The 140,830-nt window shown below is 32.5% G+C and overlaps 3 protein-coding genes across 12 annotated transcripts; 2 read left to right on the top strand and 1 right to left on the bottom strand.

Annotated features, from left to right (window-relative positions):
* Nucleotides 1–1,415: 1,415 nt before the first annotated feature.
* On the top strand, nucleotides 1,416–13,388 carry LOC124539578 (beta-galactoside alpha-2,6-sialyltransferase 2). Its single transcript, XM_047116882.1, has 5 exons — nucleotides 1,416–2,327; nucleotides 9,556–9,653; nucleotides 11,319–11,464; nucleotides 11,667–11,797; nucleotides 11,974–13,388. The coding sequence occupies exons 1-5, from the start codon at nucleotides 1,553–1,555 to the stop codon at nucleotides 12,213–12,215; spliced, it is 1,392 nt and encodes a 463-aa protein (XP_046972838.1). The 5' UTR covers nucleotides 1,416–1,552; the 3' UTR covers nucleotides 12,216–13,388.
* A 24,803-nt stretch (nucleotides 13,389–38,191) lies between these two features.
* Nucleotides 38,192–68,484, top strand: LOC124536044 (matrix metalloproteinase-14). Of its 10 annotated transcripts, none has more exons than XR_006966858.1 (14): nucleotides 38,192–38,468; nucleotides 43,271–43,594; nucleotides 56,306–56,435; nucleotides 58,725–58,829; nucleotides 59,478–59,646; nucleotides 60,831–60,906; nucleotides 61,722–61,799; nucleotides 62,125–62,256; nucleotides 62,505–62,676; nucleotides 63,353–63,556; nucleotides 63,960–64,216; nucleotides 64,520–64,673; nucleotides 67,688–67,793; nucleotides 68,012–68,484. XR_006966858.1 is itself a non-coding variant. In XM_047112464.1 (13 exons), the coding sequence occupies exons 2-13, from the start codon at nucleotides 43,433–43,435 to the stop codon at nucleotides 68,119–68,121; spliced, it is 1,749 nt and encodes a 582-aa protein (XP_046968420.1). In that variant the 5' UTR covers nucleotides 38,192–38,468; nucleotides 43,271–43,432; the 3' UTR covers nucleotides 68,122–68,484. The 10 variants fall into 10 exon arrangements, 5 of the variants coding, with proteins under 5 accessions (XP_046968420.1, XP_046968431.1, XP_046968410.1 ...); XR_006966860.1 differs by having other exon boundaries at nucleotides 56,282–56,435; nucleotides 64,520–64,604; XR_006966859.1 differs by lacking the exon at nucleotides 67,688–67,793 and adding an exon at nucleotides 66,365–66,561 and having other exon boundaries at nucleotides 56,282–56,435; nucleotides 64,520–64,604.
* A 2,185-nt stretch (nucleotides 68,485–70,669) lies between these two features.
* LOC124536080 lies at nucleotides 70,670–140,515 on the bottom strand. Its single transcript, XM_047112518.1, has 3 exons — nucleotides 139,941–140,515; nucleotides 75,901–76,252; nucleotides 70,670–75,315 (listed from the first exon to the last, which is right to left on the bottom strand). The coding sequence occupies exons 1-3, from the start codon at nucleotides 140,397–140,399 to the stop codon at nucleotides 74,987–74,989; spliced, it is 1,140 nt and encodes a 379-aa protein (XP_046968474.1). The 5' UTR covers nucleotides 140,400–140,515; the 3' UTR covers nucleotides 70,670–74,986.
* Nucleotides 140,516–140,830: the final 315 nt, after the last annotated feature.

Here is a 140,830-nt window from a genome sequence, read left to right as displayed (position 1 = left end):
GGATATAAAACTGGATCAAATAGTTTTCAAATGCTTTTTTTTCGGACAAGGGATTTTCTTTATATTAAATATTAATCTTCTAGCAATAAACATTTTCATAACGCACATCTAACTAATCTTACAGTCTGAAGCATTTTTTATATCTTGTACAAAGTACGATTAAGTTTAGTTAATTTTAATAAATTTGACTAACTTCTAGTTAATATTTTTATTCTAGTCAGGATGTAAATTTTTAATATGACATTTTTGAGTACTTTATATTGGTGTTTTATTACCTTTTATAATGTACCCTTACTTCCTACCTACCTTACGGATAGTACGACACAACTTAGATGAGCATCAGCGATTCAATTAAACCGATTACTGCCTATTTATACAACCAATAGAAATAGCTCCCTTTCTCGCCATTCGAAGCCATTCGTTCGTCGCTATAGATTCTCGCGTTAGTTCAACCGGAGAAAATAAATCGGCTTTATTTACATTCCATTGCATTTTCCGATGCTACATCTAAGTTGTGGCGTACTATACTTAATTCGGATGTGATCGGTTTTACGAATTTTGCCGATGCTACATAGCATCATAGCATTCAATGATAGATATTCAATGTTTGTTTCAATTTTTGACGGTTTAATCCTTTTTTTGGAAATCATTAAGACTAAACAGATTCATTATTATTTTTTAAATAATAATATTTATATAAATACTTACAAGAAAAATAATTAAATAATAAAGATATTAAATCTTTTGAATGTCCCTTTTGCGTGGCTAAGGCCTTTTTGGATCTTATTCCACCACGCTGTTCCAATGCAGGTGGATGGAACACGTGTGGCGGAATATAATTGAAACAAGGCAAATACAGGCTTAACCAAAAAGTTTTTCTTTCACCATTGAGCATGAGGTGAATTATTAATTGAACCCGCAATCTTTAGTTAATATGCACGTGTTTTGACTTGTAGGCCATCTCGGCTCAATTTTAATTTTCTTTAATTTTATATTACTACTACTATATGCTACTATATACTTAGCCATCATGTTTACATAAGTTTATCGATAGGCACTCAATAATTGCAATTACAGGCATTAAAAATACAATCAACAATTATAGGCAATAAATACTAATTTTACATTTTCTGCGATTTTAACGGTTTAATAACTCATACTGGAGTGTAATTTACAGTAAGTCAAAACGAATACTTGCATTTCATGTACAGTATATAATAATGAAATATTCATTATTATCTAAATTTTAAGCATAATTATTTTTTTCATTTAATTATTAAAAATATACAGTATATTTACAACCTGTGGAGACTTGGGACGTCCAAACCTTGTACTGCAGTCATTTAAATTTATACAGCGCATGCGTGAATTTCAGTCAGAATCTCAGCTGATCTTACTCCACCCATTGACTTTTACGCTGGCTTGCTAACTGAATGTTTTCGTATTTTTATACAAACATTTAGATAGTAATTCGTCTTGTATGTGTAGTTAGTATCGAGACCTGGAGTGTGTAATTGATCGGTTTTAAAGGAAACTTACGTTCGATATAAAAATGAAAGCAGCAGCGATGTCAGTCTGGATTTTTATAAATCTTCTTTGTTTTGGAATGTGTGGTTATTTATACTTGATTTGGTCTCAATATTGGATGAGTTTAGAAAAGCAAAGATTATTTAGTAAATCGCATGTAGCCCCTCAGAAGAATGGCATATCAGGAATAAGTTATCAAGAGAATTTTTCAGAAAACATGATATCAAACGCAGTGTTAAATGTATCGTTGCTAAAAGTTGATTCTGTACGTAAAAGATCCGTAGTTGCTTTTAAAACTGGTCAAATGTTACAATGGTCTAACAAATCGTATGGGACGCAGGTTCGTCCGTCCAATAACATCGTGGTGAGGAGTCGCGGCAGTCCGAGGTTCCCAAACATACACAAAGCTATATTGGAGTTCGATAGCGACAAATACGTCTGTAATGACCTTACTACATTAGAATGCGAGTCGAAAACGGCTGAATTCAAGGAGTTACTATTGAAAGAGTTCCATCGAGTGTTGATGAGTGACAGCAAAGTGTTTACATCAGGTCTGGAGTCGCAGAACCCGTACGATGTCAAATACGACAGAGGGTATGTTAAGCAGCTTTCTAGAGGGGAAATATTGTGCGCGCTTGGGAAAGTCGCTATGCGAACAGTCGAATCAGAAGATGAACCCTTCGCGAGCTTGGGTTATAAAATTCCGAAAGATCCGTTACAGAAGCATCGTACGTTTAATACTTGTGCAATTGTGACCAGCGCTGGAGCTCTTCTTGGATCACGTTTGGGAGAGTTTATTGGTGAGTATAAAGCTCTTTTTAATCTTAACTATATTTTTGATACAAATCAAACTCAAATATTAATTAAGATAATGTTTAATAGTTTTGTTTTTGTCGATAAGTTGATGTAAGCCCCGTTAGAGAAAAGCAAAATACAATTAAATAACTTTGAACATCATTTTCGAAAGATGAATCAGATATCAAGAGTGTTCCATATTGACTTATTATTTCCTTTACAGTTATCGACACCAAAGTCCAATTGGTAACAAGCTTTACTAATTCATTTTTCTCGTTAAGCAGAGAGCAATAACATAAAACGAGGACGAATAGATTATTTTAAGTTGATGTTTTAGTCATGGCTTTAAAGTACTACAGCTCTCTTTAAAATAATATCAAGGTCGAATTTCAGTGAAATGTTTCAACATGTAACGTTTGACGATGTAACATTTTTGACGTTTCATTTTGCTATGCGTACGGGATTGTTTTTGTCTTTTTTCTAAATAGTCTTTAATTCTTCGTCTCCTCGTATGATATACACCTTTGATAATCTACAGGATGTGATCGGTAGTACGATGTTAGGTGATCGACCGGTATTGTGCAGCTATCGCATCGGATCTTTGCTTTGTGAACGCATTGTCATGCGCAGGCGGCTCTGTTCGACGAACGACCCAAATCGTATGCGAATTACATGAATTATTATTGTTCACGGGACTTCACTTATTACTCACGGTCGCAAATCACAGTAGACAACTAGGTACCTTTATTATTTACCGACTATTCATTACAATAGGAAATTGTGGTTATTAAACATATGAATCAACTATTAAGGAAGCTTCATAAGGTCTAAATGTGAATAAAATATTAAAAAATATATAAATGAGGAAATCGTATGTTTAATACGTACAATACTAGAAGTCATCACGTTTGTTGATTTGCTAATTAAACAAAATATTTATCAATGTTCCGACATAAGCAGTATGTATTTAAGGAGGAAATTAATGATCAGTTATGTAAGTTTTGGATTTGATTAATTTGGTTGTTACCACAGAGGGTACTATTGGTAACTTGTATGATTTAAAAAAATAGAAAAAATATATGGTGGTAAAAATTTTTGGAAAAACATTAACGATATTGGCACTACTAAAACAACAATCAAACGTCAATTTCGCAAAACAATAAAAGCTAAGCTAGTTTTTATGTGGAGTTTCTGCAACCTATATTTTTAACTGGAGATTGTTTGAGAGCTTGCAACTTCTATACTACTTGGCGCCTTCATTTCACTTGAGCCACTGTTTGTACTAATTATAAATTTGTCTTTTATGCATCTACTGTTTCACAAATATAAATGTTTCTATAAATACTTGTGTTCGTGTGTAATTTAGCGATCATTCATGTCCGGCTACCATTATGCATGGTCGTCAGATAGTGATCATACCATGTAAGTATTTTATTATGCGTCGATCACTTGATTTATTCATGATCATCGCAATCTAAGCTCGCAGAAACAACGTCTCGATATGCTGATATGGTTGTCTAAGCGATGTTATGGCGCCGACAGCCGGCGCCTCTGCATTGTATCTGTAAAACCCACGCGTCCCCACTGGAAAATACAAAGTAACACTAAGAAAAAGCTTCTATCATGATATGGAGATAAATAGGTAATAGGGAAATCGGAAATCAAATTTGTCTGATACATTACATCTTGGTCTGTTTATTTTAATTAATTTGTTATATTTTCTTTCCATTTAGTTGATAATATTTTACTTCAAACGTTAAATTAACGTAAGTTTATAGGTTTATAAGTTTTAAAATTATTCAAAATTAAACGAATACTTTAATCTTTAATTGGGTTTAATGTTGATTATTATGAATGTATATGTATAACATAGAATTGCAAAATACATATGTATTAGAAAATAGCTTTTGTAGTATCATTGTTTTGAACGCAACTTTACGTTCATTGCTTCTCCCATTTTTATTGGAATAAAAATCTAAATATAGGTATTTTATTCAAGTGAGCAATAAAATATTTTGAAATCGTTATTTTACAAAATCATTATCGTTATCATTACATAGTACAAAACAAAGTCGTTTACCGCTCTCTGTCAATATGTATGCTTGTATCTTTAAAATTACGCAAAGGATTAAGATGCGGTTTTTTTAAATAGATAGAGTGTTCGAGAGGAAGGTTTTTGTATATAATTCATGAATAGTTAACAAACACTGATCATTTTAGAAGTTTCTAATGTAATGTCGTAAATAAAAAAAAACCCATACGAAGCCTGGGCGGGTACCACCGTTAGTAATTATATTTTATGCTTCTGTTCATCAATTAACAGTTAGTTTTAATTTAGCTTTCCGATATAAATAAATAAAAAAAATACAACTTTGTCCGTCCGACTTTCCTAAGAGGCTAAACATTATTTACACATTTAGTTGTTTTATACATTTTCTTTAACTTAAAAATTTCATATACCTAAGTACAAAATATATTAAATATTTTGTACTTAGGTACATGAAATTTTTATCTGTAAAATTAATGATCCTTTCGACTGAAACGTGAATTAAGCAAAAAAAAGTAACATTTTCCTTGTACTTTTTTGAAAAAGTAAAACAGTTAAGTACTTAATTTTCCTTATAAAAAGATTTCGATCTATAATTTTGCGTAGTAATATCATTAGATTTTTAAAGTACGACGAAACACAAATCGTAAAGACGACAAAAGATGATTCATAAAAAAAGTCCTTAGGTATATTATTTTAGTTGGATTGTGTTAGTCATTTGCACATGTCTTTGTCCTTAGTCGAAAGCTGCGATAAACGTACTTTGGAATAAACATTTGTGTTTATACAATTATAGCCTCTATTTCCAGACAATAAGGCTTTATGGAAAGTTGTTTTTTTACATATTACACTGTACACCTTAGATTTTGAAAAAGACAATGGAGGCGACCAAAACATGTGTAATTCCTCTTACTCCTGTAGAAAAAACCCACGGTTTGCGTAAGTATACAGTCAAATGTATGATTTGTTTTTTTTTTTATCTACTTTTAAAGACTTTTAGTCAGGGTAGTGACGCGGACGTTTCAAATTGCCGGTCCATTAAATAATGTATATTTGTTCTGGATGCTGATATACCTACTTTCAAACAAATTTTTATTTTACTCTTTTTAGATCTATCTGTATATTTTTACAAAAAACTTTTCATATTTTTTATGTAAAATAAAAAAAAACGATTTATAAATTAAACTAATTATATGAGCATTAATATTGTATGAATTATTTTGAGCAGGTGTCGAACCTCGTTATTTGTATAACTACGTAACGTTTGTATTTTAAATATTTGCATATTTAAAATACAAAAGTATATTATATGTATAGATCAGTGTTGGGCAAATTTTAATTGCAAGAACAATTAAAGATTAACAACTAATTAATTGTTAATTGTTACTAATACAGTTAACAATTAATCAATTGTAATTGTGGAAAATCACAACTAACAATTAATTAATTGTTAACTGTATTAGTAACAATTAACAATTAATTAATTTTTAATTGTTTTGTTAATTTTAATTAAAAAATAACAATTAAAAATACTGCTATAATATAAAGCTGGTATATATAAATATACAATATACCCGTGTGGTTCCGGGTAGTAGAATAGTGCCCCCATCTTTTCATGTAGTTAAATAAATATGTTAGCAACAAATAAAAGACTTGAACGAAGACGACGACTTGAAATGTTTTTGTTTTACACCTACGCTGCGGAAATATTGATCAGTGCAACTTTATATTATATAATATAAAAATGAACACTTTTTTTTCTGTGGAAAGAGAGATTTAGAAAAAATAAGCTATACTTAAGAGCCTTTGACCACATTTTTATTCGTCTGAAGTCTAATACTTATAGCTTAATTTTCCTAAATCTTTACTAATTTCATTTTGATATATAAAGTTAATTGTTAGTTTTAATTGTTTTATAAAACAATTAAAAAAGTTAATTGCAATTATTTTAATTGTTGCAATTGACATACGTTAATCAAATTAATTTAATTGCAAGGTGCAATTAAAAGTGTAATTGCGATTAATTTAATTGTAATTAATTTAATTGCAATTACTTTTTTAGTCAATTAATAAAATAATTGACAATTGCTTGATTAATGCCCAACACTGGTATAGATTTATATTAAACTAGCTGTATCGCAATTTCGTCCGTGATTGACCGTCATTTGATTTTAACAAATTAAGTTATTTTTGTACCAAGCTAAGCTACTCCTTATTATATCAGCTATGTACCAGAGTTCCGTCAAAATTGATTCCAGAGATTAGCCGAAACAAACAGACAGACACAAATTAAAAAAAGTTGTATATGTGCCGTGTGCATATTACAAACAGACACTCCAGTTTTATTATATGTATAGACAGGTTTTTGCGTTTGAGGGGTACGTTGTCAGGTGTTAGGCATAAAGAAGTATCCTATGGCCTCGGAGGTCAAGCTTGCTTCATACCAAATTTCATCAGATACGGTTTAGTGGTTCGACCGTGAAAGAACTTCAGACACACAGACAGACAGAGTTAGTTTCGCATTTACAATATTAGTTATATTTATAAAATCGTTTTTTTTTTATGGAATAGGTTGGCGGACGAGCATATGAGCCACCTAATGGTAAGTGATCATCATCACCCATAGACAATGACGCTGTAAAAAATATTAACTATTCCTTACATCGTCAATGCGCCACCAACCTTGGGAACTAAGATGTTATGTCCCTTGTGCCTGTAGTTACACGGGCTCACTCACCCTTCAAACAGGAACACAACAATACTGAGTACTGTTATTTGGCGGTAGAATAACTGATGAGTGGGTGGTACCTACCCAGACGGGCTTGCACAAAGCCCTACCACCAAGTAAAGCGACAGGTAAATAGAATCATATTTAAACTAGCTACGTTGTTGTAGTAGAAAATGACAAAAGACCCTTACTTACTACCGGTCATAAATTATGTACATTGTAACCTCAACTGCAAGTCATCGCCCACACGTTCATAATCAGTGCATAATTTATAGTTCGTTTGCTATCGTGCATATATTATCTATATAGCCTTAGCCATGAAAAAATACTAAAGGATGTTGTGAAAAAAATCAAGGAAATTTATTTAAAAATAATGACAGATGCGACGAATGTAACTTACAATTGTAAAAAACAGAAAATCTTTTAATTTGCACTCGGATATTAAACAATTATGATTGAGAATAAAATAAAATATTTTCTTCTTAATTTATACTATAAAGAACAATTTGCAATCAATAAACTCTGAAACTGCACTTTATATATATTATTATTATTTTCTTCATTAAGTAATGCCTTTATCCAGCAGTAAAAAAGTTTTGTTTCAGTATGTATAGAATATCACACGTGTGAAGCTGTGACCAGCCAGTATTGTATAAACTTATATTTTGTTCACTTCTGGTATACACAATGAGGTCTGTGTGAATAATTATTTAAAAAAGTGACAGTTGCGGGTAGGGTCAAATAAAATTAAAGGTATTTATCTAAATAAATTCTTAATAACGCCCACGACCGAAAGTACGAAGTCTTATTGCTTTTGTCGGGGAAATAAAAATAAATAAATAATTATATTAATTTAATTATACAAAAAAAAAATAAGTTTGTAGAATTTCAATTTAAATTGATTCGAGATTCAAAGCTTAAAATTAATTTAAATTTATTTATTTTCCGCTTGAGATTTGTTTGAAAATGCAATTAAAATTCCTGAGTCATTTTTACTAGAGCTAATACGTTATTGGCATTTAAAGAATGGGAAAATCTCGGCTGCTGTTGGAAATTTATAACCAGATAATAAAAGATATATTTTTTGTTATTTAATTAGTATTCGTTAATAACAGCTTTATAGGGCATATTTTACAGAAACAATGGGCAGAACATTTACATGTCAACGCTCAGTTTTATCTATTATTAAATATTTTTTTGCTCACGCGAACGCTTTGTAAACGAAGTAAAGCTTGTATAAAAATAATTATAATAAAATCTTAAAATAATATAATTTTCTGACATATTTGGTGGGCTGAGTGCATAAAGTTTTTAAAAAAAATTGGTATGTTTTTTTTTACAAAGTGTCAAATACATAAAAAGTTAAGGTTAAATATATAATGCTGTGATGAAAACTTCATGGTATTTAATTATCATATTATTAAATATTACATCATGTAAAATGGATATGTTTGAGGTTTCAAAATTGCTATAAATAATTCCACATAAAAAATGACTCTTTGCTTACGGTAATTTAGTTATGTAAGTGGTGCATACTACAATTAAGAATTACAAAAACGTTAATAATATAGTTAAAATTAAAAAATATATATTTTATAAATTATATATATTTTTAATTTTAAAAATGAAAATTTTCATAAATCGTGACATCACAAATAAACACATTAGTTTGAGTTTATGTTAAAAAGTAAGTGAACTCAATAATAGATAATTACTTACTGTTTTTTTTTTTAAATAGATTGTAATTATCAGACGTTTATCGCAAATAGGTTTGTTTACTTCTATTGTTCGGTTTCTTAATATATAATAAGTAATAAACATAATATTATGTGTATTTTTGTTTGTCAAAGGTGTTTCGGTATTTTCAGTGTTTCCTAACCGGTTTAATGGAGCGTAAAATTAAATAAGTTATCGTCTTTCAAGGCCTCTATCGCTTTGTATGATAGACTTAGGATTGCAGTGCTAGTAATCGGACGGTATTGTATCAGAATACACAAAGACACCGAAAAAAAAAATGTATTACAATTATTTTATTCAATAGTTACGGAATAGTTTTAGAGTATTGCTCGTAAATATTTTGATTACTTACTATAGAATCTAATAACTTACGTAAAGAACAAATAATATTCTATACAATTTCATTTCTAATTATATAGTCGCGTATTTTAATAATATTTCAGTCTGAAGTTATTGTTCTTAAGTTATCTAAGGTTTCAAGTGTGCCGCTGGATGGTAAGTGAGAACTTTTCATACACAATCTCAATATAACAGATATGGACTGTCATAACAATCAATGTGTCCCAATACAAAATCAGGGAATTAAGATTTTGTATTGGTTGTAATCACACTGGCTCACTAATTCTTCAAACAGGGCCATGACTGAGTTTGCTATTTGTTGGTAAAATATGTAATGCTTGAGTACTCTATCAATGAGTAAATTTATCAATTTTTATTTCAGATTCTCACGATATGGTTTTGAGATTCAATAACGCGCCGACAGAAAATTACACTGAAGATGTTGGATCGAAAACAACATTCCGTATACTTAATTCACAGGTAATTAAAATTACTTAAATTATAATATGTTTCAGCTTTATAATAAATATTGACAAGATTATTACATTTATTTATTATTTATACAAGATTAACCTATTGAGGCGTGGCACTCCATCGGAATGTCACAGGGGCTACAGTTATCACTTGATGATGGATGGATAGATGAGAAACAGTATAATATTTCTTTTAAGTTCAAAAGGTAACAGTTCGCGCTTAAGTCAATTAACAAAACAAAAGGTGAAATCTTTAAAATGGACTGCATGGACATGAATGAACCACCAGTGTTCTTTACAAAGAGCTCTTTAACCAACGTAATACCTTAAATTAGTCTATTAAGTTATTTATAAGCATTTTTCACGCGAGCAAAACCGCCAGCAACATCTAGTATTGTATAGAAATGATATGTGTACGTTTATGATTTGGTGGTAAAAAATAATTTATTTTAATACTCTTAAATCTCTCTTAAATGAAGACAATCTACTTCATTTTCAAGTCTGTATAACCAAAGAATTACTAATAGAACTTTTATTACCAACGCGAAGTCACGATAAATCGTTAGTTATTTTTTTATAATTCGATGCAGATACATTGCAATATTTAAATTATAATTAATATATATTAAGAAAAAAACATCGTCAATCATAAATAATTGTTTTAATTGTTTTTACTTTTCATAATTAACTTTAGCTTTCCATTATTTCCGCAGTTTTTATTATATAAGAATAAAAGGCAACTATAAAAATAATCCAGTTTATTGCTCGTCTGAGTATTTATTTGTATTATATTTTAAAGTAGCGGTTGGTTTCATGCGGCCTTACTGGCGTGAATATGTTGAAGCCTGTTCTACTAACAATGATGTACAGTCTTCCCAGAAGATCGAGGAAAATAAATATGATTCGCATACAGATCGATTCCTTAGTTTTAAGATTACTGGCAAACTACAAATAAAAAAAAAAAAAACTACTCATGAAATCGTTTCTTTCAATACTCTTCAAGTATGAAAATATGAATATTTTTTTTTCTATAAGTGCGTTTTTTTATCAATGATTATATTTTACATCGAGATGGCCCAGTGGTTAGAACGCGTGCATCTTAACCGATGGTTGCGGGTTCAAACCCAGGCAAGCACCGCTGTTTCATGTGCTTAATTTGTCTTTATAATTCATCTCGTACTCAGCGGTGAAGGAAAACATCGTGAGGAAACCTGCATGTGACAAATTTCATAGAAATTCTGCTACATGTGCATTCCACCAACCCGCATTGGAACAGCGTGGTGGAATATGTTCCGAACCTTCTCCTCAAATGGAGAGGAGGCCTTTGGCCCAGTAGTGGGAATCTACAGGCTGTTGTTGTTTGTTGTTGTTGTATATTTTACAATAGTACGTTAGGCCAGACGTACATATTGGCAGTATAAGTAACATTAATCATCCTAATCACCAATAACGCGTCAACTATAAGTTATATGCTATTTCTCTAGTGCTTGCAATTATACAGGATTACTCGCCATTTGTACTGAAATACAGAAACACAAATTGTTACTAGATTTTTTTTTTTATTATTTCGAGTAAATGGAAAATTAAAAAAAATATATTGTAATTGCTGAATAAAATGTAATAATTTACCTCGCATGGGGTGCAAATTATTAACTTATATTATCATTTTCAGGTTGCTACTAAGCCAGAGTATAAGTTTTTGAGTGATCCGATGTACAAAAATATTTCTATAATTATATGGGATCCCGCGAATTATTCATCGCCCCTAGATGAGTGGTATCGTCACCCAGATTTTCCAGTTTTTCATGTGTATAAAAAGTAATTTCTCGTTATAAGCAATTACTATTACTGATTTACATATAAAAACTTAGTCTTAAAAATATTTTTGTTTGTTTGTAACCAACATATATTATTTATTTAATCAATAAATATTAAATTCAAGTTCATATTAAATATAACACAAAAAAGGTTTTAATCTGTTATCGTATAAAAAATACAATTTGCACAAATTGTATTTCAGTTTGCTGGAAACGCAACCGGGAGCTGATGTGCATCTTTTGTATCCTCAAGTTTTGTGGGATCTGTGGACTGTACTCCAAGACTCATCGCCTTACCGTTTGAGAAGAAATCCTCCTTCATCTGGATTTATAGGTGTGGTTATGTTCCGTTTTATTAAATACTTTAATTATATATTTTATGTCAAAGCAATATTCAATCTATTCGAGTTTTTTTTTGGATTATAGCGTAATAGTAGGTTACTTTGGTTAAATTAAATTTAAACTCAATTAATTTAAGCAATAATTGAGGTGTTACTCATTAATGTTCAGGATTGTGGTTCGCCATTCACCGTTGTAACCGCGTTCGTATGTTCGAGTACGTACCGTCGGTGCATGCGACGCGTCGCTGTCACTACCACGCGAGTGGCGACGACACCGGCTGCACGCTCGGCGCCTGGCACCCACTCGCACAGGAGAAGGCTCTAGCGCACCGTATGAGTGACAACGCCGATCTCGACGTCTTCCAACGAGGCTTCATTGACGTACCCGGAATTAAAGCTGTCCATTGTTAAATATATAGATTTTTCTAACATATCGACTGGTGTCGCGAATGCAATGTCTCATAAACCAATTATCAAATTGCTGAGACTGATAATATCTACATTATTATCTAAGGAAAAGGTATATTTGCATTTTTTTCAACTGTGATTAACGATCGGTAGCTAAATTGTTATTGTGGATATCACTGGCCTTTTATTGTTGGTTTGTGAGGTGCGTTCTGACATCGGTGAACCACAAGATGTACCCTTCATCGTTAAGTGCCAAATTAAGTACCTAATCTGTGTTCTTAATTTTTTGCCAATTGAGTGATTGGTTTTGTAAAAATTTTTTTTTTCGTTATTTATTAAGTATAATTAGATCCTTGGAGTTACAGTGCTTAAGGTAAAACACTCGTTCATGGGAGTTCTTAAAGGTTAAAATAATTGCCAATTTTCTTATTCTTCTTAGACATAGGACAAATAAAAATTTAAACGATTCACTATCGGCTGATTTTTGTGTATGGTTTTTGGTTATATAATACATGAATCAATAAAATTACTTACATTTAGAGGTAAAAAAAGACTTCTAATATTTTGTAAATCAAAATACGAGCTAACTATGATAAGATTTAATTTGTCGAGGTCATTATCTCATTAGTCATCAATTGCACGTATATCGTAGTTCTATTTTAAGATTTAGATTTCTTATTTGGCGTAGAATATGTTTATGTACACTGCCGTAATTATAAGTAATGTAAATGAATATACATTCTGTGACAATAACGACCAGTAGAATAATTGGGAATGGAATGCTTAAACACGAATGAAAAGTGACGATCGGACAGGTTTTTTTTACAGTATGAGATGATCTAAGTAAGTTTTATTATCATACGTAAGAAAGTCCAGTTTAATACTCTTACCGTTATATAAAATAATCTTAGGTAGGTATAAAATGCTGTTACTTACTGTACAACGTACTTAACGCTATCACATCCTTATAAAGATTAATCAAGTTGACGTTTCATTTCAAATTGTTTTTTTTTTTTTAATAATTTGACTGCAGCATAACTTTTATAGTCTGTTAAAACATTTGACACGAAAATCTTGCTTTTTACTTATAAAAAAAAATGTAGTCTATGTAATATCAGCTTTATTAATGCAATATTAAATTAAATACGGTAAACTAAAAAATCTGTCTTCCTAGTTATTATTAAAGGTGCTTAAAGATAATAAAATACACATTTCATTTCGCTATAATAAAACCTTCTAAGTGAAACGAACTTTGTTTTATTTATAAATCAATTATCAAATAACGTTTTCCGCATTAGTTAGAACTTTACAATTATAATAATAGTTGTTTAAATGATAGCAACAGGAACGAACATTTTGTTTTTTTTTTTATGAGATTCATGTAAGGTTATATCAGCCATGAGATGCCCTTGTCTTATCTTATATTTTTAGCGATTTGCCGTCGCGTAGTGGTCAGTAGGTGCTGGCGGAATACTGATGGGTGCTAGGTGTTACTGATTAGTAATTCAGTGCGGGCTTACGGAATTAGCGACATCCGACTTGTGCGTAGTGTGTTGTAAAGACGCGTTATCGTCGTTTTTTTATGGCGAGCCTTTTAAATATTTATTTTTTTTGTTTATAACAGGAAGGTAAGTCTAATAGGTCTCTGGACAATTCCATTTGTAGATTTGCATTGAAATATATGTCGCCTACTATGGTGTTTAAAGTGTTATGCCTGCCTTACTCATCCTTCAAATGAAAAATGGTCAATGTATTATCAAGGAAAAGCAATTGATACCACATTTATTGAATAGGTACACTTTCTATAAGATTCTACTCACGCTTCGGTTCCTATTTTACCAAATAGGTACATATATTATAATTGTTTAATTACTTAATATATATTTAAAAGTTTTACTAATGGTTAGACATATGACCACACATACTGAGTTCAGACTCTAGGTCGATTAAAGAGTGATTGGAAGTTAGTCTGAAAACTCCTGTGCCTCGAAAAGCACGTTGGTCCCGCACTTGGGCTCGTTCCAGTCGTGATATAGGAATAGATCGCGCGTTTGTGCGCTCAAAAGTGTACTATAATATGCCCTGTGTCATCAGCTAGTATTCCTTAAGATTGGCCGCCATTACCGAAGTCAGTCAGATCGAAATCATCATTATAAAATTAGTTAAGTTGGTTATTGTGACAAAATTGAGGAAAATTGAGGTGTTTTATTTGGTAATTTGAAAACTTCTTATTATTATTATAACGCTACATAATATAATACATCGAAACGCGCCTTAAGTGACAACGAGCCCGCACGGGACGACAACAATGCTTCCTCATGTCTGAAGTCGTATTTCTTTATATTTTTATATTGAGACGTATTTTGTGTATTATTTATATGCAGTACACAGTTCATTATGTACTTTAACTGCTAATTACTTAAAATTATAGCGACATCGGAACCATTGTATTTTCCTCATGGTCTTTGTGTTATCGGAGATGAATATGGGGTCAATGGCTCACGGTTTCGTAGAAGAGGCTTCGCGACGTACTCACTTATATCGGTTGCAATATGACATTGGGAATCATTTGAAGGTTTTTAATTAGCATGGCGGGCTATAGTACAAGGAAGTGTTGGAATAGTGCCTAGGCACCCTCTAGCTGGCTTTCGTCCAATGACGAGATAGATAATCAAAAGATAATAGACAATTATATTTTATGCGTGGAAACTATAAATTACAGGGCTTTTATTTATATCTTGTTTGGTTTGTTTCTTATTTATGCAAATATATGCAAGTTTTTTAATAAAATAGTTACCCAGTATATAAGATACGACTTTATAATTAACCAGGTTACTAGGCTGACTTTTATGATGCTATTTTTTTTAAAATTCTTATGAACCAATTTGATATCTAAAAGTTTGTGGTTACCGCAAACTATATTGGTATTGTAACAAATGTAAGTCACTCCTTTCACTCGTCATAGTATCTAATAAGGGACTATCTCTAATGCTTGTAGTTAATCTACCTCACTCAAACTTTAAATGAGAACAAAACAACTGTCACAATGATGATCAGCGAAAGAATTTTTGATGGATGAGTGCCATTTACTAAAAGGGATTTTCATATTATCATAACACTATGTACAAGAAGCAATTGCTTAGTCTGGATTTCAATTGAGAGTTTTATAACCTCAAATTATTTTTTCTAAAAAGACAAGGAGATTATCATTATTTTAACTGCCTTAAAAAAGGAAAAGAGTATGTCCACGTATATTTTAATTTATTCACCGATTTTGATTTTCAATTTTGTGTTGGTTTCAATAAAGATCGAACATGTTTTCGTTATTTTAAATGTCACAATTATTTGACATTTAATTTTTTTTTTACATATGATGCGTATACTCAGGCAAATGATTAAAATAATATTCATAGTGTGACTACAATAAAAGATCCGTATATGAATTGATATTTCGATAAGTGATATAATATATTACTTAGTATTATTCGAAAAACTCTCGTGGCTTTACAAAACGGTAATTATATAAAAAAAGATGCGAATGTTAATAAACAATTGTCTTACACGTGTTTTTAATAAGTGTGCAGAGAGCTACGGAAATGATATTAATTATATGAATGTAGGTACAATCGAAGGCTGTGATGCTTAGGATGCCAATAGTTATTCTTGCATAGTCTTTACGAGAAGACATTCGCAGGCAGACCTGGTAAGCCTCATGCGCATAAAAACAATGAAATGCCACAATGAATACAAATTATCATGATTTATTTATTCCAGACTTGTTTTCATTTTTTTTGTATGAATATGGATTTCACTAATTTACTAGATGTGTAAACACATTAGTGGTTTTCTTTTTGGGATTTATTATATTCTCGTATTTTAATTATAATGGTAATTTAATGTACATTGTTGAAATCATTGTAAGTTTATCTCATTAAAGACTCCTATACAATTCTAATAATTGTTTTATATATATTTTTTTTTATTTACCGAAAATATATAACCATATAAGAAAATATATAGATCCAAACATCAAAATAATCTTTGTTCAAGCAGGCTTTTACAAGCAATTTTGAATCGTCATTTTACAATTAAGTGAAGCTACCACCGGTTCGGAAAGTCGATTCTACTGAGAAGAACCGGCAAGAAACTCAGTAGTTACTCTTTTTCAACATTTAAAAAACATAAACTTAATTTAGTTAAATACAATTATTTAAATTAATATATCCTGCTTGTAAGTCAACAGGTATTAACTCCACGCTTTTTTATCATGTATAAAAATATTAATAATGTACTAATAAATAATGAAATAAGTCTATATGAACATTTGCTTTTGTGCAAACCAAATGTGCATGTTAATATTGTTTATACCTATAAAGATATATGTATCTCCTTGAACGTTACCTCTACTAAATATTAATTTTAAGTGTTTAGTGATAAATTGATGGTGTAACTTTTACAATAAATAATTAAATAAGTGAATGAAGAAGGGTTGGTACGACAATCATGTATTAATTGCCTATTTGCTGATTGATACTTAGCATTGTTATATTCCAGCTATAATGATGAGTGAACCAGTGTACCAACAGTCACAAAGGAAACATCTTAGCTTCATAGGCCGGGGACACATTGGCGATACAAGGAATGATTTATATCGTCTATGGATCGTAGTGATGACTTACCTATTACATGAGGAGGGAGCTGAGTTATAGAGGAATTTACCTCACCGATCTGTGTCGAGGATGTTTTTATTTATTATTATTTTATTCTTTTTCATCGTAGTGAAAGTAAGTTTGACGGTCATTAACATTCAACTGCATCGTGGGTGGACGACGATATAACGGCGCGCGTTCATACTCTTATTAATTCCGACACAAATCGTTAAAACTCTGAGTCATTCTTTAACTAGTCATTTTTCACGACACAATTACTTAAAAACTGATACAACGTCTTCAATTGATACCAATTGATTGCTATTTTTGATATTGTGTCACTGTCTATGTTAATAAACAGAAAACTACGTTGTTTTAAGTTTAAATATTTATAAAATAATAAGAATATGGATAATATATATTTACTTGGTAGTAGGGCTTTGTACTAGCCCGTCTGGGTAGGTACCACTCATCAGATTTTCTTCCGCCAAATAACAGTACTCAGTATTTTTGTGTTCCGGTTTAAAGGGTGAGTGAGCCTGTGTAACTATAGGCACAAGCGACATAACATCTTAGTTCCAAGATTGGTGGCACATTGACGATGTAAAGAATAGTTAATGTTTCTTACAGCGTCTTTGTCAATGGGTGATGGTGACCACTTAACATCAGACGTCCCATATGTTCGTCCGCCAACCTATACCATAAAAATATGTATATATCATTTAAGCAATCACAGTATATACAAAGTTTTTTTATGACTTTTATAACACCCAAGGGCTCATAGTTGCCCGTGCCTTTTTTATCTTTTACTATAATGAAATTTGGAATTTTACAGTTTAATTTTACTGAACATCAGCTGATCTTCGCTGGACATAGTGCTAGTTGTCTCCTTAGAAGACGTGGCAGCTCTGACTTTAAATAATTTTCTTTTTGTTTTTTTTTTCCTTCAAAGATTAATTATTATAAAATTTAATTAATAGGTTTAATATTAATAAAGTAATCGCTAGTCGATTTCTCATAGTTAAACATATTTAAGAGCAAAGTGATCTTCCTCTGTCTTTAAAAAGATATTTTCTTATTCTGCTTCAGTCCCTTATATATTTTTTTAACTATTGTAGAAAGGCAAACAAAGGTAACTTCCGACTTTAAGTAAAAGTATGAACACCATAGAACACCATCGCTGATAACAATGGGATCTAACGTTATGACTTCAGATATGATTCATATCATTATTATCATCATAATTTCATACCGATAAAATATGAAAAAAAATGTCTCTCATCTATAATGATAGAGGTATTTCTTGTCTTTGATACCAAATGTTTTCTAATACTCTAAAAAGTTTAATGATAAAAATAAGTCAACACATAAATGATACTTGAAGTAACGATCCTTTGAGTGAGTGCTACGTCTTATTCTCAGTATCAACTATCATGTGGGTCAAATGTATTTATTTTAATAATACTGATTCATAAAACCAATCTTCGAGGTTTCCCTACTGACGCAGTTCGTTACTCACGTCATAGAAAGCACAAAAAATCATTGCAATTGAACGCTGATTGGGATAAAAGGAAAACCCAATTATAATTTAATAAATTTAAAATAATTAATTGGTTTTATGTGTCATTTTTCATGTCATGTCGTCATAGCCTTTGACCTGCACTTTCACTTACCATTAGGTGGAACGGAATCAAATGCCTACACGAATTGTATAAAAAAATTGTCTAACGCTTACCTACACCAAAAAGTCCTGTAAATATTAAAGAAAGTCACAAGAGTTACATTTTCCACTGTTGGGCAAGAGGCATCTTCCGCGTCACGGTAGCATGCGTAAGCGATCCCGTGGCGCCCGCCGAAAGACGGAGAGGGTACCGCTGGTTTTTTAGTGGGTAAACCCGGTGGACCTGGTTGCACTCGGCGTCCAGGAAACCGGGGAGTAACACCCCCCCCCACTTTCCATCACGTGGGGGAAGCGGGTAAAGCGTTTTTCCAGCGAAAAAAAAGAGCCTTCTTCCTGTCACACTGGTCTTATACATAACCATTCATCCGAGACAAACGTTAGCTGACAGTCATGAGATGTATTATACAAATGAACAACATTATAATGGTGTTTTGTTGGACTTGAAACCTCAATTTTCTGTTACGATTAACGTTTTACAACAGCTCGACCAAATCTGTTATAACAGTGTTATGTATTAAAAATGATTTTATTAACCAGAGTTGATATTAAAAAAGTAGCTGTATTTAACAAAAAAAGGTTTTATTCAGTTGGTAGATTTTACTATAACTTACTATATTCTGCGTTCGGTAGCTTTTGTATATTAAGTCATTGGTGGGAGGCACCCGAGGTAAAGGCGGAGTGCAGCTTGACTCTATTTTTCTTATTTATATACTTATAATTCTAAAATAAAAGTAGCCTAAGTTACTCCTTATACATCAGCTTATATTCAGCGATTTTTGTAATATTATAACAGACACTCCAATTGTATATGTATGGATATTTTTTACTATTTCATTTTGTCATTGAAGCTGAATCATGCTAAATTAAAAAAAAAGTGCTTTATGGTTTGCAGTATACAAAAACAAAAAAGTCCAGTTACATACATCACTGTAATTGCAACTTTGTTGCTTATCCATATACTCTGTGGTTTTGTTACAAACCTACAGTTATACGTAAATAATTAAGTATAATGATGTAGGAACAATTGATTTTTTATTTTTATGTTTAATTCAAATTGTTATCCAATTATGGCAAAAAACAATTTTCGTGGACTTTGATATTGCATACATATTAATGAAACACGAATATGATAACAATATTAATTAATTAATTGACGAACGTACATTTGAATTTGTTAATTATTATTACATAGTTTGTATGTTTATTGTCCTCTTCGTCATCAGCCAATCTTTATCCACTGTTGGACGATCCCGAGATGCGCCAAGTTTTTCATCTTCACATATACTAGCTGCGCCTGCGATCTCGTACGCGATTGAATTTAACAAAAAAAATATATTGTAGCCTAAGTTACTCCTTATCATATCAGTTATCTGCCAGTGAAAGTCCCGTCAAAATCGGTCTAGCCGTTTCAGAGATTTGCCAGAACAAACAGACAGACAAAAATTGTAAATAATGTCATTTTGGTATAGGTACCGTGTATGCACACATATGCATTGAGTAAAAAAGCCTATTTTAATGTTATAAACAGACACTCCAATTTCATTATATGTATAGATTATAATATTCTTCATTCAAGTAATCTCGGTAGATACTATCTAAAAGATCGGCAAGTAACATTCTAGGCACTCTTTTTAACCACACATCCAGTCTATTCTCCATATTTTCTTCAGGCCTCTTAACTGCTGGGTTAAAATAGCATTCCTCCTCCGCTGCAACACCTCGCATTCTTTATGGTGCTTCCAAACGCACCGAGTGTGTGATACACTTAACATGGTAAGTGCACATGCAAAGAAGCCCCCAGATCCTTGACGAGATCGCTAGTCAATCGCATTTATTAATAACAAGTAATGGCCCGTGGCGTCGCTCGCATTTAGACTGTTGGTTGTCATGACAGGCATAAAAAGTAGACGATTTCCTTTCTTGGAGATTAAGTTTGCTTCAAACCAAATTTCATCAAATTCTTTTACATTTATACTATTAACATTGATAGAATATTACTTAAAACTCATTTACTTATGACTTGTGTATCTCATCGATGATGTTTAAAACGGAAGGTGCTTTTAAACAAGAAAATATTTCAAAGTTTAGGTGCGAGTCGCTTCTAATAATATTTGTTCAATGAATCAAGATACTAAACAAATGATTGTGTTGATTTTAATCGAATGTAATTTGATGATGATTATACTTATATGCCCTTATTATATTTTGTATAAATATGAATGGATTTTTGTGAGAACATTAAAATTTATTGAGGCTATATCAATACTGGGATTAGTCATAGTCGTTTAAACAATTATTTTATAACTCGAAATGTAGATTCACGTTAAAGCTCGAAATCGTTTCTACAAAACGTTGTTGTGTTTGTTCAATCTCGGCCAGTACAGACGTAATGACCTTAAATTGAACTGAACAACTTACTGTGAAACCACTTCATTATGACTCATTTCTGTTTAAGAAAAAATAAGCTATCATCGTATGAATGAAAATTATTGTACATTAAAAAAATATAAAAACATTATTGTGATGACCCACTGGTGCATCTATGATTACGGGTTCAAGACCAGGCAAGTACCACTGAATTTTCATGTACTATTTTGTATTTACCATTCATCTCTTGCTGGTGGTAAAGGAAAAAATTGTGAGAAACCTCCATGTATCTTATTTAAAAGAAATTCTGTAACATTTGCATCCCTCAACCCGCATTGGAGTGGAGTGGTGGTATTCCACTCCAAACCTTCTCCTCAAAGGGAGGAGAAGGTTTGGAGTTAGTTCAGCTGTGGTAAATTTACAGACTGTTACTGTTTTGTATGATTTTTATTGTAACGGTTAAAGTTTGTCCGATTCTTGTGTTTTGAGCCGAGATGGTCCAGTGGTTAGAACGCGTGCATCTTAACCGATGACAGCGGTTTCAAACCCAGGCAAGCACCACTGAAATTTCTTGGTTTATCATTCATCTCGTGCTTGGCGATGAAGAAAAAAATTCCTAAGAAAATCTGTACGTTTCTAATTTTGACGAAATTCTGCATAATATGCTCCAAGCCTCAAAAAGACCAGAGGCCTTAGCTTTGGGAAATTTATAGTCTGTTACTGTATTATTTTTCTCATTTTTGTTGTAATCGTTTTGAAATAGATTTTTGTATATGGAATGCACAATGCAAAATATCTGTACAGGAAAAGAAGAACTTTAATAGAATTTATATTATTTGGTTTTTCGTAATCTCAATGTGGTTAAATGATTCATGTTTTTGTAAAGGCGGTGAATGACATTTTTACGCATTAAGCTCCAAGTACAATAACTTACACGTGGTTTTGGCATTCTTTATGGAACTGATAATATCTCTCAAACATTGGTGGAAACAGTTACATTCAACAACAATTTTTAAACTGTTTGTGATATTATTTTCATCATAACTTTTATTATTATTATTTAAATTATAAAGTACTATAAGTCGCGTTTTGTCTAACCCTTTTGGATAGAGCATGCTGCGTCTTAATGGACGAGGGTCTGAAACTCTACCACGCTGCTCCAATTGTCGAATATACAAGTAGCAGAATTATTACGACAAGTATTCTTATACCGTTGAGTGTGAAATAAATTATAAGGCAGACCTCGTATTCGAGTAAAACTTATCTGTTTGACCTATATTGTTATGTTACAGCCTTAAAGGTGAGGATACTAGTGTAACTGCAGGCACAAGGGACATCTTGGCTACCAAGATTGCTAGCACATTGACAATTGTAAGGAATTATAAATTATTCTTGCCATTTACCCATTTGCCAGTCCGCCCAACTATGGTATAAAAAGTCTCGCCATTAGAATCTCACCAATAATCAATTCACCCATTGAACTTTATTCTCTATGTGTTCTGGTGGAGATATTATATATCGTCGTGCCTGTAATTACGTTGGTTTACAAACATCTTAAATCCAGGTCGAGTTTCTAAGGTGGCTTACTTTCGGGCAGATCAATGTCGATCAAATTTGAGCAAAAAAAAATCATTTTGAAATTTATAGTATCGATAGTAAAAAAATGCACGCTCTCATGGTCATGATACTTGCGCTAAATTTTTCTAACGGCGCCATATGATTCACCGAACGTCAAAAAGTGCCTATTATTCACTCTTTATGTAACACTACTGTTACAAAATTTACAGTTAAAGTTTTGAGCGTAATAAGCATAGCTCCTTTGTTTCAGTCATCAAAACACTGAAAATAACGACACAAATACTATTGTGATTGTTTTGAGGTCATATTTTTGTGTTTAAACGTGTTTTAACTGTATGTTAATTGTGTTTATTTCCTCCTGTATTTTTTTTAATGACACTTAGACAATTTTTTTTAATTTTTTGAGTTGTTACTCTCCTGTTTGGGCAGGTAAAAAATATTTAACTTACATTTTTGTTGTACATAAGTAGGTTGTATACTGTTTCAAATAAGATACTAAAAGATAACTAAACCGTAACTAGTAAGAATACCAAGAAAAACAATCCGTGTTAATAAAAAATGTTATTTTTATTCCGGGAACATTTTAAATGCATTTATTTACATTAGCAATGTTTTTAAGTTTTATCAATTAGTAACTTGTAACTATATTTGAAAATACGAAAATAATTAGACTGTGATATTAAAATAAATAAATTTGAGACTTTACAAAAAAACAAACCCAAAATATATTTTAAGGAAGCGGAAGGCGGAGAACCAGGATTTTTGAGATGCTTCTAATTCTCTCCGGAAGTGAATAGCGATTGATGTTGGATTGATATAATTTATGTTAATTATTCAACTAATTAATATTATTATTTCAACGAATACTAACTGTATACCTGTATATAATATTCATAATCAGTTATCGACTAATATTTAATAAAATTTTAGTATGATAAGATTTAAACTTATTAATTGATAAGGCTAAAAGTTAACAGAATTATTAAAGAAACGAACATGCATTCTAGTATCTTGCATTGGTTTTAACCAAATACTAACTGTATACCTGTATATAATATTCATAATCAGTTATCGACTAATATTTAATAAAATTTTAGTATGATAAAATTTAAACTTATTAATTGATAAGGCTAAAAGTTAACAGAATTATTAAAGAAACGAACATGCATTCTAGTATCTTGCATTGGTTAAACAGAAAAGGAAAGCTAAAACTCCTAACTTTTTATTCCCAAAAACTGATGACTATCGCGAAAGAAGTAGTAGATAACAACTAATTCTTTAATAAATAAGAAGGTGTTAATAATTGATATAAATTTTATTGCTGTCCATCTTTACCTTGGTATCAAAATTTCGTAGTGGTTCGTGGTATGTTATGATAATAAATAATCGTTGATTGAGGTAATATCATAAACATACATTTTCAAATTATGTTTAAATTTGAGAAAACCAATTAAAATACCAGAGCTGAGATGGTCCTGTGGTAAGAATGTATTTATCGATGATTGCGGGTTCAAATCCAGGCAAGTTACAATTCATTTCGTGTTCGCTGTATCATATTTTAATGAAATTCGGTCACACGTGTATATTTGTTTACATTCGTATGACAGTTGTAGACACGTGCTCTCTGTTTGAAATTATTAAAATAAAATAATATATTCAAGTAGACTTTTAAGCACTTTTGAATCGTCATTTAAGAACTAAATTAAGTGAAGCTACCACCGGTGTGGAAAGTACATTCTGCTGAGAAGAAAGAACCGGCAAGAAACTGAGTAGTTAAATGTATTAATTGTCGTCTATAGGATCATTATTATGTCTGTCTTAGCTAGTATCTATGGTTTGAAAATACGTCAGGAGGGTATACAGTCCTAGAGTAATAAATACGTATATAGTTACAGGACTATAAAACTAATTACGATAATAATATACTAGCCACTAGCCACCAGTACTTACCAGCTTATCAATAAGAGTTCACTTCCTATTTTCCTATCACGTGATCGTTGAGTGTTGAACAGACTTACAGTGATATACTATTTCGAATAATTTAATAATATTTTTGAATTCGATTTCGCATAATTTTTTTTTATTTCAGTCGTTTTCTGTGGTGAGTTTCGAATTTGTTCTTATAGAATAACTCTATAGATTTTATATATAGATTGAAATAGTTCACGTGTATAATATAACCTTTATGTGTATATTCGTGTGACAATAATTACGCAAACTTGAATTCTAGATAATAATTTGCTTTTACACGAGGTTTATTTAATAATATAAATGATTAATATAGGAAAAATTGCTCCTTATATTTTTTAAATTAGCAATTACATAAGTTATAATTGTCGATAATGATCAAGAAATGCAATTTAATCGTTGAAAATAAGAAAAGAAGCTTTTAATGAATTAAATTGCACAGAAATGGTTGTTTTTTTTTCTGACATGTGTAAAATAATCGGTAGATGTACGTAACGTAATATACCTATAGGTTATTATTATTATGGTAAGAATAGAATAGAGAGAATAGGGGTAAGGGTAGTAACATGTAGGTTATTGAGGTGTACAACTAATAGTTTTTGAAAATTAGTTGTCTTAGCATATTCCTTCCCAGGGGCCAACACTTATTACAATATTTTTATCAATAGAACGAGCTATCAATTACGATTAATTGAATGCGTATTTTGTGAAGGATAAAGACTGTATTGTTACATTTTAATACTTTGCTTCATCTGGAGTCAATCCAGATTCTAGATAATAATTTGCTTTTCTGGAGCTCGCTGGAAAAACACGTGACGCATGTGGAGAGACAGGAAGTAGGGTTATGTTGGACTGGCCGGTGGTCAGCGCGCCTAACTCGCTATGGTACAATATTATTTTGTACAAGTGTAGATAATAATAACTTGATACTATACTAACATTAAATGCTTAAATATGTACACATATGAACTAAAATTAGTTACTGTATAAATCTTGACCGCGTGGAATGGTGGCAAGAATGCTAGCAGCATTTCCCCTTTGTACTATACTTGATTACGTAGATAAGTAATTAATTAAAGATTTCGTTCTAACCGATTTCGGCTACAACGGTGGTCGAAAGATATCCCAAAAAAATAAAAAAATTAAAAACTAATAATTTGTTTAGCGGCTCCACCTAGGGTTTGAACATATATATCTATGAGTTTATAGGCCATCAAGCATAAATTATTAAAAAAAAAATAACACAAATATTTGTTACCGTTTGCATACACAACATTTCAGCCTCAATGATTAAGCCACGTCAATTTATGATAAAGTGGGATTTTCCTCATCTAGTTACTCTCTAATTATGTTTATTATAAATTACTATGTATATAAACTATTGATCAGAAACATACGCACAGCCTTATTCTATGAAATCAATTTGCGCAACGTCAACCAAGTGTGACATGTAATAATAATATGTTTGACAGATAATACGTCAGTCTGTGCTCGTGATTGAATGAGTCACCGTCAGTGAAGGATGACTCGGAAGGATCGAATATTTGGCCATAAAGACATCCCGTGTTTGCTCATGATCGCTATTATATTATATTGATATATTTTTATTCGCGCAATGCGTTGTACATAGTATCTTTTTTATTGCGAAATAGTCAGTACTAATCAGGTTTATAGTATGTGGTATTAATAATAGGTACAAAGACCTATAAGAATTCATTAAATATTAATATTTCAAAATAAAATATGTATTTTAACCTTAATAGGAGGATGTTGATTACAGTATAAAATTTTTTATAGGAACTTACAATATCTATAAAAGTCATTTGTCATAATATCACATAATTAAAAAAACTTAAGTAAAATTAAATGATTAAATCTATTTCTGGATGTTCTATTTTTGAATTGTATTAATGAGAATTTCTTCTTATGAGTGACAGTATGAAAATAGTATGAACAGCATAATTTTTCGTAGTAAATGAATTCAAAATATCAATATTTCTTTATATTATCTTTATGTATTTGAGTTCAAATCAATCAGTAGTATTGTTTTATTTATTAATTAATCTTATAGCTACTTCATCTCTTACCCGAATTGTAATTATATTGGGACTAGTTAATGACCGGGACTGCACTCGCGTGGTTTGGCTGTCGTAGATTTTAGTTATCAAAAGTAGCTCTTGCCTTTTCTTGGGGTTCAAGCTTGCTTATTACCAAATTTAATCATAATCGGTTCAGTGATTTATTTCGTATTTGTAATATTAGTACAGATAGATTATTTTTGCGCAATGTCAGTTTTAAAAGCGATATAATTTTTCAACATTTCTACTATTGTAACGATTTGAAGCTACACAATCGTTTCACGTATTCAACGCACATTCGATTTTAAATTCGAATCATTCACCGATGAATGTATTTACTACAATCGGTCGGTTTATGACCGAATCAGGAATTCTCAATACTATAACCCTAACTTACACATCGGTTCAATCACATCTGAGCTTAAGAACGCCGATTAAAAATTAATACGTTTTTAAACCGTCATTACATTATTTCCAAAGGAGTCTCTAACCTTCGTTTATTATGTATCGTTCGTGTATTAAGTAAAACATTGATCTATTACAGTTTTAACTTAGATAAGAGTAAGGAAGTTGATAAAGGAGGCGTAGGAATCTGCGCATGAGTTGAAAAACCTCAGAGCGTGAAGGAATTCGGTAGCTTTTTTTTTTGTTTCGAGTTGACCGTCGACCGACAGCGAAATCGTGCTTGTTATCGTTTTGGACACTCTGACGTATTCTTGTAAACATTTTTTTTTCTGTTTTGTTTTTTTTTTCTCTCGAGAAACGTAAAAGAAATACATTTCATTCGAATGTTTTGTAATATTGTGAAAAAGCTAGTTCTAGTAATAATGTATTCGCAATTTAAATTCAAAAGTATCGTTTTATGATCATAAAATCTTAGTGCCACATGATTCTATTGCTAAAATTTTCAGTGTATGATAATTCTGAAAAATTTTAAGTTACTAGCGAACCGCCTCGGCTTCGCACGGGTGCAATGCTGATACTAAATATATTACAGAATTTTCTTCTTACGTATTATATACAAAAAACTTCCTCTCGAATCAGTCTATCTATTAAAATTAGCCGCATCAAAATCTGTTGTGTGATTTGAAAGATCTAAGGATACATAAGGATAGAAAGCGCTTAGAGACTTTACTTTTTATACTATGTAAAGATTGTCTTTTCTCTTTTGCAATCACTAATTAGTCAAGATTGCTAGACGTAATGGTGTTATCGATGACGATTAAACGTTTTATTCAAAACAATATTTGATCTCAGACATGAGGTGTGAATTATGAAACGAGTATTCCAAGACTCGATCATATAGATCGGTGTCTGTAACGGTGGTATCAGGTGTGGGCGTTTGAACAAACAAAACATCATTAGTTGTAACCTACATTGAAATACCATGTTAAATTGTGCTCAATAAATCCACTTAAAGAAACTAAAAGTATTTTTATTGAACAAACGTTTTCAACTTTATTTTGACATAGAGATACTAAGTTTATTTGAACTTTGGAAAGCCGTTTTGCGTTACCCAGTAAAACGCGACATTTGAAACCAGCTTATTATCATCATAGAACCTATAATTTATACGCCTAGCGGCCTATGACCTTATTAAACAACCTCTGCATATTTTTTAAGTTCACTTCAGTGCTTGATCCTAATGCAGTAACAAAACAGACAAACAGAGTTACTCATACTTTATAGTTCTTTATCTCGAGTAGGCCTAGATATGTTTATGAAACAAAGTCTAAAAAATAAGTTTTTAAAAAAGGAATACATATTTTTTTTAACTGTAAACATTGAAGGTGACAGACAAGTTTTTGTTTTTTAATAAACCGTTAGGCACGTACCGTACTGTTGAATCATAAATGTAAAAATGTTATAAGGTATAAATTTTATCGCACGTCACTTCTACTTAAAACAATGTTATCTTCGATTAAGTACTTTCTATTATCATTTATTAACTTTTGATTGATTATAGAAATAAAGTATTTAATTGGAAAATATTATTCGATTTCGACACTTATTTATTGATAAGTAAATAAGTAAGCGGAGCTTTAAATGGCCGACTTGATGGTTACTAGTTGCTTTAAGATTTATTTACCATCCCCCGCGTCGTCACAGCAGTGTAACCTTGGGAACAATGGTATGATCCTTGTGTCTCATCCACCCTTCAACAGAGAAACACAAAATATTGCAGTTTGTGGTGTGAGTGGGTGGGCTACTCTAGTATATGTTTTATTAACTTGTGACGTACATTAAATAATTCTTAAACAAATAAATAAATACTGAAATATTAAAATAATCACAATATCTATACTAAGATTATAAAGATGTGATGGAAACTCTTTTGTTAGTAAATGGGGAGCAATTCCGGGAGTGATGATTCGATTCGGATTTTTTTCGTCTACCTCAATCATATTTATATACTATTAATTTCTTTATTAATAAATTGCTCCCGTGCGAAGCCGGGCATTTTTGATATAAGTTTTATGTATTTAATACAGAAAAATTATATCATTTTTACTGCAAGAGCAGTTTTGGAGCTTTTACCATTTTATCCGACAGTTAGAGGTTTTCTCAAGATGTTTTTCTTCAAACCCCGAGCTAACTATGAACTATTAACTCAAGCCGAGATAGCTCAGTGGGTTCTGACCACATGGACATGGGTTCTGAACACTACTCATTACTAAATGCTTGTTAATATATTAGATAGAATAATCTCGAGCGATCTCAAAATACGGGCCTAATTAGCTTAGAGTTTAGTGTTATTAAAAATAAATATTGAAGATAATTTATTTAATTATTACGTTAGGAATACAACCGGTATTACTTTATCATTAGGTAGATAAAGTGATTATAATGAAAGATTCATTATAAGGCAAAGAATTGTAAATAACATATTAATTATTGTCTTGGGTTTCTATAACTTTGATTTAATTTTATAAACATACTAAGTAATATACAATGCTTGAAAGACCTGTTTAATTTTTTTGTATATCACGTCATTCGCTAGATATTATTAAAACATTCAAAATAATATAATATACACCAATAGGAGGGCTATAGATAGTGGTAATTATAAAAAACAATAATTATAATCAACAAATATTTCACATAGGTGTTTTTTGGTTATATTTTATTTAAATTAAATGTTTGGAAGCTTTCTTACAGATGACTTTCTTACTTAGGACTAAAAATCTATCAATCAAAAAGCTATAAGCTATCATAATATCGAAATCATAATTTTTATTACTAATAGGACAAATAAAATACATTTTTAAAGTGTATTTTTGATTTTTTACAGCTCCGCTCGTTGTACATACAACTCGTGTAAATTTTGGTCGATTTTTATTTTACACGTACCAAAAGGAATTTATTTCAGGTAAATAATATTCTTCATAAATTGTTTTAATTAAATGTTATCTCGTGTTTGATTTAAATTGTTATTGAAGAAAATTTATTTAACGTTAATTAAATTTAATACGTTTTTACATCTTAGTTTTAATTAGCCATGTTTATTGTCACTAATTAAGTGACAATAAATATGGCAACATTGTAAAGGTTTTGAAATTTATTTCTTTTATTTGGCATATGTAGGCAGACGGTGACTTGATGGTAAGTGGTTACCACTGCCTGTAGACAGTAAAAAAGCGCCACTAACCTTCAAATCGGAACACAACAATACTGAGAACATTTATTTGGCGGTAGAATATTTGATGACGGTACCTGCCAGGCGGGCTTGCACCAAGCTTACCAAGATATAAATGCAGATAACACAACAACTCATATAATTAATGAGTTAATATAATAGACGAATAAGTCTAATAAATTTAACGATTGAACAAAATTTAGCGACATGTGACTCGTTACTATTGCAATTAGCACTTTGTAACAACACGACATTAAACGTACGTCTTATATTACGACTATGACACATTAATGCGAGTCATTTATTATTAATACTTCTTATGGTAAATATTATTTACTTCAAACGAAGGTTTATTTGTTTAGGAGTTTTGTAACAGAAATTAAACGTCTTTAGAACACTAGTTGCAAAAATAATTATGGATCACAGGTACAGTCGAATTCATATTATTTGGCTGCGAAAGATATCATATTTATTTAATATAATATGAGCATTTTGTTTAAAAACTTTACGTTTTCGCTAAGGGAAAAAATTATTAATGTAGCGCCTTCCGATAATGTTTCCTGTAGAAATGTTTCGATTTGAAATATTTTCCATTTTAGGTTTATTATATTTGAGCCAAATAAGCAGAAGTTGTACCTTGACTGTAAGAATAAGAATATGTGTGTATCATTCGATGTTCACAAATAATAAAATAATAAATAAAATAAAAAAATAAAAATAAAAAAGCCTTTTATTCCATGCATAAATTTACATATTACGTTATACAGTTTTTTTTTAAGTTATATAAATTAAGGTTTTGAATATTTAAGTAGAAACAAATGTTGATTTTTTTTGAATATATGAATTCATAGGTAAAGTGTTTCTTCTTGGAAAACTTGTGTTTGCATGGACCCCTCTCAGGTGAAGGCCTCCTCCAAGGCGTTCCATTTATCTCTATCCTTTGCTGTTATTAACCAGCTTGTTTCTGCGATCTTTTTATGTCGTCCTCCCATCTTGTGTAAGGTCTTCCCACTCTCCGTTTGCCTGTTGGGCCCTTCCATGTAGTGACATTTATTGTCCATCTCTCATCAACATAGCGAGCTACATGGCCAGCCCATCTCAGTTTTTGTGATTGGGCATACGACAGCGCATTTATCGCTTTTGTGTGATGTCGAATCTTGTGTGTCTTTTTTATTTGATGGTCACAAATATCTGCAAATAATAAGAGAAATGGAAGTACAAAATTCAATATGTACGAGTACTTATGATATTTATACTTACATATAACTTTGAATTATTGTAATCTTTGCTTAATATAACTGTATAATGAGTGTTTTATTTATTAACCTCAGTTACATACAAAGGCCACGCTATTCAAGGATAGATTATAATGTTTGAAGAATAGTCCTTGAGATCAAAATCAAAGATGATCGCGTATTTATGTTAATTTTTACAAAATTCAAGTACAAATGTGCACTCACTTCGAAGGTAACTTTTTTTATTCTTATCTATACATATAATAAAATTGGAGTGTCTGTTTGTTATATTAAAATAGTTTTTTTTTACTCAATGCATACATATGTATATACATACACGGTACATATACCAAAATAACATTTTTTACATAATGTTGTCTTAAATTTATATTGATATTAATTTATATGTAAAGTGCTCGAAACGTCGGGATGTCAAAAATAATTAATATACGCAATTCAAATCCGTTATAACTAGTTTTATTTTAACATTTTTTACAATATTTGCCGGTCAGTCTGTCTGTTTGTTCCGGCTAATCTCTGGAACGGCTGGACCGATTTTGACGGGACTTTCACTGGCAGATAAATATTTATTTTTGTTAATATTATTTTTCAATATTTCAATATTTTTTTTTGTTACATCAGGCGTACAAGTTCGCGGGCACAGGTAGTCCAGATATAATAGGAATAATGTAGATGACAAGAATGTTTTAAATTTCCTTTTACAATATTTTATTTATCTTCCCTGTTAGAACGTTGGAGTGAAATCTTGCAACTGAATTTTAAACCAGTCTGTTAAACACTGAACTCTGGAACGCAGTGCACATTTTTGACGCCAGTGGCTACACATTCTAAAATAATGAATATTTTTTAAGAATGTGTTAAACAAAACTATGCTTTTCTCACGTAACTTTTTAATTAGTATCGTTCAAATTTAAACTAATATTTTATCATATGGTTTTGTCGTGAAATAAAATGAAATAATTAATGTAAACTGTATAAATCTAATTTTAAATATTTCATTGGCAAACCTTTGACTATATTTTCTATTTATAATTTAGAATCTATTGTGACCACAATAATTATTTAACTATTTAGGAATATTTATTGTATATTTAATTAATAAATGACTTCATAGACCTTAGGAAAATTTTATTTCATGGTATAGAATAACAATAATCAATCGAATACATTGACGTATTAAACATAAATGATTTTATAAATAGGTTATATGTTATGTACACTGATCATAATAAAAGTTTTCGATTCAAGTCCATTTTACTCAGTAAGAATTTTCCACGAAATTTTGATAACCCTTGTTTTGTATCCATAAAATAAACCGAATATAACTTATAATAAGGATAATAAAATGCACTTGTTTCTGGTTAAGGTCGGGTTCAAATTCGAAAAGGCACTAACTATCAATTGATATACTAATTTAGCGTGTAATTAAGCTCTTTATCGTTTTTTTCTTCGAAATTTATGAAAATGTTGCCAGTTTTTTTTTTACTTTTAATTTATAATTTAAAGTGCGTTCGAAATTCGAATTAATCGAGCCAATATCGAACTGCTTCGTGCAAATTTATCGTCTGTGAATCGGTAAAATAGCAATGTAAAATCGAATAATTGCCTGAATATAAACTATCAAATAACTATTTCACATATATACATACGTCAATTGCTGGTCAGGTGTTTTTTTTAATGTTATACGGGGCAAACGAGCAGGAGCCTCACATGATGGAAAGCGATCACCACCGACCATGGACATCCGTAACACCGGGGTGCTTGCAGGTGCGTTGCCGGCCTTTAAGGAAGGAGTACGCTCTTTTCTTGAAGGTTCAATAATCTTAATACATTCAAAATGAATTTCTAGTTAGGTCTGTATTAATAATAAAATTGTCAATCTCTATGGGATTTTATCTAGGCGATAATCAAGCGGCTCTATTGCTATGGCTTTTAGCTCTAAAGTTGAAGTACAAACAACGTGTTTTATATAATTTAAGTATTCGTCGTCTTTGTGACTTGCGTACGGTTTATGGTTTGATGAATTCTTATTAGTTTGATTGTCATCGACAATGGTGCAATAATATTTGTTGGGCTACATTAAACGCCCTTGAACTCTGTCACCGATGACTTCATGCCTCCACCAGTGTTCAGGGAAGCCACCCTGGCTTATTCATCGTAGACAATGGCTTCGTCACGCGGAACGGCCCTTTGAAGGTCATGGCACATACCACCAGCGATATTACACTCCGATTCTTTGTTACGATAAACATTACTGATATCGTACTTGGAAACCGGTATGGTTCGTGTATTAGTTTCATAGAAAGATTTGAATTGTTAATGATTTCGAAATTATTAGGAAACGGAACGCATGACGAAGTTTTAAAGTAAATAAAAAAATTCTGTTTAATCTCATGGAGTTTCGAACAATTGGTTTGTTTTATGTATTATCAATATTGATTTGTTTTATTCCTAAAATCGATTATTTTTATGTCCTTTAATTTTGGTTACCAGCTTTTAATGGATTTATGCTTTGAAACGACCTTAGCTAATTACAACGAAATTCACTTAATTTTTAACAACTCCTAGCTGACCTCACTAAAGCATTTTCTTTGAAAGCCTATGAAGGAAACCCAGCTCCTACTTTAAAGGAAAAAATCTATTCGTTTTTTTATTATTTGTACCTTCCTCGTCCTCAAAATTTGAGATTTAATGGTATTTACAAATGCCGTCTATTGTGTAATGCCGTATCGTTATTATATAAAAGTCTTCCGGCAATTGCACGACCAATAAATAAAATTTTAACAAAAAGAAAAACCGACTTCAAACAAAACACTATTTTAAAACAAATGAATATGCACGAAAAAGTAATAAAAATAATTGCGTATTCAACATATTTTTTAGAGTCTTCCTAAGTTAAATGAAATGAAAAATATTAGACTACTTAAAAGTCGATTAACGATTATATCATGTAGTTATAGTTATTGGTATATTCGGAGCCGGTGTCAGCCACGGTGCCTTTGCCCCAACAATCAAAAGAAAGAAGCGATACGAGCCCCTTGATTGATCCAGTATATTATTGTGTAAAAGGTAATTTGTAAAAAACATATTTGTTAAAGTATTCTCGTATTGTTTTTTGATAGATATACTGTAGGGTTTAATTGGCTGACACCGACTCCAAATATAACAATAATTATAACTACATGATATAATCGTTAATCGACTTTTAAGTAGTCTAATATTTTTCATTTCATTTAACTTAGGAAGACTCTAAAAAATATGTTGAATACGCAATTATTTTTATTACTTTTTCGTGCATATTCATTTGTTTTAAAATAGTGTTTTGTTTGAAGTCGGTTTTTCTTTTTGTTAAAATTTTATTTATTTTTTGATTTTAAGTGAAGCTGATGTTGACTAACTATTTTTTTTTAATACGGATAGATTAAGCGTTCCGTTTATAATAGTCAGAAACTACTTCGAGGACAATTTCAAAGGAAACTTGCGAATAAAGCAAAAATAGACTTTCGAAAATGCGGATTTAATACGTCACGCGGCGTAAACTACAAGGATCCCTCGAAAGAGCTGTAATCGAACGCAGCAAAAAATCTTTGAAAAAGACCAACTATATTTCGTACATTATATGACATCACATCACATACACAAAATTTGATTAAAGATAGTAAGAAATTCTGCCCCATATCGCACCCTAACTGCGAGCCGTATAGGAGTTCCATCACTACATAGTATAAAACAAAGTCGCTTTCTCTGTCCCTATATCTTTAAATCTACGCAACGGATTTTGATGCGGTTTTTTTTAAAAGATAGTGTGATTCAAGGGGAAGGTTTGTGTATATAATACATGAACAATATATTAAAGAAACACTGATAATTTTAGAAGTTTGCGATGTGATGTCGTATATAAACAAATTCTGTAGTATATTTAGTATCAGTATTGCACCCGTGCGAAGCCGGGGTGGGTAGCTAGTTGATTATAATATTCGACTATGATAATTACATAAACATAACCACATTACGGAAGGTGACTCAAATATCCAAATAACCTATAAATAAAAGATTCGACCGAGTATCGCTAACGTGCTCCTCAGAATTGTTCCGTTCCCTTCCGTTCCGTTTCTTTGTCATGGATCCTGAGCTCAGAACCTTACCAAACTATCACCAAATTACCCTTGAAGTATATATTTTATAATAAAAAAAGAATTATCAAAATTGGTTAACGTGATTTTCAGTTATTCACCTATTTGTCGCGCATACACGTAATGCAAATTTAAGACTTATGTCGTTTTCACATGGATATCATCATCGGAAAAAAAAATAAAAAAAATGGGACCCCACGGGAAGCACTACCTTTCAAACAAAAAAAAAATTATCAAAATCGGTCCACCCAGTAAAAAGTTATGAGGTAACAAACATAAAAAAAAAAAAAAAAAAAAAAAAAAAAAAATACAGACGAATTGATAACCTCCTCCTTTTGGAAGTCGGTTGAAAAGAATAACGAGGTACACTTAAGTATGAAAATTATATGCAAACTATTTGAAATATTCATGGAAAACTGAATAGGAATTGTCTTAATTTCCTACCTAATATAAGTGACATTTAATAATGGGACCAGTTATAGGAAAATATTGTTATTTCTCATATTTGCGTTTCTATACACGCCATTATGATTATAGTGCATTAACCTTTGGCCTTTGTAATTTGTAAAAGATTTTAAAATGGAGAAGATTTTTGACACATATATTTTTGTTGACTTGTGCAAAAACGGAAGTCCTTTTTGCCCTTAGCCCGTATGGGTTAATACAACTTATCATATCCATATTCTATTGCGAAGCAGTAATAATTATTAATGTTGTGTTCCGGTTTGAAAGGTATGTGACTCAGTGTAACTACGGGTAATACAAAAGCTAAAACAAAAGTATTTCACGTGTAAAATTTCTGATGACATTTTATTTGACCAATCCAACAATGCTAATTGGATCGGCTGCGTTGTGGAATCTGTTCCAAATCCTCTCCTCAAAATTAACGAAGGCATTGTCTTAGCTGCGAAACATTTAAAAGATGTTTTCTTTTCATTATTTTTAAATTTAATTTGAATAGAATAAATATCAGTATTATATAAGTATTCCAAATAATCATTTGATTAAATACAAATCTGGTATAGCTCAGGGGCTATAGATTTTAGATAAAAAAAAATAACCAATTAGTATAATCAGTAATATTTTTTGTAAATGTGCTTGTATTTAGTTGACAGTACTTCGTAGTAAAATTGGTCTTAAGCTGGTCAATATCCGAAATTATGAAATTTGAGAGTAATATATTTTCTAAAAATATGAAAAGAAAAATGCAGAAAATAATTATATTTTCAGTTATCGTGCAGCATAGAGCTATATGGTTGATATGTACTGGGTACCGTACACTCATGCATATAGCATATATAATTTGTACTATGTCTCTATCAATTAAAATAAAATAAGTTTAGCATTCTTAAAATATTCTTTACACATGTTTCTTACTTTATCAAATTTTATAAATGTATTAAATAAAAACACAAATTAAATATTTTTTGAAGTTTCAGTACTTCGAAAATTTCGTTTTTGTATATTGATTTACTCCAGAAAGATTTGGCATGCTCGATCTAGCCTTGACCATTATCTAAATCCAGGCTTAATGATGGATTTTAATCCACATTTTAAGAATGTTGTTGCGTTACAGTATTTTATGTAGTTACACGACAATAATTATTTATTTATCTTCTTTACATACTTAAACAATATTATTTTATCATTTTGGTTATAATTGCAATGAACTATTTTTTGGTAAATGCAAAATACAGCGGTATTTTATAATCTGTATTATATCATTCATTCTCATCATACCTGTATAGTTTTATATAATTTAGTTGTTAATATGTATTTGTTTCTTTATTTGGTTGCACCTTATAATTATAAGTTAAATAACTAAAATAATAAATATACGATTTTAATAACAATTGATACGATAAATTGAAATCAATAAATATTAATAATCCAATTAAGACAGAGTTTGTACGCGCCTCAAGTGGCATATTTTTTTCTATATCGCATGCAGATCGCCGTTAATGGCGTGATATTTTTACACCTTACAATGTATTAGTGATTTAACTCATTGTTAATAAAATGATTTATTTATTTTTGTCACCACATACATAATTACGCACTTCGGATATAATTTGTATTAGAATCCATCTAACGTATTATTGATTTTTTTAAATATATTATAATCTTCGTTACGTCCTTACAAAAACTATGATTTATAGTACACACATTTTTTCATACTTATTCTAAGCACTTACTAAGGAGTCAGTGGAAAAACGAAAATACAATAATTATAATCTATTATGACGGTTAAAATAAATAGAACCTAATTAATACAGTTACACACTCCACAAGTAACCGAGCTAGTCTATAGTTTCTAATTATTTTTAATGAATTTATATTAACAAACTTTAATTGTTATTAAATATGTACAGAAGTATTTTTTTTAATTTCATAAACTTATTTCTCAATGTTCTCCTCACTCTGAAATATATTTTATATTGAAACAAAAAAAGTGTTTTAATATATTTATCAAGTCATTATTGTAACACGAAAATTATTAATTACACGAATTTAAAAGAATGTTTGAACATTACACTTATAGAGTCCACATTTCACTCGCGAGCTTTTCTGTAAAATAAGTTCAGTTGGGCAAAGGGGCGGGCGGAGGCCTCACCGTGAGCGATCCGTTTATAAGAGGCGACCGGTTCGCGCGCTGCACACTCGCCCCAACTCGCGAACAGCGATAGGTCGTGCCTCACAGGGGCACAACGATCGCTCGTGGAGACGCGACACTCATTTCCTTTGAAAATTCGTGTAATTGCAAAGAGAAAAGTGAACCCGCGGGTCTTTGTGACTGAAGTGCCCTGTGAATGTTGACTTCATATTTGACGAACGTGATCGCACTAGTGAAACGAGCAACCGATGTTTCATATAGTAAGGATTGCGTGAACTCAGGATCTGACTTAAAGGCAAGTAGATAACATTCCATACGTATCATATCGCCTTCAGCTGAAGTGTCCGTCCTTTAGATACGTCTGAAAAATTAACACAATGTCACTGAAAGAGGAATTTAGTTTCATTGTGACAACTACTGATACGTGAAAAAAACTGTCTTTTGTTGTAGTAATAAAAACATCATTACGACATCCATTTACTTTTTTGTCATGTCGAGCTGTTTACATTACTTTGATTATTTTTCTGTGATAACTACAGGTTAATAACTAGATATATTGAATTGGATGTTAGTACATGTTTAGATTTAATATGAAATTATTATGTTCGAATGTGTTTGTAGTTGCTAAAGTATTCTATATTCGCGATATTGTTAATGCTAGATGCGCTGGTCAGTCCCCTTGATGACATGTATCGAATAACTAATACGGACACGATATATTATAGTTGTCAAATGAATTATTAAAGAGTAAACAATAATATATACGAGTCTGACCACTGTTTGCCGTCAAAGCGAACAAATTGTAACCAGAAAACCGGTTATAATATCTTTATCTATATTTAATTTTCTCTAGTGTATAAACTAATCTACGTAATATTTGTGGGACGAGTTATCTGACATATTTACTATAATTTAAATTAATGTTTTGAATGATTTGAAAAAAATGTGTTCAAATATTCTGAAGTAAGAAAAGAATAGGTCTGTTTCTATATCATAAAGATAATTTGGCGGATAAGATTGTTACGCGTTATCTTACTGATAACAGTGGATCTCATGTACTTACTATACGTGTGGTAATATATATAATTATATATGTTTTATGATCAAAAGAAATATTTTGATTCATATAATCAAACTTAACGTGACGAGTAACTTAGTTAAACGATACTTCGATATTGATTTATTTCGAAATGTCAATTTTAAAAGTGTCAATTTCCTCAATTATATATTTTGTTCATAAATAGTTTAATTATCACCGTACGTACCTTTGCACTTCTTAAGTTCTTATTCAAGCTAAATTGACTCACTGTACAAATGTCATTGACGCAAAATATATAGTACGTATGTAAATAACAGGAAACAAGTTATGTTTTATTTTTCTAAACGAATATCATGAAGCTGCTAAATTGTATGAGTATATGATCATACTCATTTTGCGTATTAATAACAAAAAATCTGTTGATATTTCCAGGAAGCATTTTTTTTTATCAATAATTGCACCTATTACAAAAAGATAGTTCTTTTAACAGCAGGATGACTCTAATATCTTAAAAACTACAATATTTTTATTGTCTTTGTGTTTAGATTTCCGGCGATTGATTGAATTTAGTTTGAATATCGTAATTAAAAAACTTTATTATTGTTAATTTATGGGACATTATGCGTTTCATTATTTTTATTCGTAAAACTAATTGTCTGATTACAAATTAATACAAATTACAGACAAATCGTAATCGGCAAAATAATACTATTATTAGCGTTCATCATATCAAGATGTCATTGAAAGAACACATAAAAAGCGAAGAGGCTATTTTTCTTTGAATTAATTAGCCGGTTCCATGTTGGCATTGCTAGATAAATGCCATTTTGTTCGTAAGACGATTAATATGACATTAGTATTGTCGCGTATCCACGGAAGTAGGAAAGTATGTGCGAGGGTCACGAGATGTGACTCTACATGCGAACATGCAACATGTCATCCCCGAGAGAGTCAGACCTGCCTCATTGTTATGCTTGATAGGTCTCCTTTGCAAATACCGAGTAACGAATTCAAAATGAACGTTAAATAAATATACAAGCGGAAACATTATTTTATATTGTTTTTAAATCCCATCAAAGGTGCAATAATGTTTTATAATCTTCATGCAGTTATTTTATGATATTTAACTTGTTTTTTTTTTACGTTCAATAAACTTAATGTTCATTATTTGTTTAGTTTAATATTTTTAATTAATTACACATGAATTGAGATTTTATCAGATGTTAAACAGGTCAGATCTTAAACGAAAATCGTTGTTCCGAGTCTGGGCAAGCATGACTAAGTTATAACATCCTTTATTCGTAATTATAATTCATCTCTCATCACCTTACATCTCGATGGTTATTTCCATTGCGAAAAACCTACATAATATCAATGTTTTTAGTGGAATAGTTAACAAACCTTTTTAAATTACTTCCGGACAGGACATTACACTTTACAAACTAGGTACAATACAAAGAAGATTTTTCAATTATTTTCCTTAACAAGTATCGAATTTTGTCGACAAAATGTTTCCATAAGTATCCGATTTCCCGAATAGTTCGCGTGACTGACTCCAATTACAGGATGACCTTTCTGACATCAATCCATCATAATCTAGATTTCGCAGCGCTGCAGATAGAGTACGGCATGTCAACCGACAACTATACTGTCATTAAAAGTGCCAAACACTGTCCGCCTGTTGCTCTTTCCCGGTTAAACTAATTTAATGATTTTTTGTACGAAGCAAGCTTAAACTCTAAGATAGGATTGATTGATGATGACAACCAGTCCCTAGACTGCCAATGAAGTCGCGAGCCAAATATAATTTCAGAAAAAGATTGCGAGATAATCTGCATGTGATGACAATATATCACATGTGTCCGATTTGTATGGAAACAGCGAGCGGTTTAGCTTTTTTGAGAATAGTAATTATTTCTTATAAAGATGCTATAGATGACTCAGGCTTGGGTTATATTCTTTAAATGTACACGCCCACGTTAAATGCAAATGTTGTGGTTACATGTTACTTTCCTATTTAATATGTAACCAACATTATGAATCATTAACTTATAATAAAATTAATTTGAGAATATCTTTATTTAAAATCTACTTAAGGTATTTATAACTAGTATTTTATTATTTGATTACGTGTCAAATAATTTTAATATAAATAATCAAAAAACAATATCACAATAATTATATTTGTAAGTTGTTTTCTGTATAATTTAGAAATGTAAATAATAATAATTTGCCCGTTGGTCTAGTGATCCCACAAAAGATACAAATTGAAAAAAAAAAATTAAAAAGAAGTTTAACATTATATAAAGAAAAATTGATTAATATTGATTGTAAAATAATATTTCAATTACATAAGGAAATAATTTATTGAATATAATATAATTTATTATGAAAGAAATCCCACAAACCGCAATGTACAGATTTAAATCAATGAGCCTTGGATTGAATCTCAGATCGAATCTATAATAAAATAACTAAGAGAAAACATTTGAATTGAGTTATTATTTCACGCCTCTTTAAGTTCAATGCTACGTTGCCAAACATCGATCAAGTCAATACGGTCAAACAAATTACATAGAGATTATTAAATTTCGCAAAATAATTAGGTACGAGTTTATTTTGGAGTCAAAATTTACATTGCAATTTGAAATTCTACAAGAGTAAAGAAAAAAGTTTCGATAAATACAGTTAGGTAATGAATTCAATGTCGGTGAAACCATCGACACGCTCTGGTGAGCGGGAAATCGCTGGCGACACTTTACTCATTGATCTACGCTTTCGTTTTTTGACACCATGTAGGATACGACAGACGAAAGTAAACTCTCCGAATTCAATCAATATATCTATAAATCAACATCTATGCAGGCCACCAGACTGCGAGACTCGACCTATTCATATCGCGATTGTCGTTGGTATAAAAGGTCAAACTGTATGGTAATTACATAATAAGTAATGGTTTTACCATGATTAACGTTTTCAATATTATAATTCATACGAAAACGAAGGTTTTAAACGTTGAGCCAATTAATTGTCCATTACACTTTGTCTGGAGTTAAAGACACAGACAAATAATTTAACGAAATTGAGAGTTAAGATTTAAAGATTTAATTTTTTAGAGATAACGCGAACAAATAGATAAAGTAATTATGTTTTTTAAGATCAGACAAATGTGTTTGCTGGAAGCGCAAACACACTTCGAGTTATGATGATAATAATATACACTTTGTTTTTGTCATTTTTAATAAATGAATACTAGGTAATTAAGCATTCATAGTTATGTGAAGTGGTGATCGAAATGACAGTACATATATCAGGCAGGCAAAGAATGTTTATACCGTAAATTTATTAACAAAAAATTATTACTTTGTTCGATTCTAAATTTGAAATCCTGAATAATAATTTAACCAATAGAAAAACGAAACAGTCTTCAAATATTTTAACAAACATATGCGTGTTAATATATTGATGAAATTGATAATGTATTTTTAATTGTTATGAGTTGAAAATGACACTAGTAGTTATTCTATAACATTACCGAGTTATTCACTTGATTTTAAGATACTTATGACAAGTCACATATTTTCTTAACCTAGACATAGTTATCTAGTGTAAAGCAATCATAACTGCGATATATCAATACAAAACGCTTATCCCGCCTCACAAATCATATAACACAATGAGAATGTAATCAAGAAATGTGTTTATACAGCAATTGAGTAAATAAATACTTCCCAATAGTACGATTTGCGATTAGCTTGAAGTTATCTTTCGTTTTGATAACAGTGTTTGACGAGCCCGTACCTCGTGCGTATCTAGGTCAAAAGTGTTAGGAAAAATAGTGTTGCTTACATTACTAATCTATAAAATTGCTTCGAAAAAAATGTGGCTTACACGCGCTCTACGTAAATAAAATAAACTTAGTAACGAATGATTCATCGCGGATATGACGAGTCAACTACGATTATGACCCCTGAAATTATCATCTTAAGGCGTATCTTTATTATATATTGGACATCAACAATGACACACCGATACTAACTGCATCGTTTTTGTTTCAGATATCAGACATCACCGACTTAGCATATCGAACAAAAAGACCATTTTTATAGCAATAATTTTAACTTATATAGTTAAAAAAATATATTTTATATATAAGAATGACATATCGCCTATATATTATATAGAAAAAATAATATTTTTATAAATAATTTTAAGAACAAATGAGCTTATCAAGTATTAATAGAGAAAGACTATCGTCGAGAAGCATGGCGTTCCTAAGTATGAGAAGTAGTTTGAGGATATTATGGGCTGCGGCGTCAGCGCTGGTCTTCCTGACGAGGAGTAGTGCGGCACCGGCTTTCGGAGATACGAATAAGGCAATGGTGAGTCCTCCCATTCAATTACTATATAGTATCAGCCATTTCACACCTGCTTTTATTATTTCAGCGTCTTATCCATATTAAACATTATCTACGTCAGTTAATAAACAAACAATGGAATATCTCGTTGGTATAAATAAAATGATTGTTGGTATGACATTAATATCGCTATAACTAACCGTACTAAATAATTCATATAAAACAATCAATTGATTCAGAACATCGTAATAATGCTCATATGTTAAAGCCATAATCTATACGAATATTATAATTGCGAAAGTAATAGTCTGTCTGTTGCCTTCACGATCAAAACATTCAAACGAATTTGATGAAAGCTATGGAGCAAGATAGACTGCTACGGACGGACACATGTTTTAATTATAATTATTATTAAAAATATTAATAAAATATCACTAATAGTCTCGTACGACGTCGCGATCTATACATTAGTAATTAATCTTTACTACCTGATAGTATTTTAATAAAAATGAAACTAAATTAATTCCAATGAGTAATGTTTATATGAGTTCCGTTAAGTATATGTGAGTACTACATCATCCATAAATCGATTAAGCGAAATCGGAAATGATCTCGCTATTGGTCGACATATCTGAGTCACGTTTCTCAGAATCTTTCGCACTATACCTTCAAATTGTGTGAAGTGGAATCTGGCTTTATTTATAGTAGCTCCTTGATAGTAACATTCATTCATAACGAATATTACCCTAACAAGATAAAGATCACAAACTCTACCACATAATCAAAGTGTGTGTTTCGTTTTGAAATCGGCTTCGTAATACATGACTCACGTTTAAACATATGTATGTTTACATAGCTCGTATTGGTCATTATACTTTTTAAAAGTCTGCGTCATTAACAACTTAAGTATTACATTCTTTTATATTTATATAGAGATTTTTTTATAATTAATAAAATAGAATGAGTTTCGTAATTTATATTAAATAATAATAAATAAATTAAATATAATTTTATATTTCTGAACGTTTAAACAAAATATTAAAATAAACGAATAATAAATACATAGGTATGTTTATATTATTTGACAGAAATTATGACGTAATTGTATATGATATAAATATTACCTGTTTCCGAATAGCCTAGTTATCCGGAACAGATTACATAAAGTGGTTCCGCCGGTCTTGGTGAGTCAGGTAGGAATGCCTAGGGTTCAGTAGGAAATCGTGCTAAACTGTTTCTTAGAAATCGTACAATATGACTCACAGCAACCAGTCTGGGGACTTGTTCGACAAGTTCGAGGTCATAGGAAAGATATACTTGGGTTAACGTTATGTTTATAAATATGAAATCGCTTATTTGCTATACAAATATATTTGGGTAGATTTTATATAGCGAGCAGAACCCGAGTTGTGTTTTAAAAGGGCAAATGCTAAAAAACTATGCCCCAATCAACATGTGTAAATGTATTTAATAAACTCCTTATTTATTATATATAAATCCTTTTTTATTTTTATGATGAAATATATTTTTGTTTTAAAATTTGAATTTAGAATGTCATTATTCTCAAATAATATTATCTGCTTTCGTTAATGAGCTTATTGTAATGTTTGAGTTGTATTCATTAATTCTACATACATTGCGTTATTTGAAAATATAAATGTATTTTAATGTAATATTTAACAATGCCCTTTAATTTGATTGTGTAAGTTTGAACGAAATTATAAAAAATAGTTCCGTTTGTTCGATCGAGGTTAAAATGGCTATAACAATTGTTCTTTATTTGAGAAATTTTTACTCAAATCTGATAAGCTAGCGATGTCAAGGTAAGCCCGCGCTCTAATAACCCTTTTCATATTTTACAAATATTAAAATTTAATTGTTATTAAGTACAATTTCAAAACGGACGATTTTCACTTTATAATGAGCTCTCGTAAAAATAATGGCAGCACCAGACAAGATATATCGGTCTTATTCCGTATAGTCATTTTTATAAGACGAAATTAGTGACGTAAAATTATCGACAATATTTTAAAGCTTCTTAAATCAATTTACATTGTGTATTGTATATACAATATAATTTATATACAGCTTGTCAATTAAGTAGACGTGATATTGATTCGTCTATTTTATTTTGCGCGTTTAATTTGGTTATTTTTTTTTTCACAAAACCATTGAAATAAGCTTGATGAAATGGTAAAATGGGGGCTGGCATGAGAGTCGCAGGGCGTATAGCTTATACCTACATACTGTATAAGCAGTATACGTTCGTTTATATACGTGTTAATACTATTTAACAATATTTGTATGTATCTTTGAAACATTGCTAATTGAAAGTAAATCCAAGTACCTAATTATTATGATTGTCGTGATTAGTCACTAAGAAAACGACTTAAAGGATGATTTTGTTTAGTAACTGCCTTTAATTGTAACAAATTACAGGTCGTGATGTGGAAAAACCATTATATTTTATGTATGTACGTTTTTCCTGTTCGATATATAGGTTACTTTAATATATAAAAATATAACCATGAAAATGTATAATAACAAGTTTTCTTGTGAGTGATAAAATTACTTTTGCGAAACAAAACACATTCGGATTACCTGTCAATCTTAAAAGTATTGAATTGCTGAAACGGTTACTAGGATACCGCCGGTTGAAGAAGACCGTTTCATATAATCGAGTCACGAAATGTGTTGAATACAAACAATGTTATGCGCGATAGGGATTTAAGGTTCAAATATAATAGGTCGTTGCACTTTAAAGTCACGTGAGTAAGTTCCCTGTTGTTTTACCGCAAGCCGGGCGTTTCCTGTCATTTTCAATGGGAACTGTTATGAATAACTTGCCCTTTTATAGGGGGTCATTCTCCTATCAAATACCTGATTGTAGAAACAATGGACGCAAGATATTGCGAGGAACTAGTGTTGTTCTTTGTTTTTATCACACACGCACGATTAATGCGATATAAAAATTCGACGCGTGTCCCTTCCAGCGGACATCTCTCGTAAAATTTCCTACGCCGTAGCATAGAACAATGAACTCTTGAACATAGCGCAGCGTATAAATGTCTTGCACTTACAATTTTTATGGGTGGAATGCGTAAACGTTAAAGTTTCCTCAATATATTAGATTTATCATTTGTAATATCCATTGTCTTTAGTAGTTTTTAAATCCTAACGACGAGCTTTAGGATTGTACACGCGATAAGCATACCTAACTGTAGCCTAGTTGACGGTCACCTTTTTGTTATGCGCTTGTTACACGGTCGCCGTATCTCGCGATCGCTCCGCGCCGTACCCACCGCTCCGAGAGATAAACGAGCAAAAATATACTACATATTTAAAATACGTTATACCGCCAAAGAAGTTAGTTAAACCCTAGTCACGACTTTGGCTCCTGGGAAATTTATGCATGTAAAATTTCGCAGAAATGAAGATAGGAGGTGTGATTAAATATATTTTTAGTATTTGCGTGTATGTATTTTTAGAATTGCAAACGTGTTTAGACAGACGGTTACTTGTTTATGATTAACATAACGAACTGGCCGACTTCAGAGTTTATAGTGTCTAAAACTGAAAATTAGGCGTTCTCAATATCGAGGCGCCGTTATCCAGATCAGAGGACAATAGCATCGGCCGCGTACAAAAAGCGACCGGGTCACCTCGATGGTAGCAAAGTTTAAACATTGTTCTTTCATATTTTCGCGCGTGTATTTGTAAATGATGAGTTTGCTTTTAGCGAGACACGTCGCAGACGAAATGACTCAAGCATTTTTTGCGGTTTGAGGCAGTGCAGATTGATTAGCAGTGGCATATTAATATGAGGTTTGTGTTGGATTGTGGTGTCGCAGTGCGCATGCTCGTCACGCACGCAGGAAGCACTCGGCGACCTTCAACACGCGCCCCACGGCCACCGTCCTCTGATGATCACTTCTCATTGTTCGCATTGACGCTCTATCATTACTACAACTCGTCATTTTTATCGTAATTTCTGATGTAGTTTTCTCTACATGGCCGTTGACAATTGTTCAGTTATGATGTACTAGAAGTCATTACAAAAAGCAACATTAAATATTTATATCATTCGTATGAACATTGGCGGAATTAAGTTATAGATGCAACAAGTGTTATATTTGGAAATATAATACAGCGATGTATATTTAAGTGTTGATTGTTAGTAAAATGGTATAATTGTTTATTACACGTGTAATATCAGATGATTGGTCGGTCAATTATGAAAAGTCACAGTTCGCTCGTCCACGTGACAGAACATGAGTGTAACGGACAAAAGGCGACTTGAGCGGCAAAAAAATATCTATACGCTTCGGAAAATGCTATTTTACACGCAACGTATTCTATTTTAATGTTTTGTCAATCGTCTCGTAATTGTTATTAATTGCACCATTAATTATATACCTACGTTGCATGTGCATTTCATGGGCAGACAAATCATTTAATGATTTAGTCTCAGTGTGAGAACTACATTTATCAATCAAGTAAAATACCACAGTTAACTTTTAATATCAAAACTTTGTTCAAATATTTAAATATATTACTATTGAATACTTAGTTTCCGACTTTATGAGTGTTATCCTGTAAGAACTCACTTCGTATCTCACTCGTAAATAATCATTGATGAAAATCGACGCAATTGAATAGCATAAATTAAAGGCAGTGATATGATAATTATTACATAAGTCATATACATTTTGTGTTTTATTTCATGATCGTATTTTTTAGCAGGTTTCGAGTTAGTACTTATTGAATCCGTAATATAAAAATATGAATAATTCTCCGGCTGGGAAATTAAATTATTATCATATATTTAAGGATGTAATGTTTAAATCATTAAACCCTACGTATAACGTTAATATTTCAATGACTATACTAGTAAGTAAAACTACTGTAATAATCCTTCTAACACCAAGAATTATGTATTGAAAATATTTGTGTTTACAATGGATTACCTTTAAAAAAACATCCTCTTTGTTATTTAACATAAACAAGCAATAAATATTTAAAAACTCGACAGCTCCATGTTAAATAGCTTATTTCTATTGCGTACGGTATCTACTAGTAATTTTAAAACCTACGATATTCATCCTTTGTTTACTTAAATGTTACAAATACCTGTAACACCTCTCATGTCTCTATAAATAACTATCATTGTAATTATAAACAATAATAATTGGAATTTATTGATTCCATAACAATTAAATTGTATAAATTAAAAAATATGTGCGCAAACAATCTTTAAAGGTAATAAATTTGAGGACTTATGAATGAATGAAAGAACGAATGAACTATGATAAATAATTATAATATTTCCTTAAAACGTGTTTTATCTGTGGAGGTAAAGCTATTTTATTATATTTGGCATATGTATAATTATTATTAATTATGTTGGAAAAGACTAAATACTGAGATTCCCGTTGGTTCTCGGTAGAATCTATTTTTCGAATTCTTGGTAGCTTCACTGTATACTGTAACAAGATCATGCAATAGAGCTTTAATTAATTTATTTAAAAACAATATTTTGATTTTTATTAGATTCATAACATCGGCAGTAAATTAATTGTGTCGTCATAAAGTATATTTACTTCAAGCATCTTGAATAACGATACAATACAATTTATCTCAATTTAAAATCAGCGTGCATATTTCCAACACATTTCATTGTTTATTAGACAATTACAGAGCGAATTATCAATTAAATTACTTAAATGATCCAATTATACCACGAATATTATAGAGTCCACGAGTTTTGCGATGGCGTTGCGAAATCTCACTCATCTGTATTCTACGTAATATCGAAAGACACGTGCAACTAATACGCGAATGCCACTTACCCCATTAACACATACGAATAACATATTTTGAACAATAACAGCAAGTAATTTATGGAATCTCATTAACATTGATTTTAATTGTTTTTCGATGTTTTATAAAACGTGGGCGTATTAAGTAATTAAGGATTTTATCCATACGTAACATACAATGTAATTTTAGTCTGAGCGTAGTTGTTGCAATCGCAATTAAAAAAAAAAAACGTATAAATGGAGGGAAAACTGACATTCGCTTAACTATTACTTGTCAAAAGAGGAACAACTTCACTGTTTAGCTTGGTTAGGAGATATATACATATATTTTTATTATGTACTTTATTATTAATAGTTATTACAATTAATCATGAAAGGCCAGATATATAACAGCAAGTTAATAAAACATTGCCATTTTAATTAAAGAATTTCGATGTTTGAAACTTAACAAAAGTTAGAAGGAAGTATTTATTAGTTCTTGCACGTGTTGCACGTCCGCCAAAAAGCGTATCAGCATTGCCTAGAACAGATGCATACTTCCTAGAACATGAGGTGGCAGCACCTTAGTATTTTGTCATTCCTAATATAGTATCGCTGCAACAGTAGCTATCAGCTGATAACGGGGGAATTCAATTGATGACATAATTGTATTATTAAACGATAGCGGTATTATCATAAATACTATGAACAAATCAAAATTGACTACGTACTAAAAATATAAAATATTATTGTTCCATATTTAAATAATTATTTGATGTGTTCTGAGTATTCGCTTTTCGATAGTTTTTTTTTTTAATATGTTATACAAGGCAGTGGTCCCATGTTAAATAATAAAAAAAAACGATTCTGTCTCAGGCGTGTAGTTATTATAATCAAATTAATTATTTTTCATTAAAACATAAATTAGCTTAAAAGATATGAAAGTCCAATATATTATTATTATTTTTTTCGATAATTTATCCCATATTTAATATTGAAGTAAATACTATTGTGTTTATTTGTTGTATAATGAAGTGTGATTACTATAACATAAAAAGCCCGCATGGAGTAATTTGTACAATGTGTAATCGGCGTGTATCTATTGTGTTATGTTATTTTACACGTGTTTATTGTAACACACCTTGCATAATATTTTTACAAATTATGTAAATAAGAAACTGTTTTGAATTTAAGTTATATTTTGATTTAAATATTGAGTTTATTACTAAACAAGACAAAATCTTACGGACAGCAGAAACTTTTCAAACGTAAAACTTACTGACAATAAAAATATATGAATTGTTATAATTATATATGTAGTTTTTACTCGTATAAACACAGTTTATATTATTAGTATATCTTAATAAGTATATACGATTGTCAATGGTTTAAAGCGATTGATTATATGCCATAAATATAAATTGCTTTTCATAATGTAGGACATTCGAACATAATACTTAGAGTAACTGTTTCTTTATAAATTTTCTGTTATAATTTTATCTTTTTTAATTTGGCAACATAAATTTTGTCAGATACTTGTCATGGCGGGAAAATTATCGAGTATCGCGTAAAAGTTTATTATATTTTTTTAATTTATAGAAATTTTAAGAAATATCGTTTTATTTATGAGTTAAGCAAGTTCTTTCAATAAAGATTGCAGAAGTGGGCGTGAAAAAATACAATGACTATATGATAAAATATGTTTGCCATAGTATCGATAGAGGCGCGTGATTAAGGTAAGCCATGATTCAACGTCTTACGCACTGTATAAACAAAAGGGCTCAGGCGGAAGTACTTTCCGCAACTACATATATCCTTTTTGTTTCAAATACTATAATTTAAAAGAAAAAAAAAACTTCAGGTTATTTATATTTTAACGATTTTTGAATTTCGAAATTTAAAAACGAGATGTCCGTATAAATATATTAATACTCTATGGAATAATTCGACTGATATACGTCAGTTAGAATTTAATACAAGTTTTTTTATTATAGTGTTTCCGTATGGAACAAAGACCTTAGTAAACCAGTTTACTAATTTACATAAATTAAACATTTATAAGATAACCATCGCATAGTTTTGTTGTATTACGTATTAAAACGTGATTGATCAGTCATGACTAATTTTATAAATAATAATCCTCATCAGTTCAAAAGGTCATTCGTAAACAGGTTTTTTAATAACATTTCGTTAAAATTACTCGAAAACAGCAGTACCTCTCTTTCAGTCAGCATAGTAATTTATCGAATAATTATTGAATACCTTGTTGATTTGTGATAAATAAAGTAATATTTCTAAAATAAACACAGATGGGAAAACAGATTCTTCTCTCGAGGAGTTTGGATTTATTTGACCGTTTTATATATAAAATACAAATATTTATATTAAGCAATATATATAATTTACTATAAGTATAAAATATATGATATATATCGTAATAAATATTCAATAGTAGGTAACATAAGTTTGCAATAAATAATGTATCAATTATCCTGGAATATAAATATTAATAAAATTTCAATTTGTTTTTATAAAATATACATTTAAAGGTCGCCTGAATGTATTACCATTAATTGATCTAATGCACTTGAACCTCCGCTTGTAAAACATATTAATAACATAGTTCTTCATCTTAGTGTTGCCTATAATATTATAAATTTGAGGGTATATAAATTTGCCTTGAATTTCGTTTATCAAAAACACCCAAAAAACTGGAAGGATTATAATGAGCTTAGAAGACGATGTACCATAGCTTTTTAATATTTAGTTAAAATAAAAAACAATATGAATACATACATAATACATACTATACATACATACATAATACATTTCTAAAATAGGTATTTTTTATCAACTACTATTTGTACGTACTTTTTTTCTTCGCTCCGATTCAAAAAAAAGCTTTATAAATAAATTACATACTTTGAAGAAAGTAACGATCGATGCCGAAGCCTTTTACTTCAATACATGATTGTCAGAGGCTGCGCCTGCGACCGTTACGAGGGCATACTGACCTCGATACGCTTGTGCCAAATTTTTGCCCCACCTTGACATTATCCTCAAAGTTCGTGTTATGATGTCTTGTTACGGTTCTTTACTAATTACTTACGGCCTCTTCGAGTAAGCGGTCATATATAATTAATAAATAATTCGCAGTTCTTATAAGTTGCTATAAGATATCGGGTTTTTATTTCCGGCTGTTGAGGAATATTACTCGAATAAAGTTAAGCTTTAGGAAACGTCGTAATTTTCGTAAATTATAAACAGACCGTAGAATATGAGTAGTTTTTACAGCAATCAATATTAAGTTACTGGTTTTTTTTTGTTTTTTTTTTTTACCTTTTAAAGGAGTTTTTTTTAATATTTAATATTAAAAATCAAGCTTAAGCTATTTTTGTATGATTACATCAACCATTTACATCGTACATCGTGTAAATTATTATTAATGTGGACTTTGGAAGGCTATTTTTGTTATATAAAAAGAGCTTCAGCAAATATATTGACAAAATAAGTCTTAGTTTAATCTGCGATACAATAGGACGTACCCTTATACCTTTGAATATAAAGATGTCTTCACACACTAAATTGTAAATACAAATGTGTAATGTAGGTACTGTTAAAACTTGTCACAATTTTAACAGTTATTCAAGTGCAGCACATGAATGTTTGGAGAACAATGCATGTGTCAACGCCCCTAGTATTGTCCAAAGTACACAACGCACCTGATTCCTTAGCCGTTCCTCTTTGTCATTGACAGCTATTTTAAGGTTTTTTTTTCTTTATTTATACAAATAAATGTGCAAGGCTAGAATCATAAAACATATGTAACCTTTTTATGTATTTATAATCATAGCTTTGTGTTCAATTGTAAAGTTGGTTTTTCAAATTAGAATTATTTTAATAACACTTGAATCAATTTTGTAAAAATCTAAACAAATTTAAAATTATGCGTCTTCATATCGAGCTTAATTATTATCTGTTTTAATAATATTAAAATTAATATTTTATTGTTAACAGTTGAAAAGTTCTTTTAAAACACAGATATATATTTATGCATGTTTATTGAATATAACAACACCAGATTGTTTTGTCAATATCTTCAAGGGTTATTTCATGCAGCTTGTATGGATGAGACAAAGAACGTTGGTGCCAGACTGAATGCCCCATTGACATGCTGCGCACGCGCTGCCAAGGACGGTACCGACTTGAACTTCCATCTCCTATAAGGAGCCGGTGTTAACGATCGGAAAATGACGCCCATGTTTATGATTTTTATAATGTAAACTCTACAAGTGTATTGCTAAGAAAAAACACAAACAAATATTAAAATATATAGAACAATGACTGATTATACAATGCATTAAATTAAGGACATTTTTATAAACATAATGAATACTTTGATAAACAAAGCTCAAATCGACTTATCTACTTTATTTATACTTGAAAGTAAATGTAAATACAGAAGGCATTAAAGCACCTAAAGATAAAATACGATGCATTTATTATGTATCTGCATTTATAAGGAAAAAAAACGAAACAACTATTAAAAAAAGATATTTTAGATGAATGACTAATTTTTGATGGTTCGTTATCTTTATCAAATTCTTTAATAAACATTGGTGGGTTAACCTTGCGCTTCGTACGATAGTGTTCGGTGACTGGCTCGATAGGAGTATGCCGTAAAACCTTATGCCAACACCTCATTTGACGTGGGCTATTCACTTATCGTTCTTGAGGTGGGTACCTCTCATTAGATATTCTATCGCCTTACTCAGTATTTCTGTGTTTCGGTTTGAAGGGCGAGAGAGCCAGTGCAACAGGTACAAGGGATATAACATTTTACGAACAGTCCACGATATAAGAAATGATTAATATTTGACTATGAACGGTAGTGACCACTATAAGGTGAACTATTTGCTGATCTGATAATCCATATTATAAGCAAGGGGTAGTGTACACTGCTGTGTCTCGGAAAGAACGTAAAGGCGTTAGTCCTGCTGTCAATCTGTCTTTCTGTGATTACAAAAATGAAGGAATACAGAGTGCATCTGTGTTTGGGCACATGCTTGTGTCGTACTTGACTGGTTTGTCGGCCGTGACTGGAATCGGTCGGGATGACATGCTGTCTCTTATTCTTTTGTCACACACGAAAAGCAAACATTTGCGTCGGTTGTTTTAGTTCGCTCAGTTGCATTGCACTGATATTTTGACATTCTTGAGTTATTTGTAGGTTCAGTCTTTGGAACATGTGTTCGTGAAAACACCCAATATTTGGGTAATAAAGAGATATCACTATGCAAACATGCTAAGCCGAGTGATGTGTCGCCTTAAGAATTAAATGCTTGCTCTTTTAGCAGAATAGTCGCCTTGGGTTGATAAAAATTTATTAATTGTTTACTTATAGACTTTTTTGATAAACTAAGTTCATTGATTTTCTTATTTATGAAAGATCACAAAATACTAAATGTTGTTATATTTATGTTTGTATATAATAAAATAGTAGAACAAAATATTTCTCGGATTACAAAGAATTTTCTTCAGTTTCTTGCGTCAGAAAAAGGTTAATAAATATGCTACGTTTCGTAATATAATTTTACTAAATTCATTGAGCTCTTGATACCGACAGTGACGGTTAGTAGGTTAATCTATGAATCGTTGATAATCTCGTAGCGTGAGGCTTAATCTTTTGTCATTCTATTGTTCCCGCTGTCGGAACATTTCTTGTCTTCATCAATAAATACTTTTATTTTCAACGATGACAAAGTGGTTGCATAATATACATACATTGAATACTACAGAGATTATCTACCGGGGCAAGTGGCACACTTAAACGACTGCAGGTCATGATATCAAGGGTTCAAATAATCGTTCCAATAATTAGGTTTTTCTTTAAAGAAATTTCCACTTCTACTCCGGAGATGAGATAATGGTAGCTTTCTATACTGGGCTATGAGAGGAAGCGAATAGAGAGTGCTATTTTGTGTTTGTACTCATACTACTTGGGTTACCTATACCTTCGGTTCATTGTCTTTAAAATTGGCTGTTATGGTCATCTGGTACTAACCATACAGGAAAAAGTAATAAATAAATATATATGTATTTGCTTTGAGGTTATATTTGCTGTTATCCTGTATTAACGAAATCCTTGAATCAATACTCCAATTCATGCATCATTTGTTTTTGTAACTAAAATGCCATGTTAAAGTTTTGTCTTCTTAAATTTCTTAAACATCTGGTGTGTTTTAATACAATTTAAATGCTTAAGCCTTTAGTTGCAACAAATAGTGTATGTTTTTTTATAAATATCTATAATAATATAAATAAAATTTAATGCTTGTTCCAAATTACTCCACGACGCGGTAGTACGGTCATTCATTAACATTACTCATATGTCGGTATTATTCATCGTTGTTCTGTTATGTGGTTATGTAGTACGGGTTCCGTAATTAAAGGAAATTCCGCCATGAATATATTATTATTATTTTCCATAGTGAGCGATTAATACAAGGCTATGAAGATTTATTAAAAAAAAAAAACAATCAAGTACAATGTTTATCTAAGCAATTGCAACTGGTAATGTTCCATCGCTTACAGATAGATAGTTTTAAAACAATCTCCATTATTGTATCATACTTTTCTGGTAGTTTCATAATATACTTAACGGTAGAACTGCATAATGTTTGGTTAGGTACCTTCTAGACGTCAAACTGTTACGTCAAATTTTTATGAGCGATATTGTCCATCTTACAATATTTGGACAATTTTTCGGTCTGCCTTAGCTTTTTCGATAAATAAAAAGATATGGATATGATTTCCTTGCCTGACCTTAAATCACCCAATATTCCGCTTATTTGCACCATCACTAATACCCATCATCATGACAAAGGTCCATATCCAATCTTGGATGCGGCAGTCTGATTATGACATGAATTTCCAGATGTACTTGGCGCAATATGGTTACCTCAGTCCGTCGGTACGGAATCCCTCCAGCGGTCACATCATGGACGAGAGTTCATGGAGACGAGCCATATCGGAGTTCCAAAGCTTTGCTGGACTGAACAACACTGGTACGTATAAAGTTTTTATATTTTGTTATATATGTAAGCTGTTTTCTATAAAAGAAACGATAGGTGGATTATGGGAAAGAAGATACGGTTAGAAAGAATGTTACTTGTGAGATGACGTCCGATAAAGAAGTAAGGAAGAGGAAGAGATGCTGCGCTGAACCCAAATAAAATTGGGATAAGGACAGGAGGGTAATGATGATGATGTAAGCTGTTTTGATTTACCAAGACTTACCAGTTCTCATTTGAGAAATTTTATGTTATTGAGAAAGGTTATAGATGATAATACCCCGCTGTGAACCCCGAGGGCGTAACAGTAACGCTCATCAAAAGTAACACGCCGCGAAGTGGTTACAATTTATAAATTTTAACGCTGTCAAATTGCGATTAATGTTGACATTACCGCCAGTTATAGAGGAAAATGCACGATTTGTATGCGTGACAGTGCATCTGTTGAATTGCTGGTTGACGTAATTAACCCAATGGTAACCCATATCTGAGCACCATGACCTTGCCGCTTCGTGAACTTCGGTCGACTCGAATTGTATTGTTGTTAAGTAATATAACGTCATCGAAATAACAGGCTCGATCTATTGAGCAGACCAGTAAGGAGCGCGAACGATTTAGTACAGTTGACAGATTTGCTTTGACGGTCTTGCGGCTAATTAATAAGGCCGTGAACTCCGATATCCAGATTTGGACCGATTGCTCCACAAAGTCTTATAAGACGTTGTTGGTTTTTCCTGTAGAAAAAATTTAGCGCCTAAAGTTATGAAGTTGATAGTTTAAAAATTTCTTGGCAGAAAGTGGTTGGTCCTGCTCATCTTTCTCTAATATCGTCGATGTTATCATTATTTTATTCTAATGGGAGATAATATTTTTAATATTTAAGATAAGAACATTTAATTTAATGACACACTCAGGATAATCCAAGTGTGTTATGTTAAAAATTATATTATTTTTTAGTTATCAGAAAAATATAAATGGACGTGCACATTACTGTGTATGTGTGTGTCATTTTAATTCGCGTTGTCACGAGTTACAAACGACATTGTCAATGCAATTACAGTCTGCGAAATCACTGTTGGCATCCAACTATTCAAATACCATACCATTACGTGGGTTGAACTTGAATCTTCATTATAGCGTACGTGATTTGACACGAAAAGTAGTTTATTGGTCCCTCTACACGGGGCAGTTATTATGTAACCAAATAACGAAGTAAACACACATAAATTATTCATTTAGGATACTCGCGCAGTTCCTAAACATTGGTAAAGTATAAAATATTCGCGGTATTACTGTTATACGTAATACCTAACTGGAAAACGAATATATTGGTACACAAATATGTTGTATTAATTTACTTTGTTATTCAAAGCCTTGGCTTAAATCTATAGTATAACTTACGAATTTTCGAATTAACTACATAATAAAAAAGAATATTTTTGAAGGACTGTTTCCCTTTGGCAAAGCAAGTAAATCATGGGATAGCCAACAGTGGGATAAGGACCGTCAATTATGATTTTCCATTACAAATCAAATGTAGTTGGATATTTTGATTGTTCTTCAAATTTAATTCACCGTATTTGTCTTCTCAATGAAATAATTATTTTTTAAATTGTTATTCTAATTTACCGTATGATTTTCTAAGTTACCAAGTTGAAGAACTCTATTCGATCCGTCATATAGAATTTCAATTATTATTATACTATGGTATTCTTTTAAACCATTGTTCCTGACTGTTCACGTTTTCCTCTTACAGTTTTTGTTGCTATGATTGTTTAATTACTTCCTTGACATCTGTTAAGTATATAAATGTATTTAACTTATAAGAAATTGTCTTATAATTAAATAAAGTGTTATTTAATTGTAAGTCAATTTTCAAACACGTATCTATCTTGCAAAGAAATCAGTTAGTTATAAATAATAACAAAACTGCATTTTCCAAATTACCTTTCGAAAAACTACAAGCAGTTTTTGTTTTCTAATAGTATATTTATTTGAAAAACATGTCTATATAAACAGTGATATATTAAGTACAAAAGAGAGATGTCAATCTTGATGAATGATACGTCGGTCATAATCGATTATTATCGTAGGTTTAACCAACGTGTCGTGTGTGGAACCAACATTGTGTTTATCGGGATGTGTCAAATGAAATTCTGCCATATCCTACACCAAAAATCTATACTGAGGCAGAATTGTGAAAAAAGTTTTAAATATTTTCCTTGATATGATAGAATGATGAAACAGCTGTTGTTTTAATGTTAAATATGTTTTATTTTTCAGGCGAACTCGACGAAGAAACGAAAAAATTAATGTCTTTGCCAAGGTGTGGTGTGAAAGACAAAGTGGGCTTTGGGGAAAGCCGTGCCAAGAGATACGCGTTGCAAGGTGAATACTTACTTTGTATAAAAAAATATATATCATTAACATAATCGTATGCAGTGATTTATGGATAAATAAAAAAAAAGATAATAAGATTTACATTACGCGCTCAGCGTTCACGGAAAATATTGTGAGGAAATCGAGTTTTCTCAGAAGAAATAATTAGATCGTGTTCACATGCCAACTTATGTATATATGTATAAGTTCCTATGGTAGTTGCTTATATATTGCTTTGAATAAAAAAATTGTATAAATTCTTTAACGCGTTAGTCACAGCCTATCAATTCCTTACATTTAGACCAAGGATTCTTGTTCGGAATATTAATCAAATTTTAACTGTTTGGATAAATTGAAACTATATCTTATTTGATTTATATGACACGTAATTAAATTAATATATACGTTAATTGAGATGGCCCGGTGATTAAAATGCGTGCATCTTAACCGATTATCGCGAGTTCAAACCCCGGCAGGCACCACTGAATTTTTATGTGCTTAATTTGTGTTTATAATTCATATGTGAAGGAAAACACAGTGAGGGATTAATAAAATGGGAATAGTATGGACATAACTCCGATTTGTTACCTAACAGAAAAAATGCTATTATTTGTATCCAATTTATATTCTAAAATTTATGTAATAATTCGTAATTAGGGTCGAGGTGGCGTGTAAAGAACCTGACATACAAGATCTCGAAGTATCCATCCCGTCTGAACCGCGCTGAAGTCGACACTGAACTAGCGAAAGCCTTCTCCGTGTGGTCCGACTACACAGACCTTACCTTTACACAGAAACGATCTGGACAAGTACATATTGAAATCAGGTATTTATTTCATTATATAAACATATATTTACATTGATGTCTTTAAAAGATATATTGAACAACAACATAAAATACATTACTCTGATCCCACAGTAAGTAGCAAAGCACTTGTGTTATGTAAAATCAGAAGTAACGACAAGACTACAAACACCCAGACCCAAGACGACATAGAAAACTAATGATCTTTTTCTACAACGACTTGGCCGGGAATCGAACCCAGGACCTCGGAGTGGCGTACCCATGAACACCGGTGTACACACTACTAGGCAAAGGACGTTGTCAAAATTTGCATTTAAAAAATAATGGTTTTCGATAAATCAATCTTCATACTAATTTAATATCCATACCTAATGATACAGTTTCGTTATGAATAAAGAAAGTTGTGAATTATTATAATTGCATAATCATGCTTTATAAAATCGAAATCAAAAATCATTTTAGATTTCCTGTACGATTATTTAAACCGCACACTATACTAAATTATGATCTATATGAATTAAAGATATGATATGATATATGAATTAAAGCTAAGATTAGAAGACCTAAATATTAATGTTTAAAATTATATTGTGATATTGAATTTTTCACCTGTAAGTCTATCAAATTTCCTACATGTTACAATAAAATTGAAACGGGATGTTAGCAATACGTCTAACGTAAATGACAATGTTAAACGTGCCTGATGACAATGACAACCTTAAAAATGCCCAATACTGTTGAATCAAATGTCCGATTTCGTCACACAATGGTAATCTGCCTTGCGTAACTAAATCGTTCGCTCACTGCTTTAATAGTTTTTATAAAATCTTTTAATGGTGGTACCACACAATTTTCGGTTAATCTATTGCTAAACAGCAATGCTTTCAACTACTCTAGTTAGATTGAAATATTTTATTTTAAATATCTAAAAGTATTATGTTACCTTACAAGGGTTTTGGATGTCCCGTTGAACTGTTATGGAAAGCAAGTAACCGGCTTTCCTCTTTGAAATACCAAAGAATAAAATAAATTATTATATGTATAATAATAATCAGGGCACTCTCAGAGATTAATTTAGGATTCCATTTTTGTAATCAAGACCAAAAACTTTTTCGTTAATATGAAGTTTTCAAAACCACCAATCACAGGTCTTTCTAAAGCTTTGAATTTTGTGTATGTATTAAAGAATTTATTTGTCCACAAAGATTCGAAAAAGGCGAGCACGGTGACGGCGACCCCTTCGACGGTCCCGGTGGTACCCTCGCCCACGCCTACTTCCCGGTAAGTTACCACAGATACACACTTATATAAACTAATGTTATATTTGTACTGCGTCCTTGCAATAGACTTTTCATATCACAGCCGAAGGATCTAATTACATATTGTAGAAACTGCCTATCATGTTTTAGTTTTAATTATGAAATTTCAATGATTGTGTAAGGCTTACTGAAAACAAATAATTAATAAAGCATGACATGATCTCGTCCGATAATAAATATTTCTTTTATCTTAGCGTCGTATAATGTAATTCTGATTCGACAATTATAACAATAATTACTACATGTGGTGAAAAGGAATAAATTATTTATTTCCATAGCAGCGCAACGCAAACATTACAATAGAGCGTGAAGACGATTTGATGGACAATGGAACATTTACGTTAAATAAAGTCGGATGTGACATTGTTCGGGAGAAAGTAAATTACGACATAAATGTTATTATAATAAAGTAGAACAAATTTTTAATCTTACATAATACGTTACTAAAATGGAAGGTGTTTTGAATGTACGCTACACATTGGCGAACGCACCAAATCATCAAATCAAATTATACTTTATTTAAGTAGACTTTTACAAGTACTTTTGAGTCGTCTAAGCTATATTAACTGAAGTTACTACTGACTTGGAAAGTACATTCTACCAAGAAGAATCGGCAAGAAACTCAGTAGTTCCTCTTTTTTAACATTTGGAAAAATAGTCATGTTAGACAGATCAATTATTGCTTGAAATACCTAATACAAATGTTTATTTAATTGTTTTTTTTTAATATGTTATATAATAAGCTTTTATTACAATTCTATTTGTTTTATCAAACAGGTCTACGGTGGAGATGCTCACTTTGACGACGCTGAAGTGTGGTCAATTAATTCCAGAAGGGGAACCAACCTTTTCCAAGTAAGGGCCGATTACATTTCCCTCAAAAAACCAACCAATGTCATACCAATATTCTTAAATACGTATCTCCTTTAATTATCGTAATCATTAAAATAAATGTATTTTACATAATTGTTAGACTATTTTTTTCTGCTATAAGGTTAAATATGCTATCTTCCGCCATTCATCGAATCGAGTTAAACAGTTGCTACTAAATGTTACATGATTTTTTGTCCTTATTCTGGAGCTGTACCGAACAAATAATGCTAATACTGATAATTTTAATGACGTCTACACTTTCATTTATTAAAATACGTAATATTAAAGAGCTTTAATTTATTTGCAGGTAGCAGCTCACGAGTTCGGTCATTCTCTTGGTCTATCTCACAGTGACGTACGTTCAGCTTTAATGGCACCCTTCTACCGTGGATATGACCCCTCTTTCCAGCTTGACCAGGATGACATTCAAGGAATTCAGGTAAAGATTAAAAATAATACAGATTAAAAAAAATAGGACATGCATCTATAAATAAATATTATGGTGACTGAAATTTGGTTTCAACATCAGTTGTCTTACTTCTCAGTCAGCCTTCTTTATTTAAATAAAAACGGTTTTTTTCAAAAACTGGAAAATGACTTTAGAACCCTCTTAAGAGATTGACTTTTATTTACAATCATTTAATGTGACATAGATGTATATACCTTAAGACTGTATTATTTTATCAGGCACTTTACGGACACAAGACACAAATAGATATTGGAGGTGCTCCTGCGCCAAACCCATCGATTCCTAGAATCACCACTCCACAGCCATCATCAGAAGACCCTGCTTTGTGCGCTGATCCTAACATCGACACAATATTTAACTCTGCCGATGGATCTACATTTATTTTCAAAGGTAAAAAAGAAACAGTTACCGATATATTTTAATACTTTAAAACATTCAATTGAATGGTCAATAGCAAACTTATAATTTATTTTTAATTATTAAACTTGTTTTCTACCAAACGATTCAGATAATACTGATTACATACATCTTGGTGAGTTTTCCGAGTGGGTAGGTATAAGCCACTCATCAGATATGCTATCGCCAAACAGCAGTACTCAGTTCTGTTGTTTTCCTCAAAGGTGATAATATCTTAGATTTAAATGTTGCTGGTGCATTGCAGACATAGAGATCCTTTAAAATTTTCTAGTGACAATTTCTAAGGGGAGTGACCAACCTTTCACCTATGTCAATAAAAAGGGCATTTAAGACTTAATAAGAGCAGAGATGGCCCAGTGGTTAGAACGCGTGCATCTTAACCGATGATTGCGGGTTCAAACCCAGGCAAGCACCGCTGATTCATGTGCTTAATTTGTCTTTATAATTCATCTCGTGCTCAGCGGTGAAGGAAATTTCATACAAATTCTGCCACATGTGTATTCCACCAACCCGCATTGGAACAGCGTGGTGGAATATGTTCCAAACCTTCTCCTTAAAGGGAGAGGAGGCCTTTAGCCCAGCAGTGGGAATTTACAGGCTGTTACTTTACTTTTTTTTTTTACTAAGACTTAATAATTGTGTTCCCCAGGTGACTATTACTGGCGGCTGACGGAGAGCGGCGTGGCGGCGGGCTACCCGCGCGCCATCGCGCGCGCGTGGCCCGGCCTGCCCGGCAACATCGACGCTGCGTTCACTTACAAGAACGGAAAAACTTACTTCTTCAAGGGTTCCAAGTACTGGAGGTACAACGGCCAGAAGATGGACGGGGATTACCCTAAGGATATAAGTGAAGGTAAGAATTGCAAATGTTTTGAAATTTGACTGTTGTTTTTTAAAAGGTTTTAACGGATCAGATAAAAATGATAGAATTCAACTTTCTGCCAAATCAAAAAGTACAAAAAGTAAATCCTTCATGTAAATTCTAATACTCAACCACGGTCTCCTTTACCTTTGAGAAGAACTCATTCGAGTTGATAAATATGAGGCAGAATTTCCTTTTTAAATTAGACACATGAAAGCTTCATACAACGAGATAAATTTATCACACAACTTTTGTGATATTTGCTTAGGTTTTAAATCATCGGAGAAGATTGATGCCTTCTTGCTACCGGGCCATCTTGATTCGGCTCTATTAAGCTTTGCTCTTAAGTACATTAATTTGTATTTTTTTTAACAAAACTTGTTGCTATTTTTAGGTTTCACTGGTATCCCTGATAACTTGGACGCAGCTCTCGTATGGTCAGGCAACGGCAAAATTTACTTCTATAAGGGTTCCAAGTTTTGGAGGTTCGATCCGGCTCAACGTCCTCCAGTCAAGTCAACCTACCCCAAGCCTTTATCAAACTGGGAGGGTATCCCTGATAACATAGATGCAGCACTACAGTACACTAACGGCTACACATACTTCTTCAAGGGTGGATCCTATTGGCGATTCAACGACAGAACTTTCAGTGTAAGTGCGATCAATATGTAATAAGTCCGCTAAGAAGATTGATGAAAGAAGAATATCAGTGAATATTAAAAAAGTTTAACTTCTTTCAAAAGCAATTGGATAACCTAAACGGCTTGATTTTATTGACCATATTTGGTTGATTTTTAGAAAAAATATTTTTTTGGCAATTGGGTTTTTTTGACTTTTCTTTTTATACATCGTATAAAACATTCAAGTTCATGGAAATTAAATTTGAAATATTACTTATGTGTCATTAAAAGTTCTGGTGGAATTGTAATAAAATGGTGTAATATGATGAACCAGGTGGACACAGACAACCCTTCGTTCCCGCGGTCCACGGCATACTGGTGGCTCGGCTGCAGCGGCGCGCCGCGGGGCACCGTCGGAGGTAACGCGCGCCTCTCCGCTCCTTCGCCCACCGAGGAGGACGATGTCGGCGACATACTATTCGACGCAGGTAGGTTCGGGCACCCAGCCGAGGGGGACTTCGAGATCCAAGGGGACATGGGTGGCTCTTGATATGACACGAGAAGACTGGAAGACTTGCCTGAAGAGATTCGTTGGACATAGACTGAAAACAAAAATTGGCTGAAGAGATTCGTTGGACATAGACTGAAAACAAAATGGGAGTTGATAAACGACTATTGACTATGAGCTTTGAGACTGAATTGTGACGTAGAAGGTAATATCAATCTTGATCGTGATGAATTTGAATGATTATTACTAAATACTTTGATGATGCTTTGTGTAAGGCCGGTACTCACTCATTACATATTCTAACTCCACATAGCAAAGATGAGTGAGTCAGAATCGGTGAAATAATGGTGATGTAAGTTTCCACATTCAGGTGAACTATTTGCCACTCCAACTATTGTTGATTTTGAGTTTCATAAAAAGGTTTTTAATTATAACATAACTTTAATTGTAGATTTTTTATAAGGCTGAAATATTTTTTCAAGTCATATTTAACATGTAATACACGAAGTGGTCGACTCATAAGAATTATTTTCTGTATAATTCGTTACTTGACAGTGACACTACTTGATTTGGACTTTTTCAAAAGCTACCTTTTTGAATTGAATAATTAAAAAAAAATGTTCCAAATTCAGATTTACATCAGTGACTACAATTTTACCGTCTTCCACTGTATAATGTTGTGTATGTTAGCTTTGTGTTTGTTGTATGTGTATGTTTTAAAGTTCCATTTTCAAATCTACTTTCTCAGAAATGTATGTTAAAATACTGTATTAGAATAGTTTCTACATTTTAATCTTTCTCTTTGTTTTTTTTATAAGATCTTTGTATGTTCAACTTTCAATTCTACCTTTTTTGATTTTTTAGATACTCTTATGTACATAATGTGTCTTCGTTTAACTATAACATACTACTTTAAAAACTCATAACTATTATCTGAATGTACTAAACTTCATTTAACTAACCCTAAAAATACTAACAATTTACTTTCGTTGCCGATTTAAACTAACCTACGTCACTAATATGCTTAATATTTTTAACAAATAAATAACGATGCTTTGAATTAAGCTAACGAAAGAAGCTTAAGGCTTTGCTGAACGCAGTGGTCGACGGTGGGTGGTCATTGAGAAGACAACGGCTTCTGGGCGCCTGAACCTACTTTTTGTAATGTATTGAAACTTATGGCCATAAATCTTTTAAAGGATTGATTTGATACTCAATATGTTAATTAACATCAATCCGAATATGCCATATTATGTTCAATACATTAAGACAAAACACACATTTTTTATTTATAACAATTAAAAAAAATAAGTATTTTTGAAAAGACAATATAATCACAGCAAATTATTCGCACTTATTACACCCAGCAATTATAGTTTTGTGTGTATCTGAAACAAGTATTTATATTAAGCACTTTGAGCGACGTTTTGGTGGAAGGTGCGTATAATGCTGAATTTAATATATAAAGTAATAATTTACGAAAGTGTTCGTTCAAGTTAATTCTTGTTTGGATACGACACGCATTTGTTTACATGTCGAGAGTATTTATTAAATGGCACATTGTTATTGTATTTGTTTCATGTCTCAGTCACCGTTAAAACTTAACACTAAGTGTTAAACCGTGGTGGTCGGGACGTTCGCATTACGTGTGTGTTTGTCTTTGTCTTCTAGGTGTAAAATCATCCGCTCCCAGATCATTCTTCTGGTTCAGGAAATAGCCTCGGTGGAGAGTTCCTGAACATTTGTACATAGACAAATAATATAAAGAACAAAGACTAAATTAGTAAAATAGGGGATTATATGAATACCAGTGAGATTATAGAAATTAGCGGTGATTTTAGTACCGGCGAGTTTCTCACGCGATGCCTGTACGTTTTACTTTATATCACATATGCATGATTTGATAGTTTTAATTTGCAATGCTTGCTAGCTGGTTTTGGGTGGCGCTTTTGAACTGCATGCGGCTTTAATTTCATCATTTATCAGTCATTAGCAACTCTGACTTCTGATTATCAATAATTTATTGATATTTGTGTCTGTTTCACCGTCCGTAATAATACATATTTGTATCTAACAGACGCCGTGAAACAGAATACAAGAGAAATAAAATTATATTGTCCTATTTAAGAAGCTATAAATATATTCAATTATAAAAAAATAATTGATTTATTTAAATTTAATTACTTGCAATATAATTTTAATCTAGTTATTTTATATGATTGTGGATTGTAGTGATGAGAACTAACTTGGATATATCTTAGATATTTAATAATAGTAGTGTAGAAGAGTTTGGTTGCAAAGGTTATGGTAAAGGCACTAGCTGCAATTGAGTAGTAAAAAATAGTATCAATTTTAATGAATGAAAATGACTAAAATTGTATTGAACACATCTTTAATAGTTGTATTCACATACTTACCATAGATAACTCTCTCTTATAAGTTAAAACAGATGCTATCGCATCCAGTAAAAGGAGTCTAAAACCTATACAATTAAACAAAATTATCAAACTACCTAAAGACACCGGTTTCACATATCTCAGGAGAAAGATCCTTACGCGGGCTTCTATGACTCCGATCCGGTGAAGCTGCTACTACTAAAAAGGCCGATTCACACAAAAAAAAAACTTTTCTTCATATTTCCTTTAATATTTATAAAATTATTTTTTGTGGTAAAGTATAGTAGGACAATACATACAATTGAATTAACACGAGTAAAAGCAATCGTTGGTTTTTTTATTGTTTAGAGTGTGACTAACATCCCTCTAGGTTTTAATGGACTCATAAGTACCGTTTTTTTAGTCTACCCTGGTTTGAGAGCCATAATATTAACTATTTATTCATCGTAGATCTTAAATTATAACCGACGTAGTTTATATGATGCATGGATGATTAGAGTGTGTATATACATAGACATATTCAGTAGCGTAGTTGCACACCCGGGTATCGGTAACTTTAAAGAAAATACTCCTTGCTAAACGCAAGTTCATTTTTCAGTGATCAGCGTTCAGTCAGGCGGAGCTAGACTGTAGTAATGACTCGGGGCTCCGATATATTAGGAGGGCACGAAACGTCCTCCGCCGCGCCATCACTCACCCGCATCGTAGGTTACAGTTCATTTCTTTTGCTTTGCCGCGAGACCCGTGCTCGCTGTGAGACAACGGATCTCGCGGTCCGTTTCGATTGCATCTTTTTCCACCGTCATCACTCCATTTGTGTTTATCGAGTTCGTGGCATGTTATCGAGTAAAGCACACTCTCGCTTGCACTCTGGAATGGCCGCTGAGTCGTTAATGCAGCTCTTGGCGCTGGCGTTGTACAGATTCGGGGGAGCCGACGGGCGGCAGCGGCGCGGCGCCCTCGTGGCGCTCCTCGGGCGCGCTACTGGCGACGGCGCTGCTCCTACTGAGGCTGGTCCGCGCGCGCACTTAGCGCCTCCACCGCGTCTCCACTGTGATCGTGCGTTGTATGCCTGTTCGCGTTCGGTATATTGTGTATAGCGAACGCCCTGCTGTGATTAAAGCGTCCTTTTATACTGTTGCGAGAACGATAATTTAATTCGAAGTCATAGTTTTTATACTTAATATAAATAGATGATGTAAGTTCGAGTGTGATATTGACGTAAGCGATGATTTTTGTAATAAAATATTTAATGATAAAACGACTTTTATTCAAATCTCCGTGCAAATTCGGGGGAAATGATAGACATGGTTGTATTTTAATTGGTTTATTTAACGTTTTCTGTTTCTCCAATAATTCTTCTTAAGTTAGTAATTACAAGTTTATATGACAATATTTTTTGTTTTTATTTCATTTTCATAAACGTATTTTTTTAATAAACATCTCCACAATTCATCATAACACGGTCGTGCGACCTACTGTCTCAATCGTTCTAACTCTTAGGAAAATGCAAATAATATTAAACTTCAAAATCTGTCTACGATTATTCGAACAATATTAATCTTAGTTCGAGTGCTGAACGACGTCTACACGAGCGGGGCGGGCGCGGGGCGGGCGCGGGGCGGGCGCGGTGCGTGTAGGCCGAGACCGGCGCGCGCGCCGCCGCACCGCCCGCCCGCGCCCGCCCCGTCCTCCGCGCACTTTATCACTTAGAAGGCGAAACATAAGAGTTACGTAACATTAGTACACGATCACTACTCGAGAAATATCTACGACACATCCTAGATCATATCAATATATTATAGCCTTCGTGCTGTGGCAGTGTTCGCCGGCGCCGCTCGCCGAGTTTGCTTAATGGTGTAATTTAAAGTTTATATCTACACTACCTCTCTCACTATATCCCGGCAATTTCAAGGATAACATTACGAAGATTAAAGTTAGGTAATTTTCGCCCTGTGGACATTTTTATATAATATATGAAACCATCACAAAACTAAACGATTGACTGAAATATTAGAAATAAATTCTTATTCAAACATAGATAGTTACATATATTTATATGATCTAGAACTTATTAGTAACAACTGATAAATAATGACTGTTTATAATGGAACGTACGAACAAACTTAGGACACATAAATCATTATATATTGATATATATAAAATATAATAGAAGAAATAACTTGAAATATATAAATGAAATGTATGAAACGACTTTTAAAATATAATTCGAAAATATCTAATTATCTGGATAAAAAATGACTCATATACAATCACATGTTGGTGGAATCTACACTTTGAATAACGCTCGACTGGGGCTTAGAAAAGTGCACTGCACTTATTGAAGTATATCTTGTTGTAAATTCGTTAGTGTGATGTAATATCGCGAGACAGCAGCACATATTTCGTTTATTATCGATAGTGTTGTTCAAAGTATTGCAAAATGTCTTTAAACGAACCGAAGTTTGACGCAGTACCCTCGGAAATATCTAAAACGGTTAAGAGGTTGTTTACCAGCTAAAGCACATCAAACAGATAAGCTTAACATAACTTGTTCGCGCATTTATTTATATACCAATACGTAATTTACATTATCGCCTGTCAATCTAATTTAAATTTTATTTCGTTTCTGTTTCGACATTTAAAACCTATATGGAACCTCTTTGTTTTAAGCCTTTTTCATTTTCCGGCCGTCTCAAATTGCAAATCATAGCAAAGCGTCAAATAATATAGTTGTGATTTATAACAATCATTCAGGGCTTACAAATTCTCATAATAACTAATTATCCATATAACTGTATCTGTCGCGTACAAATGATTATGAAAAATAAGTAATAATCTTATTTTATGACTATTCATCATAAGATTTTAACGTTGTTATATAATACTATCACCTTCATATAAATATTGTTCCATTAGAATGCTAAGCTATTGTATTATTAACAAGTACACTTAGACCACGGTTTGTTGAAATAGGAGACTATTATTGAAATATACAGGAGATGAGAATCTAGAGATAAGAATCTATCATAAAGTAACTAATTATTCACTGAAATGTCCTCTTGCTATCATTTTTTTTGCCATATAATTGGAAAATAATTGTGTTAGTTGTTTCCATCGAGATTTTCCTATTTTTCACAATAGATAAATATAAATTCTAAGTAAATCATATGGACAAAATTAATAGATAAATAAATTAAAAATATGAAACTCAATAAAGAAATAATGTTCTGAAGAATATATTTACTTCTAGCAAGCGTTTGTAACTAACGTAAAGTAAGCCGCTGGCTATTTGCGACCATTACGATTTTCTTTATTTTTCATATTTATCAAAATTTTTGATCTCACTGACCTGAAAATACGCTACAAATGTGCGTAGTCGCTGACTGTAGGCGGCGTTTTGTAATAACACGCAACAAGGTGCATTGGACACTGTTAGATTATTTAGAGGAACCATATCTTCAGAAATCATTAGTCAGCCGCTAAACTTACGCATAGTTGCATCCAAAAATTCAGTTTTCCTCTAAGTTTGAACTGAAGCGAAAGCCTTTACGTTAGGTGCGAACGTTCGATTAACATTTAAAAATTCACGGGTGCGATACAAGAATATCAAAATTATATAAAATATTAAATTAATAACAATGAAATGAAGATAAATGTTACTTTTGTTTTGTTTTCCTCTCTTAACTTTACAGTTGCGCTCCTCGCGAGTTACACACGCTTACGACACCTAGCAGTCGGTACGGTACCGTGGCCTAAACACACTTTTAACATTTTTCGATTGCATTAAAATAATAATGACATTGTATAAAATATTTGCTCATCAACATGACCGATCACGACTATTTGTACTCATATCTATATATATATTTTATGTAAAAGGCTACAATTTGGTGTTTTCCTTACATTAATTATAACGGAACGGGCACTGTATCTAACGCTGTCTGAAATAACCTATATAGTACCGATGCATCGACGGTGAGCCCCGAAAGAACATGACTGGATGTTTGTGCGCGTGTGTAACAGTCAACATTGTTGATGCGTTAACCTAACGTGAACTTTACTTATAATAAACCTAATTAATTCCATCCAGATCGGATTCAATAATTTACATTGAGGTGGGTTTCGTGACTACGTGCTGCCAAAACGAACGCTCTTCACACTGCCTCTACCAAACTTCGATTCACTCGCCTGTGAAATAAGAAACGATTAAAATGATACAGCTTGGCAGCAGACGCACGAAAAAACCTATATCCGTATTCCTAATCATAAACGTTGAGTTATAGTTTACAGCTAAATACATAATAATTTTCGTAAAATGCTTTATCTTTGTATTTGTGCGTTAAACATTTACACTTTATTTATGTACATCAAAACATACGTATATTATTCAAAAACATAATGTACACGCTATCATCCAACGCTCAACATAACATTAAACCGTTAGACTAATCCTACTTAGAAGAGCACGTGTCGCAACTCGCATGCCTCGTCCCGCCCTAAGAACTGTTACGTCACTCGAATGACTCGTGGCGTTGAAGTCTACATGATTAATCCGTAACCGCTACGAATTATTGCTAAATTTTGTGTCCCTACAAATCAATGAGAATTTGAATAGCTGGTCTCGTAATAAAATCTATAATAGCCTATTTAAAATCCTATTTCTAGTTCTGGTTAATATTCATGTTTTAGTACAAAATTTACGTTGACGTGACGCTGCGTTAAAGATCTACTGGCTGATGAGAGGCCGACGTAAAACGAGACGCGTTTTCAGTATAACAACATTCGAACCGATCTCCCCTCTTTGGTCTTTATTCGTCTACTCTAAATAGAATAGTGGCCAAGTGAAGATTAATTAGAGTGAGAGTAGAAATATCCAAAAAGAAGGAATATACGGTCAATGTGTGAGTTTAACGAGTGCTCGAAATTGTTTCAATTAATTATGTTCTAGTAATTCATTGTCTAATTCTAGATTTTGATAATTTATACATAGATACAAGTAGATATCCTGAAAGAGACACCTTTCTAAGGAGGTAAAGAGAGTACCTATTTAATTATTCGGGATATTACTAAGTATAGTTATTAGTCTAAGCTGAAATGTTATTAATTATAAAAATTAAAACATTACGATTCTTTCTGTTTGTGAGTCTAGCATAATATTTACGTTATATCTTTGAAAATATGTTGGAATGTCTCGAGCAAATATAAATTATATTTTCAAAAACATTTCAAAATGATATCTGATTGAAAATTGAAAAGAATCGACTAACATTAGCATTTGGTTTAATTGATTTAAAGAAATTAATATAAACATAGTTGTTGTGTGATTTTTGAAATGTAATAATTTGATTCGAGGTCTACATTATTTCGCAATATTTTATACATATAGACAATTATATTTGGTTACATCTAGATTTCTCTCTATATACGATTTCTGCTTGGCAAAACTCATACCTAGTAACACTGTTTTTGTATTTGTACCCTGAACTTTACAAATATAGAATCAATATTTGCTGGGTATATTATTGTTAATAGTCGCGGGTACGCCGGTTTTTCTTCAAGACTAAGCAAGTACTCAACATTGCATTCACACAAAAGTTTACCGGCTCGATCATCTTCACTAAATAATAATTATTTTAACCTTACATCTATAAAACGAATTTGAAGTAATTTCTATCACCATTACAGATTTTCATCGGCAAGCTTAAAAAAATATGTCGTTATTCAAATTAATTCATTGCTTTCTCGGATGGAATAGTGCCAGAAAGTTTTCTTAATTGGTAAGAGGACACATCATTAGCGTTCACTTGGTGAAGGCACTAGGCATCACTTGCGAATTAGATACTCGATTGAAACAATACGACCCACTGTCTTGTCACAAACTTGCTCAGACCGGATAAAATTTATGAATGCTTTCGAATTGATTGTATCGATCAATAATGTTAAGAAAATAATCGTATCTGACGTGCTTAGTGTATAGAACTTCAAGTGATATGGCTTAGACATTCAGAGAGGCTCTGTGCGCCCGAGTGGGTACGGGATTGCTTCAAATTCTTCTGTCCAATATCTGTGACATCCATCCTCACGCAGACCGACAAACAGAACGTGTTATTAGTTGAAGTCGAGACAAATAAAACAAATCTCTAAGAAGCGTTAATAGACATTTAGCACCTTTGGTGGCGTTCATTTAAGTATGGGAGTGGAAACAACAAACCGTTTTTGATATATTTACACAATAAAAACGTAAAAAATAACTTATTTAATATTATTATCTTTCGAATACAACAACTACATCCCCGATCGAGGACAATATTCTCAACAAATGTTCATTCAATAAAGTCTTAATAACCATTAATTTTAATCAATTACCCGATCACAAAATCTTCAACGACACCACTATTAATTTAATACTTTTAAAAAAATAAAACAAATCAATAACAAATAGTGTTACCTATTTAAATATGACAACGGCTGCACCCGTTTTAGAGGCTCGTCGCTGTCATTAAACACGATAATGTATACAATAATATATATATTAATTAGTCAATTCATATAAAAACATTTTTAACCATGTTTATTTATAGTGGTAATTCATCATTCAATGGTATATCAAATTATTTCATAAGACGGATATACTATTACATATAAATTTCATTATATGTTTATCTCATATTTTCTTACAAAACAACAACTACTTTTAATTAATTAATCCTAATACAAGTTTCAGCAATATGTATACAATATCGACAAAACTTAGGCGTTCGAAGACGGACAAGCAGTAAAACAACGTTACTGGTGCATCAACTATTATAATTGCATCAATACTATGTAATTAGCCCGATAAAATCTTTAATAATTCGAAAATCGAATTCAGTTAAAAAATAATAATAATTTGAAAATCGAATACTGTTAATAAATGAAACTAATATTCCAATATTTCTGACACTAGACGAAAGTTTTAAGTATATTTTGTTATTTGGTTGAAACAGTGTTGTGGTAACCAAGTACATTGTCTCAATGCCTCCGTCTCCTTACCAATGTTCCTAAAAATTAACACTACGTATTCAATATACTATTGTGGGCAAAGTGATGTTAATATAAGGGAAACATCGGTTGCAATTCGTGCCAATATTTAAGACTGTTCTGTTGTATGACGATTATTGTGCCAACCGAATTGATTTAGATTCAAACGGGTCACCGACGGCCAGATTCTGTACGTGCATCATATTGAACTGCATTTGGCTGTTAATTAAGAAGTACAATGAATGTACCTCAACTTTTTGTTTAAATCCAAACATATTACCATTTAAAATTGCGACATATTTAGTATTATAGCAACTATGACTGCGTTTGTAACCCTTAAAGGAATATGATAATTTGTTCATTAGTTGTAGTCATACATGACACGAGTTACAAACAGTTTCACACTGAGCGATTTTATATAAACTATTTTAGCAAAAATAAGTGAAATAATTGTAATATGGGTTTTAAATTCACACGAACATCAAACTGTAGTTCTATTTAAAATCTACATCTCACTTAACGCAAATATATTTAATCGTTTACAATTCGTGTCAAAAACATTATTATACTGGCCGGAACGGCGGCTATATATATTCGTGAAAACGACGCATAAGTAACGTTTAAAAAACATTATTTTGGTGTTTCTGTGACTGACGTGTATCAAACAAACGGACACAGACATGAACTTATAGTCTATAGAGACGACACAGACGCCTCGCGCTCGCGGCGGCGACTCGGCGTTCCGGCGCCGCGACTCGTAGGCGTCGCTGAACGCATCGTCGCCATTTATTATCATAAGTACGCCACTAATAGAAGTTTCGATCATAGTCCGGCGATCGCGGGACGTGGGAGTGCGACGCACGTTAACGTAAAACTATAACCTCGAATCGCGCACATTCACTAGAGGTATGGTTGGTGTCCAGTGAGTCCGAATCAGTGTGGCGACAGTGATGACGAGAGAGGCTAGAAGGAGCGCGGGGCGCGGCGGTGCCGTGGCAGCGGCGGCGGGCGCCTGGTAGGGCACCGAGCAGGTGGCTGTGCGCTCCTCGACGGGCGAGCAGCGCTCCGCCTCGGGCCGAGGCGGCTCGCTCAGCCGAGCCTCGCAGCGATAGCAGAGCCGGCCCTCGCAATACCAGTAACAGCACTCGTCGGCTCCGTAATTGGATTTATTCGACTGTGCACCTGTTTCTGGTATGCGCGGGTCTGGAATTAATTACATATATTTTTAACTCTGATAATGTATTATGAAACTACTTAAAGATTATTAAAAAATACACAAATTACAGAAACCCGAAACGTAATTACTACTAACGTATTAGAAATATTGATTAGTAAAGTAATTGAACAGAAAATTAAGGTAGAAGCGAAAAAATAATTGAGACTGGAGCCCAGAAGCAACAATTGGTCAAAGTGACATGAAAGGGAAACAATGGCGGGTGCAGCTCACAGAAGGTGCCATTTGTTTCGAGCTTTCTCGTTTTGAACGCAGGCCAAGCGGCGGAGGCTAATCGAGCTAATACTCCGCCTTCCGTCGCTGTCGGCTACACACACGCACACATTTGCCAAGAATTACGCTAATACTTCCCACTTTATATCATGCCTCTAAACACATTTAGTGTAATAAAACACATTTATTGTTCTGAAATGTCTGTTTCTAAGATAAATAATATGTGCGGGGAACTGCATGTTTAAACTCGTGTGATTATAAATTAACAGATACTAGGTATAAATACATTCTTATAGGATTAAAATATTAACTGGAAATAATAGTTATGAAAATTGCATTACCAAGGCATAGGAAGGTGGGCTCGCCGGCATATTGAGTGGGGTATGCAGGTGCTCGGTCCGCAGGCAGGAAATAGGGGCAGTGTTGCTCCACGAGCTGGCAAACGGAGAGGCATGGCTTGAGACGAACGATAGGCCGACCGGGACCCGCGGCGGCGGCCCGCACCCAGCGGCCTACAACTCCACCGCCGCGCCGCCGGTCCAAGTGACCCACGCGCTCCAGATGTCGTGCACGCCACCGTGCCGCATGCTCAGCGGGCGCACGTCGCGACCGCCCGCCCTCGTCGCCGTCCTCAGAGCCCTCTTCCACCCAAAGTGGCACCATTGTGCTGCACGCCCACCGTCGGTACGTCTCCTGTAACAGAACATCAGTCATTTCAATTCTCTCCCTAAGATATGAAGTATTAAGTTCTAGAGGAACACTTACGGTTTTACCTATAAATGTGGGTTTGGGGGTTATCTTCTTTTGAATGTACATCCGCAAAACAATGTTTGTAAGGCAATGGGTATTTATTTTGTGGGCAATATCTAATTAAGCCGTTGTAAAAACAGTTATAGACATTAAATATTATGTTTGATTTATGTCGCAGAAGCCTCTGTCGAATTGAATAACTATTATCTAAAATATGGAACAGTAAGTAACAACCCTGCTACAATATGCTAACGCCTAACTGTCAAAACAAAGGATTCAGAGATAAAATGGTTTGATGTCAAAATTACTTCCGGAACATATACACAGGTTTGTTCACAATGTATTCTATTGAGGCGGAACATTGTAAAGCTGCAAAACAATAACTTTTGTAAAATTGCTTTCTTCTTACAGTTGTCTGATTAAATATAAAATATTGACAGAATGTACGGGAATTAATCATAGTTCCACTTAAACCTTCCGTTGAGCGAGACACATATTTACTATGTTCATATCACGAGATACCCTTTGTGTTACAAGATTTACGAGTTGTACCGACATTACAGGGCTTGAGAGGCTCGCGGTAACAGCTGGCGAGTGGCCCTTCCCACATTTATCGTTATTCAGCATTTTTCCATCCCGCAGGAAATCACGTCGCCCACCGAGTCGGTGATTAATTAGGTATCAAGCGGCCGCGAGCGCCATGCGCACGTCGCCTTTATGATGTAATAAATGGACAACGGCTGTTCTACATGTGCAAACATGGCCTATTATGACGTTAATCGCAGGTAAACAAGAGCCGAGTCAATTTAATTAAAAAGTATCCGTTTAATATCAAGCAGCTCTTAATTTAAAATATGTCGATAAATGCTACTATGGAACTTTACAGGATTTGAGTGATATTCTCAATCTGGTACAGGTTGCTTTGGGTAAGTTCAAGTTATCAATGTGCGTTTTTGAATTACGATATGCATGTGTAGTCCGTAACATTTATATAAGTATGAAAATTTGGGTAGACTATTAAAAATCATACACAGAGGAAAGGTTCTATGTATTGAAATACGGCATGGCACGAATTAATCCGAAAAGTTAAAATTGCATTATTTATTCTAATCTTATTGCATTTTAGAGAGTGATTTATACAAATATATTCCTAGTAAATTTTAGCATTTTTTACGAGATATGAAATATGTTAAACAGTGTCAAAAGCTTAACCTGCTTCCAAAATATGAAGAAGGTCAATGCTAATATAAATACTACTATGAGAAACAAAAGAATTTAAAATTAGTAGCCACTGGAGTAAAAGATCATTTTAATTATACTTTGTATTAGGTAAGAAAAATATAGGAATACTGCTTAAAAATACGCTCTAAACCCTTGTTGGTAGGGCTTTGTGCAAGCCCGTCTGGGTAGGTATCACCCACTCATCAGATATTCTACCGCCAAACAATACTTAGTATTGTTATGTTCCGTTTTAAAGGGTGAATGAGCCAGTGTAACTACAGGCACAAGGGACATAACACCTTAGTTCCTAGGCTGGTGGCGCATTGGCGATGTAAGGAATGGTTAATTATTCCTACAGTGTAATTGTCTATGGACGGTGGTGACCACTTACCATCAGGTGGCCTATATTCACCAACCTATAGCATAAAAAATACACTAATCAATAATAATCAATGTCGGTCTATTTATGAGAGTATTTAGTGGAGTTAAAATTAGAAGCGAATTATAAAGTACTAATTAAATAAACAAATAAAGTAATAACGTCCTTAAAATAAAGTCATAAGCGTAAACCGAAAGAGGAGTGCACACAAGATATTTCAATTAATGCCTCTATTACCGTAATAGCCAATACAATGTCCCTTTTATGACCATTCCTTTATCTTATGGCCCATTGACACGTGCTCCCAGTAATTATGTCTGCAATTATCTTGTATGAACTAACCGCAACGATGATATTATTATTTTAATTTAAGATTTGTTTTTTAATAAAAAAAAAACATTGACATCCTCAATAAATATAAGGATCGCTTAATTGGACTATATTCGTACCCTAGTTATCTAGTAACACAAACTCATCGGATATTTTAGTATGGAACCTTTTTACATGTCTTTATTAATTCGGGTCGTACTTTTACTGTACTACATTAATTTATTTGTAAGTTAAAGAAAGTTTTTATATCATTGTAGTCAAAGGTAAAAGGAACTAAACTGTTTTTTTTTTTTAAGTTATTCCTTTTCTATTTTACATTGTGTTTTATATCTTTGTTATTAGTTGTAAAATACTTATTCATAACCCCAAAGCGTAAAACCTCATTGTTTTGGTTACTATTAATTAATATTTAAAAATATAAAAGAATTTAATCATAATGGTACGCAGTTAAACTCATGAGCATAAACGGGGCGAATAAAAAAATCTAGCATAATCTCATGTAGGTTCAAGAAGAATGGGTTTTCTTTAAGAAAAATTTATATGAAAACAAAATACAAAACGTTGCTTGCCCGAAGCATTTAATTTCTCTTATGGTAAGGTCAAGTCGCTGGAGATCGAGACTATTGTTCTTTAAAGTTGTGGAATAAAAGAGTAGTTATTTTAGATTACTTCTGTGTAATGTTTTATTGCTTATATTAATCAAAAATAAAACTTAGTACAATACATAACTCTTATACAATTGTGATATATGGGTAGATTTTGAGAATTGATATGTAAGTTTTGTGAGCATTGACAATAATATTAACTTAGCAGTATTTAGTTAGCTTTAATTATGTTTTACTAAATAATCTTCACAAGTTACTATGCACTATACTACTTTGAAAACTATGTACCATGATTTCTAAAACGATTCTGAGGCCAAACTGTCTTAGCATTGATCGATTTTTTACAATTAATTACGAAATCTACATAAAAGGTAGCACACGCAATAAACACAAAGGAAGAGTAAGATTTTCAGTTCTATATTGTTTTTTTTTTTTTTAAATTAATATTTCCTAACAATCTCGTATAAATAATGTATAGAACAATAATGGCAGGGCTACATTGTATCAATAGTTTGCTACCGTAATTGGTGGTAGGACTTTCTGCAAACCCGTCTGAATGTATACACTATTCTAAGTATTCTGCCGCCAAAAAGTAATACTTAGTATCATTGTAGTCCGGTTTGAAGGGTCAGATGGTCAGTGTATCAGCTCAAGGAATGTGGTTAAGCCCAAGGTTAATGGCGATGTAAAGATTCGTTATTACTTCATACAACGGATGACTACGAGTAGGGCAAACTACTTACCATCAGATGGCCCGTTCGCCGTACTCATTAGGTTAATAAATACGTTGTAACGTAGTGATCCAAACTAAATGACCTTGTACCCATTAGTGTGCAGTGGGGTTTAACAAATCAGAACAAATGAACAGTATGTCAGATATTGTCTCACAGGTCGCGAGTGGAGTGGGACACCAATCAATCATAGCATGATTTGCTCGATATACGCCTGTCTGCTGTCTGTGTATACATCTATCTATCACAGTGTGCGTTAAACTCTATCTAAGTGTGAGTAAACGTAAGTAACCGCCGCACAACCAATAACAACCTAATAGTTTCTGATAATGGAATACCCATTACTAAGGTTTTCTTAACCCCACCTTCATCGTCGAGTTAAGGTTTAGAATTCATATAAAATAGTTCATTTCATATATATAAGAAAGTGTATCCGTGAACAATTCCCAGCCAGATATATACGAATAGATAAAATCTTTTATTTCGTTTCTTCGAAACAGAATGAACGTTAATTGTCGGATCCGTCCTTGGAGGTTTGTTGTACTAATGTTCAATTGAATGAAAAGTATATTATACGATTCCTTAAAGTATTAAAAATAAAATAAAAAAGAATTTACTATAATAATTTTAAGAGTGATATTTGACAAATTTTTTTATATTATTTCACGTGATATTTATATTTCTTCCAAAGTTTCCTATTGAAGAATTTACTAGAGTCTATCTGGATCACGAGTTGGTGGATCTAGAATTTTGTTCTCTATTAACTCAAGTTAACAATATTAATTTTAATTATGTTTATGATAAATATGTGTTGATAGATTATAAATCGTAACCGAAAACACGCTTACACGTTATTGAAATAGAGTATATCCTGTAGGACCATTCAAATAAATGGCTTGGACGATTTAGTTTTTGAGTTGTTTTATCAATGATGTTTCATCATAAAATTGCTGTAGGGAAGTTATCAGCAACCCGCATTGGAACAGCGTGGTGGAATATGTTCCAAAAACCTTCTCCTCAAAGGGAGTAAAGGCCTTTAGCCCAGCAGAGGGAATTTACCGGCTGTTGTTGTTGTTGAAGTTATCAGTAATGCATTTCTCTCCTCAAGGAAACACCTGAAGCAATGGGTACGCGATGCTACGTTATACATTAGATTGACGACCTCAGTGGTCGAGTGGTGTGTACACCGGTTTTCATGGGTACACCACTCCGAGGTCCTGGGTTCAATTCCCGGCTGAGTCGATGTAGATTATCATTAGTTTCTATGTTGTCTTAGGTCTGGGTGTCTGTGATACCGTCGTTACTTCTGATTTTCCATAACACAAGTTGCTTTAGCTACTTACATTGGGATCAGAGTAATGTATGTGATGTTGTCTCATATTTATTTATTTATTGTATGATAATTTATAGGTAAAAACCTCTGAAAATTTCTGAACATTATTGCATTTTTTTATATACAAAATATTTTGTGATTTTTCTGTGACATGCTTTGAAAAGCAAAAGTATATAGGTATAAAAGTAATCTTCTGATATAAGCGTTATATACAAATTGTTTTGTAATTTTTCAATCAGCCGTTCCAATAATCGTCTAACTTATTAATACAGATTAAATAAGCAATGCAATTTATATAATTATTTAATTTAAGAAATATGATTGTTTGTTTTACTTAGAAATATTACAAACAATGGAAATCGAGGTTGGTTATGTGTAATGAAATATTTCCTGCATTATGACCGCTCTCGTTGGTACAAATATGTTAACTATCTCTTAATAATCCTGTAGTGTACACAGATCTGTAATAATATAATAAATATTATTGGACTTATATTGTATATGGATATATATATTATCTGTGTATTTATGTATCTGTCGCCTCGAGTGACACACATCGTGGATAGAGCGGGAATATAAAATATATGATTTGGGCGCGGGTGAAGACGGTGTGTGTGCACGGCGAGTGGATATAATATATATTTATATGTAACTTGTAAAACGATCTTACAATTATATATGTGAACATTACAACGCCAACGATTTGAGGTCGAATAATCTTTTTCGTCCTATACTTTCTTAAATTATTTTAATATCTCTTCCCAGCCATTTTGCTGGAATACTCTTTTATAATTTTCACATCTGCGTTTAGCATATTTAATTTTCCAGCACTAAAATACCTGCTATTTTATCAAAAGGATTTCTTATGTTCATGGTTATTTTGTACTTTTTTACATTAAAAAGAATTTAAACAAAGAGGATCCTTCTTTAATAAGTTTTAATATATATTGAATATCTTCTTCACAGGCAGAGTAACAATTTTTTTAAAGTAATAAATATAAATATAAAGAAAAATATAAAAATGTTTTCCTTTATTTATTTATTTTTCACAAATGTTCTAAATACGATTTTAGTACTTAAATAAAACAATTTTTTTACTTAAATAACTGGCTCGTCTGAGACGATATTTAATAAGTATATGTCTTAAATAATCTTTTTTTGTTACTCTTTTTGTTATTCAAATAACGATGAATGATTTTCATATATGTGTGTATACCTGTTACATATCTATATGCTTAATTATAATCTATTAAATATCTCATAGCTTATTTCCTAAATAAATTTTCTAGTCATTTAAACAATGTTTTTTCGCCTAGCAACAAATTCATTTCTAAAACATATATTGGTTCACAGGAACGATCTAATACTTGGGTTATTGTCCCGCTGACCTCGTGAGCCAGATTAATAGCTACAACGGACAGCTAATGCAGATCTGAGTCATTTTGACGCTAGTCAGAATGACTCATTTTTATTGGGCGATAAATTTTAATACTTTAGTCTGTCAATGCCATGTGTAGCTCACATGAGCGTAAAACCAGGAAGTAAATATATCACTCCTGTATACGTACACGAATATTGAATAAATCTGAGAAAGGATTCAATAAATCTGATAGTAAAGTTTAAATAAAGTTCTCAATTCATACTCCTTGAGCAAATTTTACTTATATGCAATAAATTTATTGATGGATTTACGAGTATAGTAATATTTTATCAAAAATATAAATCTTTTATTTATTATATTATTTATAATATTTATTTTACAATTAAAATTAAAAACTGTTAAATTGATCTTCCATAAAAAAACCTTTGCTATGACTGTCAAATGACGTCACGATATTTTGTTCATATTTTTTTTTATTTTTAACTATGCCAAAGGCGTAGTAAGTTCTTCCCAATACACTATTTTTTTCCATTATTTAAAATTGACACTAGCATAAAATCAAGTTACTTCCCGTAAATTTTGAAGTTTTAACAGCAACTATAGAAAAGGATATATCGGAGTAAAATATTTCCAAAGAATATCAAGCCCTCAACGTTTTCCTTTACCCTAATTCAGAGATTGTAATTTTTTATTAAAAAAAGGGTTTTTAAACTCTATCTTACGGAACCCAAGTGGAACCCTATCAATTAAATGGGACATAATAGAAGAATGACTTACACATAAAAACGATATCCATTTGATATCTTTGATGGATGAGGGACGGCCAGAGGGAAATGCGACGTCACGCTGAATGAATCATGCCAGAAGCTACTCTAATATCATTGCTTTATTATAAAAACAACAGTAAATTATGAATATACAAAGATATAATATTACTCGACCACTGAAAATTCACGTATATTCTCTGAATTGGTATAAAGTGGAAATTAAACGTATACAATATGAAACGTAATGGAAGACTATATGATATTAAAAGAATTAAAAAAAAATTGAATTTCGAAAATAGAAGCAAGAACATAATTGATTTTTTTCTTATAACTATTCCTTTACCACTTATTATTAGTTATTATATACTCATTTACCTAGCAAGATATCAATTATAAATATAAAATAGGGAAAAAAATAAATAAAATGTATGTACTTATAGATGCGAGATGGCCCAGTGGTTAGAACGCATACATCTTAAATCCAGGTAAGCACCACTAGGATTACAAATGTGGCAGAATTTCTATAAAATTTGACACGTGCAGGTTTCCTCACGATGTTTTCCTTCACCGCTGAGATGAATTATAATCACAAATTAAGCACATGAATGTTTAGTGGTGCTTACCTGGATTTAAGATGTATGCGTTCTAACCACTGGGCCATCTCGCATCTATAAGTACATACATTTTATTTATTTTTTTCCCTATTTTATATTTATAATTGATATCTATCCAATGCGGGTTGGTGGATACCAACCCGCATTGGAACAGCGTGTTGGAATATGTTCCAAAACTTCTCCTTAAAGGGAGATGAGGCCTTAGCCCAGGAATGGGATATTTACAGGTTGTTGTTGTTGCGCTATCCATTTAGGTGACCCAGCTCTTATCTATGCTCAAAACAAAGACATACTCGTTAAGCTCTACTTAGAATGAAGATTACCTATATGACATTTCGTCTATATTTAATAAGTGGAATATCAAAAGATAAAGAAGCGCCTAATAAACGAAAGTCTATGTTTGAAACATCGAGAATAAAATAACGAGTCCTTAGCAGCGGGTAACGAAATTAACAAAATAAACAGAGGCTTACAGGGCGCGTTAGGCTGATAATCCTCTTATCTGGATACCCGCGCGCTGATCAGGCGTTCTACTGCCAGCCACGCCCGGAACTGATAAGGCATTTGAAATTTATATCTGCTCGCAACTTTCTATTCCAGATGTTTTTATTGATGCTTCAGTTTTTTTAAATCATTGGATTTAATTTTCATTTAATCGTTCAATGTTCTATTCATAGCTATTAATATCATAATTTTTAATATTATGATATGAAATGTGATAATTCTGCTTTGTAGGGTCAGCCCGTGTAATTATAGGCATAAGGGAAGTAAGGGACGTTCTTAGTTCCGGAAGTTGGCGGCGCTTGGCGACGTACGGAATACCAAGCCCGCCTGGGTAGGTTTGTGACAGTACTCAGTATTGTGTTTTCATGTTTGAAAGGTGAGTGACCCAGTGTAATTATTGGCACAAGAGACATAACATCTTAGTTCCCAAGGTTGGTGGCGATTTCAATGGTAAATATTTCTTACAGCGTCATTGTCCATGGGCGGTGTTGACCACCAACCTATACCCTAAAAACCCTCATGAGACAGTGTTTCAAATATCGTAGAAAAATTAAGCAACACGTTTTTTTTAATCTGTCATAGTTTTTACAATTTACAAAATAAAGTATTAATCAGTCGTTTACAGAATTCGAGATGAAAAATAAAACAATATAGAAACGAAACAAAAGGTTTTGACATATTTTAATTTAAAAAACATTTCCTTTTAAGATGCAGAACGCGATTCACTGCAGTCGTCAAAACAGCGTAATGACGCGATACAATTATGAACTACATTTTTTATTTCGGTGGAATTACGTTAAAAACCTTAAAATTCTCAGTAATTCTACGGGCAAAGAGATTGAGTACGAACTATGTTTAGTTTGATAAATTATTTATTTATTTATTTAATTAATTAAATTTAATTATTTGTTATTATAAAAAATCGTGACTAAAATTTAATCTATATTATACTCACAATCATCATGTTAAATATATTATTTTTTACAAGAAACTGTAACAAAAAGTTGCTATGAATTGTTTTTTAGACTGATTAAAGTTGATTTCAAAATTTGAGCAGGAATATTGTCTTAAAAAACTCTTTCCAATTAATATAGATTTTTTTAATCGAGAATACGAATATTAGGGTGCTTTATAATTAAAATAGTTAGGGCTCATCTACATTCACGTGATTATTTTGTTCATTCATATAATAGCATATATCCATACATCGCCCAGCGCTACCAACCTTCAGAACTAAAAAGTCACGCCCCCTATGCCTGTAATATCACTGGCTAACCCATCCTACCAGTGGCGTAGCTATCATAGGGCCAGGTGGTGCCGTGCACCAGGGCCCTCGAGCTCAGGGGGCCCCCTAGCCTCAGCTTTGAAAAAAATGAAAAAAAAAAAAAATTTAAAAATTCAAAAAATTTAAAAAAAAGAGCCTCGAGTCTCGAGCCTGCTCACAAGAATTTTTTTTTTTCAATTTCAATTTTTTATTATTTTTTCAATTTAAATCAACACCACCAATGATTAAACTCCTTGTTTAACATTTTCAACACATGCGCCAAGCGTCCTCTATAAGCATGTGCTGTTTGTTTGTTATCGTTATTTCAGTTATAGATGCTTGATAAAAATATTTTGTAATAGCATTGTACTCAATAGTTTTTGAATGTTTTTTTGTAAGTCAGTATTTGAGTAGAAACTTACCCAAAAATATATACCTACATACAACAAAACTAATTAAATATAATGCAAAAAATAAAAATAACAAAAAATCTTTAATTCATAATAAACTTTGCTAGGGGATTGGATAAAATATCAATAATCCACGCCATTGTACGCAAGTCGTCATAATATTCTGTTAATTGAAGAATATTTTTGCAAAATTGGCGCGGGACTTAAGTATGAAAAACACATATTCGCCTCCAAGGTCAGCGCCGCACTTGCGATGTTAGATACCTACGATTATTATTTGTTACTTTAGCGTCAAGACTTGAGAGTATCTAAAATGATTAAAAGTAATAAAATTGTATATAATGTATATATGCCTAAATCTCATTGTTTTAGTCTGTTAGTTGTAGTAGTAGTAGGCATTATATAGTAGGTTATAATATTAACTTATAGTAAATAATAGTGAAGCAAGATTTATGAGCTTAATGGCGATAATAATACAGTATATAGACAATGGTGACTCCTAATCATAAGGTGGCTCATTTGTCTTAAGATACTTCCTACAAAAATAAAATTAAGCTCTAAAGGTTTTAGCTGCCTTTGTTTTCATTTTATGTCATTAAACCACACCAATGGCACTTTAACAATAAGTAATAATCCAATAAATGATAAATTGTATTTATTAAATTATTACTACTATTGTATTTATTACTATTATTGTATTTATTTTATAAAATATATTTTTAAATATTATTTTGAGCATATTCACTGCAATGAGGATTCAGGTACCTACTTACTGCGTTCAAACTGAAGTGGTAAAAATGATCCATCCATCCGGCACCAAATTCTGGTAAAACTCATTTTTGCAAAAAAAATTTCCGATGACAATTGACACGATACAGGTTGCAGCACAACGCTAACCGTATAATGTATGATAGGTCTCAACCTGATCGGCAATAAAAAACAACCAACGTTTTCCTAAACTCAAGTCCAAATTGACAAACGAGCTGCTATAGAAACGATAATATCTTCTTATGAATTAATATTGATTTTACCACATTATTACCAAACCAGCTGTTTTATGGTTCTTTTCTGTTGAGCTTGCTCGTAATCTATACTAAACATTAACAAGCAATATAGGAAAATCTCAGTGAGTACTCCGGATTTCTAAAATTTCGATAGTTACCAATTAAAAATTATGGAACGAAAAAAGGAACGTAGCGGTGCCGCAAAGCGGAAACAACGACAAGAAAGAGAAGAAAGTAAAAAAAAATTGCCCAAGCTAGATAGCTTTTTTACGAAACCGCTTTCTGCTACAGTTCCTTCAACAGCCGAAACATCGTTCAAAAGTGCCGAAGTCATCGTTCAAAATACTACCATCAATGCCCCTGCTGAAAATGACTACCTCGACGCTTCCGTGCAACCTACAGTAGAGGAATCATCAATTTCTACATCTTCAAAAGTTCTCGAAATTTCAAATGACTTGGGAAATTACATCAACAAGAAACTGAGTGATACCGAAAAACGTCTGATTCTTGACAAGGGACCTTTGAAACCTCCGGGACCTTTTCCGAAGGACCCCCACCAAGACAATAGGAGCTTTTCAGAAACGTATTACGTTTCTACGTCACAATACGGTCCAGTTGATCGTTTTTGGATATGTTACTCCAAAATGCTGGATGCTGCCTACTGCCAACCGTGTTGGTTGTTCGCTTCGCAAATAAATGCATGGTGCACTGGATTTCGGGACTGGAGGCATTTATCAGACAGAATCAAGCAACATGGTTCCTCGAAAGCACACACGGAGGCGTGCGCTGTATATGAAGTGTGGCAAAAAAGTTCCACCATTGACAGAGAACTTGTAGATGAAATTCGCAAAGAAGCATCATTTTGGAGACAAGTTCTTCGCAGATTATTTGATATTATAATCACTCTTGCGAAGAGTTCTTCGGCTTTGAGAGGACATCGAGAGGATCTGAGTGAGGGAGGAAATCACGGAAATTTTCTCACAATTGTCCAACTCGTCGCTAGATACGACCACATCTTGCGTCAAGTTTTGGATATGCCCAAAGGTAAGAAATTATCTCGTTTACTGTGTCTATAATTTATGTTCTCATAATCTGATGTTTTCTAATATCCCCATGTTTTTAGGATCAACAAGATACCTGAGTGCAACGATTCAAAATGAAATGATCGAGTGTTTGGGCACCAAACTCGAGAATCATTTGTTGGATCGAATTAGGGCGTCACCGTTTTTTGCCATCATCATGGATACCACGCAGGACATATCAAAAGTGGATCAACTGAGCATTGTCGTAAGATATGCAGTGATATCAAGATCGGAAAATGGACAACCAATCGACATTGAAGTAAGAGAGGTATTTCTAGGTTTCCACGCAGTCACTAAACACAGCGCCGCGGATTTGGTAAATCAAGTTACTACGTTGTTCTCCGAAAAGGGTCTTGATTTTAAAAAGTGTGTTGGGCAAGGTTACGATGGGGCCAGTGTAATGAGTGGTGCGTATAATGGTGTGCAAAAACAAGTTAAAGATATTCAGCCAAACGCAGAGTACGTACATTGCGCCAGTCATAATTTGAATTTGGTCGTAAATGATGCCGTTCGAGGTTCCGTCGAAATTCAGAAGTTTTTTGCAACAATTCAAGACTTATTTAACTTCTTTGGAAACAGCATTAAGCGCTGGGACCTTTTATCGAAATTCACCGGTGAATCAGAAATAACTTTGAAAAAATTGAATCCAACAAGATGGTCCAGCAGGGTTAATTCAATAACTGCAGTCAAACTTCGTTTTTTCGATATCATCAAAGCATTGTCCGAAATAACGCTGAAGAGTTTCAGTAAAGACGAACGCAGTGAAGCAGAGATTATAAAATCAAAAATGCTGAATTTTGAGTTTGTATTTCTTTGTGAATTCATGCACAGCGTATTGAACAATATCAATTATGTTTCCAAAGTTTTGCAAAAACGTGATATCGTTTTGGACGAAGCGAGTAACGCTTTGGACGAAACAACGGATAAATTGAAAAAGTACAGAAATGACTTCGAGTCCTTCAAGTCCAAGGCCACCGAAACCGCGAGAAAATACGACATCGATCCTACCTTCCCAGAAAAGCGACGAAGAAAAACTAAAAAGCATTTCGATGAATTGGCTTCTGATCACCGATTCGAAAACCAGGAAGAAGTCTTTAGAGTAACTATTTTCAACAGTGTACTCGACATAATAATCAATCAGTTAGATGCGCGTTTTGTTGGTATGAGTGCAATTTGTAAATCGTTCGACTTCCTGATTCCAAAAAATCTGCTCAGCTGGAATGAAACGATTTTACTCAAAAAATGTGATCAGTTTCAGAAGAAATATTGCGATATAATTGGACCCACTTTTTCGCTCCAATTTCTTAATGTATATCATCTGATCCTCCCTCAATTGATGGAGACGTGGTCTATTCGCCAGCTTTGCAAAGAAATTATAACGAAATTTGGCGTGCTCGAATGTGACCTTACGGAAGTGTATACAGCGATGCTACTGTTTCACACAATTCCTGTTACTTCCGCGGCAGCAGAAAGATCTTTCAGTAAACTGAAGATTATAAAAAATTATTTAAGAAACAGCATTGGCCAAGATCGCCTCCGACATTTATCGTTGATTGCAATAGAAAATGAGGCGGCATCAAACTTGGAATTGAGTGAAATTATAGACGAATTCGCAAACATTAAAGCGCGCAAGAGATTGTAAATCGGGCGGGGAATTCTCTTAAAAATCGTTTTTTCTTTTAATTAATAAATATTCTATATTGTTATGTGCGTCGTTGTTTATTTACTCCCTTTTTCTTCCATTGAACACATGAAGATTTTGATAGAGACGACGTATGGATTTAGCCTACTAGGGATGATTCAACCCACTGTTTCCTATTCTTATTCCCGATCAATCATTTTCATATCAATAAGTTCAAACTACGCGGAAAGAGGGGAGGAGGGCCCTTTTCTCTCATTATGCACCAGGGCCCTTGCCCCCCTAGCTACGCCACTGCATCCTACAAATCTGAACTGAGAAAACTTTACGGTAGAATGAAATATAAGTAATTGGTACCTATCCTAACACTAACACTTGAATTACCATCACATAAAACATTACCAGATTTGGTTTAAATTATTTTAAAGAATTGTGTCAATAGGTTTTTATGTTTCGTTCTATAAATTGAGCCCCAAAGAGCTTATGTAAGTTGTTGAATTTGTTTATAAGTAAATAATTTGCAACAATAGAGTTGTATATTTGTGAATCGTTATCGTAAATACATTTTAAATTAAAAAACCGTTCATGAAATGTCAATCAATGATGGCAATCTCAAACGATAGGATCTATACGCCTCAATGCTATATAAAGATTTATTTTATAAATGTTCTATGAATATTTCTAAATAATTTTAGTTAGGTAACAAGTCCATTATGTTAAAAGAATAAAAAAAAATACTATTAGCATTTTTGGTAGTGGTGCAGTGGTCACCACTACCCATAGACGTTTAAATGTAATAAATTTTAATCATATCTCCAATGAGCCACCTGACAAATAAGTTATTGTGTCCCTTGTGCCTATAATTACACTCGCTCACTCATCCGTCAAACCGGAACACAACAATACAAATTATTGCTGCTTAGGAGTAAAATAGATGATGGGTGGGGATGATGGGATGTTCAAACGGGCTTGCAGATCTAACCACCAAGTAAATTTTTAATTATTGTAACTCAATATCGATTAAACATGGCTCTACGGCCTTATTTTATATATTATGCTGATTTAGCCTGATTTATTAGATTGATTTATTTACCACATATTATACGTGAAATTTAAATTATTATCGCTTGTTTAGCGTGTCAATCAAAAAGTTGCTTTTGATCTGCAATTAATTAACAAAATTGGAATTTAATCGTACGTTCAAAAAAGTGGTAATATTTTTTTAAATGTCAAATTAATTTGAAAATCGAATATATGGAAAAGATCTGAATAATTATTGTATTCGATTCGATTTTCAAAAATCGAGATCACATTAGATCTCCGCGAATCGAGAGGTTCGCTTCCTAGGAAGTCATTCTGAATAAATTTTTGTCGTTATCTGGAAGAACGAATCTAAGATTGAGATCCGCGTTCGTTAGCCTTCATTGAGACTTAAATCTGATTAGATTGGAGTCAATAACTTGAGCTGTTTCGAATATATTAACAAATTAAAAATATTACTTTTATATAATACTTCCGATTGGATGTCTCGGTGGGTCAAACGTATGTTTACATTCAATACAACCTGATTAGAAAAAATGATATGATAACACAACGTATTTAATAGAAAAATTGATCGTTAGAATGTGGGTAAGAATGACAGTTTAATGTGAACAAATTGTTACAAATAGCAGCACAGCCTTCGACAGGTAGATCCGGTGTACAATGAGCACGGCGCTCTATTCAGCTCCCCAACGCTACGGAAATTTCCTCTTCGTTGCATTTTTCTTATTTTAAAAAGCATTCAAAACTCAAGCTTATTTTAATGAGTGGTGTTTAGATTGAAATGCATAGAGATATATATTAAAACGTTTTTGGATAAATATTTTGTGTGAGGTGATGTCATTAGGTACAGTTCATTAGCAGCCTCGTCTAGTAACTTATTTTTTTTTCGTATTTTTTTGACATATCTTTTACACGTCACATTGACAGAATATTTTGCGTTCAACTAATGTAGATTTACCTACGTCAGAAAAGAAAGAAAAGAAAAACAAGTGTTTTCAAATTGAATCAATTGTCTAATCTAAATTATTTTGAATGGGCGAGTGACTAAAGTCCGTCAAATCGAATTTACGTTTAATATGATCCAATTTACGTAAAACTAAGCGTAAAGTTTTGTTACATATATTTTGAACTTTACTCCAAACGCTGGTTCGACTGTCTGTATCATATATAGTAATATATAAACTTGAAAGTTTGTGGGTTGGAACGTATTAGACAGAATATACCAGCTTGATTTTAATATGTATTATTATTGTTAGATAGCCATTTTATTAAGAAGGGTTATAGAATTATAACGTAAGGGGGCTCAGCTAAGGGGGTTTAACGCTTGTGAATTCTACGGAGCACCTAGTCTAGATTACGATTTAGGCGTTTACATAATACCTCGGTGAAACGCTCATAAGTGCAAGAAAGTAGACTTATAGGTAGTTAAAAAGTTTTGAGTAATGATTAATTAAATTACATACATTGTATATACTTTACATAACATACATATATTTTAATTTTGTTGTTTTGTCAAACACATCTCGAGAGCACGTGCAATGATATTTGGATTGCCGTAAACAAACACACTTTACCTTTCATTATATTTAGTCTACTATTAAAATAACCTACACACTACATATTAATTTGTTGAAGATTTTTTCAATGTATTGCCTATTTATAGATTTTTTTTTATATAGATATTATATATTTGTCTTATTCTTAACAAAATATACATTTAACATAAGCCAAGATACTCATATAGACTTTTATCAAAATGCTCTTGTATATCTTATTTTTCAAAATGTATATTTTAAAAACAGCACTAAATTAAAATGAAATAATTAAAAAAAGCTTACACCATACGAACAGAATATAATATTTAATTTATTGCTAGGTATCAAAAACTTGTTTATATATGTATAAATATAGATATATTAAATTATATTTTTAAAGTTAACAGCATAGCCACATAATTACGTTTCAATAATCATAGCCTATCTCAGCTTACACTCAAGCACAACGATAAAAAATTGGGTCAAGTCCTCGAGAGTGAATGGAGCCACCCTCCGCCATACAGCCACCCATCCATTGAAGGTAATGGCGAAATTCAAAGGTAATTTTAGTCTAATAGAAATTCGACTTTCAAAAATTTTAAATAAAAATGGTTGCATTAATTTTATATATATTTTAATTAATTTAATTAATAAAATTTACGAACTAGTTCAATGACATACTTGAATAATGGCAATATTAGCCGATGACATATTCAAATACGGACAAGAAGCACTGACAATTTTCTCATGTTTAATTTCGTGATCTATATTTTACAAAAAAACAAATTTGCATAAAATGCACCAACTAGTGTAACCTTACCTTTACAGCAAAAAGACAACGAGACCCCTCTCGCTGTTAATTAAGCAACAATGAAACTGTAATGATTTTGTTAAGTTGTTGGTTTTGTGGAGCGTATTGGACGAATGTCGGACCAATAAAAACTTAGGTCCTTCTCTTAAGGAATTCTCAACAACAGTCAAGAGTTATGAAATTGACAGCGTTATACTACCGTACCTCGAATACGATGTAGACTTGCGTTTGAATCTGTACCGGAACTTTTTGAGTATGTCTTGAATTCCCTCCCAAGAGTAATCGTGAGAGTCAGGGAATAAAATGTAAATCTATTTGAATTCTACGTCTCTACTATAAAATGTATCGTGTGATCTTGACCCTAGTAACAGTATATAAAATTTTCGAACATGATATTATTTGATAACATGGTGTGTCCAAAAGATAAAAATATCCTGAATACATTTTAAGGCAAACCAGACTACGCAACGGTCTGTGATAATGTAGGTTGTTCAATCCATTTTTTAATCAAAGCACGAAGCCACGCGGAGAAAACGTCTATACACTCAGAAAAACAATAACAAAATATAAATCCTCCTTAGATATATACATTGAATAAATACTTTATACAAGGAGCCTCTTACGAGAACTTTTGAATCTTCATTTTACAAGATTAAATTGAATTAAAAGTTGCCATCGTTTCGGAATGTAGATTCTGTCGAGAAAATACGACAAGAAACTGAGTAAATATATTTTTGGCCAAAAATCATATAATCAACAAAAAGAGTAAAACAGCCGTCTTTTTTTATTGTATATAACCTCTTTTTCTCATGATTATCAACCTAAAATTTAGCATTGTCCTATTATAAGGTATGTTAACCGTATGTTAGCATTATAACCCTTATATATGTGATTACTCAGCAATTACATATTATTTCTGTTTTAAGGCTGAATACTTGACGATACAAAGCTTTGCAGCCCGTTATTTATGAAAATAAAAAAAAAACTTATTTTTTTACTTTAATTATCTGTTACTTTAAAAGAGTTACATTAATAAATTAATCTTGTTTGATAAAAAATAAATATTTGATACTTATTAGACAACCATTCTTTGTTAGTATAATGAACAAAAATTTAAGATTTAAGCATTTTTCATCACTCACTTTGGTTACGATAGCTTTTTTTCAATAGAAACTCTTTTTATTATACTTAAAATCAAGAATAATGACCACAGAAAAAAGTAACCACAGAGTATTGATAAATTTTTACCCTTAAACAAATTACTCAACACAAACGATCCTCGATTCTCGTAATAGGATTACAGTTAATATTTAGAACCGGCTGAAATTCACCACTTTGCACCATCCATAAGTTACGAATCCGCTGAATAGATTATGAACTGTGAACGTAACATCTACGGCCGTGTGCATGTGTGCTCCAAACTTGTATATTGCCCACAATACAACTCGGTTCTTTATTAAAATTGCTCAACGATGTATAACACCAACGCAATTTAATAATGCACGCCGTAAAAATACTTCCCCCCACTTACATGCAATGTCAATAGAAATGAAAATGACATTACATCGTAGATACTTTTTTTTTATATCTTGGGAACTTACTTTACCATTGTTTTATGTACGATGTACGTATGTCATTAGTATTGCATTTAGTGGTATCTCGTTTCAATCACTAGTAACTCAATGTATGATTACCTTCATATCATCACGATTCATTTATTACTATATTTTCGGTATCATTTTATTGTTTACACATTTTAAGACGCGATTACAAATTTCTTGATACAATTTAATGCAAAAACAACTACTAACTATTCATCTACGCAGCTCAATGGAAGTTCGTAGATATACATGTGGCCGATTATTATCCGATACAAGCAGTATAAATTAAGCATATGGTGAAAAAGTTGTGTTAAGATTCGTATCCTAACCTCTAAGCCATCCAGAACATCTATATGTTATACCATATAAAACACCGTGAATAAAATATTTATAATGATTACTTCACGGAATTGCCAAGAAAACGCCCGATCGGACGTACAAGTCACATCTAAAAAAAAACCGCATGAAAATGTTATATAGCCTACTTTATCATAATATATAGCAGGAAGGCTGGTTATGTCTTGGTAAGTGACGGTCACCGCCCACCACTATAGATACAATAAACAATAATCAAATCAATTTTTACCCACCTCAATGCGCTGACATACTTGAAACAAGGTTACGATTTGATTTATTTTACGATTCCTTGTACCTATCACATTGTCTTACTAACACTTTATACCGGATTAAACTAGTACAAAGTATTGATATTTGATTGTTAAATAACGAACGATTCTGTGGTATCTCGCCGACGAGCTTGTACAAAGTCTCAGTGGGAGTTCTGTTTATATGATATTGCCCAGTAGTTTTTGTGTGAACTCAAATTCAAATTCCTTAATTCAATTAAGAAGCATTACACATAATATTTATTAATGAAAAACTACCACATGAATTCGAGCAAACAAATAATCCTCGATTTCGAATTATTTTTTAAACTTATCCTCATATTTACTTTAATTCAATTAAATATAGTTGTAGCAAAAATCTGCTTATATACAAAACTTTAGGTCAAATTTGTTACAGACGTCTTGACGAGATTCAAAATAATTTAATAAAAGTCACTTACACTAAGGGTCCTTGTTTTACTTATCATCACGTAAGTTTGTAGGCGTAAACAATGTTACAGTTTCTCACAATCCATCAAGCCGAGCAATTGTGATGCGGACGGCGTCCCCGACGTCGGCTGCGACATCTCATAATAACGCGAACTTCTCGCAAACCTCACACATCCACTCCCATTGCCTGACTTTTTATACAGACCCTTCAAATGGCTTTTGCAAAATATTAAATCAGTTCCACTATACAAGATTACAAGGGTAACCGGCTATACAATATATAAAAACATGTTTTAAGCGTCAATAGCGCACTGGTTTACGAGCTGCGTACCGGTGTAAGAAGTCGCAGGATCGATGCTGACCCCTTAGGCTATTGTTGTCAACACCCCTAACACTTCCTTCCTTAATTAATTCGTAGCATTGCTCAGTAGCAATGCTCCGATTCATTTTAAAAAATGTACTTTAATTTGTTTATGTATATTTCGTTAATTATGTTTTAGAGTACGTAACTCGTTTAATCATTTTTAAGTTAAAATTAAAACAAAATTTGGGCGATAATATTTAAAAAGTATCAATATGCTGTCAAGTGTTGTCATGGTGTTTTTAGGTTTTACGCTATTCTAATAACGAATGTTTGCCGACAATAAAACACTAAAACTTGTCTATAGCTACCAAACGAAAATAAAACGATTGACAAAAGAAAAGATAAAACGGTCCGTCTATTACAGCGTGCCTGCTTATATTATATAAATTATCTCTGGAATAATTTTAAGTAATCAAACCTATCCATAAAATATTTGTCCTAATAGCTAAACTGCTTTAATTAGTAACTAGCAACACATCGTGTCGTATCTAATGATCTATGCAAATGAAGCAGAGGTAACAAATTAAGATATTGTACCCTCCGGAGTCCGCTGAAACAACTATCCTCAGACACTAGAAGCACTTTATCAACTCGGTTTAGTTGCGATTTAAACGGTAACATTGATCGACATCTTAAACAACACTGGGAGTGTTCACCATCTTTCAACACATGTGAACTATAGCAAAAAGTTGACTTAAAATCAATCCAATTTAATAACTTAATACAACACATATGTAATTTTAATTCGAGAACTTTTTGTCGGATCCTCTCCAAAAAATTTAAATTCCGATAGTATGTATGATATCCATGGATAAGTACAAACTTAGTAGATAGATTTGATTTGATTTGATGGACAATTATAAATACTATTTCTGGTTGTTCTTGTTGATATCTACATTCCGTTCCAATGTTATTCCAAATCTCATCTTATATCGACGTCTTAAATTGCTTGTAAGTGTTTACTAGATGAAATATATTTACGTTTTTTTTTCTAAAAATAAAGCTCCTAATTAATACCACAGCAATGAGATATCAAACTGTTGTTAACTTATTTCGCGAACTCTTGAAATATTTCGGCTTTGAAATAAATCCTGAGGCGTATTTACTATTTGTACACATCACCTATAAAGCCGTGAGAGAACGGGGCTTAACTCACGCCCGGGGCTCGTTTACGTAAGCGTCAAGTAATTGTCGATGCGCGCTCACATCAAATATGCAGTACTTCTCGCCTTGAGCGAAACTGCCTTCTCGAACAACTAAAATGGAACTTAGAAGTCGCATTTCGAACCTGCCCGAAACAAACAAACATATACATGACAGCAAGTTGTGTCAGATTCTATTTGTAGTTCTGAACGAATTGGAGCAACATATAAATTTTCCAAATCGGTTAGGTATCAGAATATATAAAATTTAGGGCGTAGTATTTAGTATCGATTCTCAGAAGGCTTCCAAAAGGGTATTCGATACAAACGCTACACTTACTTATTGATTGTCCAATTATAAACTATTAACGATTGAGAAAAATTCCCTTAAATAGCCAATTCAGTGGATAATTTTCTAATTTTATATTTGCTTTTAATTCTCAATTAAGCGACCTAATAGAGGACTCTCATAACATTTGTGGCAGGACAACCGAAATTAGATATTACTTTATTTCAAATAATTTATTTTATCTAAATCTAATGTAGGTAATAACTATATAGTTATCCTATAACGCCAGTCCTCACCGTACTAAAAGGATATTACGTCAGAAAAAAACACGCAAGTGGCAAAAACAAATGTACCCATAAAATTTCAACTCAACTCAATCGGATAAACGGTGCATGAATATATGTACATTAAGAACAAAACCAAGCATTTATTTTATATGCACTTTTCTTTCCTATGCTACTCTCAATATTTTAAAATTAAAATATATTTTCGAGTAGTCCTTTACAAGTCTATCATATCAATTAAGCGGCTAGCGGTCCGAAACGACGAGAAGTACCGGCGAGATACTCAGCAGTTACTCTTTCGTAGTAATTTCTGTGCATATATTTTATTACACACAATTAAATTTAAAGCATCCTCGACCAAATTCAGTGAATTATATTTCCATGTTTTTTATCTTTTAGTTACTTTTGCGTAAACCATTAGAAATTGTCGATAGTTTGATTTATCTTTAATGTTAATCGCTAAGTGGATGTAATTCATATTATGATTGTGTATTTGAGGAACACCTATTTATATATTAAACCTCTTTCGGAGATTGTTATTTATTCTGTTCATTTAAAAAAAAAAATCTGACAAACAGAAGATATAAAGGTGCTGTACCTTTATCTCTTCTATATAGTATATTTTTCTGTGTCTTTTGTTAAAATTTTTAAATGTATACTATAATTGAAACAATTAAGGCAAAATTAAATTTCGTGTTTTTACTTAAAGGTATTATTTACCGGGTTTAAATACATCCCCATTAAGAAGTCAGGAGTCGGCGTCTAATGATTTACCTCTCTCGATTGACACTTCTTAGGAAATATTTTGCCTAATGAAGTTTAACGTCTCCAACTTGTTTATTCGAAGGGAAAACTTTGCCACAATAAGGTTTCTGTAATCGAATTACTGAGATGTACCGAGAACACTTTACAAAATAAGTATTTTCTATGATATTAAATTTTATTATTGTTTTTATTTTATCATCATCAGAATGTTTTTGCCTGCTGCTACTCGTTACAGTACTCCCTGACTTTCTTGAGGTCAATGTTACTCACGGATCTCTCTATCAAGAGTTCCATCATCTGTCATACATGGTCCTCAAATCTTTCAATATCATGGATCTGTCCACTGCCTCTTCCATATTTACTTATTCAAATTCAATTTAACAAATATAGTAAAGAAATAAGTGCTGTAATATTCCATTTGAAGATTATCGTCGAGGGTCTATTTGACAGATCACGTTTTGAGTTTCACGCAGTTCAGATCCACTCTTTTTATTGAGCAGATATCTATGTTTATGTTTCCGTATGTGTATATGTTTGTTAGTTGCAACTTAAATATTCTGAGAATAAATTATGCAATAGGTAGGAAATCGAATTATGACCGTTACTTTTTGAATTAATTTGTGATTTATGTCTAATTTGTAAATTATAATTAGTTTGTTTAATAGAAAAAAAAAAAAATCCACAAATGTTTTGTAGATTCAAATTAAAAATAAGTATTTTTAATTAAACAAAAGTAGATGATTAATGTAGTATACAGGCATACGTTGTTCAAAAGTTGTATTGTTTGATAAATATTTGTCTACCACATCACGCAAACAGTACAGATATATCAAGTGCGTCCTTAAGGCTCATGAAGTGGAATTGAGAATTATAACCAATCGTTCAATCGTTTTTATCGTCTTTTAAGTTGCAGGGCGATCGATCGGCCCGGGGTCTGTGGCCCGTGCGCCGCGTGACACACGTGCGCCGCGTGACCCTCCGTATTGTGTCTCACCACGGTAATCCGGACGCTTAAACTTTACAAATAATGTATTTCGAATGAACAATAACAAATATTACTTATATTATAAATTAATTTCTTATTAAATATACTGAAGTGTCTGACACCGAACCTATAAAGTAAAAGTAAAGTAATATTAAATAGTAATAATAAAGCCTGTAAATTTCCCACTGCTGAGCTAAGACCTCCTCTCTCATTATGGAGAGGGTTTGGAACATATTCCACCACGCTGTTCCAATGCGAGTTGGTGGAATGTGGCAAAATTTCGATGTAATTAGACACATGCAGATTTCCTCACGATGTTTTTCTTTACCACCGAGCAAGAGATCAATTATAAACACAAATTAAGCACAAATATATAGTGGTGCCTGCCTGGGTTTGAATCCGAATCATCGGTTAAGATGCACGCGTTCTAACCACTGGGCCATTTTAGCTCATAAAATTATTGCTTAATTCGTAAATCACATACTCCGATTATGGGTACATTTAAAAGGTGAGATGAATAAGGTGAACTTAATAATATAACATTATACGGTTCAAAATTAAAAACAGCTACTGTACAAATCACTGGCGCGAGGAATGTTGGCAAAAACGCTAGCAGCATTAATCCCTTGAATCACAATCCCATTATCTGGGTGAATAAACCAGTAGTGCTTTTCAGCTTACGGCCACCACAAAATAAAGTAATATCTAAGCAGTTCTTAAATGTACTGGTAGGCAAAGATTTCCTCTTCCGTCAAAGAGAAGAAATTTGAGGTTATTTGATCCACTGGCGCAGGTCACATGGATTATTAATAGAGGTTTATTTGCCAAAAAATAAACTGTAAGACAAAAAAAGGTTTTTTGGTTATTGCTAAATAGGTTACTAAGAATTTATTTATTACAGTTACCATGTATTATGTAATATTGTAATGTGCTTGATGCGAGTAGCTGAAAAAAGATCACAGTGGCGTGTATTTGGAGAGACCTATGTCCAGCAGTGAACAAATATGGGCGGTTGATCAATGAATGAATTATGAATACCCGTATTTGAACCTGCGATCTCAAGACCTGTCTCCATTGTTTTGTCAAAATATTTCGAGAAAAATTTAAAAGAAATTTACTAAAAACTTAAGAAAAATATTACTACGAATAAATCTCTTCCGTGTTAAACATATATACTTTTATAGAGCAAAAACTGAACACGGCGCGGCGCTATTAAAGGCCAATTAAAATTTTAATTAATCTTCGTACGCCCAATTTCCAATAATTAATTAATCTTTACCACTTCGCTTTGGCTTTAAATCCGTTTGTATGTAATATGTACTCACGGCTTTAAGCTTATTACTCTATACTGATAACGTTTAACTGTGACCATTTCAAACCAGTATTCAGCAATGAATTAACGATCATATTTAAAAGTATTGTATTTACATTACTACGTTTTACTTTTACTACAACTACTACTACTACTACTACTACTACTACTACTTTTACTACAACTGTACGAATAGGACACTCTCAGAATCCAAGGTGACGGCAAATTCGATACGATCGGATTCAGTTCAGGCGTAGAACCAGCTTTACTTTACTTTCGGAGGCACACTTCCAGACTCCGTCAGGCTGACACTAACAATATCTCAACGGTAATATTATCCATAGAATAAATAAAAACATGTACCTACCTATATATTTATCTGTTTCTTCTCTTCTTCTATTTACGAGCCTTTTAGTGTTAAGAATATAAAAATAACATTCGAAACATGCTTGCCACATATGTTTTTGTCATTCGCAATATTTGTCATTGTCGAATTTCAGTCACTGGCAAAAATAGTGTTTTTTTTTTAATTTTAAATCAAGCATTTTGAGAATGCTTTTAAATAAGTACATAAGTGTAATTTTACAAACTTGGTTTAAACTCACATTCCATACATACAAAGTACTGTATAATGAGGTATTTCAGTAGATTTTGCAACGAAGGACTATTTCAAAATATAAATATGGAGCACAAATTCTTGGTGGTAGGGCTTTGTTCAAGCCTGTCTGGGTAGGTACCACCCACTCATCAGTTATTCTACCGCCAAATAACAGTAATCAGTATTATTGTGTTCCGGTTTGAAGGGTGAGTGGGCCAGTGTAACTACAAGCACAAGGGACATAACATCTTAGTTCCCAAGGTTGTTGGCACATTGACGATGTAAGGAATAGTTACTATTTCTTACAGCGTCATTGTCTATGGGTGATGGTGACCACTTATCATCAGGCCCATATGCTCGTCCGCCAACCTATACCATAAATAAAAAAATAAAAATACAAATTCACTCGAAACTCAAACAAGCTGTTCTCAAGCAAACCGTCCACTGTAAAACAAGAACGCACATTTCCTCTCCCTCAAAACCTATCAGTTGATAAAACTATTTACATTTTTCAAGTAATTCTTTATCTATATTCAAGAAAATTGCATGATATTAAAGACTAATAAGCTTGGGCTAGTTGCCAAGAACTTTTGTTACGAGAGCTACAACGACGAAACCCAATGCGGTAAAATCCTAAATTGCGACTCATCATAATTTCCAATGCAAATACAGTAATGAAATAATGAAAAAAAAAACTACTTGAATAATCATATCTCTAATAACGTACAGTTATATACAGAAGCTAACGATATACTTGTCCGAATATATGTATTGTAGTAAGTCATAATCAACAACAATAACAACAACAGCCTGTGAATTTCCCACTGCTGGGTTAAGGCCTCCTCACCCTTTTAGTGTTCTAAAACTTTTGGAACATATTCCACTCAGCTGTTCCAATGCGCGTTGGTAGAATTTCTATGAAATTTGACGCATGCAGGCTTCCTCACGATGTTTTCCTTCATCGCTGGGTACAAGATGAGTTATAAACACAAATGAAGCACATGAATATACAGTGATGCTTGTCTGCGTTTGAAGCCACAACCATCGGCTAAGATACACGCGTTCTAACCACTGGGCCATTTCTTTGTTCATTTGTATAAATTTTTGTGTAAGTACCTATTACCGTAATAGGTTTAGAGACAGCTTTAACGGAACATGTCGTAGTTAATAGTTATCGCAACTGATAATCAATTAATCTAGCATCAACGTTATTGTTCAATATGTCCCACATATCGAGTTAATTAATCTACTCCAGTTGTTACTGATTCACACAAAACTTAGATGATAAACGATGCAAGCATTGTATATTTTTAACTTGGAAATACTATTTAAAATAAAACATACCGAAAATGTACCTAATTAATCTTTTTAAACGCCATGTTTACACGTGTCTTGTGTGAAATTATTCCATCTTTTATGTATGTTATTTTCCTTAAAACATTTATCTTGTTGCGGAAGGAGTTACGTGACAAGGAGGCTGTATAAGCTTGGACACAAAAGAAAAAACTAATTAATTATAACAATCATTTCACGCCGTCTACGCGATCAATATAATATTTTATTTCATAATTTTAATAACAATTTCTTATTTAATATAAGAAATTGTCATTTTTGTATATAGGAATTTAAGTATTTTATTTTAAGAAGACTTTTACGTTTCCTTATTTGACATAATATTAGTCTTACAAATTAATAACAAGTATATGATCGACTACCTCGTTAGTCTAAAAGCTACAGATACTAAGCCGTTGATAAAGGTTTACAAGATTCACAGCCTAGGTCGGACCTAGAAAAAGTTATTTGGTTTTTCCGTCGAAAAAATGCTCAGTAGTATCTCTGAGTCTAAAGGTTGAAAGATAGTACACTCCTTTGCCTCGGAAAAGCACATAAAGCCGGTCCTGGGCCTGATCTCTTTCCGTTTATGTCAGATTTGCATTGCTATCGGATTATTAGGGGAATAGGGCACCTGTGTTTGCGCCCATACTCGTATTATGTCGTACGTAGTTGGCTACGTAGTTTGGCCCCTTGAGATTAGAAGCCGACATCATCAAATATATCATTTATAATTAAAGTCCTATTGATATAAAATATGAAGATTAATCACATCATACAATGATAATTATCTGTAAAACAAAAAGCTAAATATATTGTACATCAAAAATAATAAAAGATAATTAAAAGTATTGAAGTATCATTCGGGATTCAAAGAAAATAATGAACCATATTGATTGTACTGCATATGTAACCTACATTACTTGCTATTGTCAAGCTAGGAGAATATAATTCGCACTCACTACACTTCGCGACTGAATCCCAGATGGAGAACGAATTTTTCCAATAAGCTTCCGCATTAAAATGTGGGAATTTCGACTTAAACCAATTGTTGTTATGGTTGATAATCGCATAGCGGAATGTGGTCAGAGAAACGTGTGGGGAGGGAGGTCAACGTCCCTGCCCCCGCTTCGAGTTTGCAGCCTTCAGAGCGAGGACGGCGCGTCGTATGTCAATATAAAATCAGATATTTATTGAAAATCTCTACTTTATACTGAAAAAGTACATTAATTATTTTAAAAGGGGAAAAAATAAAACGTGTTAATCAATATCACGAGATTCTCTTTGACATGTTCGTTAGAATAATGACTGTTAGTCTGTAGCACAGGTTTACGTGTTATTTTTATGACATTTACATATATAACAATTAATATAGGTATTTGAGATCATACTAATCTTTTATAAGTTTATGTGAAACAAAGTGAGGACACGTAACATTCACTGAATCGTGATAATATGTACTTCGGCGAAAAATTTAAAAGAGAACCGATTCTTAAGACCGGAGCCACTTATAAAGGATCTCAATACCGACGACCGATAAAGTATAACATTCTGAAAATTGAGGTCATTACAAGTACTTACACTTGTCGATCGTCTCAATGGCAATTTTTGATGAATATGACAACATCCTCGTCTTCAGTACATGTAGCACACAAAACCCTAAATCCATTTTAAATAACATCATTTATATTTTTTCCTTGCCAACATCCACTAAACCCTCGGCCGAATCAATAACATTGGATTTGAATAATTTTCATTTCTCAACTTAAATGATATTAGATATGAACTTCTGCGCTGACATAGTGCGCAGTTACTTTTTGTTGACTCCCAAATTTACTTTTACATTTGCCAATTCATCTTTATTATGGTGGTGGTGTAATATCTATTATCACCGTATTATGCTTCAAGTGGCTTCTAAGGAAACTTTTTTTTTTTTCAAATTTAGAATGAGTAAAGTAATTGGTCGTTGATATAATGGAGCTGTAAGAATGTTCTTTTAACCATCAACGTGTCTCCAACCAAAACCGGACCTAAACTGTTATGCCTAATGACTTTGTCGCTCTCTTTGGTTTTTCATTGATCCGGTCTTTTAGGGTACCTAGCCATCCAGACAGGTTTGCTAAAACGTACCAGTATATTTGATACTTTAATAGGCACAAATCTTATATTACCTAAGTACGTATAATTATTTACTGGATAAAAAAAAGTAAACAACATTATCAACCTATATTGGTAGGTACCCTTTAAAATATAAATGTACGATAGATTCGTGTTTTGAAGGGCCATGTTTTAAATATTCTTAATTCCACGAATGTCTTCAAAACAAAAAGCTGATCCTCGCGCTTCAATTGGTACAATGAAACCAGCAGTTTCTTCTGTAAAAAAATGTCTGCGTATTTTTGACGGTGACATTTGATAGTAATCATAAATACTTACGTTTTTGCGTTTGTTTCCTTCGGAACAAAAACTACATTAAAAATGTGGTCGGAATTAAAAAAATACGTATAACCTTTTTGCTCGGCTTTCAATGGATTTTCTTCGTTTTTTATTTGTTAGTTAATGACGAGCTTTAAGATATCACTAAAAATACAAATTCATAATTAAATAACATGCTTATCTTAAATGTTCGTTAATTATTATGGTCTTATTTCGACCACTCGACGAAGGCTAATATTATTACAAATACGATATGTATCATAGTGTTAAAAGTTAATATCTTTAATTAAACAAATAAAATGAATAATTAGTGTTACTAGCGAGACAGAGGCAGAGGCCGGGAGGCGCGTGCTATCGTCATGATCGGCCTCTTCAGTTTTTGGGTCAAGCGGCAGTCTGGCCTTACAGCGCTCACACTCAGGAATTTATTGAGAGCATAAATTTCACAAGCCTTATTGTATCGGGGATGGAAGATGCTCTGATTACACTGTTGTTATACAGTTTTTATGATAGTCTAATTTGTTTATGATACTTGTAAGCAATTAACTGGTCGGTTATTATTACGTCACTACTAATTACCATTTTTTTATAATTTTATTAATTATTATATATCAAAGGCGAATAGCGAATCCTTGATTAATTGGGAAATTGAGAACTTTTATATTTCTTTACAGATATAAAATTATTTAACAGATAAGGATAGATAAATAAATACCAAATAAAATAAAATATAATATGGGATTAGTTTAAACGTTCGTTTATTTTTACTTCTAGGAAAATGCCAACTTTATTTTTGGGTAGTGAGTTTGGAACTTATCACATCATCCTGGCCAATATGATTGGATGGATACACTTCTAGTAGATTTTAATAGCTTTATCCAACTCATACAATTTTTCTTACTAAATTTATAACCGCTTAGCTCGAGGTAAATTTAAAAACAGTAATTAGGAAAATTAAATTACTTGTCCTTGACCGAGTTTGAATCTGAAATCATCAGTTAAGATCCACATGTTTTAATCGCCGAGAAAAACAAATGCAGTTTAAAAATGAAAATATTTTAAAGGGGTGAAAATATAATTTGTAAAGCGCACATCATGTAGTGGCACTCAGTCTCTTAAGCGATGTAACAAAAAAGTGAATACTATGGATTTTGAGTTTTCGAGTTGTTTGAGTAATCCGCGCAGGCCGCATTGTGAGCGCTCTCGAGGGAGCTTCACGGTTATTACGTGACGGAGACTCCCCTACTTACACTACGTTTTAGGAAAGTAGGCGTTGGTTAGAACTGAACAAATACGAGAGTACAAATGTGAGCACCAAATTTATGCCACGAGTCCATTCAACGACACTCAAATTGCAAATCTTTTTACTAAGTGAGATTAACACATTTGTAACTTAATGCAGACTGCCTTTAATGCAGTCAATACAGAGACGCTAAATAAATAAAATATAGAGGTTAATAAATAATAATATCATATAAAGTAATTATAATAAATAAGAGTTCAATTTAAATTAAAATAATGGCGCGAATACCAGAATCAGTGGCAATATGAAAAACTCAAAATTTTATCTTCAAGGATAAGAGTAGGGTCGTATAACTTTAAATGAGGTTAACATGTACTTAAGTACGTTAATGTATATATTTATGATCTTAATGTTAATATTTCTTATGTAAATTACATTAATTTAATAAAACAAATTATCTGTGTATGTAAGTAAAACGAATATTTGTCTATCATGTTCCATGTCATACATGTGAACGAAAGCAGTAAATTATAACCAATATATATAATAAATATAAGGGAATATTTTTAAATGAAAAGATTTTAAGGCATTGTGGCAGTAGATTTTAAATTATATTGCAAATTATAAATGTTTTTGTGGTAAATTTTCGAATTCGTCATCTCATTCTCTTCCATGAAATCCTTTCCAGCTAGCCAAGATAAATATTGTATATTCACTTAATATAAGGCAAACGTAAAGTGCATTTACCACAAACAATGTAAATCTTTATAACGAAAATTTTCTTAAATCTTTGCTTGCAAAGCTCGAAGGGGGAAAACCCACAGATGGCAAAATTACAAGACACAAAGTTTTGGGGTCACGTAACATCTATTTAGTATGGACGCAATTACTCGGATATATTATATTTTATATTATATGTCTCCATCCCTTAATGCTTTTCATCAAAATCTTTAACAAAACGTCTTAAGTGACAGCTTTTATCGGCACTATTTTACCTCATTTTTATATCTTTAAAACTCACACAAACTTCAAACCAGAACACACGAATGAAAACTATTATTGTTTGTCTATAACCGATGAATGAGTGGTACTTATACCTTCCTAGACGAGCCTACACAAAGCTTTGCCACCTAATGTGACCACTTACCTAAGCTTGACCTATTTTCCTCCACCTTCAAGTTACCCACAAAAATATTATTATTTAATACCTCGAAAATAGCTTGGGTAAAATTTCAAAGAGATTGGAACAAAAGGAATACTAGACATAATAAGACAATTTAAAAAGGTCTCATCAGCGAATAGATCTTACATTTAATAATACTTAATGACAAGGCACTACTCATCATTTTGAAGATTGATGTCAAGTCCTTAGTGACATAGTTTTATGGATATTTTGTTTGCCTTTTAGTTTAGTGAGTAACTTAAAGGCTACAGATCCCGAGGTCCTATGTTCGAACCCCCAGAGTTATTAGAAGTAATTAGAAGCTTTTTGGGGAAATATTTTCAACAGCTGCCAGAAATCCAGAAAATTGCGAGTTCACGGAATCCCACCGTTATCAAGAAGATAATATAATCATCACCTTTATGATTATGAGGTGACCCTGCTAGAATCGATAATTGTGGGTACAAAATCAGGAGAGTAACACTGAATTTCTAACACAATTAAATTCACCCGTATTCAAGTAGCATACTGGATTAAACTTCAAAGTATCTTCTCAGAGAAAAATGAAGCCTTAGCCCTGCCGTGGGATATTTACAGGCTCTTATAATTATCATTCTTTAAGATAAACTAAAAGAAATTCGAAGTTTAGAAGGTTTTAACGAAAATAACCGTCAAGAAGTATATGGATTACCACCATTCTTATTGCAAAGCTTTGCTAATTGAAAACATTTTTAATCATTTAACATTTCTAGACTTTTTCGAACGGCAGTCACCATCAAAGCCTAGAGACACGTGCGCTGTATGAAATATTAACTATTATTTACGCCGCCAAAGCGCAGCCAACCTTAAGAAATAAGACATATTCCTGGTACCTACAGTTACACTGGTTCACTAACCTCAAACCTAAATCCAACAATACCAAATATTGCTAACACATCATCTCGGTATGTCATACATTAAATAGCTTCTAATATATTTCTATATATTCCTATATATTCGTCCTTCTGGACGAAATCAAGTATTACTGTAGTTACTCGATTTAAAAACATTTAACTCAAGTTATACTTATTAAAGTCTGATATTTCTATCTAAAACGTACATAGTGTTGGACAATCACGAGCCAGTTCCGACTATACACCTATATAATAGATATTTCGCCTAGCAACGAGACGCTTCCTTCATGTACTGAGTATAATGAAATCTCTTCTCTGTAATTAAACAGCGAACAACGAGTCACGAAACAATAGCGCTATATGCAATAATAATTTAAAAACGATTACTGAATTATCATACAAAACAGCTATTTCGAATCGATTACCTTAAACAGGGACATAGTTTAGCTATCATTTAATAATTTCTAATTTATTTTATGAAATACCATATCAATTATAAAACTGTCATAATTCAATGTTCTTTAGTAGTGTTGTATATGTGTGTATGTTTGTGTGTGTGTGTGTGTTTGTGTGTGTGTTGAGTAGTGTATCAATGGAGTGTGTATATTTGTTATTTTATTAATTCGATGTAAACACTACAATCCATCTCGGCGGAACAACGGTCAACGTATGTTTAAATCGAGTAGTCGAATTTGTATTTCGAAAATTATAATCATAATACAATAAAAATATTATTAAAATTACATTTACAGAATAAAAATAAGCAATTTTGAGAATTATTTCAAACTAACATTATATGTGACATGATTACAGACAAGCACTGAATACTAAATCTAACTTATCAGGCATGTGAACCAGCGCCCCAGAGTCGAGTCCGCTCACCGCGATTTTATCCGCATTGGCATATTTTCAATACAGATTATAGATTTTCCATTACATTTTATACTATCTCTATTTACGTACACATTTGAAAACTCTTGGCGAATTAAAGCACGGTTTCGTTGTTTAAATTTTCAGTGTACAGTCAACTGTAATCCCGGAGTATCTATTTAACTAAGGACGAGCTTTGAACCTGGCGCTACCTCGTGCCCTACGGTTTGAGAAATAATATGTCGGATTCTGAAGATTTTTTTATTTTTAAAACGTAATAACCATTTCTTTAACAGTTACTCTATTACTGACGAAATATAATTTCCATAAATTTGAAAGAGAGACATAAGTGCCTCCACATTCAACCTTTTTTTTATACATGATAAATATATAATCATCTATATAATTGAATATACCTTAGCTAAGTTAGATAGTGACGCTTGGCCCTTGGAGTAGTGGTGCAAAAAACTTCATCAAAAGTATAGCACCTCGCCTCATTGCCTCCACTGGTGACAGGAGGGCTGGTTCGTTTTTTGCCCGGAGGATCGGAATTGCGATTCAACGGGGAAATGCTGCTATCATCCTTGCCACCATTCCCCGCGGTCAAGATTTATACCGTAACTAGTTTTAGTTCATATTTGTATATATTTAAGCATTTCATGTTATTAATTCTTATTTTAATAAACTATTTTAAATTAGTTAGTTAAGTAGGTACATCAACTTATAATAAATATTATTATAACATTTATCGAAACTATTCATTAATTATTTTGGAGTCTGACATTTAAATGTCAGTATATTATTATTCTTTCATATTTCTCATTTATATATCTTAAAATATTCATTTATGTAAACATGTCTTGTTATTTCAATATCGATATTCAAATGATTTCTGCATAAGTCTTTATAACAATTTTCGAAAGTTTCATTTTAATTGATGAATTTCCTTTGATTGGTTAACCGTAGTATATTTAGTTACTTCCATGCCGACGAACGAACTTCAATAAAACGGAGATACACTTCATTACATATCATATGATTTTCTTCATATTAGTGTATGAAATAAATTTAGTATATATATAATAGTTTGAGCCACATAAAATTTACTTTAAATTTACTACAAATATGTATGTATACTACTATAAAAAATGTGCCACTTACTGAGATGTTATGTCCCTTTTGCCTGTTATAACACTGGCTCACTTATTCACTTCAATTCATAACCCAAAAATACCGTGTATTACTGTTTGGCTGCACAATCCGCTGAGAGATAATACCCCAGATTGACTTACACAAAACGTCACCACGAAATATTTATAAAATTTATTACTTAATATTATTATTAATGATGAATAATGCTTTATTTGCGTTAAAACGAGTAATAAATAAAACTGTTGCTTAACTTAAACTTCCCACTTTAATTAACAAAGTCATTTAAATAGAAACCTGACACGACCTCATGTTTTCCGCCCTTATATTTCCCTATCCACTTAAACTAATACGACTCGCAGCAATTATAACTCTTCTCGAAAACACATTAAAAACTACTAGACGTAGACACTTCAACCTGATTCTCGAGAAAACATCCATTTTAAAACTCGTAAGTGATAAGAGCAAATGGTTACCTACCGAGTTTAAAAGTTTTTCAGTCTTCAGTTAACGTGTTTTCCAGTGCGTCATATTATTTTACATTTTAAATTCTTTTGTTAATACCGGAAGTAACTAGCTGCTTATAACTAGAACTTGAAGAGTTAATAATATCTTATTTCATTCTGCGTTTTTTAAATCAAACCACAGTTTTGTTTTAAGAAAAAGTTCGAAGTTGGTCTTTCCTTATGAAATGATGATCTAAACATCGATCAGCACAATTTCATATATATGCCTATAAAAATTTGTATTTACACTAGATAGATTATATTGTTCTTGATACATATTACGTATGCAAAATTTCGGGTCAATCAGTTGATTCGAACTGTATAGAAATTATGTTTAAAGATTTTACCCACATATATTAACATGTTAAGCTAAATAAAACTTCTTTGTGTTAGCACAACGAGCTTAACAATAACATTAAAAAGTTAAAAGTATGCTCTTAAAAAAACTAATTACGTACATTATAACTAAAACAACATACATCTTATAAAAAATATGCATATAATTCATGCACTATAAATTTTGATGTTTTCTTCAAAATAAATCTAACAAGTTTGGGAAAAACGTCTCACTCACACATAGAATAACAAATTTACAATTTACAGGCTTATATAAATATACAAACATGTATAGAAGTAAAGAAATCTATATTTGTATTATAAAGCTAGAGATTTATTAAAATTTGAGCATGCTCAGGTACTACAAGCCCGAACTAAATAATTATTTTACATTAAATATTCGATTTATTGATGGAAGTTAAAAAAATAAGTAGCTTTATACATATATATCTACAAAATATAAAATCTAGTCAGTAAAAAAGAAACTAGTTCCATAATATTGTTTAAAAATCACGTTTCGTAATATGATTTTATTTTACTTATGATATTGAGGCAGCTTATCTAGGCAGCAATTTTGACAATATTTTAGGAAACCTTAATACAATATTTTGGAAAAGTTATTTTTGAAAATAACCCGTGGAAGACTGATTGTAAAAACAAAATGTACCTTGCTTAGCTAAATAGAGGTAACTATGCACTAATGAGCTACTAATGTATATTTTCAACTTCTTACCAATATCGATCACAAAAGACATTTGAAATGAATGTTATCTTAAATATATCAGCGGATACTTACACTTATTTACTAACATAGAGGAGCATCGTTAGTTTATAAATCTAAAGTAAAGTAAGTAAAGTAACTCAAATTATACTCGGGGCGAGCACGATTGATGATTGATGACAATGATTTCCCCATACATAAATACATAGATATATTGTTGAGATCTATAAAAAACAATTTTTGTTTGATTAATGAAATTACGTATCAAACGATTAATTAACAAGAATTATTTATTATTGACTGCTGTCAAACCTGCATTCAAACCGATTATATAATTCGTATTTGTTTGTAGTTGTTACAACTATAGTAAAAATTTACTTTTCTATTTTTATAATTCAATACTCTACTATGTAATCTAACTACGCAGACTCGTAAAAATTCCTAGCACCCAATTATGTGAATTTCTAATGAGGCTTCACATGAAACGTAAGGCCATTTAAAAATATATGTGTAGAGATTGCTATTCAAAAAATTAAAATTTTTACCCTTATTACAACTAGGCCACCGGTTATAATTAAAGACTTTTACACGTGTGGGATTTAGAGAAAATGAGAAGGTACACATGGAAGACAGTACCTGGGGAATAATAATAATAATACGGGACTTACGTTTACTACAGATGTGTTCTACTTCATGTGACTCAGTTTTCATCTTAATTTTTTTCTTAGACTTGCTTTTTTTATATTTACTTCATTGATCAAATTATAGTATCAGACATGGAATTAATATTGGAAGGCTTCTTTGCAATTCAACTGTTAGACCACGCATAGGAAGGTATTAACGAAACAATAAAATAAATCCCATACAAATACTATAAGAAATATGGAAACAGAAACGGTTATAATAAATAAACAATTAATTCTGTATATGTCCTAGCTGACGATGGTGAGAACTTAGAAGTGAGCTACAAGAAACCCTTTTCGGTATATAAAGGGACGTTATCTCGTACGACATTTTTAAGCAGTGATAATAAAAAATGCGTGACTTTAATCTACTCAAAATATATTGTGTTTTAGCAAACACATGTGGAGTCTGTATTCCCTTGCTCTCATAATCAGATAGTACGATAATTTGGACGAGAGTGAAGAACAAATGGTTAAACTCATTGTTTGGATAAATAAAATCTGGATTTCAGACGTCTACTAAGAAGATTTTGTTAAAAAACCAATTAATTATTTAACATGACCAAAAATTTAATTTTTGAAACGTTGAAATTCACAGCTCTACAATCTAGTCAGTATAAAGCAATCGATATGGTCAAAAGATCTTTCCGTTCGTAGTTACCACCCCGCTAACAAATTTCGCCGCACGCTCCACGCCCTTTTTTGTTATGTGTTCATTTTAACGTCTTTAAATATCTCAGAAATTGTTATTTAATATAAAAAGTCCTTACTTAAAACACATGAATTAGATAATCATTTAATTATTTCTGAATAATATGCGTATATAATTTGACTCTCGGGCACGGTGGAGTGACGATTTACGCAAGACGGCTGGCAGAAGCTGGACGCGAGTAGCACAAGAACGATCTCAGTGGCGTGCAATTGGAGAGGCCTATGTCCAGTAGTGGACGAAAATGGGCTGATGGATTGATGTAACTACTGCTGGCTTCTTATCCGAACTAGTGGTAACTTTAAATTGGATTTGATATTAAAAAAGCTGACTTAAAGTAACTTGTAACAGCCTAATTTAATAAAGTATCATTCATATTGAAATCATCATCGTTATATTGTAATCAAAGAAAAACTCAAGGTCCCTTCTTCGAAACAGAAGCCCTTTTAACATATGCGGCCCTTTTCTAAGACTTACCCTAAGCTCCGCCATACTTTTAATACTTTTAAACTCACAATCTTAATCCTAAGGCTTAATAAAGCCTTTGTATTAAATACAGCGAAGACTTAATGCCAATATTAATTCCGGGTCATACTCGTAATCACCCACAGTGAACATTGATACAGCTCGTGAAATATTGGTGACCACCTTTATGCGGCATCTTTTATGATGAAATTCATTTATATCTTAATTTTTTTTCATATTTTGTCAAAAGTTAAATTGATACGAATTGATTGATTGATGAATTTAATTAATAAACATATGTACATACATGATCCTTCAATAAAACCTTTTTAAGGTTTATTAGGAAAAATAAAAAGTTTTTTATCTGTAAAGATTCTGTTTTTGCATTCTAAATGTCTATATAATACGAAGATATGTTTGTACGATTTTGTATGACTTAGACGATTAAATCTAAATAAATCAGAAAAATTTAAAGAACACGATTATAAAACGGACACAAACAAAACCAATGATATTCTAATAAACAGATATGTTATATCCATACTAAACGACAGAAGAAAGTGTGCCGCGCCGGGGACCGTTTATTTTAGTTTATTTTTATATTTCGTTAAAAGTAAAAAGGATAGCTTGATAAAAACAATAAGTAAAAGGGATAACTAGATGTTTTAATTACGCAAAACGTAATTATGATGTATTGTAACGTATTACTACATAAAACGACTAAAGGAAAACGTCCCAATTAGGACGTTTTCTAGTCTTCACTTTTTGCGCGTTTATAACATTTCTGTTTATTAAAACATCATTGATCAAAACCAATCCGTATCGCTAGTCGTGTACAAAATGTTATAAATTTGTGACAAAAATTGAATAACTATGATATAACTATATTAAAAGGAATCATGCAAGTTCTTTGTATGTCTGTGTATGTCGTGCAGCTAAGTTACATAAAATTCGATTAATAATCATTAAAAATGATGTCGTCTGTAATTTTTACTTACGTAATTATATTAGTTTATTCCTTGATTCGAAATTAATCATAATGATATGAAAAGACCTAACGGAATGATCAACTAACTGGAATTTCCTCCGGGAAAAGGAATATTTCCAAATAGGGACGGGCCCTTTTGTGGAACGCCACACGTGTTGACATATTGGTCCCATCTCATGTCAGAGAAAAATAAAAATGGGAAAGCGGGCTAATGGCCCAAAAATTTGTTATTTCAATGATTCTTTTCAATTATGAACAAATGAATAATTAGAAATATTTCCACTGATGTACTTTTCCAGAGGATTGATCTTTTCAGAAAAAAATTCGACCTCGTTGAAATCATAAAATATTCTAAAATTCTTGTCGCTGTTATTTTTTCGTTGTGTATAGTTGTACGAAACTCATCATTACCTAAATTAATTGGTTGTGACAAAGTTTTAGCCTTTGCGCTGACTGCCTCATATCAGTTTGAATAGAAAAATACTTAAGCTGCATCGCGCTGTAAGGCCCTCAACACAATAGCATCGAGTGTAGAATCGATCTTGTGATGAAGTAGGCATTGGCTATCAGGTCATCTAAAAATACTCATATTTTAAATTATTAAATGTTCTGCCCGTTTCACGTAATATATATTTTTAAAATAACTTTTTCCATAAACAATATAAATAATCGTCTCATCATTATAGCAATATTATAAATGCGAAAATCATGAAAATAATTACTTGGTGGTAGGGCTTTGTGCAAGCCCATCTGGGTAGATACCACCCACTCATCAGTTATTCTACCGCCAAATAACAGTACTCAGTATTGTTGTGTTCCGGTTTGAAGGGTGAGTGAGCCAGTGTAACTACAGGCACAAGGGATATAACATCTTAGTTCCCAAGGTTGGTGGCACATTGACGATGTAAGGAATAGTTAATGTTTCTTACAGCGTCATTGTTTATGGGTGATGGTGACCACTTACCATCAGGTGGCCCATATGATCGTCCGCCAACCTATATCATAAAACAAAAAGAAAAAAATGCGTCTGCTACGTCTTCACGCTTAAACCGCTAAACAGATGATGAAATTTGTGTGCATTAAGTCCAACGCTATTATTTTAATTGACCAATTGATAGGGTAGAACTCTGGTAGAAACTATATATAACTGTAGGTAAAGTTTTATAAATTTTGCGCGGGTAAAGCCGCAGGATCAGCAAGCTCTTATAAAACTAAATTATAAGAAGATTGTGACCTTAGAATTATTAATTATAGTAATTAAAATAATTCTTATATAATCTATATCATTTTCATAACTATATTTAAAAGGGATATTCTTTATTTGATTTACATCCTTGGTTGTAGATCCGAATATTTGCACTTCAATATGATACCGGATGTGACCCGCGAGGAAATAAATAAGAACAGTGATATCTGACACGATTTTACTGATATAAACAAATGTAAATAGCATATTCTTATATGTGCAAAATGTCACATTTTAACCGGACCGGCAACAGAGGGTGGTTACAATTTGTCAAGCTAGGCACCACTTTTCCTGAATACTCCGTTGTTCGCCATCCTCTTCCCTCCTTCCATTTACCATTTTGAATATGTTTTAGACGGGCTCTACAGAAACAATAACAACGGTCGTAAATTGCGCCCTCCCCATATACACAGTAATATTGTTTGGAGTTTTCGTTGAAAAATTGTGATGTGGCTGCAGTTTTCAACTATATCAATATGAATATACAAATTGTTTCGAAGTTATGTCGTTCGCTCGATTTCAAAATTTTATTTTTAACCAATAAACAAAACTATAGCGGATCTGTCTTTTCATTTGTTTAAGAAAATGAGTATTTTAAATAGCTTTTTTTTATTTATTCCATATTTTAAGATAATCGTAGCTAATTTATATGAAACTAGTTATCTCCCGCGGCTACGCTCGCGTTTATGGGGTTGCCATTTGTTAGTCCAAAACTATGCCTATGTCCTTCTTTGAAGTTCAAGTTTGCTTCACACAAAATCTCATCAAATTCGGTTCATTGGTTTGGACGTTAGAGAACGACATATAGACAGACACAATTACTTTACATTTATAATATTTATAGTAATAATATAGATATAGATTTATGATAAGTAATAGTTACATGACATATTTATATGTGATATATATTTTGAATTATATTTTACCAATTTTCATCCGCGTGTCCGTGTGTAAGGTTTAGATGTACAAATTTGCATTGCTACGAAGAAGCAAAGTTCGACAAAATTTCAATATTGGTTTAGCCGTAAAAGCATGACAGACAGATAAAGTTACTTTCGGATTTAAAATATTAGTAGATATAGATTATCTTAACTTAATTGAAGAGAGAAAATTGTCGGACCGGACATTTGTTAAACAAATGCTGTCCGAAGCATTTGCTTAACATAATATAGTATCTATTAGTATTATACTTGGTGGTAGGGCTTTGTGCAAGCCCGCCTGGGTAGGTACCACCCAGTCATCAGATATTATACCGCTAAACAACAGTACGCAGTATTGTTGTGTTCCGGTTTGAAGGGTGAGTAACCCAGTCTAATTACAGGCACAAGGGACATAGCATCTCAGTTCCCAAGGTTGGTGGCGCATTGACGATTTAAGGAATAGTTAATATTTCTTACAGCGTCATTGTCTATGGGTGATGGTGACCACTTACCATCAGGTGGCCCATACGCTCATCCGCCAACCTATTCCATAATAAAAAACTATTAATTTTTACATACTAGATATTTATAACTAAGTATAGCTACTAGTATACGTACGTATATATCTACCTATTTTATCTTTCATTTTGAGTTATATTTGAATAAACGCATGAAAAAATACGAAGGGCGATCGTAGTTGTTAGATGTGATGTGATATGAGTCGTGAGATCAATACATACAATAAAATATTTGTTTAATTATAAATCACTGTGAATGAGTTTAGTCTATGTATAAACAGTGAAATTACAATTCAAATTTGAATAATGTTTTAGAATGAATAAACGTAAGTAAATGAAATGTAAAATACGTATAAAGAAACATTTTATTAATAGAGTAGCGTGATTCAACGAAATCGATCACAAACACAGTCGCTGAACATCGCATGACAAAAATTCGTAAGGAAGCGTTAAGTTTGCGGCGGGTGGCGTAGAGCGAAACGGGGCGCGGGGTGCAGGGGTCACGGATCAGCTGGGCGGCGGCCATATTGATTCCCGGCCTGTTTGATCGGCGCCCGCCCGCGCGCCGCGCCACCATGGATTAATAGATGAGAACAACTTTTATGATTTCAACTCAAACGGAACGATCCTGTATAGACATACAATTATTTTATATATATTCAAGTGGTTACTAACTCAGTTAATTGATTTAAAAATATATCTCTTACAGTATTTTAACATTTCAATGTTTATTTAACATTCTGTTTTTTCGATGTTATAAATCTAAAAAAACACATAAACTTGAATATATTAATAATCCATCCGTAGAGCATTTTTTTCAAATTTTAGATCAGCATAAATAACGAACATTATTTTTTTGTGTTATGTTTTTTTATCCGTGCGTAGAACGGAACACGTAGCCACTTGAACGTATGGACCGTTTATCAGCCTATTCAGTTTAAATTGTCGAAGCGTAAGTGGCTATCTGGTATAAAAACAATGGACCCCAATGTTACAGCTAGCACACACGACTTCAGCTGCAGTATCAATGTTTCATTTCAAGTAAAACAATGCACTATATTTAAGACTATAGATTTGCCAGCGGTACATAATCGCAACAAAAGCTCGTAGTTTAGAAATGTTGAAACGTCAAATAGAAACAACTGGTACATTTAAGTGGCATACACGGAAACCTTATTGAAACAAAACAACAATACGGTAAACTTAAAAATGACTTTAGCTTACATCGACATTGTTGTCATAAACAAAATAACAACATCAGCCTGTAAATTCCCACTGCTGGGCTAAAGGTCTTCTCTCCCTTTGAGGAGAAGGTTTGGAACATATTCCGCCACGCTGTTCCAATGCGGGTTGGTGGAATACAAATGTGGCAGAATTTCTATGAAATTTGTCACATGCAGGTTTCCTCACGATGTTTTCCTTCGCCGCTGAGCACGAGATGAATTATTGTTGTCATATTTACGATTTATTTAAAACGAACTGTAACTCAATCCCAAATTGTTATACATACAACTATAATTAATCAGCCCCAGAACTAATAGAAGAACGCCAAAGCAACTTTATAAGTTATATTTATTTTCTTATGTACTCAATAATACATTGTAAAATAGAGTAAAGTAACAGCCTGTAAATTTCCCACTGCTGAGCTAAGGCCTCCTCTCCAATTGAGGAGAGGGTTTTGGAATATATTCCACGCAGTTCCATTGCCGGCTGGTGGAATGCAGATGTGGCAGAATTTCGATGAAATTAGACACATACAGGTTTCCTCACGATGTTTTCCTTCTATTTGCTAATAAATAATTTTAGAACGAATATTAACGTAAACACAAGACTTATAGAATTATATAGAATGTAAAATCAAATAATAAATTTCCTCGTTAAAAGATTTGAAGCTTATAATTAAAGCACTGCTGTAATGTGATACACGCGTCCGATTTTTTGTCTCTTTCTTCTGTTTTCCTTAATCTTAACACAAATATTAAGCTGTTAATTTCGGTTAACGCTTCATTATATTTACATATTGATATGTACTCTGAAAATGTATCTGATAACCATTGCATTTCAATACCCCACGTATTGTTCTTGTTAAGAATCAACTAAGGGACTTTTGAGTACATTTATCTATCGAACACTTGAATGGCTCAAGCATTAGTTGTAATACCGGGAAAATAAAACAAAAACTGAAGCGGTGTCAATACTGGAAAATACAAAAGGTTTCGACGTTCATTTTACTACGCATATATCATAAAACAATTCCAAAATACAAATATCATTAGACAATCGAATAGATTTGTCGATGTCAACTAAACAATTTTATTGAAGCAATGTAACAAACCCGCTTTAAAGTTGGTTAAAATAGGATTAAGCAACCGCTGCGGACGCCTAAAGTGGTCGTGTAGTGATTCCATGTAGGAACATCGGCTTTACCGAATATGAAGGCTTAATCCCATTTTTAACGTGAAGTAAGCACTATGTATTATGCGTTATAAGCAAAAACTGTTCATAAAATAACTATTTACAATTTTGCAAGGAAAGGATTTTATTTTCATATTTAGATTACCTAAATCCGCATGCACTTAATTTGGAAAATAAAGAAACAACATACAATATGTTGTACATATATTCCCCATAACTTATTTTTGTAAAATATGTTTTAATACAATTAAATTATTTTAATGGAAGAACAGAATGTTCTGACTCAAGGTGACTCCTACTCTTGACGTAAAGCCTAAAACTTATTACATATATTTTGTTAAAATACTGAATAATTTAATTTATTTTTTATTCCTTAAATGTTAAAAGTTTGTTAAAAGATTGTTCGCACAAATCCGGACAAATTTTCGTGTGATTAACTAATGTTTAGAATTCATCTCGTATTCAGGTAATAAAGGAAAACATTCTGAAGAAACCTTTCATTAGTCAAATAGTATGCCAAATGTTGCCTTTAAAATTGAAAGTTGGAATATGTAATTCTCTGCTTAAGAAACTTGGTGGTAGGGGATTGTACAAGGCCGTCTAAATAGTTATCACTCTTTATTTATTTTACCGCCAAATAGGAATACTTAATATTGTTCTATTCTAGTTTGAAGGTTGGGTAAGCCAGTGTAACTACACACAAATAGGGCATGACATCCTAATTCCCAAGATAGTAATAATTCTTGCAAATAAAGAGGAAAGGTGTACTGCCAAGTGCCAAGTGCCAAGAAGTGAGACATTTATTATTTACTTCACTAAAACTATAATTATTTCGGTGGATCGAATTTACCTTTTCTAAAACGTGATCATAGTTATTATTACATTTGTAAAAATAATTTAAAATTTCCTTTTATTGCTAAACAATTCATTGTACTTATACATATCATGAAACAACTAATCTGTTCTTTTAGATTCATATTTGAAAGTTATGAATGTAACTCAATTTTACAACACAAATTCGAATATTACTAACTTCTTTAAAATCGATACAATTTTATTATACATATAGTTATCATTTATCAATATTTTTATTTTTTTATGACAAAAATACGGTAAATACGGCACACTCAGGGTATATATACCTTTCAAATAAATGGGCATCGAAAAAAGTCATCGAAAATAACATGCTGTCTTTTTTGTTTTTAATCAATATGTAATGTAATGTAATGACTCACCCTAAATCCAGAACAAAGTTGATATTAAGCGATACATAAACAAGGAGTAATAATACCCACTCCAACCTTTTCAAAGAATTATATTATGTGTTAATTAATAAACTAGCTGCAAATTACGAGTTCCAAGTTCAAATTCCAAGTAAAACCTATAAAATATTACTAAACTATTTACAATCCTGTCAGATTTATACCCTACAGAGTCCTACAGGACTATAAAAGAATAATACAGAGTGCATCAGTATTTACGAACATATTTTTCCTCAGTAATATAACAGAAGATATTATCCTACACAGATGCAGGAAAGGTCTCTGTGAGAGTAAGCACCAGGGCCCGAATAAGACAAGGCCATTAGGAATCGGGACATTAAAGTCAGGAATACTTTTATTAGCGGTCAATTACCACTATCGGGAAATCGATATGCCGATTAGCATGTGCCATACAGATAAAGAAAAAATTTGAACTAATTTTGATAGACTTGTAAAGTTTGGAATAGAAAATACAATGTGTGATAGTCGAGATATGAAACGAATAAAAGTTGTCCGCGCGAACGAGGTCGTACATATATAAAGCTCGCGTACAAAGTTGTGCCACATAATGGTAGCCTTGTTAAAAATATAAATGAAAAAAATATATTATATTTTATAAGATATTCGCTTGAATGGTAAGTTCTTCGTAGCCAATAAATAGCGCTCGTAGAAAATACATTTTTGTTAATGGTAATGAGCATTTGTAAATAATTTAACAAATGACGCTTAATTAATCAACACATACATAATACTAATTGATGTTATCCGTAAGCTACTTAAACCGAACATACAATACAGAAAAAGCACAATAGATTTGAATTCTCTGTGTCTGGAATTGTTTGAATACTTTCATGTCCAAAAACTGTTTATAAAAATACATATAAAAATCGCTTAAACAATCAGCGAGCAGACAAAATTACTGCTCTAGAAAGCTGAAATGTGGAACTTAAATCTGTATTATGGCATAACTGTCTACTAAAAAAGTATTTTTGAACATTTAATTTTGAAATTTGCAAATTTGAGCACCGCCGTTGATGCAAAGATAATTTCGGTATATTTTTTTCGGTTCAAAGTTGAGACGAGCAGCAGTTATAACTGTACTTCAGCTGAATCTGTGTTTCATATTTATAAAGAATAATTTGTTTATGATGGAAAACATTCTAAAATCTATTCATGTACAACAGAGAAACTACCAAAACCTTATCAAATCATGGAATACAAAACAACTAGATTTACAAAATATTGAACAAATATCCAAGCTTATAATACACCGTATTTTTCCATAGGTAACAAAAATATCAAACTGCATCAAAACTATTAACAAATGTCAATTTCAACCCATATATGACATTGCAGATTTTTATTCAGATTCCAATCTCTATACAGATTGCGGATGAATTCAACCTCTATTATGTCGAACAAAAAAAAAATAATGAATCGTAGAACTCTGTACCTTTTCCACTATTAATTAAAAACTATTCTAACAAAGGCGCTATCTACTGAAATACAAATTACGATTTGATGTTAACTCTTAATACGACATACTTAATGGGAAATTATTTTACATATGATCGAATTTAATATAATCTTGTTAAATTTTATGTCAAACATACAACAAGAACAAACATATCAAAATATTTATAATACTCAATTATTTTGATTTATTGTCTTTACAAATGTCTTTATATTTTTTTACCTACTATAGTTCTGTGTACTTAGTGTAAGTGACTTCCATTTTGTAATGTGTACAATATGCCTTGATCTAAACAGAATAATTTAAAAAAGGTTTCAAATTTGATTTAAGGCAGTCTGATGAGCAAACGGGCCATCCAATAGAAAGTGGGCAACTCCATCCGTAAACACTGTACAAAGTGTATGAGACCTCAGATTTTATGTCCCTCGTTTCTGTTATTACACTGGTTTACTCACCATTCACTCCTGAACACAGCAATACAAAGCATTGTTATTAAGTAGAAAAAATGATGATAACAGCGGATACGACACTACATCTGTCACATGCAAAGTCCAGCAGCGGTAAATGTTACGACAATAATATAAAGCCAAACTTAGACACAAGACGCTTAGAATACCATAGACTCATTTTCTATATCTTGAATAAAAGATCATAATTCATAAACAATTGACAATGTAAGCCTTGCCAAGTGCGATGCCAACCAAACAGAGGTAATTTTGAAATGTCTCTTGTACACTAACACTGGCTTATGTACACTTTGTACTGGAGCAATGTAAAGCATAGCATAGCAATGCTCAGTATGTCGATCAGTGTGTTTCCACTAGAAGGCGCGAGCTGTATTCTTTAGGCATCCAGCTCAGAAGATATCTAAACTACTATAAATTATTACATATGATCAGTGAAACATGCTCGTTGCTCTTTTAATAAGCTCCGATTATTTATTTAGGGTTATTATTTACATTAAAATTGACTTCTGTCGCTTGAATGAGTATTTAAGTTGAATAAAAGAAAGAAATATCACCTAGAAATTTTTACAAAACCAATTATCGAAATCGTTGAAACGAAGTCACGATCCTTTTATATTGTTAATAAATTCGATTGTCGAATGATGGCTTATTATCGATATCTCTATACAGTTCATGACCGGCCGGACTCTATCCTGCCCTCCCCTTCAGGCCCGCGCTCTCTGCCCCTCCCTGCGCCATGCCGCGTGCACTTGGCGCTTCGCCAGCACAAACACTAATCCGTTGACGTCGTTACATAATTGCTTCGTTTTTGCATGACCATGGAACCTAAGTGCATTAGAAATCCTTACCTCTACCACACTGTCTTATGAAAATTTACTCGTAAATTAAAAAAGAAACTTGACTCTCGGAACAAAAAAAAATCTTTTTTTAAATATGACATATTATTTTATTTTATTAAGAAGCTTAGGATTTAGCCCATATAGCACACGCATGATCTTCTGTCGTAGAACGACAAAACCTATCGAATACTCAAATATTGTTAGTAAAAAAACTTAAATTATAAAATTTAAAAAGCAAATAGGTATATTTATTCACATATTTTGGAACTTAATTGCAATTACCGAGTTCATTAAACACCACAATAATATTAAAAACGTCTCGCTACTGGCCACATAAGTTTATCCGCAGCTCGCGGCCACCGCAGAAAGAGAATATTAATTTCTCGAGCTGCTGACCTTTAATTATGATAAACTTTAGGACGCCCAGCTCACGTTACATACTGCCAGCCAGTGCGCCCAGTTTAAACTTCTCTTAAGCGATTGCTAACGCTTTGAATAAAGCTAAAAGTATGTGGCGGTCGCACTCCAGAAGTTTCAGCCGCTACTTAATACTTTTAAAAAGGGACAATTACGCGACAAATGTCCCTCACAACTTTATCCATTAGGTTAATAACGAACATGAATGAAAAAAAATGTTTTTTTTATGTATTATTATTTTTTATTAGCAGTAATACTCCATTGCTAGACACAGGACTTCTCTAATCTGAGACGGTTCCATTACAGATTTTGTAATATGTGCTCCATCAGATTTCAGTGGGGGCTGGTTTACCTTCACCAGGGGATGAATTATAAATACAAATACACAAAAATTTGAACCCGTCATCTTTAAAAGTTTGTAATTTTTTCCTCGGCTGTAGGATATCCCAATGGTGGGTAAAGTATCCCTTTTTAACTGAAAAAGTATACTGAAGATAATTCCACAACAGTGCTCCAATTTAGTAGGTGAATAATTTTTTTATCCAAGTGTTTGGCGGATACGACATCGGCACAACCTTGGAAACTATAATATTGTATCCCTTGTGCCTAAGCTGACACTGTGTTTCAAAGAAGAACACAACAATACCAAATATTGTTGTGTGGAGATAGAATATCTGGTAAGTGGTTGGTTAGGTTAGGTTACGCAGGTGGGCTTGCACAAAGTACTACCACGAATTCTTTTGCTGATATCTATTCTATCCATTAGATCATCTTGGCGCTTACATAATATATATTTTGAAAATTTATATTATTGAAATTAACAATTTGTGCTAAAATTTTATCCACAAAGCTATTTCGTATTTAAGTATATAATGTGTTATATATATTCTACAGAAAGTATAAAACTACACGTAACCACTAAATGTATTTTTGTATGTAAAAGCAACAGAATTTGTAACGATTGGATGCCAAAGGCTTCACTTTAAATTGGAATATCTAGAAAGAACTAATTATCCTGCGTGTGAAGCCTTTTAAATCTGTATGAGCAATTGCAATGAAGCCGTTTAATTCGTGTCAATATGGAAACCATCCAAAGCATTCTACTAAGTAAGGCTAGGTGATTTCCTCCGGGCTAAAATGCTGCTGCACAGCGTAATTTATGCAGCACATTAATAAACATGAGTAGATAGAGGCATTGACGCAGCCCCGGCGATCCGTCCTTGTGGTCTACGTCAGTCCTACCGCAGCCATTAGAGTTTTTAGCGCCTCGGCTAGATTTAAAGTTAGGAACTGCGACACCTGATTTATTTAAAATCGTAAAAATCATTTTAAAACTTTTCTTTCAACAATATATTGACCGACCTACTGATGGGGTACAGTCGCAGGTTCCACCCTTTCCACAAACCAATTAGAATTATTCATACTTCTATCATAAGCTTTACCTATGACTTGGAGATTGTAGATGTGGCCATGCCACCACAAAAGACGCTAATGGAGCTTATTCGCTACGTCACAGATCTCAGGACAACCTCGGACGAACGAGTTGGTTATGCGGCCTGCCCGCGTTACGCTGCACATCCCCCTCAGCGTTTTCATTTCCGTAACGTGATGCTCGAGCGTGCCGAGATAATGCTTGACCAGCTTTCACCTCCGTATAGAAGGACCGGTCGGTTAATTGGATATCTGCAGCTTGGGCATGAGTGGTATTCTGCGCCACCCGCCCTTTAGCCCAAACACTGCTTTTAAGGGCTTGATATTTAATAAACTTGTCTGACTTTAACGGCTAGTTTAAGCCCAATTTCCCGCAAGCCAAGTACGCGGCTTTCGTCACATTTATTTGGTTACTACCCTTGCTACTACGGTGCTTTAGCCCTAATTCCAGCTCTTATCAACGAGCGGTATGTTATCGGCAAACATCATCAACCACAGAGGCTGGTCCTGGATGCATGCCGAGACAATATCTGGTACTACGTTGAATAGGAACGGGCTAAGAACCGAGCCCTGTTGGACTCCTACAGTCAGTGATCGGGAAAAGCTCAGTATTACCAACAACGGTTAACGAACTAGATGAATTGAAGAGACATACAGGCAAAAGTCTCAAGCACTTCTAAAAATGCCAATTGTAGAGCTCTCCTTTTGTCCAAGTTCTTGTTTTCTTATAGTGCTAATATCTATGCCAAAGGCGGGTACTTTTCGTATGGTAATTTTTTGAAAACCGACTTACGAAAATACTTTACTTTGATTCTTCTATGAAATTAACGTTGTAATTTTATTATAACTAGTTTCCACTAAATGGATGTTATTATTTGATCATAATTACGATAGAAAATTTATGGAAAACATAATTATGAATTATCATACGCATGTTGCGAACATTTTTTACTTACTTACTTACTTTCTACTGGAATTTCCAATTTCAAGCTTATCAATAGCAAACGAGGAGATTTAATTTACGTATTTGTCTGCAATAGTTATGTATAAATTTGACACATCTATAAATTTCTTGTATAATTTATTTCATATTTACAAGCATTACTACATATCCCATTATAGCTTATCCCTTAATCTTATTAATAAAATTGACATTAGCACCGATAGCCGCTCTGCATAGATCACGGGTCGCTATCACACTTTGCCGTCACTCATATTTGATGAAGGTACACTTTACTATCAGCGTTAGAATACAAATTGATATTTTCTCGACTCACCTGATAATAATATATGAAACGAATCAAGGACGACCTAATTTAGTTTATCAGGCCTGAATTTTGTTACACGTAATGTTAAATATCTTTAGCTACGAATTAAAGAATAAGCTAAAAAGAGCAATGAAAAAGAATTTATTTGGTTGTTAGGCACAAATATTCAGTATTGTGGTGTGCCAAACTCTAAGTCAAAGATAATCACAATCAGAAATAGTGTAATTTGCAAAGCGACCAGTTTTAAATACAATTTTTATTTAAATATATATATTAGCACTTACATAGGTTTATAGTTTTTAGAGTTCATAACTCGCAGTTCGTATCTTGGTAGGTCAAAAAATATACTGCTGCAAATACAACTATTAAATAGTGTTATCTAATAATATACCCGTCATTAAACAGTCAATGTCATAGAATGTAATACATAAATTTAAATATTTATGACACTCAAATTAGTTGATCGTAAAATAACTTAAGCATTTCTACATGGATTTTTTTAGGTAACTGATAAATATGCAAAGTAATGGTTTTGTCTCCAATATCTATGTCCTATATTCTGCTTAATTTGCTTAAAGTGTGATGCTAATAAGGAACGGGCGTCAGAGAGGTCAAACATTCCAACTTTCAACTTTGTCCAATTCGAAATGAGCTTTGTTGATTTCACAAACCCTTTATGCACACAAAATTAAAAAACTAATTACCAAAAATAACTTTTATTTTATAAACGTCTAATGAAATTCGTAAAATCATTTTGAAATTTCCTATTTCTCTATTTTCTATTCTCACGTGTATTATTGCATTCATTTCAATGTAATAGGTATTAGATGTGGTTGGGAATTTAGATACTGCAAAAGATAACTAACAAGAAACTCAGTAGTTACTCTTACGCATCATTTAAATAATATAGCAGTATAATGCAATCTAATCTACCTGGTGGAAATCATCAAATACTGACATATACTATTGGTCTTTGAGATTTTTTTATTTTTATCCTGCCAAACATAACCAAGTTTTAATTCAGATACATGTTAATTCACTATTTCGAAATGACGTCTTAAACGCACGTGTAAGGAGTCGATTTGTTAATGAGAACGATAATCTTGGGCGGAAAGATTATGTTTAAATATTAAAGATATTTTTTTTTCTGTGATATAAATGTAGAAAAACATATTTCACGCTATTCTAAGTTTATTTAATGATTTTATTTACAAACTCCTTTAATTTACATTCAATAGAAAACTAATATAGAGATTTTTATCTTCTTGAATTATTAGATGGTATTAAAATATGTTACTTGCAAAGTCATTGAATTTGAATATCTACAATGTCTATGGTATATATAATTAAACCATAATTTTTATTGCATAATTATTAAAAAAGATAACTGTTAAAATTTTATAATATAATTATATTTCAATCTTAGAAGCGCTGGAACCAATGGGTGACCAGCATAGTGTAGTTAGTAAAGAGAGCTGTTTCAGTTGGAGCGTATGACATAAATATTTTAGTTTCAACTATTCCGCCTCTGCCTCGAGAGCCTCTTGAGCTCGCAAACAAGCCAAAAGAGTCTTTTACCCCAGACGAGATACCTCTTCGCTTACTCCATTTTACCTTACAATGCTAATTTATGGACAGTTAATCTTTATTATACACCAACAGTTTATACATTGTACGGCTTTAAGCAGACCTACTAAATGGATTTTATACATTTTCTATATTTTTACTCTAGAAATTACTCGAGATTTTGGCGGTGTTCTGCAATTTGTCTAAAATATTATTAAAAATTGTGACATCTTCATAAGAATAATCATTGGTCTAGTACAAAGACGTATACAAATTCGTTTTAAGGTTATTTTAAAGATAATATATCGTCATATTTTAGAAAATACCCACTTTTATAGCGATTAAAATACACACAGCTATTTCATTATATTCTATTATTATTATATACGGCGAATATATTTTCGGTATTGTTCCATTTACTGTTTTCATGTAAGTGAATCTGGCTTTTTGAGAATAAATTCTTAAACCTTGTAATCTTAAATATACTTAATTTTTATTATTATAAGCAAGAGCCGAAATGATTTATTTATAATACATTTTAATGACGGTCAGGGAAAATGTCATAAAACAATTTCAACATTCATATGGCGATTTATATATATATATCTATTAAATCAAAGAAATATGTATATGTAATACATGGAGAAGTATGCTGTAATCCTTTTAGTTAAAAGGACAGGAGGCCCTTTACGTCAAAGTGTAAAATTTACGGGCGGTATAAATTTTCATTTGTAACAATATTTTTGGACAAATTGTTATCTGCTAGAGTGAATACCTACGTATACTTATTATTCACACTTATATGTTATCTTAGCAACATTAATGAGACAATTTTATAAAATGAAAATGAATGGTAAAAAGCTAAAAATATAGTCTAATCCAAACCAATTTTATAAAAAACCTTGGTATACCTCAAGAGCTTAGAAAAACTTACAGCGCCGAAGCTGAAATGATGTAAAAATACGATGAGCAAACTCAATTGTAATATAAAAGCAAGTCACCAGGTATGAATAAAACACAAGCGAGAATAAAAAAACGAATGTAAGAAATATTCCGACTCAGTTGATTTAGTTGTAAATAAATTTAAATTAACCACTTATTGCAACATATCCGGAAAGATCAAACAATTACGAAACATCTGGAGTATCTACATATTGATTGGATCGTTGACTTATGATTGATGATGATGATACGACTCGTTGGTTCCATTGAGTCGCTATACGACTGCAGATTCCGAAACTCACGGTAGAAATCCCGCATCGGACAAATATTATTCGGCTATGATCAATCCCGGAAAAATCAAACAATTATGAAACATATTCTCGTGATTAAATTCAGAAGCGTAGTAAGTAGCGCTGAATATGTACGTGATATATGACACATATGTCTTTTTTACTAATTTTCACGCATATTTAGCGATTAGAGTCGATATCATCTATCTCTCTCTATCTTCAAATTAATGATCCTTATTGAAATATTTCAAAATATAAATCGGAATACACTAAATCGTGTAATGACAGCTAGAGGAAGCGATCGTTGCTAGACAGGGGCCCTTACTCATTGTCTTCTCACTTCTCGCTCCGGAAAGGAAACGCGTACAACATGCTATTACCGATAGCCAAGAGGTCCGAAGATTGAAACAAGTAAATCTAAATTGATGGTGAATTCAAAACTAGATAAGCACCACCATAATTTGTTGTGTCTCGTCTTGTGATCGACGGCGAATCGAACAAATTATTGGAGAAAATCAGAGTGCTCTAAAGCATCTTAAGGAGAGACGTCTTTGGCCCAATGGTGGTACACTTACAGTGTGTCATTTTATATTACGCTAAAAAGACACAAATACAGGGCGTAATTAATACAATTATCGATTAAAGTTTCCTTTTTTTATTAAACTATCTTTTAATTTTAAAAGGAACTATATCATTATTACTCTCAATGAAGCTCTTTGTTGTTTTTTCTATCGATTCTATATTTAAATGATCATTTTTTTTATTTATTCTAAAAGTTTACATATGTAGCAGAAAAATGTAGGTCACTATGTGAACTCAACTGCGAAAAAGGTATAGAATCGTTTTCAACTTACAGAAAAATCAAATTGTTATTCACCCGTTCAGACTCTTTTTACACCGAATATATTTTTCTGTTATATGTTAATGTTGGTGAATGTTATTTATATAACGATAGTACTGTCACTCGTATATTTTTAACGGTTACCCCATTTACAAATGTACTAAACATTAGGCGAATATAATATATTATATTAATCTTTATATTTCTTCTTCGCTTGTTATTAATGTACGTAAAAAACAATTAAAACACTGTAACAGGATAGCAAAGGCGATTCCATTGGGGTTTCCCTATTAATAAAATCAATTAATAAGTTATACCGATAATAATTGCATTAGAAATATATTTATGTGGGTCGCATAGGTAACTAGGTCAACTACAAGATTAACCACTGCCGGCGACACGGGGACGGTGGTTGTAGGAAACGATCGTTTCTCAGCAGGAAACTTTCCTCCGTGAGGCGCTGTCGCTCCTTCCGGCAAGGGAACGTCAGCGCGCCATAAGCAATTTGCCTATCTTACACTTACACCGGACGAATTGAATTTTATTGGCCCCTGGTGAGGATATTGAAATAATACTACGTATAAAATCTTTATCGATGATACGATAAGAGGTTAGAATTTTCTTTAAATACTTTCCTACCGTTAAATTCATATAATATTCGATGAGCAATACTTTGTCTTCTTTTGGGTCCTCCATACTGGTAAACTTATTAATACTTTTATTTTTCTTCATCTTAACGAGTACAAAAATAATTTAAAGAACTAAATTAATCTATTTTAGCACTAAGAGAGAAACTGAATATTGTTATCCTGAAATTGGACTAATTTTATCTTCAGATCCACGAGTGCTTTCCCATATGTCCATATGCACTTATTTCTCGTTTTTTGCCTTCTAAAACTATTTTGTTACTAACGGTTAGATAAGGGTAGGTAGTGATATTCGATTATCGATGTCTTAGTAAACCGTAAATTCGTTATATTGGCAAACAAGCGAGGTTTGTTTATCATCGCGTGAGCCAAGATGGCTTAGGATGAGGATGGAAACTTTGGACACTCACCAAAGGTCGTGAGTATAAACCTCGCAAGTATCTTCGTGTATTAAAGAATATATTTTAACAATTGTATTACTATTTCGTCATATTAATATTCAAAAGTTCAAAATGTTTTTTTAAGAAAAAAATTACACTCTCTCTCTCTCTTTGCTTATATAATTTTAGGTCAAATATTTAAGGTGTTATTTTTACTTGGTATCCTCTAATCATATATTCTAGTACCAAACAGCAATAATAAGCTGTAATATCTTGTGCCTGCAGTTGACTAGCTTGATGGATCAACCAAGTCAACTGCAGGCACAAGATACATACAAGGGACAAGGGAACTACAGGCCAAGAGAATTAATTTCTCACATAGAAATTATGGCCCGTGCCAACCACTTAACAATGGGCCCATTTTGCGGATATCTTTATGACTTACATAGAAACGGTCTTTTGCAGCTGTTCAATTATCTCAACCCTGATCTCTCTGCCATTAGAGATTTACAATACAGCATTTTTTATGTAATCACCCTCAACTACATATTATAGGTAATTATAGGTTTAACCTTTTAAGATTTTCTATTTCGCTGTTAAATGTTACGACTAATACCATCATGCACCATGCAATACATTTATCAACTGAATAACTATCATTATTTATTTATTTTATTAGGCTTTTATTTGTGCCGACAGGGCACAGATTACTTCGTCAATGTCACTTGCGATGGAGAAGACACAAATTATCATTTTTAAGTTATTGATCTTTGTTTGGTTCGATTCACTGATTTTTACTATAGAGACCAAGGCGTAGTTTTCTGGCGTACTGTCAAATTTTATATATACCAAGACTATAGACAATTTTACTACTTTTTACTAATATGTAATGTTCTTAACGATAACCTGCGAAGTCACAGCGTGGACTATTAAAAGTAGAAAACATTTACCTCAAAACAATGTCTTTCTCAGAAACTAGAACACTTATGGTTTGTACTTTACTCACTTTGCTAACTTACTACGCTTTGAATTATGAAAAATGCGTTACGTAAATGTTTGTTCTGCTCTCAGATTATTTATATGTCTAGATGAGTGTCGCATTACAAAAGCTGGTAGGAAGTGAATGAGAATGGCTGACGATTCGGCTCAGTGGCGCGCCTTGAGAGAGGCCTATGTCCAGCAGTGGAATAATAACAGGCTAATGATGATGATATATGATATGAGTATGCTCCAAACCTTCTCCTCAAAGGGAAAGGAGGCCTTGACCCAGCAGTGGGTGTTTTATAGGCTGTTGTTCTTGTTGTTGTTGTTCTCAGCATTAGATAATCAATTTTTTTTATAAATTTCAAGAATTTAAAACTTTGGCTCATCTTTTATTGTCTTTATTAAGGCAATTTATACATATAAACCATAATAATAAATACTAAATTAGTAGTAATTTAGTATACATGGAATTCAACTAATATTATAACGATTCTCGTTTCAAGCATTTATCTTGCTCTCAGTGATTAAATGTCTCAAATCCTTATCATAGCAGTAATATACAGTGGCATACTTAAGACAGCTAATGATGTAGTGCAGATTTAATGAAGATTTCATGAGAGTTCTTCGGCTGAAAGGTTTGAAACCGTAACTCAACTTCTTTTGTTCCTTTGTTTCGCAGTACCCTAACTTGAAATCTCAACGTGGGCAATATTTACCCATCTTTATGACATTCTATTTTCCTTTTTAATTTTAGCATTTAAGATCGAACGGAAATATTGTGACGTAAATTTATTTATTTTATATGTAATTCCGGCTCTAAGGTTAAACAGTTAGCATGTTTTATTAAACACTGATGCCTCTCCTTCTGAAATTACTCATTGGGCTTTCGAAAGAAGAAAACAGCATGACAGCAAGACAGCTTAACTGATAACCAATAGGTGATATTTAAGGATTTAACATTTATAAGTATAACTGTAAAGTCTTAAACTATAAAATTAGTCGCTTTGTCACAGCATATACATACGTTTTACAAGTTCAGACATCGAGTGGAATGAAATAATTAAAGAAAACATTAAACTATTTTTAACAAGAAAATATCTTTTTGGAAAAAGCCCTTTTATGTATATTTGAATTTTTATTGGGTCCAAATTTCGGCTAAACTGAACTCAATAGAAAATAATCTTTAAAATCGTTTCTCATGTTGCTGGCTTATAATTATGACGGATATCAAAATCAAAATAAACTTTATTCAAGTAGGCTTTTACAAACACTTCTCAATCGTCATTTAACAATTAAGTGAAGCTACCATATAATAAATACATAAATAAAATAATGTAACATTATGGCTTAATTTCATGCAAATAAAAATTAAAAATAATAGTTACTAATCATGTATAAAAAATGACCGCATGGAATTATGTTAGAAAGATAGTGATTTCCCTTTGAATCTCAATTCCGATGCTCTGGGTAAAAAGTGAATCTGCCCTAGTTTCACCAGTTGAGGCAATAAGCGAGGCGAGGTGTTCTTTTAAAATGAAGGTTTTGCACTATTACAATGTAACCTTTAAAATCGACGAATGTACATAGTAAATGTTTTATTTACCCTGAATAAAATTACGTAACTGTTCTACCACTACTATGAGCCTTTTATGAGGTTTTTTTCTGTCAAAAAAGAAAATGAAAAACATAGTTTAAAATCGTCGATTATATCAATGAACATACAATAAATAATTAGCCCTATTTGCTTCGTTAGGAAATCGGCTAACAATTACGACCCAAGAGTATCATGAAGGTCCTATACAAAAGTGTATAAATTCGAATACTCAATTCGAATTATAAGATAATAATCGAACAGTAAAATAAATAACAAATATACACCACGAATAAGAAAATAAAAGTGATATTTAAAGATTTCTGTACCGAAATACCTACGTCTTGCAGACATTGTAGCGACAAATTAAAGTTGACAAAATTCTAACTCCAAAATACTGAGGAAGGTGAAATCATTGCGACGCACAGGGGTAGGGCGCATGTGTGAAAGACACGCATGCGCACAACTACTTAACCTCAATCCAAGCCGTGTTTTTGAATGAAAGTTCCAACACTGCCAGATCATCCAGAGAGATGGATATGACATTCACCCAAAATAAGATGTAGATGTTATTAAATTATTATTTATAAGAGTACTTACTTACTTTACTTACTGAACATGAATTGCACGGCGCGAAGTGATATTTTTAAATCACTACATCATATTATATTTTGATCCTATTATCGCAATTAAATATATTGTTAAAACATTACGATTGAGAATAAACTATCAATAATTTAAAATGAAAACAGGTTGCAAGGTATACGATTACTTAATATGTTCTTTTCGAAATTCGACGCAGGTACTGGCAACACTGAATTTCATTGAATACCGACGACCGTACTTTGCTTTCAGAACTCAACGACGTATCCACTGTTATTCAATCTCTGTGAAGCTCATTGATTGGTTCTCGCTAAACATATTTTTTGTATATTTAACTAAATAATACAGGAACTGATATGTGATTAAATACATCATATTTATAAACACAACTTTAAATATACTCCAATTAGGTAAAATAATACGCTGACCGGTGAAATAATCGGGTTAATTTTTTTGGTTTATAATTTTCCCTACTATGGATAATATTATATTCTATAGACAAAATATAGGTATTATAGATAATATCGTTGAATGAAAGATAAAACTATAATTTAGTAATTATGGAAATTAATTAACTATAATAGAAATAAAATATAAAATTAAAACGTAGTTAAAGCCAGTCTCGACAGATAAAACCCATACATCAGTTATTCTGCCAAACATCAATACATTACTTACGGTTGCAAAATTTAGCCCGTTGAGAAATGAGCCAATGGAATGGTATATATTTCATCAATGACCAATCACAACATCATGTGACCAGTGTCCTTATGTTCTATATTCAAAAAGATGAATTATAATCTGTACAAAATATAATTGGATTAGACTTCGCCTCTAGATTGGGACCAAAAAATGGGACGAGTTATCACTGTTAAATTCTTTTAGAGAGCCTGGATTTGGCGATTTGTTACAAGACGATAGCTATAGCTGATGATTCTTATATCAAAACCGGACAAGCATCACTGAATTCACCATACCAGGATTTAATTAGTGACAATAGCCACCAAGCCGTATAGGAGCAGCGTGTTGGAGTAAGCTCAGAAACCTCTCCTCAAACGGAAGAGTAGGCACAACAGTGAGAAATTAACAGGCTGCTTACTTTAATGGTATTTCATCTTGACCATTAGATGACCATGTTTAACAGACCTGAAAGTTAATTTTTCTACAAGATACGACACTTCGTTAATTTAATAATAAATTGACTTGAGCCCGTAATCGTCGGCAATTCATGTGTTTTAGTGACTTGGCTATCTCGGCTATCTTAGGAAAATAATTAAAAGCATATTTCTTAAAACAGCTGAGCTAATGAGCCGGCAAACGGTTGAAAGCTTTCTGACGTCTGAAACGCAGCCTGCAGGTGATCAGTTTGAATAGGAAATGGTTATTGACACGCAGACGAGCTATAAACGTGCAGGGTCAACGGCCTATTCTATATTATCTGTTAAAAAATAATAATATTGCATTATGGTATCCAAATAGTGCCTTCGATCATTTTTAATTATTTGTTCTGGTTAAGTGCCTGCTTTTTGAACTATATCACTTTAAATAAAAATAACTTATAACCATATGCCTTTTCGGGTCACATCATGTGTTTTAAGTAGGGATAAATTAATTGTAGGTAAAACAACAGTCACTAAAAATTGGTCATATAGCTACAAGCTCGGACAGATACAACCATCAAATAATCTAGCGCCAAACAGCAGTATGCTCAGTATTGTTGTGTTCCTGTTCGAAGGGATAAGCCAGTGTAACTACATGCACATAAAACTTTGGTTCCCAAGGTTGGTGTACATTGGCGATGTAAGGATTGGTATATATATGTTACAGCCACATTTTCATGGGGTGGTTAGCACAAAAAATATAATGAATCGGAGTGTAGAGCAGAGCAGATAGCATTGTTATAAATATATTCGTGTGTAATTGAGATGCAATAGCGGAAGTTTGCTTTATATTATTGGTATATCTACAGAACCTTTTGCGCGTGACCCCGCGTGCGCGTTTTTATATAATAATGTATGAATAAGATTTCTTTTTTTTTAATACAGACTAATGATGTGCTGTAGAAAACAAAACCCGATAAATGACAAAACACAAATTGTGTTTTTGTTAACATTTTTTTATCAGAATAACATGATGAGCAAGTTAATTTTAATAACAATTACCTCATTTTCTCTCATTCCACGAGATAATCGTGAAGTGATTCGACAGTTGGTCAGATCTCTAACTGGTTGTATCAGATAGCAATTTTATCGGACTTTAAGATTAAGTATATATTTTTTTAATTATGTTACATTTTTTTATGTTTAAGGTTACTGACATAAACACCACTAAGCAAACTAAGAAATAACAGGCTATGGTTAAATCTTTAAAGTATTAAATATTAACAAAAGGATAACAATAAGTTTAGAATTATATGAATTATAATACACTACAGCCACAGCTATAGGAAATGGAATGATTTTTTTTATCTCGAAACTTAACAAAATATGTGATGTGTGATAATGAATGCTTAAGACATGCCAGGCGCATGTCTTAAGCATTCATATTTTGTTTAACTATGGAAAAACTATGATTGATATATTTATTTTTACGCTGCTAAAACCCTCGTAAGTCTAAAGAGCAGACAGCGACAGAACTAAGCATTTGTAAAACAGTAAAAGTAATATAAAGTAGATTTATGAAAAAAAAAGTTTGTTTTGAAAACCTAACTCATATAAACGCAAGTGCAACATTTCTACAAATCCAATGTAATCGAATTAGTTGAAAAAATTTCAATTAAAATATAATTTTATAACGACACAATAACAAATTCTATATTTTATTACTGTAATTTTGTTAGTAAAATATTCAAAGATTGGATAAAGTTTTAAAAGTCATTCTAAAAATATAGATTTCGGAATGTGTAACTTAGCTGTAGAATTCAAAAAACACAAAAGTTTATTTTGACGTTTTATTACTCCCATAATTGTAGTAGTATTTTTGTATTTCGTTAAATCTGTTTTCATTCATTGCATTTTTTACTATCTGTCAAAATTTCACTTTTCTAGGACAAATGGGTTTAGGTAGAGCGTTGAATGAACGATCTGAAATTTTTAGCTTAAAATAAAGTTAAAATGATTTTTCGCGGTTATTTTGCTATAATGAAGTTTTTCAGTGTAACGTTTTCTTGGATATTTTCTTTTTTTTTTAATACAACTATATGGAGATAAAACATTTAAATTAGAGTTTACTAATACTAATTAGAGTTAGAGACTTTCGATTACAATTCAAATAAAGTTATACATTGTTTCCAACTATTTACTTATTTAATCTTGTTTCAAATACTTCAGGAAGTAGAAAGACATAATTAAAAGGCCCAAAAAGTTAGGCCCAAAAGATTAAATCTATTGACAATGTACCGTTTATAAAATCAATTAATAAAAACAAAAGTGAAGCTAAGTGAATCCCAATTTTATTTGTAGTTATAATATGGCACTACAACGCCGTTTCGCATTCGAAGTATACTAAGGGAAATATAAATATACTAAGGAATATTTTTATTTTCATAATACCCTCATTTTCAATATATGATCGTATATATATGTATGTTAAGATTTAATATTACATCAAATAAGTTGAATTTGACAAATTATTGGTCCATACTAATATTGTTTCATGTTATTAGGTTATTTTTCTGATTATCTGCATTACAAATATGACTTATTTCAAAATTTTGTAGATTATTTGTCATATATCTCAACAGTGCCAATAATTGGATTTGCCACCCCTTACTTTTCGATGAAAAAGGCGCGGCTACCAAATCATATGTAACAATAGTAACTGAGATTGAATCTATGATTGTCGTATGTAGCATGATGTGACAAAACTTGGCTGTATAATTATATTACACAAAAATTAAAAAAAAAAAACGTGTCCCTAACATGATTATAAACTCATATATTATCTGTATTTTGTAAGTGTCAAATGCAACATATTAAAATTCTTATAACCTTCAATATATGTATTTAAATTTTTGTATTGTCTATTTCATTTAAATAAAGAACAATCTTTTATCGCCTTTGATTTTTTTTGTTAATATTTTGTTGCGCTAACATACATATAAGTATGTAGCGCCTGTTATTGAAACTAATATGTACAATATTAATATAATTTATAGTATTAATATATTGAGACCGAAAAGTTTTCATTAAATAAATAACATGGGGTCTGCGGAAACTGCTTTCACATTCCTTACACCTTCCCCAGTACCTGACGATTATGTAACTCATAAGTAGAACATTTTCAGCTTGTATAAAATTTATTTTTAGTAAAATGGGATAGCGCTGTTTCAATATCTGTAGGTATTTACTATTTATATCGATACATGGTAGTTCCGATGCATTATAAGGTTAGTCATTTAAGTGTTTTTTTTATTTAGCTAGCGATTAGATTAAGTTGTGTTTAAACAAATACATGTCTTATACAAGTTGTCAAGCTATTCAATGGAATACTTGTTTTCGGACCCCAATTAACATTATTTTTGAAGGTTTATAGTAGGAATATTGACATATAACATAATTTACAGTATGTTTAAGTTAAGGTGTTTGAAAACCAAATCATGAAACTATACTACTGCCTAAAACAATTTGTATGTACATGAGGATTTTTATGCATAGTTTGGTTTAGTTCGATACAAACAGCATCATTACCGTGTAAGTAAGGTTAAGCAGCGTGACTTGCCCAAATGGATCGATACACGCATATCAATATTCGTCAAGAGCATTGAGGCGAATCTCGCGTGTGTCTTATCTTATCTATCTTTTGTAATCCTTTCAAAGAGTATTTCTTAACTTCTTACTTATCTCGAGTAATGGTTCCAAGTCTCACTCTACTGGTTGACTGAAATGGTGAAATATAACTCAATGATGCCGATGTTGTTTGATCACTTCACTCATGAGGATACAAATTCTTCAACTACTTCCAAAGAAGTTCATGTTATGACCACTCACCTGGCACTCATTACACGTGTGTACGGAATAGGACTGGTCGCAGTCATAGCGTTGGAGGATGGTGGCGAAATCGCAGTGCACGCGCGCGACCATCGCATCGAGGGCGAGGAGGTCGCGCAGCGTGCGCTCGCAGCGCTCCCCGCCGGCGAGCACGTCGGCGCGCGCGCTGCGGTCGAGCGCGGAGGCGGGCGAGCGCTCGCAGCAGGCGCGCAGCCGCAGCTCGGCCAGGCGGCGCGCTCTCGCTCCGGCCCCCAGCGTGCACAGCGGCTGCACGTCGCGCCCCGCCAGCGTCTCGGCGCCGCCGCCGCCGCACGCCGCGTGCCCGTCGCCGCACTCGGCGCTCGCGCCCTCCTCCTCCAGATCGCACGCGCTCAGCCAGGGGTTGAGGCGCGCGAGCGGACTCACGGCCAGGCCCGCGGCCGCCATCAGCAGCAGCAGCAGCAGCGGCGGCGCTCGCATGGCGGGGGCGGCGCCGCTAGCGGGGGCCGGCCCGCCGGGCGCGGCGCTGCCTCATACCGCATCGCGCATGGCGACCTACTCGCGCGGCCCGGGCCGCGGGGCCGCCGCGCGGGGTGGGCGCGCCGCCATGTCGCTCGCTCGCCGCTCGACTGACTCCCCCCGGGCGCGCATCGATCGCCCCGCGCCCCGCGCCCGCTGCGCGCGCCCCTACAGCCTCCGTATTCGTTATGTAACATGCGCGCGCAACACATACCCCGTCCGCCCTCCGCCCCTGATTCAGATGAAACTGCCCTCTCGTGGCATATCGCTCTGATTTTGTTGACATCGCCGCCCGCCCTACCGTGATATTTACGTTATGAAGGATCAACGAATGTCGAAGCGGATTTGTTTTGTACGTGAAATCACAGATGGCGCTGTTATACTTATTCTGA

The sequence above is a fragment of the Vanessa cardui genome, chromosome 2 (genome assembly GCF_905220365.1).
Source record: "Vanessa cardui chromosome 2, ilVanCard2.1, whole genome shotgun sequence".
NCBI classification, from domain to species: Eukaryota; Metazoa; Arthropoda; class Insecta; order Lepidoptera; family Nymphalidae; genus Vanessa; species Vanessa cardui.
Note: the sequence above shows the minus strand (reverse complement) of the source record. Positions and strands in the feature narration are given on the sequence as shown.

Bases quoted from the DNA above. Each gene is read 5' to 3' on its own strand.
- LOC124536044 (XM_047112454.1), top strand. From the start codon at position 43,433: ATGAGCTTATCAAGTATTAATAGAGAAAGACTATCGTCGAGAAGCATG. The intron at 59,647-60,830 runs GTATTTATTTCA...TTGTCCACAAAG, and splicing joins CAAGTACATATTGAAATCAG to ATTCGAAAAAGGCGAGCACG. The intron at 60,907-61,721 runs GTAAGTTACCAC...TTTATCAAACAG, and splicing joins TCGCCCACGCCTACTTCCCG to GTCTACGGTGGAGATGCTCA.
- LOC124536080 (XM_047112518.1), bottom strand. From the start codon at position 140,399: ATGCGAGCGCCGCCGCTGCTGCTGCTGCTGCTGATGGCGGCCGCGGGC. The intron at 76,253-139,940 runs GTGAGTGGTCAT...GTTCTGTTACAG, and splicing joins ACACGTGTAATGAGTGCCAG to GAGACGTACCGACGGTGGGC. The intron at 75,316-75,900 runs GTAATGCAATTT...AATTAATTCCAG, and splicing joins GCCCACCTTCCTATGCCTTG to ACCCGCGCATACCAGAAACA.
- LOC124539578 (XM_047116882.1), top strand. From the start codon at position 1,553: ATGAAAGCAGCAGCGATGTCAGTCTGGATTTTTATAAATCTTCTTTGT. The intron at 2,328-9,555 runs GTGAGTATAAAG...TTTTTATTTCAG, and splicing joins ACGTTTGGGAGAGTTTATTG to ATTCTCACGATATGGTTTTG. The intron at 11,798-11,973 runs GTGTGGTTATGT...ATTAATGTTCAG, and splicing joins TCCTTCATCTGGATTTATAG to GATTGTGGTTCGCCATTCAC.